The 121,935-nt window shown below is 45.1% G+C and overlaps 2 protein-coding genes across 2 annotated transcripts; one reads left to right on the top strand and one right to left on the bottom strand.

Moving 5' to 3' along the window:
• ALDH1A3 (aldehyde dehydrogenase 1 family member A3) lies at positions 2,273–42,707 on the bottom strand. The gene is made up of 14 exons (XM_021098574.1): positions 42,599–42,707; positions 42,075–42,319; positions 36,289–36,393; positions 33,881–34,021; positions 28,675–28,804; positions 28,276–28,337; positions 26,080–26,208; positions 23,357–23,470; positions 20,806–20,908; positions 17,668–17,852; positions 12,775–12,939; positions 11,056–11,213; positions 9,764–9,838; positions 2,273–4,167 (listed from the first exon to the last, which is right to left on the bottom strand). Exons 2-14 carry the CDS (start codon positions 42,171–42,173, stop codon positions 4,095–4,097), a joined length of 1,539 nt encoding a protein of 512 aa, XP_020954233.1. The 5' UTR covers positions 42,174–42,319; positions 42,599–42,707; the 3' UTR covers positions 2,273–4,094.
• Positions 42,172–58,783, top strand: LOC106509041 (UPF0317 protein KRH_21160-like). The gene is made up of 3 exons (XM_021084942.1): positions 42,172–42,207; positions 42,263–42,669; positions 56,481–58,783. The coding sequence occupies exons 1-3, from the start codon at positions 42,172–42,174 to the stop codon at positions 56,743–56,745; spliced, it is 708 nt and encodes a 235-aa protein (XP_020940601.1). The 3' UTR covers positions 56,746–58,783.

The raw sequence follows: 121,935 nt of genomic DNA, 5'->3' as shown, positions 1-121,935 counted from the left end.
GGGTTATTTTTGAGGGGGGAGGTGGTAGATAAACATTGGGGCATATAGGCAGTTTATTATGTTTCAAGCTACCTTAACTATGTTCCCACCAGTGAGGCCATTGTACAAACGCAGAGCATAAAGATGTATGTCCATGCTTGCAGACAGGCATGGATTTGGCTCCATGTGCCCACCGGGTAAAGAGAAGCCGGTTTGGAAAAAAGCAGATGATTCTTCACCCTGGCAGGACCTGCCTCCTAGGCTCCTCTCACGTAGTGTTACGACTAGAACATTCCCAGGATTTACCCCAAGGCACAAAGACAAATTGCCACCACCCTTACTTCCATTTCACAAAAGCCAGGCAGCTGCAGGGCCATCACGTCACCTCGCGGAAACCCAGGACTGTGGCCCCTCGGACAAGCTCCTTGGGCCCCTCTTTGGCGAGGGGACCGCCGGGCAGCTTTGCTTTACTCCCAAGAGGTTGTCCCTCTAATTCTCCTGGACTGGACGCCCTTTCAAAAGGGTGGGTGCAGTTTTGCAATCCTACCCTCATCACCGCGGTTCTAATTCCAGTATGCAAAAGGCGTTAATATGATTGCTACCGAAAAGTCCCTAATAATTTGCAAGGCGTGGCGTCCACGGTGTTGAGTGAGCCCGCGAATCTCCACAAAGCGCCCCAAGGGCGCGCGGCCCTGCCATCTAGCGGCACCGTGAGGAAGTGCATGCCCAGTGCTTGAGCAGACAACTAGTGGACGTGGCCAATGGGGGGGGGGCAGCAATTCAATTTCCCTTTTAAGTAAGCCTGGGAACCGTCTTGGAAATGTCTCCACTGTAGAAAACCGTTGGGATAGTCTACACACAGGGGGCTTGTTTCAAGCTGATTATATACCAGCATTTAACTCCATCCGTTAGGCGTGTGTTAGTTACAGGTTTACAGGGGGCCATTGCTAGGTCAGTTAAGATTTCCACTGCTTTTTTTTTTTGGCCTTGCCTGGGGAATGGGAAAGTTCCAGTGCCAGGGTTGGAATCTGTGGCACAGCAGTGACCAGAGCCATAGCAGTGACACTAGATCCCTAATCCACTAGGCCACCAAGGAACTTCATCTTTCTGCTTCTTCTTGACCCTCGCTAACCACAGTCCCCCTAGCTTTTGTTCCACATTGGAATTCTCAGCATCTCATGTTGGAATGACCCCTCCTAAAGTGGGGTCAGTTGGAAGCTACCTCCTTCATCTTCCCTTTCTGCCTTCTGCCCTTTCTGAAGGTGTAGTGACCGACAACCCCCTCTGCTCTTCCAGTTGCCTTTCCTTCAGCTGGGTATTCAGTTTGCGCAGACATTTCTCCTCAGACACTTTTTCCAAATATCCCTCATTGCTCACCTTCAAGCTCAAGTCACCACATGCTAGGCGCAAAGACATTTAAGGGCTTGGTCTACCACGAGGGCATTCCGGAGAGTCCACTTCTAGAGAATGTGCCCACTGCCTGTGCCCCACCCTAACAGGTACCCAGGTGCACATGTGTAAACACAGGCACACACGCCAAGGCCAGTATATGTCCTCAGAATGGTTCCCTTCATGGTAACCCAAATGAAGGAAATGCCATGTTCCTTGAATTTTCTGCTCACATTACTACTGGGGAGTGGACGGTTTCTAAGTGCAATAAAGCATGCATAAGTGCATACATAAGAGACATCTGATCCAAGCTTCCCTTAACTTTTCTCTGAAAGTGTGGAGATTTGCCTCTGCATGGCCAAAGTGATCTGGACTCAAGGCCTAGTTGAACTTGGTGGATCTAACCATGTATATGAATATTCTTGATCCCACCTCAATGCTAGCCTATGAATCGGTGATTAAGGCTTATTGGTTTGAAGCCTTAGAAACTCTAGGTAAGGTAAACCCAAACACAGAGATCCTCATGGAGAAAAGTGAGAAAAATGGATGCTTGAGCACACAGAGGCAGGATGCAGTGTCTTCCCTGGATCTCCATGTAACCCTCCCCATCATTTTCTAATCCTCACATCCCAACTAAGACATAGAACCTCTGCCACCAACCTTGCTGCCCAGTCAGCCCCCAAAGCCATAGAAGCAAGCTTCGCACTCAGGCTAAAGTGCTGGACTGATGAATTGAGCTAATGTAATTTTATCCTTACGTGATTGTATATAAAACATATGTGATTTTATATATAATAAAATAAGCTGTTTTGTACCAAAGTTCTAAGAAAGAAAAGCCAGCCACAGAATTAAAAGGGCTCTGGTCTTTAAATGAAAACAACAACAACAACAATAAACCCTCATGTTTCTCAAATATCCAACTTTATTTTATGGTTGTTGCATTGTTGAACACAATCTGCAGTTAGGGTCAGAATTTCCAGGCCAATAGATCTTTTAAAACCGTACCACAGGAGTAAACCTTAAAAGAAGTAAAATCTACTACTATATAGACTTCCATTTCTAAATACAGTATATTACAGAAGGTTAAATACACCACCTCTGTTTACTTACAACTATAAAAAGATACATTAACTATATCAATTATAAATAATGTAGCATTTCATATTAAAGGCATTATTATACAATGAAGGAATAAGAACGCTCTACTGTATTACTATCAAGGTTAGTGTCTAGAGTTACTTGAGATAAAATCCTGAAAATTCAGTGTATGAAGTCAAATCCTGATTTAACAAGCTGCTGATCATTTAAGTGATAAGTGTTAACTGATCTGGAGAAGCAAGTGAACTGCATTTTGTCTCTTTCCAACAAGAACAATAACTTCATTTCACAGATGACTTTATATATATACTTGTTTTGACATAGACCTCTACTGGGTTACTGCCCCCCAATTTAATTCTCAGACATAATTTAATTCTCAAACAGAAGCACCATTAGAAAAGTACTAGTCAATAATAGTAAAAGTGTCCAAATAACACAATTTCAGTTTGGTTTGGTTTGGTTTGGGTTTTTTTAAAGCTCTGTGGGAACACTTTCAGTTTTCCAAGTTAAACCTGGAGTGGCACATCCTTTGGATACACAAAGAGGAAGAAAAAAATCCACAACCTGTTAGTGAAGTGCTCGGGCTGCTGTGGTAGACCAGACATTATTTGTTATTGAATCACTAATTGATATCGAAATAGGAGTTTGAAAAACCAAAGCTGTACTATAACAGCAGTCTTTCCAGCTGTGTCTGTTTCACTCATCTAAAATGTGGATAACCAAACTGGAGCAAAGGAGAACTAACACCGGCTTATCATAAACCATTGAGGCAAGTGATAGAAATGCATAACTGGGAAAAGCAGCTTATGGCTCTGACTCGTAAAACATGGGACTTAACAACCCGAGGGTTTGCTATGTATGCTGTTGTGGTGTCAGAGCACTGGGTCTTCTGCAGCGATGCTGCCACTAAGTGACACTTCCTGCCTAAGAAATGCCTTAGTTAAGGTAGACCCGCCACATAGTGTGAGATAAGCTCTTTGGATGGCTAATGTGGTCATATTCCAAAGGCAGTACTGGTTTTAAGCTGATCCCATAGTCAATGTCAAGTCCTGAAGACTGTTCACACCCAAGGCCTTCAGGAGCCTTCCATGGTACTTGTTTCCCCAAAACTCCCTACATCGGATTCTCCTAACCTTGTTTTTAGATTTTTTTTTTTTTTTAAACTTAATGCTGATCTTTCCCACTGAATAGCAGGAGGGGCTTGTCCTGCAGGCAGGTAACCCTGAGGTTACAGGGCCTGTTTGCAGAACATGAAGGGAAATTTTTATTTTCCAAATTCTTACTGGAGTCAGAGTCAGCAAAGCATTTTTGAGTGACTGCTGGATACTTCAAATGCCATTTCCTGTTGGCTACGCCCTGAGCCTCCTCACTGTCCCCTGGGATCTGGTGGAAAGGGGAAAACAGAAATGGCCACTCGGCCCATCCCCCGGGCAGGACTGCAATTTGACACACAACATATCAGTCGACAAAACAGGAGTGTGAGAGGAAAATAAATTGTTCAAATCCAGCAGATGTAAAGTCTCCAGAAGAAAGCATCCCAGGAAGGTCAGAAATGCAGGATTTTCTTCGGCAAGTTTGATCTGCCACATTCAGCTGTCAGAAGTCTGAGGAAGGAGCCTGCCTTTCCTTCAAGGGTTCTTGTCGTCAAGTTTGATGGTGACAGTTTTCACTTCTGTGTATTCGGCTAGCGCATATTCGCCTCTGTGATCACAGAAAAGAGGGAGACGTGAAACAGGCAGGCACTTAGCCCTTCTGTACAAACTCAGCTCTGATGCTTGATCAATCAGCTAGTACTCTGTTGGGCAGAGTTGGGAGTCTGCACGAAAGGCCAAGATGCGAGGATGTAAGAGAGTCATAGCCAGGACTCCGAAACCATTAATGAGTATAAGTTCCTGGATGTGTAACTTCAGGTTACATATCAAGTGTTGTGTGTGTGACACCTTTGAAATATTCAGAAGGACAAAGGGTTTGTCTTTAAAGAAGGAAGGGGATTTTAAAAAAAGAGAAGAGTTCCCATTGCGGCTCAGTGGAAGTGAGCCCGACTAGTATCCATTAGGATGTGGGTTCGATCTCTGGCCTCATTCAGTGGATTAAGGATCTGGTGGTACTGTAGGCTGCGGCACAGGCCACAGACATGGCTCAGATCTGGCGTTGCTGTGCCTGTGGCCTAGGCCGGTAGTTGCAGCTCCTATTCAACCCCTAGTCTGGGAGCTTCATACACTCCAGTGTGGCCCTAAAAAGAAAAATGAAAAGAGAGAATTCCCTGAGTTGGGGAAGACGAGAGTGCCTGTGTGGTGAAGGAGGCAGGCGAGCTGGGGAGCAGAGAGAACACTGGATTTGGAACTTTTGCTGGCAATTTGGAGCCACTGGAAGAGACAGAAGAGGCAGAGCTGGAAGTTATTGACTGGAGGTGTGTCGTTGGAGCATCCACAAGGGGCAGGGACTTGGAGGATCTGGAGCTGCCTTTGGACAGCAGTGAGAAGAGGGAGGCAGGTGCGGAGCGCCAGGGGCTCAGATGTTAGCACAGCCTGGATACAGGGGAGTCCATGTCCTTGAATTTATGTCTCTGGTATGTGTCCTTTCTTTAAGTCTTTCAGAGCCCAGTGATGCTTCTCAGGCATCGTGAATCACCTTCAGGGCAGGTCCCTTCCTAGAACCAAGCAGGGGGCTTTGGATAGATTTAAAATCCTCTACAATACTTGCTCTGCTTCTATGTAAATAAGAATGTGAGCCTGTTTGGGAAAAGTGGGAGGAGAGGTGGTCACAGTGGCTCTGCAGCTACGAAGACTCAAGACAGAATCCTATCTCATCCCTTAGACCAGTGCCTCTTAAAGTGTGGTCCCCAAACCAGCAGCATCAGCCTCACCTCAGAACTTCCTCAAAATGCAGAGTCTCAGACCCCCCACACCTACTGTGGTAGGCAGACTAATGCTCCCCGCCTCCACACTGCACCACCAAGATGTCCACATCCTAACTCTCTGAACCTTTGAAAATGTTAGGTGATATGACAAAGGGCAATTAGAGTTACAAATGGAATTAAAATGGCTAGTTAGCTGACTTTATTTTTTTGTTGTTGTTTTTATTTTTTGGCTGTAATGGCAGCATATGGAGGTTCCTAGGCCAGGGATGGAACTTGGGCTTCAGTGGCAGCAATGCCAGATCCTTAACCCACTTCGACACAGGATAACTCCCAGCTGACTTTAAAATAGAGAGATTATTCTGAATTATCTAGGTGGACCCAATGTAATCACAAGGGTCCTTCAAAGTGGAAGAGGAAAGCAGAGAAAGAGAGAGGGAAATGAAATGACAGAGGCAGGGTCAGAGAGAGGTGACACTACTGGCTTTGACGATGAGGAAAGAGCTGACAGTCAAGGGAATGCAAGAGGCTCTAGAAGCTGAAAAAGGCAAGGAAGGAGGTTCTTTCCCTAGAGTCTCCAGAAAGGAATGCATCCCTGCACACACCCTGATTTTAGCTAAATGAGATTGGGGCAGGTTTTATCCTATAGATAATACATTCATGTTGTTTAAGCCACTGATTTTGTGGTTATTTCTTGTGGCGGCCATAGAAACCTATGGGTGGGGCTCAGAAATCTGTATTTTAGTAGCCAGGGGATTAACCAGCCATGGGAGTCTGATGCAGCTCAAGTTGGACAACCACTGGCTTAGATCCATGCAATGGAGGCAAGTTTTTTGCCTTCCCTGAGCCTCAATATCATCATCTGTAAAATGGGAATACCATCACCTCTTCATAGTTATAATGATTAGAATTAATTTATCTAGAGCACATACTATGTGCTAGGTAAAAAGTAAATGGAGAAAGTACTATTCTTTTATTATTACTATGTCTTTGAGATTCGTTGGTAGTGTCCTAAAACAAAGTTAAAGAACCCATGATAATGGGTGCATTACTTTGTAATCTTTTCTAAACAAAACAAAATATGAAAGCCATATACGGAATGCTAACATCAATTTTTGCAGAACAGAAAACTCTATTTAAAAAACCCAAAGACCAATTATAAAACAGAAAAAAATTACAACCCTGTGCAAGAAACAGAGTGCAGTTTTCCTTAATATACAAAGCTCTTACAAACCAACAAAAAACAACAGAAGACATGATAGTCAGTTTGCAGAAAAATAAAATACAGCCTACCAGGAAGTGTTTAAAAGGTGCTCAACCCCTCACAATTAAAGAAATGCAAACCAAAAGAATGGGGAGCCCATTTTTCATATGGTGGATTACCCGATTGGGGGAAATTTTTCGGAAAACAGTTTTCCATGAGTGCATAAAATTTTATACCCAAGGAAGAATATCAATCTGATTTGTAATAGCAAAACCCCTTAAAAATAAAAAATAAAAAGCCCATCACAGGAGATCACCAATAAAAAGAGTAGGATATCCAAACCCCATTCTTAAGGGCAAAATGTACTTTCCTCCGAAAGTCACTGGAAAACAGAAAAAAAAAAAAAATACACATTTACATCCATTGTATGCAAAGAAAATGACCTTTAAAAATGAGCACATTGTATTGCACTGTAAAAACTCCAACTAGTTAATGACTTATCAACTTAATAAAGAAGAAAAGCAAACCAAATGATGAAATCATGCTGAATTAGCACATAACTTGTAAGCCCAGCATGAAATCACTCCTGTAAGATTCAGTGCATGAACCACCTCTGTTTTTCTATTCCCACGGTCACTGCCCTAGTTCAAGTTCTTGTCACTCTTATTTGACCCACTGTGGCACTTCCTCAATGGTTTTTCACCCAGTTTTTATCGCCTTGGTACTCAAGGCTATCCATGAACTAGCCTTCCTCCCACTGGATCTCACCAGAATGTTGGGGCATTGGCACTGCCCATGATAGGGTTCCCTGCAGTGGGTTCAGAGCCCAGTACATGACTGGGCCTCAAAGGTGCCTGGGCCTCATAGGTTCCTCACTGGTAAATACATGCCAGTGAGGAATGAACAAGTGGACAAAATGGACTGCTGAACAGTGATGATCACTGAGATGGAGGGTCTGCAGAGAGAGGCCTTGACCTTCCACATGTCTGTACAGTATGGCTTTTTTGGTTGCTGTATTACAAAGCAAACCAAAGAGCTAAGAAAAGCACCCAGGAGGAAGAGAAATTGCAGGCATCATCTTTAGACAGGAAGAAATCCCAGAGGAGCCCGTGGGTGGGCGGCAGATGGCCAGCCCCCGACTCGGCGGCCAGGGATGGGGAAAACCATGGAATCCACCGCACGGTGCTCCAGCATCCAAAAAGGGAACTTACTGCCACATGAAGACATTAATTAGAGACAACAGAAAATGGAAATTGGTTTTTAAGCCAGTTTCCAGGCTCCTTGTGAATTTTGTTAAAGTAGTTTATCAAAAAGCTCTGGGAAAATATACGCCAAGGGTCAAAAAAACAGACATCCAAAAAAAAAAGTCCCAATTGTGGCTAACAGCAGGATGACACATGGACTGAGGGCAGCAGCGGATATTCCTGGACCTGCTCCACAGTGGGCAGGGGTGCCCCGGAGCCAGAGCATGTCGGAGGTGGTAGGGGGTCGGGGGGAACAGACAAGGAGAGTAGTGAGGGGACTGTGTGTGTGAATGGACCCTACACACCCCTTCCTGCAGCTTGGCCATCCAAGGACATCTGCTTTGGGGGCTGAAGTTCATGCTGTGGGAGGAGGCTGGGCCTGGCCTGCAGGGAAGAGGGCCTGGTGGGGTTCTGGGGCCCCCAGCTGTCACAGCCTGACTGGTTGAAGCAGTAGAGCAGAAGAGACAAAGGACCGTGTGTGCCCTCACTAGCTCCATTCCAGGTGGCTCACAGAGGTAACCCCTGTTGAGCAAAACGCTGTGGTGCAGGTGGGCCCAATGGTTTAGTCCCAAGTCTGTCACTTTCTGGCAGTGTGACCTGGGGAAGGCACAGAGTCCCTGGGCAGCCCTGGGTTTCTTCATCCAAAAGCAGGGGTAGCAGCAGTACCCACTTGCCAAGAACTGAACGTGTGTAGCCCCCTGAAATTCATACATTAAAGCCCTCAACCTTAATGGGAAGAAAGTAGGAGGTGGGGCCTCTGGGACATGATTAGGTCAAGAGGGTGGAACCCTCAGCTATGGGATTAGTGTCCTTTATAAAAGAGATCCCAGAGATCACCCTCCTCTCTTCCACTCCATGGTGACACAGAACCAGGAAGAGGCTCCCCATTGGACCCTTTGATCCCAAACTTCTAGACTCCACATCCGGAGAAATAAATATTCATTGTTTAAGCCACCTCATCTCTAGTATTCCATGCCAGTGGCCTGAACGGACTCAGTTCATGAGCTGTTGGAAGGACAGGATGCCTTAACATGTGCAAGGCACTCAGACAGATGCTGGCAGAGTTGTACTCAACAGATGCCAGTTGTGGCCAGGGTGATGGGTGGGGAGGCTAAAAGGTGACCCGGGTGACCCTAGCCCTCATGGGCAGGCAAGCGTGAAGGCGTCATGAACGGAGGCTCACAAAACACAATACAAATGATCCACTCAGCAGAGGGAATGAGCTTTCTGTAAGGGGGCTTCATGGCCAAGAACTTACTGCAGTTCCCTGGAGGAGAAACCAGTCTTAGGAATTAGGGGTCACCGAAGGACTCATGCTACTCAGACATTCAGATGACTCTGGCATGTTTGCCACGAGTCAGGGATGCACTGGAAAGAGGGGCCGAGGTAGGGGACTGGTCAAGAGCATTTGCTCAGGGATGGAAGCCAGCAGCATCCTTATTAAGAATCTGGAAGGGATGCTGCCCAAAGGCCCCAGATAGGCCCATGCCGAGGGGTACAAACAAGTACGCAGTTTCACATTTGTATACAAATGACACAAACTGTTTAAATGAGAGGAAAAGCTCTGAGTCCTCTGAGATGTCCCAGGAACGACTCTGTGTGTTGTCACAGATGGTCCCCCTTGAAAGACTGACCCTACCAGCTGTTTGTCCACAAAAGCTCATAAAACCCCAGCACCACACACAAGGGCGTGGGAGACAAGGCAGCTTCCGGCTGGAAACCACAACATGCCCACCCCCAGAATGCTCCATCCGGCTCCTGGCCTGGGCCTTTTGTCTTGGGCCAGACACAGAAGACCCGTTCACTTAGACTAGGCCCATGGATGGCATCCTCCCAAAGGGCCAGACAGGAAGGAACCGTGAGGATGAGGGTGGGGAAGGATGGGGTGTGCGGGAGAGCATGGGGGCTCCAGCTGCGTCCAGAGGGGAGGGCTCAGCAGATCAGAGCACAAGGCCACCTCCCACAGACCAGGTGGGGGACAGAAACACTTACAGTTCTCTGCCGTTCCCCGACATTTTGAAGCCACCAAATGGGGCCTGTGCATAGATGGCATTGTAGCAGTTGATCCTGGAGAGAGAGTAAAGAGAAGCTCGGTCACCTGGAGGGGACTCAGCTGGACCTCAGCGCTGTGGGCATTGTGGCTCCTGGGCACTTGGTGCTGAGCAACATCTAAAGGACAACCTTTGATCAAGGTTTTAATCATCAGAACAGTGTGTTTTGTGTTTTTTTTTTAGAAATTACTTTTTTTTTTTTTTCTTTTTAGGGCTGCATCAGTGGCATATGGAAATTTCCACACCAGGGGTTGAATTGGAGCTGCAGCACAACCTAAGCCACAACCACAGCAATGCCAGATCCGAGCCCTATCTGTGACCTGCGCTGCAGCTTGCATCAGTGAATCCTTAACCCACTGAGAGGGGCCAGGCATTGAACCCGCATCCTCATGGAGACTACGCTGGGTTCTTAACCCTCTGAGCCAGAATGGGAACTGCAGAATAGCGTGTTTTTTATTTCTCCCTGCTCACTCTTTCCACCAGAAACTAAAATTTGAATATTCTTAAGTATAAAGCTTCTCACTGGTGTAGGAAGGGAATGACAAGGGGATGGGGGAGAGAGAGGAAAATTCTGAGAAAGGGAGAATTAGCTCTGAAACGAAATAGGCTTGACCTCAAAGTTCTGCTTCTTGGCCCCTCTGAGACCCAATTCATCTTTTCTTTTCTTTCTTTCTTTCTTTTTTTTTTTTTTTTTTTTTCCTGGCCTTGCCCTCAGGATGTGGAAATTCCCAGGCCAGAGATTGAACCTGTACCACAGCAGTGACAATACAAGATCCTTAGCTGCTAGGCCACCCAGGAACTCCCCCAATTATTGCCTTCTAATGTTATCTTTGTAATTGGCAGAATTATTGGTATGCCATCCATACTTGGCCCAAGAGCACATGCTGCTCTTAGAATCAAAATAAAAAATAAAGCCAGAGGGAGCAGAGTTCAAGGGGCGGCCCAATACAGTGGTCAAGAGCATCAGAGCTGGACGGGTAGGTTTGAGCTCCACTCTGACATGTACTAGCTGTGTGACCCCGGGCGGGAAACCCAGTCTCTCTGTGCTTTGATTTCCTCATCTGTAATGTGGAGGTGATGACCACATCTGTCTCAGAAGGTGGTCTCGAGGATGGAGCAAAGCTCTTAGACGGTGCCTGGCACACGCTATGTGACTTAGAGCTCTCTAACAGACCAGTGAGGGAGCCAGCAAACCCGCAGCTCTGGAGAGTCGGGCACACACATTCTACTCACCAGACGGTTCCAGACTCTAATGCGGAGGCCAGCTTCAGGGCTTTGTCAAGGTTTTTTGTGAACACAGCTGCTGTGAGTCCATATTCGAGGCTATTTGCTCGTTTTATCACTTCTTCAATGTTTTTAAACTTCAGAATTGGCTGCACTGGTCCAAAAATCTATGATTAATTGCAAGAATGGCAGTGAGAGGCTATTTGAATGAAACACATATGCCCCGAGCAGGCATTTCCTTCCTCTGATGTCTTTTTTCAATGCCCCCAAGTGCTCACACGCCTGGCAAAGGATGACTGGAGGAGAGAAAAAGTCCAAAGATCTTGTTAGCTGTGTGATGGTTGAAAGCTGGAGGGAAAGACTGAATTAAACAAAAATTAAAAATAACAACTACAGGAATATGTTGGGTCTAAGCTCTCTCGCTATTGTCAGGGCTTCTAGAAGCTCCAGCCTTGAGCTTTGGAGGAGACCCTACCATGCTGGGATGCAGAGAAGATGAAACCTTGGAAGTAATTCTTGGAAAGTTATCCTGAAAGGTGTTTGCAGGCACAGTTATAGGACTGCACGCCCTGGCCTCTTGGTGCTGCATTTTCTATCAGTGAAGATGCCCTGAAATGTTTCCCTAATAACTCCCGGGGAGGGACTGCTGCGGTGTTCCCTGCCATCTACAACACAGCTAAGAAGAGGAAAGGAAAGAGACTGGAAGGAAACACATCACAAAAGAAAGAAAGAGAGAGAAAGGAAGGAAGGGAGGGAGGAAGAAAAGAAGGAAAAAAAGGAAAGGAAAGGAAAGGAAAGAAAAGAAAAGAAAAGAAAAGAAAAGAAAAGAAAAGGACAGAGAAACAGGGTGAACATTTAAAGGTAATTTTGAAAGGATCCTGTAACTGATTTAATGTTTGGCACCACAGCCTGGCAGGATGTTATCAGCCTGCCAAAATCTCTGCCATGGTTCCCAAGGAGCTTGTCAGAGGGAGATTCAAAGACCTGACTCTCATGCCATCATGATACAGTTAATAACCCATAAAAATCTCAAGGAGCAAGTGTATAAAAGGCCGGAGCCAGGAGGACTTTGGCAGTGACTCACTCTTTCATGTGTGCCAAAAGGTCCAAGCACCTGGGACCCAGATGGGAACGAGCTGCATCCAGCTTAACAATGGCACCAAAAGACATGGAGCTACACTCTTATGGGAGTCTCCTTCATTTCCCCCATTTCCAAGGATGCCCATGCTGGACAGTTTCAAAGAAACTTCTGGCCACTTCATGTTTTTGGAATGAACACTTGTCATTTAAGTTCAGCTTTGTGGGGGAGGTGGCGGGGTGCGGGGACTAAAGGCAGCTTTAGGCCCTGAATCCATGGTTGGATTCCTGGCAAAATGCACAAGCTGAGATGGCCCTCCACCCTTGGCTAACCTGAAGACACAAGAGAGGACAGAAAGGGGATGGTTGCTCCCCAGAGATGATGAGTGATGCGTGGATATGGGGGTGAGGACAAGCTGCACCATCTACCAGGGCTTGGGGATCCCAGGGGCAGGGCAGCTTCCCAAAGGACTCCTAGGGAGAGGGAAAAGACCCTTGGACAAGGGGAAATGCTCCTCTCACAAACATTTCTGGGATCCCTGGGCCTGGGGTAAGACTCCAGTTTGAATCGCCCAGCCCCCTCTCCACACCCTGGGGCCCCAGCTCGTCACAAGGCCCCACAGGACACAGTTTTGCCTGCAGTCTCAATACCTCCTCTTTGGCGATCCGCATGGTGTCAGTAACTTCTGAGAAGACAGTGGGTTTGATGAAGAGCCCCCTGTCTTCCATGGCTGAGCCCCCACATTCCAGCTTGGCTCCTTCCTTCTTTCCGCTCTCAATCAGATCCAGAATTTTGTTGAACTGCTTTTGGTCAATCTGAAAAACAGTGAGGTAAGCCTGGCTTCCTTCTGGGTGGTGACTGTCAGCTTAGGTGTTCAACAGCCTACATGATCAGCTGTCCGTCCCTCCCTGGTGTTCTGGCTGAGGCATAAGTCAAGGGACAGATGTACCTTGCATGCAAATATTCCTCTGATGCACAGATCTGGTCTCTTTGGAGCAGGGGAGAGATGGGCTTTCTCATTCTCTCCAGGTATGGGGATTATTCTGACTCTTTCATGCTGATAAGCAAACCCGTGGGTGAAACAAGATCTGAAGTGGTCCATCCTTTGTTCTCCTAATTCTTGCAAGGTTGCCAGATTCAGGGACTAAAACCATGGAGTGCCAAGTTAAATTTGAATTCCTAAAAAACAATGCATGATTTTTAAAGTATAAGTATATCCCAAACAATATTTGGGAGGTACTTACGCTAAAAACATGTAATCATTGTTTATTTGAACTTCCGCTCCAACTGGGTGCCATGTATTTTATCTGGCAACCCTGCACCCCGTTCATAGGACCACGGATCAGGGTAATTCCAAGTAATTCTCAGTCATGGCATGGAGAAGTGAGAAGTAAAACTGACTGACCAGCTGACTCATCACCCCTGTAAACAGCAGAGTAAGGCTCAAAGTGGGGTGGAGAGGCTGCTCCCTGGATGGTGGAGAACCCACCTATCAGAAGGGCTCCACCTTCTGCCACCTTGTCCAGAGGTCTCCTGGGCCAGAGTGTGTCCTGTGCAACTAGTCTTAACATCCAGCTTGTGGAAACTATACTGAACCAGCTGGCAAAGGGCATTTCTCAGGGAGACCATGCTCAAGGCAGGAAGTACTCTCTCCACCTGAAATGGTCTTTTTTCCAAGCCTGTGGGGGCTCTGTTCCTAACCATGAACCTCTTGGTAATCCCCTCCTCTCTGGCTGGGAGAGACAGAGCTTTATAGGTTTGCTGTAGCTGAGATGTTCAGATAGAAAAAGTGGTTTCCTTTAAGTAAATTTAAATTAAAATTAGCAAATCCACTGGTGAATTTGGATGACTGTCTGGCCATGAGGAGCAGGCTAGCTTTCTTAGAAAGGGTGGGCACAAACCATTGCAAGCCCCTTGACCAATCATCTTTTGAAATGTAGATCCAGTGCGAAAATGCCAAAGTTGGATCCATACCTCATACTTTTATACCAGGATAGAGTCCACATAGATCAAACATAATCATGAAAAATGAAGTCATAAAGAGTTTTCAAATTCTCTCATGAGGGAGAATGCCTCTGTAAACTTGGAGTGCTGGTAGCCTTTCTATGGCTTGAAATTCAGAAGCCCAAAGGAAAGAATGATAAGTTTATGTTTGGAAGAAGAAAAAAAAAAAAGGCCAAAACATCATCAGCAAAGTCATTGGGCTAAACAACAAACTGAAAAAAAAAAGCTGACAAGTCATATCATAGACATAGAGCTACTCTCTCTAGTATGTAAAGAGTTCTTAGAAGCGACTTAAAAAATAACTAGCAATGTAAGAGATAAATATGCAAAGCACATGCACAGTGGATAGAAGAGGAAACAGAAATGGCCTTTAAACATAAGATGATCCACTTTACTCATTATGAGATATATGCATATTAAAAGCAAATGAGATACCATTTTTAATGATTAGATGGGCAAAATTCCATGTTCTGTTAGTAAGGCTGGAGAAATGTGCAGGCTCATGCAAGGTAGGTAGGAACACAAGTTGGTTCATCCTTGTACAAGGTGATTTGTCAATGCTTATAGAAATTATAAACATGCTCCCACTCAGTAGTCCCACTTGAGGAACCTGTCCTGTGGATTTTCTTGGACGTGTGTAGAATGATATACTTTGTGACACTGTGCATGACTGCACACACCCACATGTTCATCAGAATGTGTTACTTGAATTCTGGAAGATTCATACAGTGGAAATCTATATACATTAAAAAAAAGAACAAGGCAGGTTCCTACGGTTTGGTATGGAAAGCTCTTCAAGTTTCTGGTCAGGGGGCAAAAATCAAGGTGCCAAAGAGTACCATGTATAGATATTTTGGGTAAAAATGGAGCAACTCAGAATACATATTCATTCTTGTATATAGACTCAATTTTGCTTGTATACACAGAAATTCTGGAGGACACCCTTGGAGGGGAGGGTAAGAAACAAGCCCATGAATGAATGGAAGGGAGCTTTTTCACTATTGACCTTTATGTTTTGGGTTTTGACCATGTGTATGAAATCCCACCTAAAAGAGTACTTCAAACTACAATGGATCCCGTAATATCTCAAGGTTCTCTCAACTTCTCTCTGGGTGAACCAAGTCTTGGTTTGAAAGTGCCTCTACTTTGGAGGTCAAGAGGCTTGTGGGGCTTCATCGAGCTGCAGACCCTGAGTGGCCACTGACCACATTCTGCCTCAAAGACTCTGTGTCCTGTAGGCAGCACTAGATCCCCATGGAAACTCTACCTGTCTAGACTCAACTCTCCCTTGGCGAGTCTGTGTGAACACACTGTTTAAATCTAATAATCCTCCATGAATGGCAGCTGGTACCTGGAGAGCAGAAGAACCCACAGGGAAGTGAAGGTGGCGGCAGGACACAGCCCAAGAAACAGGATGGCAGAGGCCGAGCGTGGCTCTGCTGGAACTCTGCCCCCGCCAGGTGGCCTATGAGAGACCTATGTATCTCTTTGCTCAGTTGCCAAATAAACCTGAATGACTCTGAGCCCTCTGATCACCACTGCCTGCAGCAGACACCCATCTAGGTCAGCTAGCTGTTTTCCAGGCATGAGACAGACAAGACTATTTAGACAGCTGTAAATCCTCTCAGAGTAAAATCTCTTTAACATAGATGAAAAAGCACTTTGGGAGAAAAAAACCCAGCAGCATTCTAAAATAATATACCGAGGTTGGATGGCTTTGGTGAGTTTTCAAGAGGACTTTTTGCAGCAGCATCAAAAGCACTGATGAAATCAACACCATTCTCCTTGGATCTGCTCTCTGGGAAGAGATCTGTGTATCTGGCTTTAAAAATCAAGGCTGAAGCCTTGGAAAGGTACTTATGAATAATGATGGGATAAAAGGGATCCTTAGGACAGGCTCAGCTCCCATGTTTCCCATGGATTACAATCACAGTGGATTCCATAATGACTTGTGGCCATGTTTGTATTCAGACCTGAAATCCAACCTAAGTCCCTGGACAAATCTGTGTCACTGGCTGCCGGGTTTGGGGCTGAGGCCTGGCAGGATGGGGAGTTGGCCACAAGTGGAGATGTTTCTCTCCAGCAGGGTCACGTGGCATCAGAGCTGCAGAGCATGTGGGCTGGGGCAAGGCAGGGGTGGGCACTGTGGCAGAAACACACCTTTTCTGGGTGGTCCTCCCCTGTCTCAGGCACCACCCCCTGCCAACAAGATCTAATTGATGTGGCTTCAAATCATGCACAGATATTCACTGCCACCAAGATCAGGGAGCCTGCCATTGAATTCCCACCCCCCTCCCTTAAAAAATAAAAAACGTATTAAGTGTCTTGACATTTTCATAATATTCATCCATTATTCTGTTTTCCAGATGAGGAAACTGAGGGATTTGGGAGGAGCATGGCTTTGGCAAAATCACAGAGCCAAACTTGCCCTCAGATCCACAGCTTCCCGTGTAAACACACGGTGCCAACACAGTGGGTAAGCAGCCAGCTCCCAGGAGAGACACAAATGAGTGAGTTCTGACATGTGATTTGAAACTTCCTGGCTGGAGCAGGACTTTGGCTACAAGCAAAGTGGGTTGCTGTTGAACTCCGTTTCAATAATGCATGGGATGGTCAGGCTGCCCTCTTTAAAATATTTATCCATCTGCCGCACTGCATAATTAGTAAGAAAGTGATATAGGGTGTGTCCTTTTAAAGAGGTTATTAAACCTCGTGGTTATGATTATTTTCATCCTGTCATTAGCTTCAAAAACCAGGCTCCAGAGATGTGTGTTCCTACTGCCCAGAGATGTAGCCCCATCCTCTGAGCCCTTTCCACTGGGATTCTTTGGTTTCTGGGGGTCCTCTTGTCTTACGCATGGGCTTGAGAGCCTCCAGCCTGAGACGTCCAGCTCCAAGTGCTGCCTCGGCCTGCACTCTGCTGCCTTTCAGCTGGGGTTACAACCTGCTTCTGCAGAGAAGCCAGCCAAGCAAAACTGAGGCTTCTGCCTGAGGCTCTCTCCTCGGGACTCTGGTGGCTCAGAAGGGATGGTCCTTTGGTTGGAAGGTGCAGGCCCTTGGGCTTATGAGCCAAGATGCCTCCCTTCTGCCAAGGCCTGGAACTCAGCATTACTTGCTGCAAATGACAGAGCCTTTGTGTGTCCACCCCATCCTGCAACTTGTGGCACATGGAAGTTCCCAGGCTAGGGGTCAAATTGGAGCTGCATCTGCGACCTATGCCACAGCTTAGGATCCTTAACCCATTGAATGAGGCCAGGAATGGAATCCACATCCTCACAGAGACAACGTCACGTCCTTAACCTGCTGAACCACGACAAGAACTCCTCTACCCCATTTCATAACCCCACCAAGACCTGATGAGATTGAACTGTTGGTGGGCGTCTGAACAAAATCCTTACGTAGCCGGGCACGTGGGTAAGGGGATCCTTGCTTCAAGAGGAACCCTGGAGTCACAGAGAACCAGAGCTGTAGAGGGCCAGGGCCAGAGGCTTGCCTGGTTCATCCCTCACACGTGCACCTCGGGACCTGTCAACCCTTACCTGGGGCCCCTGTTCCGTCCTAACATCAAAGGGGTCTCCGACGGGCCGTTTCTTGGCGTACTCCACACTCCGCTTGACAAACTCACTGTAAACCTGCTCCTCCACGAACACCCTGGAGGCGGCTGTGCAACACTGGCCTTGGTTGAAGAACACTCCCTGGTGGGCGCACTCCACTGCCAAGTCCACTGGAGAGCGGGGGCGGTGGGGGGAGAGGAAGCGATTAAGTCGTTAGGGCTGCACGGGTGACAGCTGCAAGACTAATTGCCCACATGAGAAAACAGGCCCTGGGGTGGCTGCGTTTCAGAAATCAGTTTTGCTCAGCACTTCCCAAAAGGAGAGGATGGGAAAGGGGATATTCAGGTCCACTGAGTTTGGAGTTAAATAGGTCCCCTGACTGCAGGACTTCTCAGTGTCTTTACTGTGCTAGTAAGCACAGATTGATACACCCCCCACCTCACTTGCCCAGGGACCCCTCCCCTCCCTTTTCAGGAGACTAACCTTCCATAGAATAACCTTTGGTAGGTATTGCTGTTGGCTGATTGATGAGATTTTTTTTTTTCTTTTTTCTTTTTAGGGCTGCACTTGCAGCATGTGGAAGTTCTCAGGCTAGAAGTCAAATTGGAGCTGCAGCTGCCAACCTACACCATGGTAACACCAGATCCTTAACCCACCGAGCAAGGCCAGGGATCGAACCCACATTCTCATGGATACTAGTTGGGTTCTTAACCCACTGAACCAAAATAGAAACTCCGAGAATTTTTAAAGGGGCCAAAACTGTCCGCCTTGAGTGAAAGAAGGATCTTATCAAGTACTGATACTCATCCCACATATGACTTCTAGGGATGAGAAGAATACACTGATTTCCACCAGATGAAGGGTGAATCTGCACCGTAGAGCTGACACTGAAGTAGAACCAGCTACTAAAACTGAACTAGAAGGGTGCTTAGGAAGACAGATCTTCAGGGACATCCTTGAGGGAAGTGAATACTAACTACAATGTTACTGGCATTCGCAGAGGGGCTTCTCAGCCCCACCTGGCCGCTCCCCCACCCCCCAATGCCTGCTTAGGAATTGAAGCTTTCCTTTGCCTAAAGCAAGAGCCACTGCCCTCTAGACTGGGACAGGTGACCCACCCACAGCCAGCACTGCTCTGCAGGCGGTTCCGAGGAATGCTGCCCTTGGCTTTAAGATCCAGGGCCTTGGTATCCGGCAAGGTCTTCTGTGTAAGTCACTGCGACAGCAGGACAGTGTCATAAGGTTCTTGCCTCTCCCTGTACCACCCTCACCCTGTGCCAAATTCAAACCATCCCTCCTCCAAACTAATTCATTTCCTGAACCCTGGCAGGAGCCAGGGTTAGCAACTGCGGTGTTGGGGAGGGTGGCGTGTTGCTATTGATATCATGCCTGGGGTGACAGTTCTGCCAGGACTTAATTTTGTGGACTCTCTCTGCCCGGCTGAGGATAGGAGGGTGGCAGAGGGTGTTTATGACCCTTGTCAAACCAACCCTCAGAGAGGAGCCCTGCATTTTAGTGGCACTTTTCCCTGTTGAGAGGGAAAGAGGGTGAGCTGAGGTGCAGAAGGGGCACCAGATAGAGGGGCACAAGCCTGCAAACACAGGAGCCTTGGTCTTTGGGACTGGAGGTTGGAACTGCAAATGCGGCTCATGGGGGCAACACCCATAGCTGTTCCATGTGGCCGCCGAGACCATTAGGGAAGCTAATGCCGATGATGCTCCCATTAGGGCAGACCAGCCCACGCACAACATGAGCCATCCATCTTCACCCCCAGATGCCTCTTCCTTCCTGGATGCATGTTTCCTTCCTGAGCCCTCTTCCCTTCACAAACCAGTTTCAAAAAGAACTGATGTCAGTCATTTACATGTTGGTGAGAAATGGTGCGAGGGTCATCTTTCTCAGGGGTGTCTGCAATTCCAGCCTTCTCTGCACATGGAATGGAAGGCTTTGCACTCTGCGAAGGGACCTCCTGGCAGCAGAGGGCAGGTGGGAGAGGCTGTTCTTTAAGGCAAAGTGCTTCAGGGTACTTGGGGAGTCACGCCTTTTGGCAGCTGACCCCATCAACAGGTCAGTGAATGCTCGATGTGGCCCTTTCTTCCCTCTTCTTGGACATGGTAACCAAGAATGACATCCATTAGAGTTCCCACTGTGGCACAGCTGGTTAAAGATCCGGTGTTGTCTCTGCAGTGGCTCTGGTTGTTGCTGAGGCACGGATTCAATCACTGGTCCAGCACAGTGTGTTAAAGATCTGGCATGGCTGTAGCTGTGGGATAGGTCACAGCTGTGGCTTGAATTCAACCCCTGGCCTAGGAACTTCCATGTGCCAAGGGTTCAGCCAAAAAAAATAAATAAAATAAAAATTGTCAAACATTTAAAAAAATGAATAGCATATATTTTCTTTTAATCTATTATTTTTTGGCCACACCCAAGGCATGCAGAAGTCCCCAGGCCAGGGGTTGAGAACCACAACAGTGACAATGATGGATCTTTAGTCCACTGAGCCACCAGGGAACTCCAGCACCTATGTGAATACTATGCCATAAGACACAAACTGCTCCCAAGCTGCTCGGCAGGGTTGCTTTCCCAGGGAAGAGGTGGTGGAGGGAGAGACCAGTTCCTAGGCCAGTGGGACAAGTTGAAGGGTCAGCTGCCACTACTCTGATTTGTCAGGTCTCTGATAAAGAGGAAAGAAGCCTCAAGTCTTCGAGAGCCTGAAAGCACCATGGGAAGTCCTGACTCGGGGACAGAATGGTGAAGGTCTGTGATGAGCCACACCTGCCCAGCTCTTTCTCCTCTTGCCTCCCCCGCCCCAGGCACAGGGAGCTCTGGACCTGCTTGTTATGGCCCCAGCTCTACAAGGACAGGATCAGCCTCTAAGGGCAGGACCAGGCCACCTCTCTGGCTACCATGTCAAACATTATCTCTACCAGCAACAAAGCTGGTGTTCGGATCTCCAACTGCCAATTATTTATGGCAGGATGACCCCAAGTGGAGAAATAGCCCCAGTGTGTGTGTGTGGTGTATATATGTGCACGTCTTTCCCAATTGCTTCTGGAAAGGAAGTGGGGAGAGATTTATGGATCCCGTAAAGACCCAGCAATAGTGGGCAGGGGAGTGACTCACGGTCCGCATCCGCACACACAATACAAGGGTTTTTCCCGCCAAGCTCCAGTGTCACCCTCTTCAGGTTGCTTCGGGAGGCAGCTTCTTTAACTAGCTTTCCAACCTGCAGGAGGAAAGCCAGACCAGATTAACCCTGGGATGTAGCTGGACATGGCCCAGACATTCTGGACAAGACAGGAGGTGTGAGGGCTGTGTGGCCTGCACCACGGCCTCTCTGCCCAGGTGCCTTGGGCCTTGATGCTAGCCCCTCAGTCCCCTGGCCTTTCCCAGACCCTGCCCTCAGATCAGCCCTTGACCATGGCCCCTGGTCTGAGCTGCTCCAAGACAGCAGTGGAGTGGAAGGCTGTGAAGGTCATGGCCACAGAGCAGGCCAGTGGTGGAGCCAGCTCTCATTTGTGCTGCTGCCTGCCCCTTCTGGTACCTGGTCCAGCTCAAGGGACAAGGGGATGTGGTTGTGGGTGGCATTTGGTACAATCTGAGGGAAGCTTTGAGAAGGAGGTAAAAAGGGAAGCTAACCTTTAGGATGGAAGGAGCAGTTCTCTGGAAACACATCTACGGATGAGGGCCCCCAAGGGGTGGGAGAGACCTGCTTGGGCTGTGGAGTAACCGAAGGACCACTCACCAGACTGGACCTGAAGGGTCTGTCCTATGCGCCCCGGCAGGGCTAGAGCTGGGCATGGCCCAGCACTCAGCAATGACTTGTTTTGAGCTGAGTGCCACCACCCTGGAGCTGGAGGACTCAGAGGCCAGTGTGCCCTCCAGGGCCTAGAGCAAACAGCCAGCAGGAGGCAGAGCTGTGCTCTTCGAGGGCTGAGTTGGCTTTCCCAAACTAAGGCATGAGTACATTTTAAAACTCAGCCGGGAAAGAGAAAAAAATAAAAGGAGTTCCCACTGTGGCTCAGCGGGTTGAGAACCTGACTAGCATCCATGAGGATGTAGGTTCAATCCCTGGCCTCATTCAGTGGGTTAAGGATCTGGCTTTGCCATGAGGTGTGGTATAGATCACAGATGCAGCTCAGGTCCCGAGTTGCTGTGGCTGTAGTGGAGGCTGGCGGCAGCAGCTCCGATGGGCCCCCTAGCCTAGGCACTTCCATATGCTGTGGGTGCCGCCCTAAAAAGACAAAAACAAAAAACCTCGGCCAGTTCCTGGCCAACGGCCCTGACAAGGTGCGGAATCGGCCTACAGGGACAAGGACCGTCCCCAGGGAGAGCAGCAGAGGCAAGCCAGCCTGCTGCTGGCCCAAATGGCCTGTGAGGCTGGGGTGTGTGCTCTCAGCTGGCGCAGCAGGGTGCCTTGTGGGAAGCACCCCTGGGAGGGAGCAGCCAGCCAGTGGAGCAATCCCTGGGGCACACGAATCACTTGCTTATGCAGGAGACTGACTGCCTGAAGAGAGCCCCACCCAGCTGGGCACATGGCAGCAGCAGCCCTACAGTGGCCTAGAGGGGGAAGCTGGGCCGGGGCAAGGAGGCTTTCGCTAGACTGGGAAGACCTGGGAGCCGCACCTGCTGCCTCTGCCACCCCCACCCCATCCACTCCCCACCCCTCAAAGCCCCAGCATGAAGCTGCTGCTGCCCCATTCAGCTGAGCCAAGCAGTGCCCACTGCCGGCTGCTTTAAGGCCATGCAGGGCCCTGTCCTGTCCCGACTGCACTTTCCTACTGAGGCTCACCCAGCTGGGCAAAGGAGGGTGGCGGCTGTATTGTCCAGCAGCCACAGGAGTGGGGTTCGGGCTCCTGGTGGGACCAAACTAGGAGTGAGAGAGGACACTTACTGCCTGGGAAGTTTTATCATGTCTTTTTTTAAGCACCAAAAAAGTACTTTCTCATTAAACAAATTCCGCATAACAGATGTGTGTAAATTGAAGATGAAAGTTCTCATCTCCCCTCACTCTGTTCGTGACCCAGGACCTGCCCCAGAGAAGGCCATGGTAAGAATTTCTTGGGAGTCCTCCAGGCAATTTGTATTTCTACACACACACACACACACACACACACGCACACGCACACGCACACACACACACACACTTTTACTAATGGGATCATATTGTATGTACTTTCCTACAGTAGACATTTTTGTGCTTCAAAAATAGATCATGGACAGCTTTCCTTATTGTAATGGCTATAAAACCTCACAGAGGAAGAATACAAATACTAGAAAATATGTCCTTGAATGCTTATGAGAATATTTCTCTAAGTAGCTGCTTCAAAATGGAATTTCTGAATCAAATGTTTTGTGCTTTCAAATTTGTGATCAGTACAATAATGCTGATCCCATCACCTTTGGTTTATGTTAACCTTGGTTATGATGTTTGTCCTACAGATGTTTCACATTTTTATTTTAATCTTATCTATTACTCTTTTCTTCTGAAGCTTCGGAGCAAATAAATTTGATATTTATCTAGTTTGGAAACTGGACCAGTAACTTTTTTTAAATGTATTGTTATGTACTAAAATGGGGGTTAAAATTAGAAGGATAATATATCCTAGTTCAGCCTCTCAAAGGAAAGTTCCCAACGACGGCCACTGTCCCCACAGCCAAGGAGGATGGTTACCTCTGTGGACCCCGTGAAGGCTATCTTGTTGATCTGAGGGTGAGAAGAAATTGCAGCTCCCACCGTGGGCCCGAATCCCGGCACAATGTTCACCACGCCTGGAGGGAATCCCACCTGGGAGGAAATCGAGGGCTTTCAGAGGAGAACGGACAAGGCTCCACCACAGACCCGCGCTCAGGCCCAGAGAGCTGCGGCTGTGTGCGGTCCTGGAGCAGAGCATCCTCACCAAGACCCAGATTCTATATCCACCTTAGGACCAGACCCAGTCGGCCAGTGTGGGGGCGAGGTGTATATCCACCCTAAAGAGTAAGAGGGCAGTGGCCTTCAGAGCAGAGCACCTTTCCCTGCATGTATGTGCATAGGTTTGTCTCTGAGTGTGTGTATATGTGTGTGTTTGTCTGTGTCTGTGTGGGTCTATCTCTGTATGTCTGTGACTGTGTGTATGTCTGTATGGGTCTGTCTCTGTGTGTCTGTGTCTGTCTCTATGGATCTGTCTCTGAGTATATGTGTGTGTGTGTGTGTGTGTGTGTTTGTCTGGTCTGTATGTATGTGTCTGTGTGGGTCTATCTGTGTGTGTCTGTGACTGTGTGTATGTCTGTATGGGTCTGTCTCTGTGTGTGTGTGTGTGTCTCTATGTGTATGTCTCTGTGTGTCTGTGTGTGTGTGGGTCTGTCCCTGAATGTGTGTGTGTTTGTGTGTGTTTGTCTGGTCTGTATGTATGTGTCTGTATGGGTCTATCTCTGTGTGTCTGTGACTGTGTGTATGTCTGTATGGGTCTATTTGTGTGTGTCTATATGGGTCTGAGTGTGTGTGTGAGTGTTTGGGTCAGCGTGTGTGTGTGACTGTGTGTATGTCTGTATGGGTCTGTCTCTGTGTGCCTGTGTCTGTGTGTGGTGTGTATATGCAAGCGCATCTGTAAGGTTCTGCCCCTGTGTGTATGTATGTGTTTGTGTCTGTGTTTCTCTGTGTCTGTATGGGTCTGTTTCTATGTCTCCGTGTGTATGTCTGTCTGTCTCTGTTGTTGGGGGAGAAGGGATACCTTGGTCACAGCCCTCAAGGTTCAGAGCCACCTGCAAAACACACTTCCTGAGCTTCACTTTCATTTTTAAATCTTCCCCATTAATGTTCCAAATGGCAAAGTGGTCACATCTTGTCCAAGTCCCTGCTTGTTGAACCTGGGTCACAACCAGAGCCAGCACATCCTGAAGGCCGAGAGTGACATTTTTTTCACAGTCACACCTGGTGCTCTGCACATGCTCAGTCTTTTTTATTAACCAGGAACCCCGCAAATGAGCCCATGGGGATGGCCTTCCCCACATGCCAGTGTCTTCGATAAAAAATCTTGGAAGGCAAGATTTCAGGACATGTGCTTGAGTCTTTTGTCTTCCAAGACACTTTTTTAACAGCTATGCCTTTGGACTCTTTTCTCTTTTCTTTTTTTGGCTTTTTGGCTTTTTAGGGCCGCACCCACGGCATATGGAGTTCCCAGGCCAGGAGTCCAATTAGAGTTGTTGCTGCAGGCCTACGCCACAGCCACAGCAACGCCAGATCCGAGCCGCGTCTGCAATCTACACCACAGCTCACGGCAACGCCAGATCCTTAACCCATTGAGAGAGGCCAGGGATTGAACCTGCAACCTCATATCGTTTCTGCTGAGCCACGAATGGAATTCCCCCTTGGACTCTTTAAGTCTTGTTGCTATGATGTCATCAGGACCTCACCAATCAAAGTGGGAAACTGGTCAATGACTGACGCTGCAGCCTCAGGTATAAGCAATAAAGGTCTGCTTCCTGGGCATCTCAGCTCAGCTGAAAAGTGGAAAGGCTAATTCTTTACTCCCATCCCTCTTTTCTTGCTTCTTCTTTGTGACATACAAGTTGGGGACAAAATGACTGAAACATGTTGCCAGGTATGTCTGCAGGAAGGTGTCCCTTTGAGCCACCCATTCTCCTGAGCGGGGCTGCCAGGGAGGGAATAGTTGCCTGAGAGCAGAGTGCTGGTGAGGGGGCTCAGGACCCATGGCAGCCCCTCTACATCACCCTCCACAGGAAGGATGAGCTGTTGTGTGAACCACACATGCAAGGGCCCCAAGAACCTTCCTCTCAAATCACCCTCCTGCAGATTCTCCAGACAAAACATGTGGTCCTGAACCATGGGTCTGCGCCCATGATAAGAGTTAAATATGTACATTAGGATCCGTGGGAGGAACGGTGGGAGGATCTGTAACTCAGTGACGGTGACCACAGGCAGAGAGGGAAAGAGCTACTGCCACGTGAAAAACGGAGGCAGCCCCTCCCTTCCTACTTGGCTGGAGCCGGCTGGTGCTGCTCAAACGGCACAGCTCCACTGGGTGGCTTATCTGGTGATGGTGGCCTGGTTCCTGCGAGTGAGAATGTGCTTGAGAACACACGTTTTCTTTTCTTTTTTTTTTTTTTTTTTTTTGTCTTTTTGCTATTTCTTTGGGCCGCTCCCTCGGCATATGGAGGTTCCCAGGCTAGGGGTCGAATCGGAGCCTTAGCCACCGGCCTACACCAGAGCCACAGCAACTCGGGATCCGAGCCTCGTCTGCAACCTACTCCACAGCTCACGGCAACGCCGGATCGTTAACCCACTGAGCAAGGGCATGGACCGAACCCGCAACCTCATGGTTCCTAGTCGGATTTGTTAACCACTGCGCCACGACGGGAACTCCCCAACACACGTTTTCTCTTTGGACATCTTACCTCCCTGATCAGAGAGCCCAGATGGAGGGCGGTGAGGGGTGTCTGCTCTGCTGGCTTCACGACCACTGTGTTCCCACAGCAGAGAGCGGGTGCCAGCTTCCACACCAGCATAAGCAGAGGGAAGTTCCACTGCAACAGAACACAGAGGAATTGGGGGGCCCAGGTCTACCCACTATGCTTTCCCAGAGTCCCAACTTTGTGTCCTTGGAGTGCTTGCTTTGCATGGCTTGGATGTAGGATATAGTAGGTAACCAAGGAGTGTGCAAGGATCAGACTGCTTTCCCGTCTGGTGCTTCCTAAACTGCATTCTGGGAAATGCTAATAGGTGGTCACTGCAAAGAGGACTCTGCTGGACATGCACGACCTTCTCCTATTGCAGCCTTACAATGCCATCAGCACGTTTAAATCTCTGAAAAGTCCCTCGGGCACAAGGCCTGCCTCTCCCGAACTCGAATGTCACAGGATCTCCTTCTCGTCTTACAGAATATACTAATCCCGAGGGGTGGGGAGTGGATGAAATTCATCCTGGGAGATGCTTTCCTGTCGTCCTTCAACTGCAGAGGCAGGTGCTGAAATGGTCATGACAGTAGGCCTGACAAGAGCTAGTGCCCAAGAGCATCCACAGAATGCCAGGTGCTATTCCCCAAATGGAACTCACTGATCCCTATACAGCCAAGTGAGGCAGTCATACTACCAATCCTGCTTACAGACAGGGAGCTGAGGCACAGAGGGGTGAGGTCACTGGCCCAAGGTCACAAGCTAGCAGGTGAAGGCCAGGGTTCAGGCCAGGCTCATGTTCTCCACTATACTCTTTGATGAGAGGAGACAAAACCAAGCATCTCCAAGGCAGCTACCTTGATTCTAGCTGCCCCAAAGAGTCCCTCTGACCCCCCAAAGAGTCCCTTTGGCCCAAGAACACCCCATGCTTCAGGGCTGACCAACAGCCATCTGGATCCAGCAACCTCCCCCCAACCCCACCTCCAGCTCTGTCTGGAGTTCCTACCACTAGACAACAAATGTAACATCCAGTTCCCAGGGGCCTGTGTGCTTGACCGATGACAGGAAGCATTGACTTGGGTTCCCTCATAATGACTGGGGTGCTCTCTTCCTCTTGATCCCTGGCCTTTAACAGGTAAATGCCAGGATCTCTCCTATACTACAAACAGATGCAACACCTCTCCTGGTCTCCACCTCTTCCGGCAGTTCCCTTCTCACTCACAGCAGCCTCTAGAAGGGTGGTGCCTGAGCCCGGCTCCCTTTCCGCCAACCCTGGAACTCCCTTGATGCTGCTCTTGGGGAAGCACATTTAACAGCTATGTTCAGTCTTTTTGAATTAATAGATAATAGATGACTTCATTGACCACAGTCTCTTACTGGAAATGTATTCCGTCCCAGGGAGGCCCCAACCCTGGATGCTCAGACTTCTCCATAGGATCTCCTTGTAGTCTATGGAACTGGCCCAGGCCCTCTTCTTTTTTTCCCTCTACTCCCATCTTTGGGTGACCTCTTGCAGCTCGATGGGCAGGAGCACTTTGGCCTGACCAGTTCCCGGTTCTCAAAACCAGGTGCTGGGAAGACACACACACACACACACACACACACACACACACACACACACACACCCATAGAGCACTTTTCCACACCTCTTCATCCTGCTACCAGCCTCCCCAGCTGCTGCAGTGGCCTGGGGCTTCCTCCAAAAGACAGCATCATCATCACATCCTCAGTGCCTGCCAGCAAATGACGTCCTTGGACCTGCGGCTTGCATCCCTACCAGGAGCTCCCCTCCTCCCTTTGTCCCCGCCTAAGCTCTGGTCTCGCCACCTGTCCTGCTCCTGCCTTCCAAGTGGCCCAGGCACTTCTACCGCTCACCCGGGCCCTTCATATCACTCAGAAACCCCCTTTTCTTGTTGAAAACCTGTTTCACATCATCCTTCAAGGTCTTGTTAAGGGACCACCGCCTGAGGGGATCTGGCCACCCCTGACCCCTCTGGTTGGAAGCCACAGTGCCTTCTGTCCTGCTCCTGGAGAGCAGGGATGGGGGCTGATCCTCCTGATAACCCTCAAGCACTAAGCTCCATGCCACAGAGCAAATCCTCGATTAGCACCTGTGTGATCGATGGAAACCCGTTCCAAAGCCACAGAGGAGGAAGGTGGGACCCATACAGATCCATCTAGAAAAGCCATCATACTTACAGGAGTGATGGCCCCACACACACCTATGGGTTCGTGCCTGGTGAAACACACCACATTGTCATCTGGAAGAGAGGTGAAACAGAGATCACATTCGCATGAATCTGGGTTAAAATTTTTAACTAGTAAAAAGACAAGAAGAAACCCAAAAGCCCATCCACATGTCAGCTCGAAGTCCTATCTGTCTTGCAAAGGAGACATTTTAAACTCGGTTTCAAACATGAAGTTCCCTTGAGGAAGGATGGCACAGAGCCGATTCTTTTCAGGGACTGGGAAGGATGCTGGGGGATGGGGTTAGGGTGGGACCAGGGGATGCTCTGAACTGGCTACAGGGAGGAGTGAGAAGGCAGAGCCCCCAAGAGGCCCTGGACAGATGCGGCTGGGAGTCCTGCCGTGGCTCACCTGTGGGGATGGTCTTGCCCTGAATTTTGTCTGCCCACCCTGCAAAGTACCGGAGGGTTTTGATACAGCCCTCCAGGTCAATGAAAAAGGCATGAAGGAAAGGCTTCCCTGTGTCCATCGTTTCCAGGGTCTGCAAGAAAAAGACAACATCTATTTCAGATGCAGTTTTCCTTTCCACCGTTGGTTTGTGAAAGACAGGCTAGGCAGAGAGAGCAGAGTCCTAGAATGCCGCTCTCTGAACCTCACAGCCAAGGTCTCCTGACAAAGTGAGGCACCACATTTAAAATAAGACCTGTCCCAGGCTGTCAAGGACAGGCTTTCTTTCAAAACACCTCTATCTGGGGGGTGAGCAGGAGCTTGGGTCCTCATGCCCTCAAAGGATGGCAGGTACAAGATGGGTTTGGAGCCTCACTGGCAAGGAATACACCTTAGCATCTGGTCTTCTGTTCATCTGGCTGCCGGCCAGAATACCGCTGCTCTGGCTGTGGGACGTGGCCATGTGGGTTCCCGTAGCTTCCGGGCGGCCGGTTCCTCTAACAAAAGAGAAAGGGGGCAAAAAGGTTCTTCCTTCCTGGCCCCACTGACCAGCGCAGCTGTGGGAAGAGTGATGGAACCCAGGAGGCTCATGCCACCAGCACAAAGATGCACTCCTCCACACTGGGCTGTGGCCGGATGCGCGGTGGGAAGGCAGCGGACGCGCCCTCGGTGGTGAGGGTGGCGACTCCCCAGGGTGAGCGCGGCCACTCAATGGCAGGGATTCTTCTCTGTTTCCAGCCAGGCTTAAGAGAACCCCTTTGTCCCTGAGACAAGCAGTCCCAGTTGAGCCCAGCGCTGAAACTGCCCGTCTCTGCAGGAAGTGGCCACCCTGACACATAGCCCAGGGCAGGATTCTCCTTTTAGAGTCACTGGGGTGAGATGGTGATTTACGAAGAAAGGGGGCCCCTCAGTGTGCATCCGTGTATGCCTCGTGTCCATGTCCAAGCTAGATGGCTCTGTTCCCTCTTCAAGATACAGACACAGAGGCTAATGGGGCCGGGGACTTATCTGCATTACCCGGAGGGCAGGTGGCACTGCTGGCACTGAATCTGGGGTTTTTGCTCCTCAGGCTACCGCCCTGGACATTTGCATCTGGAAAGGATGTAGATGGCCACATAAAATGCTGGGGCTACTCTATTTTGCTCAGTGATGAACCAAGCATTCTCTGAACAGGAGGCAACCTGCTTCCTAGCTGAGGGGTTGTAACAAGTCTCTGAATCTCTCCCTGCCTCAGTTTGCTCATCTATCAAATAATCATAATAAAAATAATGGTACCTGTATTATAGGACTAGTATACAGGTTGGAGGAGTTATATATGTAAAGCGCAAATAGCATTGCCCACCCAGAGTAAAAGCTGTGTCTGCTGTGCTAATGATGATAATAACAGCTCTGACAATTGTCATCATTTTCCCTTTTGGGCCAGACAGGTGCTCAGCGACCCTTATCTGGGGACAGTGATGAGACAGGCTATGACCTCCAATCCACTGTACCTTTGGCTCCTATTGATTTACATTCCAAGTTGGAACTTTGACTTTTCCAGGGGAAACCCAACAATTGCAAATAATGCCAAAATTTTCCAGGGCTCAGCTGCTCCACACAAACCCTTCACATCTTTCATAGAACCAGGAATTTCAAGAAATATGCCTGGCCCTTTTCTGGGATGGAAGAGAATGGCAGAGGTCCAGGGCAGAGCGTGGTGAAGTTGGATGCTCATCTCTAGTCCTGGCTTGCCCTCTCTGGCTGGGTTACCTAAGACAGGTTACTTAAAACCCCCTGGGCCTCCATGCCCTCATCTTTGAAATGGGATAATAAACACTACAGGTCAAGTGCCTACAGCAAGCCTGGTACATGGTGAGTATTCAACGAGGTTTTTTTTTATTACTAACTTGGTCACATTTGCTCTCTGGAATGACAACAGGAATTTTCCAGGTTGGTGTTATGGAATCTATCCAAGGAAAATAGGTTTAGAAAGGAGGTTCTGGAGTTCCTGTTGTGGTGCTGTGGAAATGAATCTCACTAGGAACCATGGGGTTGCGAGTTCAATCCCTGGCCTTGCTCGGTGGGTTAAGGATCTGGCACTTCTGTGAGCTGTGGTGTAGGTAACAGACGCAGCTCAGATCTGGCATTGCTGCGGCTGTGGCATAGGCCAGGAGCTGTAGCTACAACTAGAACCCTGGCCTAGGAACCTCCATATGCTGCAGGTGCGGCCCTAAAAAGACGAAAAGACAAAAAAAAAAAAAAAAAAAAAAAAAGGAAGTACTTAAAAAAAAATCCAAAAAAAGACTTGCAGATAAGCAGTACCCATCCCCACACAGTGGGTTAAGAATCCAACTGTAGCATCTCTGGTTGCTGCAGAGATGCAGGTTAGATCCCCAGCCCAATACAGTGGATTAAGAGATTTGGTGTTGCTGCAGCTGTGGTGTCAGTTGAAGCTGGGGCTCGGATTCAATCCTTGGCCTGGGAACTTCCATATGCCTTGAGTGTGGCCATAAAATTAAAAAAAAAAAAATTGCTGGTAGCACATAGGCTTAAATCTGAGAGATCGAGGGTTAGCTACCCATTGGGACTTTTAAGCAATTACTGTGGCTGGACCAAGAGCAAACGACAGTGGCTCCTAAGTTTATGTCCTTTAACTAAAATATGCCTTCTGAAAAATAACACATGGTAACCTTTGGATACTAAAGAACGAAAGGAAGGCACTGTGGGGATGCCACCTGGCTGCCCAGGGGCTGAGACTACTGTGAGGGACTCAGAGGTGGGACTCAGCCTGAGAAGACGGCAAACAGGGCAGCCCCTGTTTGGGGACTCCCAAGATGAGCCCCTAAAGAGCTAGAAGCTGTGTCCAGGTGCCTGAGTGGGAGTGACTGGGGCCGCTGGGTTCCCCCATCATCTCCAAACCCTGAATATGAAGTCAACACCCAGCTCTGCAGAGCCACCGGCAGTAAGAGAACGGAAAGAGGCACTTCGGGCAGGAAATGCAGGGAAACCCCATCAAGGTGGAGAGCGAGGCATGCTCTCCTGTGATGTGGTCTGGGTTTTGAAAACCATGTCTGCCAGTCATTCTCTCGTCTGTTTCATGATGTGGTGAAGAGCTAGATCTTATTTCTTGTGGGCAGCAAGGTCCCGGCTGCAGAGGCAACTTGCTCTGTGTGCTTTCACACTGTGGTCCTGCCAGGCGGGCTGAAGGGCTGCTACTCCCCAGATGATACTGACGCTTGGGGACAGGGTGGGAGGGTGCCCAGGCACATCCTCTCCCGCCTGCTATTAGTCCTCACGGACATTGCAAACTGATGAGCTCATGCTGGGTGAAAACAGAAATGTTTTTGAAGAAGCCAGTTTGGCAGCTTAAGGATTGAGGCTGGCTTTCATTGCAGGAAGAGACCAGAGGCTCCAAGGAGAGAAACACTGACCCTGGGAGGGAGTTCCCCTCGCCTGGCCTCGGACTGGTCGACTGGGGAGGAAAGACAACGGGTGCAGGTCTCTCTGGGCGGACACCCTCAGGGCAATGAACCCCAGAGCAGCACCCGAAATGCAGAGCTTCTCCACTCCAAAACACATACTCAAGGTCAAGAGCAATTTCAGAGTCCCAGCTGGCACTGTCCTCCACGTGGGGGTCCACTTGACTACTCACTCCCAACATCGGATCAAGAAAGGAAAGAACCATTTTTCCAAATCGGAGGCCAAAAGGGAGATTTCCTCCCCTATGCACTGGGTCTCCAGGTCTAGGGTGTGTTTTACACAGGAGCCTGAGCCATAGGAGGGCTGTGTGTGTAAAGCTGCAGAGGACCTCAAGGCACAAAGGGGCCCCCAGATGTCCTCCCATCAGTCACCCACTGCAAAGGAAGGTCTGAGGATTCCATTAAATCCTGCACCTACAACTTTTCAGTGTCTTCACAGACAGCAGCCCAGCTTCCTGAATGGGCTCAATAAAGATCCCCATTTTGCAGCTGAGGAACTAAGGTGCTAGAAACTGCTGGCCTGGAGAGCATGTAGTGAGGTTAGACCCCAGGTCTTCAGACAGCATTACTGATAAACGCTATCATCTGTTTAGTGCTTACTGCATACCAGAGGCTGCTTATTCTTGTTATTATTATTGTTGTTGTTGTTATTATTATTAGTTGACCACACTCATGGCATATGGAAATTCCCAGGCCAGGGATCAAATCCAAGTTGCAGCTGTGGCAACCCAGGGATCGAACCTGTGCCTCAGCAGTGACCCGAATGGCTGCAGAGACAATGCCAGATCCTTAACCTGCTGTGCTGTAGTGGTAACTCCATGCTTAGGATTTTAAAGGAATCATTCTTACAACACTCAGATATCATGATTAGTGACATTCTTCATGAAGAAACATATGCTCAGGGAGGTTAAGCCACTTGCACAAAGTCACACAGTAAGTGGCAGACCTGGTATTGGAACTAGGTCTTTCATACTCTGAGGTTTCCTAGAACTAGGTTACCCTGCCCTCATCATCATGCTGCACACTCTCACCACTGCCCACTTCAGGGGTGAAATGGGTGATTTTCAAGTTATATGGGGACATTTTTTTTCTGTTAAGTGGTGGCATTTATTTTAACAAGTATTAGAAAAAATATACCAACACTTTAAATCTGTAATTTCATGGATACTGTCACTTAGGATGAGGTTAAATTTCAGTTTATTACTTAAGGGTTTTTTTTTGTCTGTACCCATGGCATGCAGAAGTTTCCAGGCCAGGGATTGAACCCATGCCATAGCAGTGACCTGAACCACTGCAGCGACAAAATTAGATCCTTAACCTGCTGCACCACAAGGGAACTTCTAAATTTCAGTTTAAACTGGAGTCTATGTAAGGAAAAAACTAAGCTAGTAGTTGTGCAGGTGGGGCCAGGATGGGACCCAGCGCAGCCTGGCTGTCTGTGAATGTCTCAAGTCTGGGAACCACTATCGTCGTTGAACATCCTCCAGGCCAAGAAGCTGAGCCGCAGGGAGCAAAAGTCTGACTTCAAAATGAAAAGAATGAGTCCTGGGGCCCGGATGCTGGCCTACGGCTGAGAGCCACCGCCTCAAAGGACCAAGCAGACCCACCGCCACACAAAAGCAGCACCCTAGGTCATTTCTCTCACACCCTGAGGGGGACAGGCCCTCGGGGAGGCCAGCTGGGGCCATGCCTGGCCAGGTGTGTGTACTCACGGCCAGGATGGTGCGGTCCCGCTCCACCAGGTCTGCCAGCTGGTGCAGCAGCCGGCCACGGCTCAGGGCATCCAGCCGGCGCCACGGCGAGCCCCGCTGGAAGGCGGCTTGTGCGGCCTCCACGGCCTTGTCCACGTCGGGCTGTAGGGCCAAAACAAGAGAGAGGGTGTGTCACCTTCTTTTGAGGGCTCAGCTGTCAGTTACAGAGAACAGCAGAGTCCTGCCTCCACTGTGCTGGCTGAAGAGGAAAGGGTGGGGAGCGGGCAGTTCAGAGTAGCCACAAGGTTTTCAAACACTTCCATGGTTGGGGGGCTTTTAAGGGATTTTTTTTCCCCCAAGTTTTCTTCAATGACCAAGGATTAACTTTCCTTCTGATTATACAAGTGATTTAAATAGTCATAAAACCACTGCCCTCAGGATTTTTCTGGGTGACCCAACTAGGAAAAGACTGCTTGTTAGCTCAGTTCAGACACACACTCTCACAGTTCGCCAGTCAGGTGGGAAATGCCTGACCTGGCGTTTCACTCCAGCTGAGGACTTCGATCCAATAGTGAGGATGAGGGCACGTGTCCTCCTATGAATCTCAGAATTGACCACATCAGAAAGGTCCAAAGAGGGGGAAGGTCAGGAAGGTTTCCTCTCTCCAGCCCCACCTCACCTACCCCCTGGGGGCAGAACTCTGGCCTCATTTTATGGAGAAACTGGATCATCTCTGCACCCATAGCAGAATTACAATCAAAACTTCTTCTGACTAGGAAGGAATGAAAGCTCTTTAGAGTAATGACATCCATTCCTATGTTCGAGGAAAATGGGGTTCGAGGCTCTGGCTGCTGGTGGGCAGCGGCTCATCCCCCAGGCCCCTCTGAGCCTTTCTTCCTTAGGGAGGTGCAGCCAGCAGTGGACACCTGACACCAGTCAGGTGGAATTGCAGCAATTCTGTGTCTCCAGAGTGTGCTTAGAGCAAGGAGAAGCTTTGGCAAGGGTGATATCAGGACTTTGAATTCCTCGTCCCAGGCTCTGGGTTGGAGGCCAGGACCCCTCCAGGTGTACAGACCAGGAAGCCTCTGTCTTCTGGTGCTCAGCACAGTCATCCAGACCATGGGACAAATCAGAGCCTGGGTCAGGGATTTCTCTCTGCTCCCTGATACAGGTGTAGCACTCCTGGGGGGTCTGCTCGGCACCAGGCCCCACCCCCACCCCCTCACATCTTCACATGAGCTGCTTGGGGCCAGTATCTTTGTAAACAGAGCTTAGCATGGAGCATTGCACACGGGAGAGTCTGGATGGGTGGAATCACCATGCATGGAACACCTAGCACAAAACTATCATTAGTGGGATCAAATTCAAGCCTAATTTACACATGTCATTCACTCTGTCCATGTTCAACATTATCTACACATTTAAGAACATCGCGTGTGTTCTCTAGGGTTGAGGGGAGGGTTATGTTTCCTTTCCACCTGACAAAAGTTGTACTTTCAACATTTCCCCCAAGGAAATACAGATTCAAAAGATACTTTATGGCTCTGAAATGTATCATGGACACATCGAAGAGCCCCTTAGCTTTATATATGAGATAGCTTATATATAATAATATATAGGAGTTCCCATTGTGGCTCAGCAGGTTATGGACCCGACATAGTCTCTGTGAGGATGTGGGGTCAATCCCTGCCCTTGTTCAGTGGGTTAAGGATTTGGTATTGCTGCCAGCAGTTGCGTAGGTTGCCAAAGCAGCTTGGATGTGATGTCGTTGTGGTGTAGGCCCAGCTGCATCTCCAATTTGACTCCTAGCCCTTAAACTTCCATACGCTGTAGGTATGGCCATAATAAATATACATATATATGAATATATATATATTTATGTATATAATATATATAATGTATACATATAATATAGCTTATAAAAATAACCTGAGAATAGTGTTATAAAGACTATAGCTTTACATAGTCATTTAAGTTCCTGGTAAAAAAGAAATGGTCATTGCATGACATTATTATCTCTGCATGATTCAGTGAGCAAGTCTTTTTTCCTTCAAGTCTTTTTTTTTTAAGTGTCTCCTGCCAGAATGCCACATTTGATGAAACGCACCAGTTGGAAACACTTTCTGGAAAAATTCTTTAATGCCGCCAGGTTCAAATAATTGATAAAAACCTTTCCTTTAGTCATTCGATTGAGGATAGCTGAGGTCATCCTCATAGATGCAGAAACATCTATCAAAGGAGAGTGACTCTGCCTTGGATCGTCCCTAATTGATCCCATTCTGGGCCATGCGTCTGAGAGGCAGCCCGCTTAGGTCCCACCTCAGCGTGGACCAGCTCTGCCTTACAGCTCAGCTGAAGCACTTCCTTATCCTCCAGTGATCTGTAATTGAGTTACAGGGGTGAGGGGTGAGGGGGGAGCGGGCACCCACCTTATCTCCTTCTTCTACTTCACAGATTTTCTCCAGAGTTGAAGGGTTGTATGTGGCAAACTTTTTTCCACTCTTGGATTCGTTCCATTCATTGTTGATGAATATCTAACCAGGAAAGGAAGTTGTAATGCATTAGGCTTAAATCAAAATCATGTAATTCCAACAGGCTGAGGACCTTAGGGAATGTCTTTTCCTTCCCTCCCACCCTCCCCACCCCCAGCCTTCCCCGCCTGAGGTTTTACAGATGGGACCTGGAAGGGGGATAGCCTGTCCAACCGGGAGCACACTCAGAATTAGAATCTAAGTCTCCAACCCTTTTTTTTTTTTTTTTTTTTGGCTGCACCCTTGGCATATGGAAGTTCCCGGGCCAGGGACTGAATCCAAGGCTCAGCTGTGACCTAAGCCACAGCTGTGGCAACACCGGGTCCTTAACCCACAGTGCCGCAGTGGGAACTCCCAAGTCTCCTGACTTTTAATATGTTTTCAGAAAACTACATTTTGTCATACTAAAACCAAAGTTCATTTACAATGTTTTTTTCTAAGACATACTCTCTTTTTAAGATGGATCACAGAGGAATAGCAGTTAGATAGTTACATAAAGGGTACAAGTTAAATTTAATACCCTTATCAAGTTTGCAGGAAGACTGTGTGTATGTGTGTATATATATATATGTATATGCATATAAAGCACCAAGCAATCCACCTGTCCCTGAACAGTATATCAGCACTCCCATCCCCCTCCTGCTACAACCTTCAGCTCAATCACCAAGGCTTTATACAAGACTCTTACTATAATAGCCCCCATTAATGCACATCAGTACCCCTCCCCTATTCTCTTTATTTTTAAAAAATAAAATATTACTATTTTTGAAGCTATTACCATACCTTGTTCTCGTCTCAATTTTTTTACTTACAATGCTGTATTAGTTTCAAGTATACAACAAAGTGATTCACATACATAAATCCTTTCTTTTCTCCCCCATATAAGTTATTATAAAATATTGAGTAGATTTCCTGGTGCTATACAGCCAGTCCTTGTCCCCCATTCTGTTTAAAATATCTGTTTTCATGTTGGGCTTAATAAAAGCCAGTGTTGGAACACAGAGATAAATATCTGGGTTAGGAAATGTTCTGGTTACGTTAACAGAGGTAGCAAATAACCATTTACATACAGAACCAAAGAGTCAACCCACAAAAATCACTTAGTTCACAGACTCAGTTATCTAGAACACAGATGAGAGATGAGAAGAGAGATGTTAAAAAAAAGAGAGATGTTAAAAGAGAGATATTAAAAAAAAAAAAAAGACATAAGGAACAAACTAAAAAGAAGTCACAAAGTCCATGCACTGAAATGTGTGTACTAGTTACTCTTTGTTTACCCTACGTTCTAACTGCCTTAAAAAAGCACCACATTAAAAGAGAAGGCTTTGGGGAAAGAATTAGGAACTCAGGTGACAGATAATAAACAAAACATGTTCTGATAGTGTGAAGATGCTGGCCACCGAGCAAGAAGATAGACACTCTCTTGCTCTACCAGCTTGAGACAACCTCATCGTCAGGGCCCATTGTAACATCAGAGACCCCAGGCATCAACACAGGTAAATCCTTTACCAGCACTTCCACCAAATAAAATGCCATCAATAATGTCTAAGTTCAGGAGTTCCCATTGTGACTCAGCAGTAACAAACCCAGCTAGAATCCATGAGGATGCTGGTTTGATCCCTCACTCAGTGGGTTAAGGATTCAGCATTGCCGTGAGCTGTGGTGTAGGTCACAGATGCAGCTCGGGATCCCGAGTTGCCGTGGCTGTGGCATAGGCCAGCTGCTAGTTTCGATTCGACTCCTAGCCTAGGAACTTCCATATGCTGCAAGGGCAGCCCTAAAAAGCAAATAATAATGATCATGATAATAATAATAATACAACTTCTAAGTCCAGAACTGGCTCGTTAGATTCCATCTCTATATCCACCTGCATAACTCTGAGTCACTTAAATGAAGAATTGCACCACTACGAGGAATATCTTCAACGACTGAATTTCTTTCATTTGGAATACTTGACTCTCCAGTGAGGAGGAATAAGAGAGGAGCTGACACATCCAGCGATTTGGAATACTTGACTCTCCAGTGAGGAGGAATAAGAGAGGAGCTGACACATCCAGCGTGCAGCCTGACTATGCTCTGTGACCTGGGCTGCCTTGTAAAAACTCCACAGCTCACGGGGGAGCTGTCTTCATAACTCTCCCTGGAAAGAAGGGAATTTGAGTGGGATGAGGATGAAGTACAGGAGGCTAGCTCTGGCTGGGTAGGTGGGCCCAGGGCCCCTGCCTCCCTGCGTGGGGTCCAGAGCTGAGAGTGGCCCTCGCCCCCATGGGATGTGCCCATCCGACTTCTGGAAGCTCAGCGCCTTCAACGTGAGGCCCGGCCCCCAGGGAAGCACGCGAAAAAGGCCAGGCTACAATTACAGGTTTATTCTTCCAGCTGAAACCAAATCCAAGAGTTCACTTTTGCCATCCAGCAAGCAATCGTTCGGTAACAGTGAGAAATTAATAAGAAGAGAAGAGGAGTTAAGTTATCATGGGGAGGGAAGTGCAGTCAGGAAGAGAGGCCCATTTGTCGGAAGATGAAATTTCGTGGGTTAGATAATAGAGACTGTCAGTGAAAACTGCTGATTCTGGGTCCTTCCTGGTATCAATTCCAAGGGGGAGGGAAAATGAGAAGGTGGTAGAAGAGGGTATAAATAAGCGGATGGAAACAGATTGCAACGATCAGATGTCTGTTATACTTCATCTCCAAGCATGGCCAAAAAAAAAAAAAAAAAAATTTACTTGATCGTTCATGACATTGATCTGCAGTCCTTTCTAACCAGCAACTTGAAAGAAAATTCATACTGCTCAACGCTACTCATATTTTCCTATCACAATGTTTCTAACTTAGCAACAATTTTTTCTTTATCCTACATTAGTAAGTAGCCCTGTAAGCGGTTTCTACTGTTGATTTTTTTTTTTCTCTAATAAAACAAAACAAAAACACAAATAAGGAAGGGGCCAGTGAGTGTGGCCTACCGATTACGCTGGCTGTATTGTTTTGAACCTGAAATCAGGATAACGGGTGTAGAAAAAAACGTTCCCCTTGTGAACTGGCAAGAAACAAACCTTACAGAGCTATAAAATTATGTTTCATTGAGCTGTGCACGGAATTCACATTTTATGGAAGGAATGGAATGGTATAGTATCCTGACTGGGCTGGAAAAACCACAGCTATTGTGAGGGGGTGGGTACCCCCGCAGAGGCGAAGATGGTGGTCGCCCAAGTGGGTTCTGCTGACGCCATTTTACAGCAACTTCTATTGGGCCTCAGCTAGACTCAAAAGGAGTATCTTTTCAGGAAAGGGGATTTGAGGGAATTTTATTTTTCATAAAAGAGATAATAAAACCAGTGTTTTAACGGGCCAGAAAATCTTAAGGAGTCTCCCGGCTACTGGAAGAAATGCTAAGGAAAGAAAGGAGCCTTCTGAAGTGAAAGAGGCTGTGACCCTCTGAGGTCTGTGGGGAATTTTTTTGGGAGGACCCTCCCCTCATGAGAATCCCAGAGCAGAGCGCGGTGTTAAAACATGAGAACAAACAAAGGAGCGCCATCCTGCTAAAGACTGGACTTACTCTGGGAAATGGCACCCGCCAAGGCCAGGGCTCAGACCCACCATTTCCAGGATGTCCTCCATGAGCAAGAAGCACCGTGAATCAGGTTTGAAAAATAACAGACCATCCCAGCTCACACACTCCAGGGCCCAGTGCCTCGATACTGTATTTCTATTTAGCTGCTTCTTTCCTTGGCCCCATGGGCTGCCTGTCCAGCCAGAGTCTCCCTAAGCATTGCTTCAAGGGCTATCCACCCTCAGTCACAAGCACACCGGCCCCACAGCTGCTAGGAGGAGGCCTCTGTGGAGGTGGGCCTGGAGCAAAGACAGAGAGGCAGAGGCCTGGCCCTCAGGAGGAAAGGAGGGTGGAGAGACCTGGGGTCCGCTGTAGCAGCCATCTTTGCCTGGGAGCCCCCAGAGGATCCTGGCTCTGCAGCCCCTCTGCTTTGCCCACTTCCATCAACCTGAGTCGCACACCCAGTGTGTGTGGACACCCAGCAGGACAAAAAAAACACTGGCCGCTCAGTGCACTTGCTAAGATCACCTAAGTCAGGGCTGCATTTGCACTTGTAAAGGGCCATAAAGAACTGCAGAGAAAGAGGAAACTTTCCATAGGTGGCTGCATTGCTCTGATGGCACTCAAAAAGGTAAAAGGGAATAGGAAAATAATACATGTAATTTTTGGTTTCTATAGCATTTTAAAAAATCCTATAAAACAAACGAACAAACAAACAAAAACCCCCAAATACCGCCACCACCACACAGGTGAACACAAGCAGTGCTAAGAGCTAAAACAATTTAGGTACTCTTTTCACTGTTCCCAGAATCTGTTTTGGAATTTGCACTCTGAAGCAGACACTACTTAGGAAACTACAGTAAAAATAAGCCTCATCCAAGTGTCTCTGTTGATTACAGTTAATTTAAATAGCTTGTGATCAGAGGTCCAGCTGACAATAAGTGCCAAGCAAGAGACCAAAATCTGAAGGCCACACATAGTGGCCTGCTACTTTCTCTGCTTGATTAAAACTATTTGAGAAACATAATTGCTACTTTGGAAAGTAAAATTGATGGAGGAATTTTCTAAGTGCTGTGTCAGCTGGAGTTGGAAGCGATGGATAAGATTCAAAAATAAAAGGAGACAAAGTTGGGGAAAGCAAAGCCAACTGCGGCTTTTGGCCTGCGCCTCTGAAGTGCCACCAGCCCCAGCCCATCAGTCGCCAAACAGCCTCAGGGTGTCCTCTCATGGGAAGAGCTCCTGGCTGACCACGGAGCCCTGGGCTCCTGGCCTCACCATCTTCCTTTCAGCCCCAGGCAGGTGATCTCACCGCTTTGCCGATGCTCCAGCCTCCCAGCCCGCAGTGCAAAAAAGACAGAGAACCTCTGGATCTCGCGGCGTGAACGGGCCCTGCCACCCGCGGTTTCCCAGGCCCAGATCGAGACCGTGATCTGCCAACGACAGGGCCTCTGGGCTCCAGTACGGTTTTATCAGTGAGCACCTTCCTACTTGCCACTGCTCTACTGGTAAGCTGGTAAGAGCTAAGCACAGGGGGTGCCCGAATTTTCTCGCGCTGCTCCCTCTGACATTCACGCTTCCAGTTGCAGCTCCGGAGGCAGCCAGAACTCTCAGACCCGCTCTTGGCGATTTCAGGCCCCCTCTGACCCTCCGGAAGCTCGACCCCTTCATTCCTGGAAACCACGCCGCAAAGTCTGCGGGGAGACCACCAAGCCCAAGTCACGGCGGCTGCGCATCATCATTCACCTTCAAAGAGGGCCCTGCACCGGCAGCACGTCGGGGCCGCGCGGGCGCTGCGGAGCCTCCCTCGCGCGGCTTTGAGGCTCAAAGCGCTGAGCCCTAGCGCGCGAGAGCCCGGAAGATCGCGGAGTCTCTTTCGGGGTGCGCGATGGACGCGCTCGGGCTGCGGACTCCTGCCCTGGATGCCCAGTGCTGGACGCTGCTCCAGGAGGGCCTGGCCCGGCGGAGAGGCTCGGGTCACCGGAGCGCGGGGCAAACTCAGCTGGGGGCGCGCTGCCCCCACCGTCCCGCACGGTCGGAGCGGAACAGCAGGGCTACCGGTCCCGCGTTCCCGCTACCCCCGCCGGGCAGCCCAGCGGGGAGCCAGGCAGCCGTCGGGTGGGACCGGTGACCACCTCACCTTGGTGAACTTGACCTCCAGGTTGCGGATCGGGCGCGGCAGGGCGGGTGACTTCCTGTCCGGCTGCCCGTTCTCCACGGCCCCGTTGGTGGTGGCCATGGCTTCTCTGCACTCCCCGGCCCGAAGTGCCCGTGTCTTCCGCGCCGGTTCAGGCCTGGGCGGTGCGCAGCCTGCTCTCGGGGTGACAGCTCCGCGCCGCTTTATGGAGGCCCCACGCCTCCCGCCCGAGGGGGCCGTCTAATTGGCTGCAGGACGAGAGGAAGGAAGGGCGGGTAGGAGGGGAGGGGGCCGGCCCGGCTCACCCCACCCCGCCTGCCGCCTCTGCAGGAGCCCGGCCACCCCCAGCCCGGCCACCGCGCTGCGCTTCCCGCCCGGGAGGCTGCCCTTGGAGGAGCTCCCCGAAGCGTCGCCGGGCCCCGGAAGTCTCTGGCTCCGACAGCGGGCCGGGGCCGGGGCCGAGAGCGGGGGCGCGCGGCTGCAGCGCCGGTTCTCTTCCCGAGGTCAGGCGAGTCTCTCCGCCGCACCTGCCGCCCCCTGCCCGCCGCCGCTCTGCGCACTCGCCCAACTTTGGTCCGCGCGCTGCGCAGCGCTCCTGGTAAGCGCGCCCGCCCACCGGGGATCCTGCGCCGGGCCCGGCATCCCGGACCCTGCGGGGCGGTCCCGCGTCGCTGCCCACGTGCTTCGGCCTAGAATCCGGCCGCCAGGACTCGGCTTGCAGGACAGGCGCTCACCGCCCCCGCCGTCGGCCCCAGCTGGGACAGCGGGCGGGTGGGCGCGGAGTCTCCCCCGGGCCTGAGCAGCACCTGAGGGGCAGAAGGCGAAGGAAAGAAAAGCTGGCCCTTCCAGCCCCGTGTAGTGCAGCCCCGTGTAGTGCAGTCCCAGCGCCGATGGGCTTCTAACCTTCGCTGGCGCACAGCAGGCCTCCAAGCCGGGGCCCTTGGATACATTTGATCTGAGTTTTTAAATGCATGCACTATACCTCAATTTTTTTTTACAAAATGAGAAAAGGAGAAAGCACATACGATCTTCACAGCTTTGTTTTGAAGAGTTGAAGCACTTGTCCCCTAGGTAGTTCAGAACTTCCCAAGGAAACAAGGGCACTCCAGCTCCTCTCAAACGTTCCACCAACTCCAGGGACTTGCCCCAGGTCCTATCTGGGACGCGGAAGCGGCTGCTCATGCATGTGATCCCTCAGGTTTCTGGAAAATGATGTGGGGCACGAACCCGGAGGACAAAAACAGTGGTTTAATCCCCATAAGCCTCAGCCCCTCAGTCCATTTCCTTCTGTGAGTAATCTGGAGCAACAAGCAATGGGGACACTCCTTTCTGTCCTGAGGTTCCTTCTGTTTGTTTTGGGGACCCTCAAACAAGTTTCTGTCTTTCTCTCCTTCACCCTTCTGGGTGTCCTGGAGAAAGTTGTGATATTTTGCAAACCCATCATCAGACCACCTGCCTTTTAGGAGTGAAAGAACCCTACGCTGTTGTGGCTTAGGTTGCCCAGGTGAGGAAGGGAAAAGGGATAATGGGTCCCCTGAAAGGGTTAGGGCTAACTGACATCAGTGAGTCTGTCTTCAATGACAGGCTCAATGACATAGATGAGTCCCAAAGCAATGGTGTCTCTTTCCTTAGCTGCTCCAGCCAGTCCCTTGGCTCCCCATCCTGCCTGGCTGGTCCATGGCCCCCACTTAGTTCTCTTAGAAACAGGTGGGCAGATGTCTCATGTCTCATGCCTGGGGCGGGGGGGCCTCCTGGATCCTGAGCCCCAGCATCTGGGTGCCTGGGCTCAGTAGGGCCTGCAGAGACTGGAAGCAGACCCTCCTGCCCAGCAGTGTCTGGCCTTGGGGGCTAGATGCAATGACACCAACCACTTCACTTGCAACTCTCCTGTTGACACCCACCAACATGATTCTGGGAACCTGGTATTGGAGTAGGGTACTCAGCAGTAGCAGACAGCTGCCAGAGAGCAGATCATGAGGATGAGCCTGGCTCCAGGCTTGTCCAGACCAGCAGATTACCTCTGTTTCCCTGTCTTGCCACTCAGTGGGAGCAGTGAAGGCAAAATGGTCTTCGCCCCATTTTATAGGTGAGTAAACAGAGGCATGCAAATACTTGCCCCAGACATCACCTGCAGTGGAGGAACCAGGGCCAGGATTTGTGTGGGTGGACAGTGCAGGGTGTGGAGGAGGGATTTCTCTTACCTTCTTCTGTACCCTTTTTTCACCAAGGGCAGTCCCTGTCTCCTGTAGCCCATGTCACTGTGGCAGCAGAGAGCACAGCAAAGGTACAGGTGTAAAATGATAGCAGCATCCTTCCGGACTTTGCCTTGCGTAGGAATCAAGCCCTTGGGTCCCGGAGTTCCCACTATGGCACAGTGGGTTAAGGATCAGACTGCAGCAACTCAGGTTGCTGTGGAGGTGTGGGTTTGATCCCCGGCCTGGTGCAATGGGTAAAAGGATCTGGCATTGCTGCAGCTGCAGTGTTATTCACAGCTGTGGCTCGGATTCAATACCTGGCCTGGGAACTTCTCTATGCTGTGGGTGCGGTCATAGAAAGAACAACAAACAACAAAACTCTTAGGTCCTGGTCCCAGAGGTGGTGACCACAGGAGCCAGGGAAGGAGGAAGGATCATTTTCTCCCACAATCAGCCACTGGATGTCTGGGTGGCAGGGAGGTTGCCTGAATATCTAAAGCTTCAGAGGCCCAGCCTCTCTGACCACATCCCTGACCTGGATTCCAGCAGTGTGCTTTAAGGTTGCACACTTTGCTCTGATCTTCAGTTTCATTTAGGGAAGCTCAAGCAAGAAAATGGTGCTTTATAAGCTGTAAAGTGCTGTATATATGCCAGTTCCTCATTTTCCTCTTCTTCCTAGAGATTGATTACTATTAGTAGATTTTTCTTCTGGGAAGTTAGCAAGTTTCTTTGGCTTGCAGAAATCTCCCTGGTCAACAATCACTCTACTAGTTTCATTGTAAAAAAAAGTAATATTTGTATTTTGTATTTAGCTCTAGTACTGCTGCTGCTCTTTGCTGCTCGGTTTCTTGGCAGCTCAGATTATCTGAGTCCAAGACATCTCATGCTGAGGGCTTGCTTGTTTTGTTGAACATTCAGTAAAAATAAGCATGAATAAAAACTAAGATAAAATTGAAATTATAGATATCCTGCCCTAATGCCATTTTTAAACACATAAACCTTGTGGGAGATGTTGAGGTCTGTAGCAAATGTAATCCACAATGATAATGATACTAATGGAACTCTCACTTTGTTTTACATTTCAAGTCTGGTACCTAAGCCTGTCTAGGGGGTACCCAGAGGGTGTCTGAGGGCCCCAGTATCCTCAGAGCCAGTGGCCAGCTGTAAAACTGTCTCCCACAGGCCACTCACTTTGCCCCGCATCTGGGAGTCAAGGTCAGGGTTCAGGACCTGGGTGTGTGGAAGCCTTTCATGGAGAGCCAGGCTCCTTGGGTGAAGGTAGCTCTCTGAAGGAGGGAAGAAGTTGGGCTCTTCAGTGACTCAGGGCAGGGGATCTCACCTCAGTTTTCTTGGCTATAAACTGGGCTGATACATGCCCTTGAGGTGAGGGAAGATTGACTTGGCTGCACGCACCTCCCTGCTGGTGGACGCAATGGATGTCCCATTTCACGTGAATTGTTCAGTGTTGCCCAAGCTTGACTTGAATAGGGAAATACTTGCCTTTTAGGCTCCCTGTAACTTAAGTTCCATGCTACTTACTACAGCATCCTGTCCTAAGGGAACACACAAACAAATCTGCTTTCCTGCGAGCTTTCATCTGTGATGACAGAGGCAGGAGCACTCAGGCCTGGGGAAGACATGCCAGCCAACACCTAACCCCTTCAGTCCTTCTAGTCCTTTCTGGCCTTGAGGTACAATCTTACACACACACACACACACACACACACACACACACACACACACACACACACACACATGGTTGGTCTGGGGTAAATTAATTTTAGACCAGGCAGAAGCAGAGATCCAAGTACCTAAAAGCAAAGAAGACACATCAGTATTTTTGTCAATCAGGCCTTGATTAGGCCTCACGCACTCAGCCTGACAGTTCATGGCTGCCAGAACTGTCTCCCTGGTCCACCTTCCACCAGAAACTGCTATGATTAAGCATTCTGACAAGGGCAGGAAAGAGCATGGCAAGTAGGGTAGAGATGGCTGGTTGACCACCCAATTCTTCTCTTTTTTCTTGCCTTTAGAACTTTGTATTATTAAGGGAAGCTACAGGCTTTCATTAAACTTATTTTCCAGCCTCTCTGGCAGATGGGAATGGTAAATGAGATATAAACCAAAGTCTTTTGTTTTGGTTCTAAAGAAGCTCATTGCTTGGGGCTGAGTCAGCTGAAAGTCTCTTCTTTCTTCCTGCTGCCTGGAACATAGATTGGAGGACTGGGGCTCCAGCAGCCATCTTGTGACCATAAAGCAATGCTGAAAATAGAAGTTGTATGATAAGGAGGTTGGAGCAGGCACATAGGAAGAGCCTAAACCTTTGATGACCTTGGAACTAGGCTTTATGCCCTGGATTTCCTTTCTTGGATTTCGTGCATATGAGCAAAGGGTAAATCTCTGTCTTATTTAAGTCTGCTAATTTGGCTTCCTGTTTCATGTGGCTGAACTTCATACTAAGTAATACAGCTGGCTATTTCAACTGTGCCCCATCACCATGACTAGAAAAACAAACTTCTAAACTCAAGTGGAATGATTATATCATGTGTGTTTAGAAAGAGCAGCAGATTAAAAAAAAAAATCTTCTTATCACCATCTGTAATTTCTTGGCTTTAATCAAATGCTCTGAACATTTTGTGCTCAGGTTTATAGTAAAAAATTTTAAAAAGACAAAACTAACCCTGGGATGGAATAAATGGAGCTAGATCATAGATTCATCTATAGCTTTACTTGCCTAAATAGGATGGTGAGGTCCTATCTAAGGCAGAGAATGCTTTTGGTACAAAGGCCTTCATGGGGCTGGGCAGGTAACCCACCATTCTTGGTGCCTGTGGGTGGCAGCTGCTGGGGCTGCACGCTCCAGCTGAGGAAGGTACCAATGCTCAGAAAGCTGATGGGGCCACACAAGTCCTAGGCCGCCCAGACCTGTAAGATGCTTGGCCCAGCCAGCACTGGATCCAGGCAGCAAGAAGTCTGACTTGCGGTTTTAAAGTACATAAAATGTCACTATGTGTAATCACTGCATCTCCCTCATTACACTCTACAGTTCTCAGTGCCGCCCTCGGACTTTCTCAGTGACATGAAGACTTGTTTGTAAACTTTCCAACCCTCTTCAAAATTTGTGGATTTTGAGTTTTGAACCAAATTTGAATTATTTGGGGGTTTGGGTTCAACTATTTATTCCGGACAAAACACCCTTTCTGGTTAGAAAGAAAGTTGTTTCAGGGGCTTATAAAAGGGTTCTGGAAGATTCTTGGATGCAAAATGGCTCTCACTAAACAACTGTGCCGAGTTAAGCCGAATTGCATCAGAAACATACATATTAAATTTCCCTTGAAATTCACATGGGTATAAAAATGTCGGGAAAGGGGGCTTAACAAGATACAGTTTGCCAAACCCCAAATGTTTGAAAACTAATTTGAGTGTGTTAGTTCGACGAATCATTCCTAGGCTTACCCACCCTAGCCCCACGGTAACAAGACTTTCCTCCTGCCTTTCAGCCAGGACTTCCTGTAAAGGAGCATCAATTACCAAAGAATCTTCCTTTGGATTTTTGCCACGACTTGAATCCTGGGGTGGAGATGGGGTGGGAGAGGTTATAAAAATCTGTGTTCTCATGAGACAGCTGGGGGATCCTTCTTGTATTTGTGTTTGTGGTGTGAAAGTGGCTCAGGCAGTATTCTTGAGGTTCCCCTGGGGTCAGAAGTCTCTAGAAAGCCCATTTTGTCTTAGTGTGTGGGGGGCATGACAGATGGGAAGGGTATTTATGTATATTTTTATCTGTTTTTTTTTTTCAAGACGGCATTATGGTGATTGGGAAACACCCACTCCCCTCCCAGGAAATTAGATTAATTAGTGACTTGTAGCATTTTCAGATATATAACACTTTTTTATTATCGAGAATGTCTGCATTGGGCTGGTATTATATATGGTATTTAAGTTATATTAAATATATTATTTCTATGAATTACATATGATATATTATCATCAAGGATAGTTTATCAGTTAAAAGACAATGGGTTGGATAAAGTGTATTTTCCACCAGCAATGCTACCTAATAATAAATATTAGGAAAAAAAACTGGAATTTTAGATTTTCCATGGTTTAAATGTACATCTTATAAATTGCATGAACAATTCTGTTATTATGAATTTCAGCCCATCTTTTATCCCAGGAAGTGCCAGCCTTTGCACCTGCTAGCAATGTCCAGTGAGTCCATTGCACTCTTCCAAATGGCCACTAGATGGGACCAAGTTAAGTGGGAAGTTGCCACTAAAGGTTTTTTTTCCACTGCAAGAAATAGGAATTCCCCAACTTACAAAGAAATGGTGTCGCAAAAGTTTATTGACACTAGAGTGCCCCAGACTTCAATTGTATCATAGTCACAATGCTAGAGCTGGAGATTAGGGCCCACGTCAGCCCATAAAAAACCACTCACTTCTTAGTGAGCCTAAAAGGGATTCTGGCTTTGAGGCCAACATGTGTGGGTGTGACTCTCTGCCCAGGGAGCACTAGAAACTGTCACCTGAGCTTTTCAGTATTCCGCTTCTTCTTCTGAAAGTGAGAGTCACAATTCCTGCCCAGGTAGGGGGTAACAGAGATAAAGGAGAGGGCAGATGTGACACACCAAGCACACCTGCAGTGAAACAGGAAGACATCCCTGCCACCAACTTGTCATTGATCTGAAAGAGCCCTGTCTTGCCTGCCCTCAGCCCTAACCCATCACTCCCACCTTGGGGCCCCGCAATCCTCATCCCTTCCTGCCCTTTGCACAGGCAGGACAGCCAAGCACCTTCAAATGGAAATTTTCCAAGAGATTTCAAGAAATAGATGTTTTTAATGCCAAAAGATAAATATCTATAAGCCTAGGAGATGGGCCTTGTGAGCAGACAGTCTGGGTAGGATTCCTGCCAAGGCATTTTCTAGCCTTCTTTCTTTCGCTTTTTAGGGCTGTACCTGTGGCATATGGAAGTTCCTGGGCTAGGGTCGAATCGGAGCTGCAATTGCTGGCCTACATCACAGCCACAGCAATGTGAGATCTGAGCTGTGTCTGTGACCTACACCATTGCTCATGGCAACACCAGATCCTTAACCCACTCTTCGGGGCCAGGGATCCATCAAACCTGAGTCCTCATTGATACTAGTCAGGTTTGTTAATGCTGAGCCAAAATGGGGACTCCCTCTAGCCTTCTTATTTAATGTTTCCTTGTTTGTCAGAAGGAGATGGTGGGAACCCCCTTGCAGGTTCAGAAACCTCTGTGAAATCACTGATGTGACAGGGGCAGTCTCTGCCTGGTGGGTGGTGGACACCATCTGAGACTCCCCTGCTGGGGAGACAGATGAGCTACTTCCCTTGGTCCTGACCAAGCAGCTCTGAGTCGGGTGGGCAATTTCTTACCCCTTCTGGAAACTTCTTCCTGGGTTTCTCCCTGATCAATGCCACAGGTGTCTAGCAGCAACTCCAGACCTCAGAGACCCTTCTCTGGCTGACTCCAGGCCTACTCTGCTGCAACATATCCCCTTCACATATATTTCTGCTTCACCTCATCATTGCAGACACTTCCTGGGCTCCTTTTAGAACTCTTTCTGGTTTGGGGGCTTCTGTAAGCCAGACTTTGCCCTGACTTTTTCCTCTCTCTCTCTCTCATTTTGTTAGCCATGTGTTAGGGCTGATTCTTCTTAATCTTTCTCATCCAGGCCAGACCAACCACAAAGTTTCTTTCCCAGGCTGACTGTCAGGCATGATGAGTAGGGCACGTGTGTCACTGTACAGAGAAAGATCTCAATTCATCATCAGAGTGGTAATTGATTAGCTATGTCTGCTGTGGGCACAGCATACAGAAAAGCCCTAGAAACCAGCCTTGGCTTATTGTGTGGTGCACAGGAATCCCCTGGGATGTCGTTAAAGTGCAGACTCAATTAATAGGTCTGGAAGGGGGGCACTCGGGATTCTGCACCAGTAACAAGCTACCCATGAGTATCTCAGAAGTTCCCTTCTAGCTTGACAGCATCAGCATCTCCTGGGAGTTTTTTTAGAAATGTGGTTGCTCAGACTCTGCCCTAGACCTACAGAGATTGAATTTGCATGGTAACCGCAAACCCAAATGCACATCATGGCAGGAGAAGAGCCACAAGGCTCTGGTCTCTGTTGGCCAATATCTGGGCTCTTATGAAAAGCGCCCACCCATGCCCCCAACCTGAAGCCTACCTTGTCAGAACGAATGCTTCTCTTTCTAGTTCTGTTTCTTTTCAGAGTGGAGATAACTTTAAGTTTTGCCATGAGCCCATGGAAATTCCAATCTCTGTCCCAGCCAAGAGCCCACACACTTCAGAGGCTCCTCAAGCTGTCCTCAGGGGAATGGTTTGTAGAATTGTAATCAATACTGTTTGACAAGATCAATGCCCAGAAACACCAGGGCAATAATACCAAGGGGTTATATTTTCATTTCCTGGAGTACAATTACTCTTTGAACCCATATTGGATTCAGGGTCTTAAGGAAGGCAGGTTTAATGGGAAGGGATACAGACTTGGAGAAGGTAGGGGGACTTTTGGGGTACTTTGGCGGTTAGGTCCTATGCCCATTGGAGCGGCTGGGATGGATATTTCTAGGCTCAGAGGACCACACTGGGACATGAGACTCCCCTCCCCCAGGGGAAGCCAGACAGCACAATGGCTGAAGTGGTGACATCAAAGGGGCCAGTGTGGATGGTGGATGGTGGGAAAGCAGCCAGTTGGAGGCCAGGGCAGCGAGATGACACCCAGCATCCAGCTTCATTGTAAGAGCCTCAGTTCTAGCCTTGTTCATATTCCAACTCTGGGGGTAACTACAGGATAATAAACATACGATTTTGTGGAAACAAAACTCTCATTATGCATCTAGTTGTGTAGTCATTGATCTGATATTGGTCTTCTTTACCAGACTGAGCTCTGTGAAGGAAGGCAAACTGCCATTTTTCTCTGCTGTTGCCTGGCCAAGTGGAGGTACCTCCCTCCACCCCCATATCACTGAATGTTGAGTCAATGCATAGCTTGCATATTTGTTCTGGACTTAGAGTGTCCTGGCTCCAGCGGTTGCTGGCTGTGTGACCTTCAGGTTCCTAGGCTGTAAAATGGGTGTGCTAAGGTCCTGGGCTGTTCTCGAAATGGGACTCCCCAGGTGGGGGGTGCCCTACCAGGCTGGGTGTGTGGTCACCCTTGATCTCCTCAGGGCGTTCCCTGGCCAAGGTCAGGGTAGTTTTGCTGCCAGTGGGATGGAATGGAGGGTTGATTAAGGGAAGAAAAGTTTGTTGGAGATGCCTGAGCAAAGGCTGGATTAGGAAGAAACATTGAAATAACATGACTCGCATACTGGCGAGGTGCTGGCTACAGGGTTTCAGAACAGCCTTTCTGTTCTGAAAACATGGTCATCTTGTTTCCACCTCAAGGCTTTTGTGATTGCACTTGCCTCTGCCCAGATGGCTCTTTGTGACCTCTTCTGTCACGAGTCTTGTTTCAAATGCTGCCTGTCAGAAAAACCTCCCTGAATAACCTGTCTCAGTGTCCCTATCCTTCCCTTTCAGCATCCTGCTCTACATCATTCTAGCACTTCTCACACATTTTCAAGTTGTTTTATTGTCTGGGACCTGGCGCAAGAACCTGTGCCTAGCTACTGAGTTACCCACCCCAGCCACCAGGTGGCTTCATCGACTATGGACAGCTTGGTAGCCCAGCTTGGAGGCCTCAAATATTCAAAATGCAAACGGCTGTTTATATATTTGGCATGTTCACCCTCAACTGTGAGTTGGACAGTTTATTAGTAGGTCTGCAGTGGATGCATCGGGACCAACTCTCTTTCTAGAACAAGTAGGTCTGCAGTGGATGCATCGGGACCAACTCTCTTTCTAGAACAAATTAAAATGAGTCCTTGGGTTGGAGTTATAAAAATAAGCTCTGGGAGCGCCCACTTGTGGCTCATTGGGGTTAAGGATCCGGCATTGCCACAGGTGGCTGCATAGGTCACAGATGTAGCTCGGATTTGGGGTTACTGTGGCTGTGGTGTAGGCCTGCAGCTGCAGCTCCAATTTGATGCCTAGCCTGAGAACTTCCATATGCTGCAGGCGTGGCCTTAAAAAGAAAAAAAAGAAAAACAAAACAAAACAAAAAGACAAATTCTGCTCATTTTCCTATCCATTCCTGGGTCATTAATTGATGAAATAACATTATTAGTGGTTAGCCTATTTGGGGGACCTGGTACAGACGATAAAGATCTCCAAAACCTATTTCTTTCTTTCCCAGGCAAATCAGCTCTGGAATCGAAGGGGCAGCGTCTGTCCATAGTTATGGAGCTAGCAAATTCCCAGTCAAGGATGTTTTCTTTTGCACCCATATGAAAAAAGCCAGGATGCCCAGGCATAAATGTCCAAGCACCCTCTTGGTTTGTATCTTGTAACAAGTAGGAAGTCAATGCTGAGTGAACTGGATTTCTGGTAAGCCAAAAGCTTTTACAGTTTGTTAAAGCATTTTATGAGCTGAGCTTTCTGACTACAGAAAAATAGGATATGGCTTTTGCTCTCAAGGAGTTTGTAAACTATGGAGTTTAGTTGGGAAACTATGTCCAGGCAGAATATTTATCAATTCCAGATAGTATGCCATCCTAGAGAGACAAGAGATGGTACTCCTGGATATAGGGAAGTTTTTCATAAAGAAGGAAGTCTCTAAAGACTTGGACCTCTGTGCTGTCACCCAACTCGGGTAAACTAATAGTAGGCAGCATAGACTCAACTCAACTGAAGGTACCAGAGAGTCCCAACTTTCAAGTCTGCATGAGGCTTTTGTGCACTATGCTTGTGCCAAGGGGGCTGGTGAGCCATGGCCCAATGTATCGCCTGGCTCGGTCACCCTTTGGACCTCCCCTTTCTGCCTGGCCTCCCAAATTTCCTTAATAAGGCATTCTAGTGTGTGCTTTAAAGATGGGCAACTCTTGGAGTTCCCTGGTGGCCTAGGGGTGGAAGATCTTGTGTTGTCACTGCTGTGGTGTGGGTTTGATCTCCAGCCCAGAAATTTCTGCATGCTGCAGGCATCACCAAAAAATAAAAAAATAAAGGTGGGCAACTCCTCAGGGAGTCCTTGAATGGCTGCTGGTCTGGAAGTGCTGAAAAGAGGCCTGACTTGGGCATTAAGAGTGATGTCTTGGAGTTCCCTTCGTGGCGCAGTGGTTAACAAATCCGACTAGGAACCATGAGGTTGCGGGTTCGATCCCTGCCCTTGCTCAGTGGGTTGACGATCCAGCGTTGCCGTGACCTGTGGTGTAGGTTGCAGACGCGGCTCGGATCCCGCGTTGCTGTGGCTCTGGTGTAGGCTAGTGGCTACAGCTCCGATTCCGACCCCTAGCCTGGGAACCTCCATATGCCATAGGAGCGGCTCAAGAAATGGCAAAAAGACAAAAAAAAAAAAAAAAAAAAAAAAAAAAAAGAGTGATGTCTTGCCTATGTGTTGAGACACAAAATAAAGGCACCTAGCTAAGAGCAGAACCCCCTTCCAAAGGAGAGGGAGAGACATCCTTCCACACACCCAGTCTGTCTCCTCCACTCTGAACTGGCCCTCAGAAGCTGCATTGTCAGGCTGCTTGGCACGCCCACACTGGGCATACTGTTTGGGGTGTTGGTTCTCAAGAGGGAAAACATTCTTTAGTTATTGCTTTTCTTTTTCCTTTTTCTCTTTTTTCTTTTGGCTGCACCCATGGCATATGGGAAGGGCATATGGGAGTTCCCAGGCCAGGGATTGAATCCGAGCCACAGCTGTGACCTATGCCACTGCTGCAGCAACACTGGGTCCTTAACCCACTGTGCCACAGAGGGAACTCCAGTTATTGCTTTTCTTAAAACATAGCACGTAGCCATGATCTGTCACACACATCTACCTGAGTTCTACTCTGTATTTAAGAACTAACAGGCAAACTTACATTTTCTTCTTCAGTTGTACTGTGTTTATTGTCTCTTATAGGCATTACATGTAAGGAAAGCTTGAGTGTAGGTGGTCTGGCACACTGTTGTCTGTAACAGGACTTACGTACTGTCCGCTCTCATCTTTCAAATGATCTAGCTACTTCCTTTGTGTTAACCTCCGTGATTGAAGGAACTTATTTCTGGTAACTTTCCCAACCCACAAAGCCAATCCCATTTTAAGGTGGAAAAGTACAGGGTAACAATGGCATCACTGTCTTTTTTGGTGGTGACGTGAAAATGTTGAAGCTTGACCCTCACACCAGTCACCGTTGAAAGGTACTGCCTTGTACAAAATAACAAACCAAATCCCAAACTGTCTGTTTACGGTCATCACGGTTCACTTCATTAAGCCATAACTCTGATTTTACATTCTTTCTCCTGCCCTACCCTGAAGGCTGAGCTCCGAGGCCTACGGTTCCCTGGGAACTGTGTGTTTAAAAACACATTTGTGCGGACTCAATGCAGCCTGGACAAAGGAAACTCTCAGGCTGTGTGGGCACCTCCCTCCCGGGGCTCCTTCTGGCCTTGGGGTTGTGCTTTCACCTCCCCATTCTGAATACCTCACCCCTCTAGGCCTCTAGCTCCTGTTGCACCTGCAGAGATCCCATCAGGATGTTTGAGGCTGAGGAGGGAGCTGGTGATGTAGGTTACGTGCAAATAAGAATATGTTTTAATCTGTGATAATGATGCACAGGCAGAAATCTTCAAAGAATGGGGTGGAGTGGACAGAGGGAGCCGATGGCTATGGATAAGGGGGGTGTGGGTGACCCTATCCCTCCATGTGTCATCCCCCCCTCAAGTCACCTTTTGTCTTGGCAACATTCTCCCCAGAGCCTCCTCCCTGCTGTCAGATCCCAAATTTGGATGAGAGAGCTGTCCTCAACCTGTGCATTGAGCCCCTGATGAGATGTGTTTGGGCAGAGCTCTGGCTCGCACATGCCATCAGGGAACCCCTTTATGCAAGAGGCTGAGTGAAGAAGAAGAGAGAGGGCATGTCTTGGAGGTGGACTTCCCTGGGTTCCATTCCCCCTCTCAGTGGTGTGGGGCCTGGGAAAACTCCCTCACTTATCTTAACCTGGGCCATCCCACATGTAACATCTACTCAGGGTGTGCTGCAGCAGCAGCTTGTCCCCAGAGATGGCTCCTGTGAGTGGTGCCTCCTGGGGTTCGTGTCCTTGTGCAGTCCTTCCCATGCTAACTCTGGGCTGGTCCCGCCTCTGCTTTAACTGCAGTCTCAACGAAGGTCTGGCAGCCTTTGCTTCTGTACTTTTGGGCCTGTGCTACCATGTAAGAAGTATCCTTCAGAGAGACCATGAAGAGAGACTACAGAGAGAGGGAGAGGCCCTGAGACCCAGGAAAGAGATAAGACCAATGTGCTGATTGCCTCCCATCTATCTTTGCTAAACTGTCAGGCAAGTAAGTGAAGCCATCTTGGACATCCAGCCCTGGTTATCTTGGACCAGCCCCAGTGCCATCTCGGACATCCAAGATTTTCTGCTAAGCCCTAATATAGTGCCTAGCACATAGCAGGTACTTAAAAATAGCCATTTTATTTTTATAAATAAATATAAATAGGTGGTTTTCCCTCTTCTGAACTCTAATTAGCTAAACACGGACCTCTCATGGGCTCCTGATATCCTGGAAGCTTGATTCATTCTACAGAGAGGGGTTCTAAGTATGCCCACCAACAGGCAGAGCCATATTTCAGGGGCCTCTCATTCAGCACTTAAAAAGCTGCTGCTGGAGCCAAGCTCTGGGCCTCCAGAAGTGAAAAGAACACATACATTGCTGATTTCTCCTACAGACCAGGGAGAGGACAAACTCAGAATGAGAAATTGCAAGCGTGAATCGTGATATGGAGAAGTGCAGAAAGAGGAGGACTAATTTAGGTTTAATTCAGCTGCTGGATTCGGAGATTGGAAACCATGGTGACTTGAGGAAAATAGAGGTTTCTTTTCTTTCTTTCCCCTTTTTTGATCATGTCCATTGCATGTGGAATTTCCTGGGCCGGGGATCCAACCTGAGCCACAACAGTGATGGTGCTGAGTCCTTAACCACTTGGCCACTAGGGAACTCCCAAGGTTTATTTTCACATAAAAGAAATGCAGAGGTGGGAAGTCAAGAGCTAGTAAGACAGCTCCGCATTCAATGACCACATTTAGTTCATCACAGAGTCTGCTGTCTCTGTCTCTCCTGCTCATCCATCTTCGCTTGTACGTTCCATCCTTAGGTTGGTCCCAAGATGGCTGCTGGAGCTCCAGTCCTCACGGCTATGTTCCAAGAAGAGAGGCAGAGAAGAAGGCTTGCCTCCAGGTTTAATTATCCCTCTTTTGAAGAACTTTTCTGAAGCACCAGGCCTCTCCAAAAGATGTTTACATCTCCTTGGCCAAAGATGCCTGAAACCTGGGAAATTTAATTTTTTTTTCTTTTTTTTCTGGGCCCATTGCTACCCTCAACAATGTAGGGATCTATTAATCAAGAAGAAAAAAGAATAGGTATCGGCTGACATCTAGCAGCCTCTACCACAGGGACCACTTCCTAATCAGAGAAGGCCTTCCTGGGGAAGAGACATTTTTAAGCAGAAAGAAGGGGTGAGTCTGTTAGGTCAAAAAGCTTTGCAGAAGCAGAAAACCAACCTTTGCATAAAGCCAGGAGGTAAGAAATCTCATGGAGCCTTCAAGGAACTCATTGGAGTCCAATACAGACCTTTTGCCCCTAAATATAATGCCCTCATCTGCCCTGCAGGAGTTTACTTTAGCTTAAGACCTGCAAAAACATGTGTCTTCCCCTCCATCCTAAGAGCTGGGGTCAGCTTTCCCACTTAGGTGTGAGTGCATTTCCATGCTACAGAGCAGACTTGCAGGTGAGAGAAGGGGAGGGACTAAAGTCCTGGAACATGATGGGGAGAGAGGAACCCACAAAACTGGGGGAGATGGACCTTTGCTTCCCTCTTTCGGGCTGAGGTGGCCTCTGAGGAGAAGGGGACACAGGAGACCCTCTAAAGCCACGGCCAGAGAGGTGACACCCATAAGATTTTCAGTACCTTCCAAGAGGACTTGGCACCCTGCTACCTGTTTGCTTATTTCACATCATAAGTACATGAAGCAATATTTTAAAATGACAACTTCCTGAGCTCTGGCCCCATAGCAAGGAAGACTCTAAATTCCTTTTGTTCTGATCCCATAGAATTCAGCATTGGAGGGGGGTCTGGAGGGAGCGCAAGTAGATTTACAGGCCAGACCATGTAAAGCATGCTTTTTGTTGTTGTTGTTTTGGTTTAACAGCTGGGCCTGCCAAGGGCAATTCAAAGAAAGAAGGTGTACTTTAAGTTAGCCCTATTTTCTGGAACTGGTAGGAATGTCTTCCTTTTTCGGGTTTCTGCCCATGGTTACCTTGCCAGGTTTCCCAGTCCCTCCATGTCTCCTCCCTGGCCTCATCCCAGCTTCTGGGGCACGATTTCCCATCACATCTGCCTTGGGACGAGTGCCCAGCCATCTTCCATGAGGGCCTCTGGACAGAGAGGCCTCCACAGCTGGAGACACACAGACCTCTGGCAACCCCAGGCCGGGGAGCCACTGGGAAGCGATTTGATTGTGTGCTCACCCAGCCCTGCTCCGTGGCCGTGACACAGCCCGATTACTCCCTTCTCCCAGGAGCTTCCTATCTCCGGCTGAGTTGCTGTTTGGAAAATGTGCGGCTCAGAAAGGGGAATAGAAGGTGGTAGCATCATAAACTGGGAAGCAAAGGGTATTTACATATTTTCAGGAGATGTCCAGGCTGCTGGACATGTTGGGTGACAGGTTTATTGTTGTTCCTTGGAGAAGTGAGTCCTAACTCTTTAAACCTGCCAGAGTCATCACTACCAGGATCTGACTCTCATCTCTTAGAAGGCATTACATTGCTTTAATATGCAACAGTCTAACATAACATTAAATCATTTTTTAAAGTTTCATCTAGTTGAGCCTGAGCCAAGGTATTCTTGGGTTGGGTTTTTTTTGCACAGCCCCCGCCCCCCTTTTAATAGAGTTAAAAAGAAACACCGACAAAATACCTATCGAGTGATTTCACTCTTGCCAGCGTCCAAGAGTGATCTGCGTAAGTGGGCCCTCTGGGTTTCCAGCAGCCTCTCACTGTGGCTTCACCCTCAAGATCAGTGAGTATTTTCAAGGGCCCACCGCATGCACCGGCCTACGAAGTGGGAGGTGGAAGGATGTGGTGGGCTGGCTGCTGACTAGAAAATTCTCCGTTTTCTAAGGGGTGTCAAGGACTTGGTTGGAGAGACTAGGGAAAGTGCAAATGCTTTTGCCTCCATTTCATAAAGCAATGCTTTTGCAAAGCTGTCACCTCATCTCTGTTCCATTCCCTCCGCAAAAAATCACTCAATCACAGAATAAGGGCAGCCCTGTGAGGAAGGCTTCTTTCCTCCACCCACCAAACCATCCTATACTCCTCCTCATGCAGGACACCTTTTTTTAAAAAAACTCTCTCTCTTTTTTTTCTTTGCTTTTTAGGGCCACACCTGTGGCATATGGAAGTTCCCAGGCTAGGGGGGGTTGAATCAGAGCTACAGCTGCCAGCCACAGCCACAGCAACACAGGGTCCAAGCCACGTCTGAGACCTACATCACAGCTCACAGCAACACCAGATCCTGAGCGAGGCCAGGGATCGAACCCACATCTTATGGATACTAGTCGGGTTCATTACCACTAAGCCGCCACGGAAACCCCTCATTCCGGACACCTTTCGAACTTCCAAACAACCCTCAGTAAACTCCTCCTTGGGTTGTTTTGGTCATTCATGTGTTGATCTCCCTGGCTGATAAGAGAGGAGCCCAGTCTTGACCACCCTAGAATCTTGGTGGCCTTCCAGAGTCTTTTGGTGACTCCATGAATGTAGCAGGACCCCCACCCCAAATACACAGCCAGGAATATGGGGAGCCTGAGCTTCCTTTTTGCCATCCAGCCTCCCGTTCCCACACAACACGTATACCCGGTCCTGGTTCCCCCATGACTCCCTGGTCCTGACTCCCTCTCCCCTTGCACCCACCCTCCTTCTCCCACCTCAGGGCTTCCAGCCCGCTGGGGGCAATGTGAGGACACAGGTGAGGCCGAAGGGCTCTCCCAGCCTCAGCCCCTTCTGGGGACTGGCCTGCGTCCTTGGGACGGGGCGATAGGAAGAGATGCTGGGTCGGCAGAGGCCAGATGGCTGCCTGAAGTCTAGGCAGGAAGATGGTCCTTGGGGGCCCTGCATGGTTTGAGGACTTGCTAGATAATCCGGGCTTGGTCCTCCAGGGACCTGGCCCCTCAGGAGCCTCTTCCTGGGCCTTGTGCCACCTTGGCCTCTGCCCAGAGACGGGGTGGGGGGGGGCGTGTCGAGCTCTCCCTGAGACGCCGGGGTCCTGTGTCGCAAGCCTGGCCTCTTCCCAGGGCCTGGAAGACCGTCTCCTGGGCCTGGCTTCTCCTCCCCAGCCGGCTGGGCCAGTCTGGAAACAATGACTGCAGCCAGAAACTGCTTCTCACGGGGTTTTGGAAAACCGCGGCGGGACATCGGCAAGCAGCTCTGGCACAGGCCTGGGGCTCAGGAGAGGAGCTGCTTCCTCGCTGGGAGGGTGCAGAGGAAGTGGCAGACACAATGGACAGCATTGTGAATTCTCCCCGGAAGCTCAGCTCTGCGTGGCTTTCAGGGAAATTGACTCGGGGACAGCTCGGTCTGTTCCAAAGCAACAGCTTTCTGTGATTATGTGGGTCCCAGGCTGGGACAAACCCGCCCTCCCTACCTCATTAACAACAAGGCCAGCAGGGCCCAGCCATGCCATGGGGGTTGGGGGGACAGGGGGGGAGGGCTTTGTGCCCTAATTCGTCAGGCAAGGGCTGAGGGTAGGAAATCAGAACAACAATGCATCTTAGAGCAGAAGCTGTCTGTGGAGGGAGTGCAGCTTTGATGTGGGGCCCTGTCCTGATTAGGGCTGATGGCTGGGGCCCGTCAGTGCTCCAGGAAGGTGGCATAAGCCGGGATGGCATTTGGGATATGGGTTTTTGCACCTGGGTCTGATGAGGTTTGATGGGGTTTAACACATGCAAACAGCAGCTTTTGTTCTGCAGGACAAAGGCCTCCCCAGCCTGGGTCTGGGCTGAGACCCCGTGGCACCCGTTTCCTCTCCATCGCCTCTTGTCACTCTCCTTGTCGACGTTTAATTAGGACAACGAGCTTTCACAGGCTCATTTCGCACTCCAGCAACTTTCTAACACTTCCTAACGAGGAGGCTGGAGCCTGAGGACGGGAAGAAGAGGGGGGCTGGGGGCAGGAGGGAAGGACCGTTGAGGGGGCTGGGAGGGGCCGGGCAGGGGGTGTGTGGAGAAGAGCACAACAGGCGCAGAGGAAGCTCCAAACCACACCGGCTCCTTGGGGAACTGGGGATGGATCTGAGAAGAAAAGAAAAGAAAATAAATCCTAACTGGCCTTTGTTTTCTGGGTGGCCAGACAGTAATTTTCCCCAAATTCTTTATGGTTCCGGAAAAGAAAGCAAAGGATCAATCAGTGTTGACTTTGTGACTTTCAGAACTGGATCACAGAGGCTGTTAACACCTTCAACTCCTCTAACTCTCAGACAAGCCTCTCCCATCCACTGGGTTTTGAACAACCAGAGCCATGGTGACAGTACCCCACCTCTCAACCCATTCCTGAGCCAGACTCAGACAGGAGGAATGCGTGTCCCTGTGTGATTGGTGGGGATGCCACATTAAATGTACAGTCCTGCTGACCTTGATGGAGATGTTGGCTTTCTCCTGCCCGAAGAGATGGAGCTGGGGGGGATGGAGGATCCCTGTGTATCTTTGCCTATTTTAGTCAGTATAGTTCCAGTCACGCTGCAGTAACAAATACCCAGAATGTAAGTGTTTAAAACCCACAAAGATTCTTTTCTTCTGCTACACATCCACGGTCAGTTGGTTAGGAGCTCTGTGACACATCTCCCACAGCCCTAAGCTGATGAATCATTGTTTCCTTATTGGCACTGCTGATGATTGGTTTGTAGAGGGGGAAAGATGATGACGGTGCCTTGGCTCCCAAAGTGCCCTCAGTGACCCACATCAGTCTTGCTCACATTTCACAAGCCAAAGAAAGTTACAGATAGATTTCTAAAACTTCCACAGAGGGGAGATATGTCCTCCAGTCATGTTTCTAGAAGTTAGAAAGAGGAATATTTGGTTATTACACTACATCTCCTGTTGTATTTGTCTATTGCTATGTAACTGATCACCCCAAAATCTGTTGGCTTAAAGCAATAAATGTGTCCTTACTAAGAAGTCTGGGAACAGCTTAACTGGATGATTCTGGATGAGGGTCTCACCTGAGGATTCAGTGTAGATGTTTGCTAGGGCCGTGTGATCTGAAGATTTGACTGGTTGGATAGTCTGCTGCCAAGAGGGCGCCTTACAAGGCTGTTGGCAGGAGGCCTCAGTTCCTTACCACATGGGTCTTTCTACTGGGCTGCCCAAGAGTATTTGTGATGTGGTACCTCATTTTTCCTAAAAATAGTGATCTGAGAGAAAGAAAGGAAAGTAAGAAACTGCAGTGCCCTTCAGGACCTCGTCTTGGCATCACACACCATCACTTTTGCTTTCTTCATTTTGCTAGACGAAAATGAAGATGTTCGTCTAGCCCACACTTAAGTGGAGGGGAATTAAGCTCTGCCTCTCAATGAGAGGAGTGTCTAAGAATCTAGAGTCATGTCTTAACACCCCTTCATGAACACCCCAGCTAACTGTCAGGATCCATCTGGCCCCAGTTCAGCCCTCTTCACTTGTAGCTGGGCCTCTCCATCTGTCCCTGACCATCACCTACTAGGAGGAGGGTGAGAGGAGAGGAAGGTCTACCTTTCAAAACAATCTCCTGGAGTTCCCACTGTGGCACAGTACATTAAGACTCTGAGCAGCTCAGGTGGCTGCAGAGGCATGGGTTCAATCCCCAGCCCAGCACAGTGGGTTATATAAAGGATTATGGTGTAGGTCACTGCTCTGGTTTGAATTCGACCCCTGGCCCGGGAACTTCAATATGCCGAAAGCGTAGCCATAAAACAAAACAAAACAAACAAACAAAAAACCCTAAAAAATCTCATGGTGAAAAGGAAAAAGAGAGACAAAGAAGGGAAAAACTTAAGTCCATGAAATCTCCCTGACTCCTCTGCCTTGACCCAGCCACAGGTGGGTAGACTGCTGGAGTCCGAGGTCTCAGCCCCGGCAGATGGAGATGCCCCTTTGCACAGAGGTGGACAGATGGTTAGGGTCTCTAACTTGGTAAGTATATACTAAGTACATAAGCTCCCTGGGCCTGGGGTTCAACTTTGTGCTACTGAAAAATGACAAACAATGATGCACCAACCCTTTGAGTTACGAATGAAACTTCAAGGATGAGGACAGCACATGTGGAACTCCCAGCAGAAGTTTCAACCAACCAACCTAGAATTGAGAGGCAGGAGCAGAAACTCAGAGGAAACCCAGCAGAAGGTCAGGAAATGGAGCGATGAGGCAGGCGTGGGGTGGACAAGGCTTGCCTGGCCATGGGCCTTGACCCAGGGGCTCTGGCCTCTGACAGTCAGAGAGCCTCCAAACTCACTCTTCACGATTTGGAGAGGGAAGAGAAGGAATATTAAACGTTAAAAACGACATCATACTGGTTGTTCCGAAAAGCTGTCAGTAAGGATGATGGTCTTGGATCAACTTCCATCTCCCTTTATTTCTAAAATTGCTCAGGAGGGGCATTTGGGGTTCCTATCTCCTTTAGACTTCTAGCCTAGTTAGAACCCAGAGCCCAAAGTTCTCCTTCTGGGGTCCCCCGAAGGTCTGGGTATAAGTGGAAGGGATAACATGTTGTCTAGGGGAGGCAGCACCCAGAGAGGGCAGCAGGGCCACGGTGAGTTGGGAAATTGCTGGCCACAAAGGTGGCAGACTTCCTTAAGTAGTCCCATTATTTACTTTTTGGTCGATAATTTAAAAGATTTTTGAGAAAAAGAGTACATATGGAATCTGGCCCAAGTATAAAAGGCTTGAGTGGCTTACTGGGTCAAGTAGGCAATTCCCATGAGGGTCACTCTTTAGGACTGTGAGGTGGGCTGGATGGTGCAAGAGGCAGTCTGACCCCAGAAAGCCTTGTTTGTCCAGAGAGACCCCTGGCCTCGTGTGTGGCCAAAAGCCCTAAGGCTATGAGCTGCCCAGCCAGCACCACTGGCCCTCACTCCCTGACCAGAGAGGGTGGGAAACGGTGGCACCTAGGACCCTGGACAGAGCCTGTGAAGCCAGGGCCTGCTCCTTCCCTGGGAGTGGTTTCTGTTTTGGAATTATTTTTTCCTCCCTCTCCTGTTGCTTGATCTCATGACTCCTTTGGGGAACAGTTGAGATTACGGCTACTCAGTAAGTGTTCAGGGGGCTCTAGGTGGCAGGACTGATTGACGCAACCTCGTTGGAAAGCAGTTTGGTAAATTCCACCAAAGCTGCACATACTAGAGGCCCCAGGAATTCCTCTCCTGCCCAAGGAAAGCAACGGCTTCCATTCACTGGGAGACATGCACCAGAGTGTTCATGTCACCCACAGATGTGGATGGCAGTGTGCACAGCAGCTTTCCTCCTAAGAACTGGGATATACCCAAATGTCCGTAAGAGGTAGAATGGATAAAGGGTGGTAGAACCAGACAAAGGAAAACATCTTTTTAATGATTCAACAAAGTTCTTAAATAACATTTATAAATATGTATATTTAAGAATAATTTTTTCAGCTGGCATTGTTTTCCTTTCAACTCCCAAAGAAAATACAAAATTATCAGCACCCACACATGGATATACTCAAAGCTATACTGACTCTATACAGAACTAGAGTTTAAATTGCTAAAAAATCAAGACAGTTCCACTGAAGTGATCACAAGGATGGCTTTTTCTTCTAAAAACAGTTGAAAGGGAAGCAATTTAAAGCTCTTTTTTTTTTTCTTTTTAGGGCCACACCTGCAGTATATGGAAGTTCCCAAACTAAGGGTTGAATTGGAGCTGCAGCTGCCAGTCTACACCATGGCCACAGCAATGCCAGATCCTAGCCTCACCTGTGACCCACACCACAGCTCACGGCAAAGCAGAATCCTTAACCTACTGAGTGAGGCCAGGGATGGAACCCACAATGTCATAGATACTAGTTGGGTTTGTTACCACTGAGCCACAATGGGAACTCCTAATTTAAAGCTCTTTAAATTTGAAGGTGGTTGAGCCAGACAAAGGAAAACTACACTGCGGTGAAGATGCCAGAGCCTAGCTAGCCAGGCAACGTGCTTGGATCTGACACATAGCCTGGAGAGAAAAAGGTCAGACAGAAAGATGTAGACTGCATGATTCCATTTACATGAAATCCAGGAACAGGTAAAACCATCCTGGGTGATGGAAATCAGGATGGGGGCTCTCTTAGGTGAGGTGATGGCAGGAAGGGGTTAAGAGCCTGATTCAGGGGTGGGAAATGTAATTTTTTAAATCTCAGTGGTGATTACGCAGATGTACACACAGGTGAAAAATTCATCAAGATGTATCTTTCAGGAGTTCCTGCTGTGGTGCAGTGGTTTAAGAATCTGATTGCAGCAGTGGCTCCAATCACTGTGGAGGTATGGGTTAGATCAGCTGGTCACAGCTGTGGCTGTGATTTGATTCTTGGCCCAGGAACTTCCATATGCCATGGGTGTGGCCATAATTTAAAATATATATATATATATACATATATATTTATTTATACCTTTCAGAGGTGTATGCTTTACTATATGTGTTTGATGGCTAGAAAGAGGGACAGTTGAAGCGTAAACAGGTTCCCTGTATGCTCTGGCTCTTTCTAGAGCTTTTAGAGATGTTTCCTTTATGATAAAAATTGATCATTCTGGAGCCCCATTGTGGCTCTATGGTAACGAATTTGACTAGTGTCTATGAGGATGCCGGTTCAATCCCTGGCCTTGCTCAGTGGGTTAAGGATCTGGCATTGCTGCGAGCTGTGGTGTAGGTTGCAGACGCAGCTCGGATCTGGTGCTGCTGTTGTGGTGGAGGCTGGCAACTGCAGCTCCAATTCGACCCCTAGCCTGGGATCTTCCATGGGCCACTGGTGTAGCCCTTAAAAAAAAAAAAAAGCAAAGGAAAGTATTGGTCATTCCATAAAAACCAGTGTAGAAGTCCTTTCAGGAGACAATAATCAGTGGGGGGCAGTGACACTCTAGTAGTTGGACTTTCTCCCTCAGAAGGGGCGAGCCCTGCCCCCTCCCTCTGTATCAAGGTTTGTACAGCAAATAGTTTCAACTTTCAGATGTCATCCTCCAAGCCAAGAGTTCTCATTATGGTCTAATTACCTTGGCTGTTGGAAACAGGAAACGAATAGCTGAGCTATTGAACTTGGGGGGGTGGGGAGAAGAGAACCACTTCCTACCAATATTTTTAGTCTCCAAAAGATCACTGCATAGTCTCCTCAGGGCTATTAGGTACATGAAAAGTCTGCCTAATTATGTATTTTAACAGGAAACCAAAGAAAGGACCAAGAAAGTGCAGTTTCAATCTTTGGGATAAATAAAAATAAATGTGTGGGTGTAAACTATGAATAAATGTCTTCTATTTTTAAATGCCTAACCCCCTATTTTCTTAAGGAATTTCTGCACATCGTGGTAAAAATAACATATGTCCTATATTTTCCTCTGAAAGATACAAATAATTTTTTAAAACTCCATTTTTTTTTTCAAAAAAAAATGTGTAATGAGCCCTGGTCAATAGGTCTCCTTTTTCTTCATGAATTTTTATAAGTTGTGTGAACAAACCTAGGCAAAAGAACCTTGTGAAAGAGAGTGTAGTGACAGAAAATCCCCAGAAAATGGGGGTGCTTGTCTTTCTGCTGAGGGCTTTATGTCACAGCCGTCAACCCCCCACCTCCATTTCTGCAACGGAGAGAATTTCTTCTATGGGGTCGGTGAAAAGTGGATCCCACTGATTTCTCATTGTTCTTGTAAAATATATGTTCCGCCTCCAAGCCCAGAGAATGGGCCCCCATCAGAAGCATTTCCCTGTCGTTTTGCTGCCAACCTCTGTGATACTGGATACTACATGAAAACTAAGAAAGCAAGAAAGATCGACGTGAAAACACTGGGAAACAAAATCTGTATATTTTATTTCAAAGGGCAAGTCTTCATGAATGTCTATCCCTGGCTCTTTGGAGACACGTTGAACATAGGCATACTTTTAATCAAGTAAATTAAACTTGCTTTAAAGCAAGATGAAGCAGGCGGGTTGCATCGTGCTAGAGAAAAGGGCTTAGATGCGCAGAGGCACACCAGGTCTGTGGAAACAGAACACTAGGCAGGAAATAATTACTAGCACTCCTACCATTTTAAGGAAATATTCTGCAAACCGATGGAATCCTAGTTATCAACAGTTAAGAGTAAAGAAAGGCATTTTTAAAGGACCAACCAGGTGTAAACTCCGAACTGTTTTTGTGCAAAGGATAGAGCCTCAAACGTGGCTTTACCTGGTTTTATGTCCCTCTCAAAACACATCTGTGTATTTTGCACAAGTTTGTGGTTTTTATTAAAACTTATTCAAAATAATTATTGCTATTTGTGATAACTCAGTGTTTTGTGTAATTCCTATGTTTCTTTAAAAACGTGTGCATTGCTCAGCTTTGCTCCCCCAGGTCCTTGTCTAAATTGCTGATGAGTTGCCAAGATTTATTCTTCTTTTTGGGGGCAGGAGGGCGCTCTATTCGTGGCATTCAGAAGTTCCTGGGTCCAGAGATCAAACCCATGGAGCAGCATCCACCCAAGCCACAGCAGTGACAATGCTAGATTCTTAACCCGCTATTCCACAAGGGAACTCTGCTTGAATTTATGTTTTATATTCACAAGTAAATAATTGAACTAATAACACAATAATTAGCACGCAGACATTATCGTTATTTCCTGGGGTGAAAAAAGCTATGTCAATGCAACTATCTTAGATACCCAGAGTCAAAAATAGGAATTTCACTGGATGGGGAAGGTCACCTGTCCTTTAGGCAAATAACTGGCATTAGGGCATCCCTTTTTAACTCAGTGTGGCCTGAACAAGTGGCCCCAGTATCTCCTGAAAGCATATTAGGAAATTTGATGCCAGGCTTGGCTGCATTCCTGATGCAAAATCTGCATCTCAGCACACTACTGTACATAGAACGGTTTGAAAAGACTGGTTCCAATAACATGGGGTGTCTACCATGTACCCTATCCGAGCATTAAGTGAGGGGCCCAAAGGTGAACTGGGTCCCTTCCAGTAAAGACCTTAGATGTTATCAAGATAAAGCTACAAGGTGTGGAGTTCCCGTTGTGGATCAGTGGGTTAAGGACCTGATATTTTTTCTGTGAGGATGTGGGTTCGATCCCTGGTCTGGCTCGGTGGGTTAAGGATCTGGCATTGCTATAAGCTGCAGTATAGGCAGATGCAGCTTGGATCCTGTATTGCCATGGGTATGGCATTGGCTTTAGCTGCAGCTCCAATTCGACCCCTAGCCTGGGAACTTCCATATGCTATAGGTACAGTGGTAAAAAGAGGGGGAAAAAAAAACAAAACAAAACTACAAGATGTGAGCAAAGGTGGGACATTATCTTTAGAAAGTTACATGGGTGTTTGGATGGACATTTGCCCCTGGCTCTACACTGAGGAGCAGTCATGTTGTCCCAACAAGGAGGGGTTGAGGTCAAGGCCCTACATCCTGATTCCTACACATCAGCCTTGACCAGAGCCTCCAAACTGTCCCAAGTTAGATTCTCTTTGGAGACTGCTGGCCCAGCCATGGCTTAAAGATAAAGAAGCGACACAAAATTTTCTTTTTAAAAATTTTTGGGGCTTTTTTTTTTTAGAGCCACACCCGCTGCACATGGAGGTTCCCAGGCTAGGGGTCCAATCAGAGCTACAGCTAGCTGCCCTCCTATACCAGAGCTACAGCAACTCAGGATCTGAGCCGCATCTGTGACCTACACCACAGCTCACAGCAATGCCAGATCCTTAACCCACTGAGAGAGGCCCCGGATCAAACCCACAACCTCATGGTTCCTAGTTGGATTTGTTTCTGCTGCGCCATGATGGGAACTCCAACACGAAATTTTCTTACAGGGTTTTGAAACTAATGTGGAAACACTGGGTTGCACTGGTTTTCAAGGAAGCCCTCCAGAGATGCACACCTTGACAGATGCCCTGCCAAGTGCCTGCCTGTGACCCGGATGCACATCCAGCATTCTTGTCTGGTCAATGTTTCAGGAGGGCCAGAGCAGGCCAGGACAGGAAGACAGGTTTCAAGCCTCCCGTCCCTCAATCTGCAGCCCTTTCTCCTCTCATGGAATGCTGCCCCACAGGTCTGTGGTCCTCCCCAACGTGGCCCTTCCATGGAAATGCAGGACTCCCTCTGCCCTATAGCTATAGCCAATCTCAAAATCTGATGAAACTGGGCCAAATGGAGCTGGGAGGAAGCTCCGGGCGGGCCAGCCCTCCAAGGGCAGGGGTGTGACTGGGTCCTGGGAGCCCCCTCTCCACTATGGGCCCAGGGAGGCCCCCCTGGATAACGTGTTCCAGGTGTTCAATCTCAAAACAAAGAAGCTTTTCTCTGTTGCCTGAGAATGAAGAGTCCTCGCTGGTTGCATAAAGTTTTTCCGAGATGGTAATATTTGGTTACAGTAAGATCTGTGATTTCACAGGAAACCCAGCAGAGGTGCCCGTAATTTGATTCATGTAGTAACTGGGAAAACTCAAAGCAGGGAGCAGGGGGTGGGGGGAATGGGAGACCCCAGCTCATTAATGCAGCATTCAGCGGGGTCAGTGTTCAGTCTTCTGAGCAGAACCTCACACAATAGGCTGCCAGGTCCCCAGCCACCTTCTGAGGTCAGGGTCACCATGAAGGTTTTTCTGGCATTACTCTGACACCCCAAAGAGTTTCCATGACTTGCATTATATTTTTTCCCTCTGATTTAGTATTTCTAATGATTGCTAATGTGCAGCTGTAAATCCGGAACAAGTAGCATTATGGAACAGAATGAAATCAACATTTAAGTGCATCAAAAGTCAACTGCTACAAATTTGCAGGGGGTGCTATAGTCCTTAGTACCTGTAGAACAGAATTTTATAAAGTACTCATTTGAGCTGAAATAATACCTCAGATTTTCCTGAATGTATTACGTTAATTCATACCTTTCCAGGAATGTTTATTTAAAGTTTAACCATATTAATTAAATAAATCTATGTCTTATGTGCCCGAATGGCTTAAAACCTAATTTTTTGGAACATATTTTATCTCAGATTAAGAGTATTAAGAAACACATAGTGTAATGTGAAAGTGATTAAAGCTGATAATCAGTGCCTGGATCTGATGATATATTTATTTAGGCACTCTTAAAAGAGTTTGTTCCTGCTGTCCAGGGCCAGGCAGCAAAATGCGGAAGGAGTGACAACCTTTCTGGACCAGCTCCACGAGCCTCAGATTCACTTTTCCTCTCAATCCTGTACTGAATCCAAGCTCATTAGGCTCACTGCACTACAGGCCAATAAATCAGGAGACAAGTTGTTGGGGAAAGGAATGATGATTTTATTCTAAAAGCCAGCAGACTGGGGAGATGGCAGACTACTGTCTCAAAGAACCATCTCCCCTCAGTCAGAATTTAGGCTCCTTTTATACAAGAAAGGGAGGGGGAATGGTTAGTTGTTACAAACTTGGTGTGGGAAAACTTTGTTCTTGCATCTGTCCACCTAGGTCAGGTCAGGATGTTCCAAAAAATCTCCAACGAAACAGATGTTATTCTCTGTTCCTAAACTTTTTATCTAAAAATGTAATAGTCTTAAAAGTCATAGCCTTGAGAATGAGCTGTTCTGTATATTTCAGGCTATAGGAAGCATCCTTTTGCAAAAGCTGCAGAGCCAGGGTGATTAAACACAGAGGACAAAGGTTAAAGCCAAGTCAAAGGTAAAGGAAAAGCTCTAATATGGAGTCAGATGTGTTCTTCTTTTTTATAATCCCAGGAGGTGTCCATGGCCAGTTCCTTAGATGCAGAGCAGGGACAGCATTTAGAGGCCTTTAAAATATCTGGACAACAGGGATTATGGCAAATGAAGAGTTCCAATGATTGTTTTTGTTTTTTCATTCTTTTGAGTCCATTTGTTGGGGAACCAGGGCTGATGAGTATGGGCCTTCTTGGTGACCAGTAGTCACCAATTTGGAGAGTGGGAGAGGATGCTGGGGTTAGGAGTGGCATATATAGGGGCCTGGGAATGAGATAAGCTGGGACCTGGTACCGGGGCCGGGACACTTTGCTGCCATGCTTGTACCTCCAACAACAAAATACAAAGAAACTCTAAGAGACTAACAATAACTGCATGCCTGTGGAGTTTGGGCAAATTATGGACAACAAGATGCAAAAAGACTAATACAACCAACAGCTGAAGAACCCCCTATACACAACACTACCAAAGGGGTGAGCAGACCACCTAAGCCACTCCTTTGGCCTGACCTCAGGACCCACCCCTACCCTCCCCCCTTATAAGGAACCAGCTTCGTCCCTCCTTGGGGAGCAAGGGAGCAAAGAACCTGTTGCTTGTTTTAGCTTTTCCCTTCTGCAGCAAGGGCTCCAATAAAGCTTTTCCTGAATTTTCCTGTCTGGTCTCTCATCAATTTCCATTGACGAAAGAAGGCCAAGGACCCTGGTCAGTAATAGGAAGAGAATGGAAACCACAAATGTGGAGCCTTTGAGTTATTGATAACTTTCAGCTCCAGGCTCTCAGTGTCCCACATCTACCCTGGTTCCCCAGGTGCACACACTCCATGCTAGATGCCAGTATATATAGCGCTGGTCCCACCAGAGCACATCAGTCAGGTCACAAATTTGTCGTCTGGAAATACTTGGCTGATGACAGCTGAGATGTACTTTGGCCCATTCATGTTGGGCCTGGCTTCCCAGAGTTATTTATTGTAGCAGGTGTTACCTGACCAGTATAAATAAAGCAGAAATACTCAATAAAATCATCACCCACCACCCTCTCTCAACCCCTTTTCCCTAGTTTTAATATCTTTTGTCTTTCCTCCACTAGAATTGTTTGGAACTCAAGTTGGCCTGTCCCACTTACACTTTTGGTAATGTCCCAGACCTTTCTGTTCTCCACTTTTATTTGTAAGTCAAATGATCTAAATACACTTATATTTGTACTGCATGGTTATCTATCAATATAATTAAGTTAATAAAATGATTAAACATTTAAAAAAGAATTAGTAAGATATTTAGATATTTTACTTTCAGCTTTTTCCATCTTTATCAAAATTGTAAACACTAAAAGGATCAAAAGGACACTTAATGAAATATTTATATTATATTTTAATAACTACTAAATAGGTTCACTTTCCTCATCTTTGAAATGAGAAGGGCCCAGTGTGGTCTCAGATTCCTTCCATCTCGAAAATGTTATGTTCTAAGATTTTGATTGTGAGTTTCTTCTTAGTAAGCACACTCCAAAATAAGTAGAGGCAGATCCATTTTTTTTTTCCAGCTTAAATTAGGAAAAATTTCAAACATACAGAAAAGGCAAAAGAGTAATACAATGAATAAAAGTGCACCCCCCACTTAAATCCCATGACCATGAACATTTGCCACACCCCCTGGTGTGTGTGTGTCCTTGTAAACTATTTGAAACTAAGTTGCAGACGTCATGATCCTTTACTCCTGATGACTTCAGCCTGCATTTCCTAGAGATCAAGGACATTCTCCTGCATGACACAAACATAGCAGTCACCCCCAAGGAAATCCGAGGAAATGTATAATACTGAGACATCCTATAACGCTAGTACTGATGATGCTGTAATACCAGCTAAGAAGATACACTGTGTCTTCCTAGTCTCTTTGCATCTGCAACAACCATCTTCCCTCTCAGTGGCTTGGTTTCCTCATCTGGAGAGAGTGGCAGAGTCTTCCTGTAGGTCTGAGACGACTCACTACATTTTAATATATCAGCAAAATGCTTAGGACAGTGCCTGGCACCCAATAAGCATGGGTGAATTCAGGATTTGGAAAAACACGTATTTAGCCAGAGAAGATCAGTCATCAGAAGAGGCAGGTGCCTTCCAACAGCCTCTGTGAAGAGACCTGAACACACAGCTGGGTTCATTGAAGGCTCTTCATTGAATGATACCACATGCAGGTTCTGTATGTCCAGCAAAGGGACTGGGCAGGCAGTCCTGGAGAGGCTGAGGTCATGTTGTGAGAAACACCACTGCCCTCATCACACAAACTATACACTCAGGTGTGTGGGTTGCATGGGCAGCACAGTTGCAAGTTGCCAATATTCATCAGCTCCAAGTTACACCACCAAGAAACATGCAGGTACATATGATCCTGGGAGCCTGCAGAATGTGATTAATTATGTTTCATTATCCCTGTCCTCCTGCTGCTAGGTTTACTGTGCTTTTTCTTGAGTGGCAAATAAGAAAGCTTTTTATTTTAAATGACAGCTGGGGGAAGAATCATGTTGCTGACTTCTCTGAGATGCATGAGAGGGTAATGACAGATGGAGGCTGGAGAACAAGACTCATTTTCCTTAAAAGATATGACTTGAAAGTCATTCTTGAAATGACTTGGATCTGACTTAGTGAGTTCCAGCATCTAATTAAAAACAGAAAGCAGGAGGGTGGAGGAGGAAGGAGAAACGTTGAGATCCAAATGGGTCATGGTCCAGAGTACATTTCTCATTGCGACTCAGAGACTATCTGTGGCAACTTTTGAAATGCTCTTTAACATTCTGATCCAGGTCATCAGAAATCACCCAGAAATGTCCAAACTTCCTTTTCAGAGGCAGTGGCAGATTCGTTCTAGGGTTTTTGCCTGAGACAGAGAAGGAGGTGGAATTTCTTGATGGCTCCGGACTTCCCATCAAAAGTCTAGCAGACCTCACTGGTTTGTCCATCTGCTTTGTGACTGACCTGCTTTGTGATTCCAGGCAAATGAGTCTCAGATTTTTCATGTACTTAATAAAGGATGAGTGTGAACTGTCTCTTGCTTTCCCCTCCCCTTTAGGTCTTTCTGAACTCTCAAGTTCTATAATCAGAATCACATCTGGGAGTTCCCTGGTGGCTCGGCAGTGAACGATCCATTGTTGTCACTGCTGTGGCTCAGGTTCAATCCCTGGTCAGGGAACTTCCACATGCTGTGGGTTTGGCCAAAAAAATAAGTAAATAAAAATAAAAGAATCACACTAAATCCTATTTTCTATTTCTTTTGTTTTTTTTAGTTTTTCACTGTAATCATTTTAGAAAACATATAACATTTAAAATAGGTAAAGACCATGTAAATCATTGAGTATTATCTGGAAGTTTGGCCCATTTGGGTTCTCAGGGTTATAATAAACCTGGCATTGCTTGGTAAGGGTTGCTGCTGATGGTTGCATAGGACTCAGTCCTGTGATTTTGAGAAAGTAACTTAGTGATATGTATCAGGAATTATAAAATATTTCATGTTGTCTGATATCACCCTTGGGAAAGTATCCCAAGACAACCAAAGAAAAATACGGTCTGCGTGACGGTGTTCATTATAGTGTGTTATGTAATTCACTAAAATATGATATAAGGTCATTAAAAATTGTGTAAAGGCTAGAATTAGGGGAAATATTCCTCATACGATATTTTTGGAAAAATAAGACAATAAAGACACATATACATTGTGCTTACAATCGTATAAATATATGTAAAGAAGTACATAAAAAATAGAAGTAGTTAGGGTAATATAGTGAAATTATGAGTGCAGGTGTTTCTAGTTAGGCAGTCTTACCCTTTATTGTGTTAGAACCATTTTTAAAAAAAATTACTAGGTTTGCCCCAGGTTTGGTTCCGAGTTCTGTTTAGTTTAAGGCAGGCATCAGGAGAGTTATTTACTCTTAAAATACACAGCAACAAGGAGTGTAAAAACAACAACAAAGGAAGGGCCATGCCTCTGACTCTCTGTGAGTGAGCCTGTTTTTTCAATACGTGGTCCACTCAGAGAAGGCACAAGGGGAGGCCAGCGTGTCCCCTTCAGTAAAACAGAGCTGAGCCTCAGGCCCACCTAGGACTTTGCTCAACTGGGTGGGCTTTTTTTTTTTTGGCTACACTCGCAGCATGTGGAATTTCCAGGGCCATGTATCAAACCCTCACTGCAGCAGTAACCAGAGCCATAGCAGTGACAACACTGCATCCTTAAACCACTGAGCTACCAGGGGACTCCTTGGTGGCCTGTTTGACCCAAGCCTTGGTTTCTATAACTGTTCTCTCTCTGTATCCATGTGCTTAGTGTTTATTTGTTTGTCTTTAGATTCCACCCATCAGTGGCATCATGACTTTGTCTTTCTCTATCTGACTTACTTTCCTTAGCATCAAGACCTCAAGGTCCATCCATGTTGTCCCAAATGGCAGAATTTCTTTCTTTTTTGGAGTTCCCTGGTGGCTCAGCACACTAAGGATCCGATATTGCCACTGCTGTGGCTCAGGTCACTACCGTGGTGTGGGTTCAATCCCTGGCCTGGGAACTTCCACATGCCCTGGGAACAGCCAAAAAAAGAAAAAAAAGCATTTCTTTCTTTTTTATGGCTAAATAAATTTTGCATTGTATATACTATATATTTACACACACCACAGTTTTTAGACCACTTGAAGGTGTTTATCTTTTCCTTTATTATCATTTGAAAAATATATATATATATATATTTATTTTCCCACTGTACAGCAAGGGGATCAAGTTATCCTTACATGTATACATTACAATTACATTTTTTCCCCACCCTTTTTTCTGTTGCAACACGAGTATCTAGACATGGTTCTCAATGCGACTCAGCAGGATCTCCTTGTAAATCTATTCTAAGTTGTGTCTGATGAAAAATATATTAATATGCAGAGTTCCGTCGTGGCTCAGTGGTTAATGAATCCGACTAGGAACCATGAGGTTGCGGGTTTGATCTCTAGCCTTGCTCAGCGGGTTAAGGATCTGGCGTTGCCATGAGCTGTGGTGTCGCAAATGGGGCTCGGATCCTGCGTTGCTGTGGATCTGGAATAGGCTGGTGGCTACAGCTCCAATTAGACCCCTAGCCTGGGAACCTCCATATGCTGCGGGAGCAGCCCTCAAAAAGCCAAAAAAAAAAAAAAAGAAAGAAAGAAAAATATATTAACATGCCCAATAGATGGTACGAAACATGGTTTAGTTATAAAGCCTCATAATGACAATCACGCATGAAGCATGAAGCTTGATGGGCTCCTGCCTCCCCTCCCACCCTCTCCCTCACCACACTGCCCACACGCCCAAGGGGATCCAGTCTCTTCTCATCTTCACAATAAGTTTAAATTCCCAAATGTACACTTGCCTTAACCGCAATGAAAAACATCGCAATGCCTTGGAAGACACTGCAATGCCTTCTGAAGTGTCAGTTCCTAGAGGCGATGGAAAGAGAGAAGCTCTTTCTGAGTGAGGCTGCTTCATGAAAGTGAATGGCTTCCTGGTTGAAGAATGTATCATTTTGTTGTGTATGCACTGGATTAAGATATCTTGGGTAAATAAGAAGTTGTTCTGACTAGGGTCTCACACTGAACCTAAACAAGATCCTCAAACCAGAGTAGTCCTAAAATCCCTGATGTCCTGCTGTCTTTCTGAAATGCACCATCGGAGGGTATTGGTGTGTCTGGGCTTTCTTCCTTGAGAGAGTTGTAAAGCCTCCTGGTCCCTCATCCCTCTTTCACTTGGTGATGTCCTGAGCTGCCAGAATTAGGCATCTGTGACCTCAGCTCCTTCAGGGACATGTCTTGGTCAGTAGATGGAACCCTCTGAATTGACTTAGGGAAAGTAGCCCTAAATGATCCTAGGACAATGGCTAAGTATGTCTTGGGTCCTGTCCAGATTGGAAGACTGTTTTGTCCTTCAGTAGGTCAGATTCAGAGACCTGACTCCAGGGAAGCTCATTGTTCACGGTGTGGACCAACAGAACACAGGTATCAGCTGAGGCCAGGAGGTGGTGTTTTAAGGAATGCACTGCTCTCCCATCAGGAGCCAATGTTGTCCTGGCAGGAGTGGGCTCTTCCAGAGCTCCACACAGCTCAGGGAAAATAGTGACAATTCTTTGTTTTGGGGTTTTGGTTTTTTTTTCTTTTTTTCTTTTTTTCCTTTTCAGGGCCCCTTCTACTGCCTATGGAGGTTTCCAGGCTAAGGGTTGAAATGGAGCTGCAGCTGCCAACCTACACCACAACCACAGCAACGCCACATCTGAGCCATGTCTGGGAACTACACCACAGCTCACAGCAATGCTGGATCCTTAACTCACTGAGCGAGGCCAGGGATTGAACACTAATCCTCATGGATACTAGTCAGGCTTGTTACTGCTGAGCCACAATGGGGACTCCGACAAATCTTTGTTCTTTAAGGTAAGTTTCATGGTTGAAAACCATTCTACAATCATTCGGATCTGGCGAATGCCATTATTAGGTAATGCCATTTTTTTATTTGTTTGTTTATTTTTTAATTTTTTTCTTTTTTTGGCTGCCCCAAGGCATATGGAGTTCCTGAGCCAGGGATCAGATCCAAGCCACAGTTGCATCCTATGCCATAGCTGTGGCAACGCTGGATCCTTTAACCCACTATGCTGGGCTGGGGATTGAACCTGCATCCTGATACTGCAGAGACACCACCAATCCCATTGCCTCACAGCAGAAGCTCCGGTGTTTTTTTTGTTTTTGTTTTTGTTTTTGTTTTTGTTTTTTTGTTTTTTTGTCTTTTTGCTATTTCTTTGTGCCGCTTCCGCGGCATATGGAGGTTCCCAGGCTAGGGGGCGAATCGGAGCTGTAGCCACTGACCTATACCAGAGCCACAGCAATGCAGGATCCAAGCCGCGTCTGCAACCTACACCACAGCTCACAGCAACGCCGGATCATCAACCCACTGAGCAACGGCAGGGATCGAACCCGAAACCTCATGGTTCCTAGTCAGATTCGTTAACCACTGCGCCACGACGGGAACTCCGCTCCGGTGTTTTTTATTTTAAAAGAATTTTGCCATCTTAAGAAAAGTCATGAGACCACTTTTTTTTTTTTTTTTTTTTTTTTTGGTGGGGCTTATTTACCAGCATTTCCAAGAATATCCTATAACCCCACCATAGAAATGGGTGACCAGCCTCTCAGAGAGGCAGCGCCCAGCTGAACATGCAAGTTTGGATGCGTTTCTTTGGGGATCAGTCTGTTTTATTCTCCATGGCTTATGCTTTTCCAGCACAGCTGTGTTCTGCAAGAGACACCCTTCTGTGTGACGTGCACTTTATTTCATAGCATTTTAGTTGTTTCCAGGTTCAAGAAGCATTTATCTAAACAATAAATTCTATAAATTACTAAATTTCCTCAGCCAAAGATCATAGGACTGGAATTAGTTGAATTATTTTCCGCTTTCTTTGAAAATACGGTCCCAGGGCTATTGTGGGTTAGTGACATTTACAAATTATACTTACATCAATATTGCTTTGAATTGAACTAAAGTTCTTTTTTTTTTTTTTTTTACTTCTGACTTTATACTAACCTTCCATTCCTATTTCCTTATCACCAGCCTCTTTCTTATTAATTTCCCATAATCTAGGGTAAGAAACAAGCTCCCATTGCAGTTCAGTGATTCAAGCTTAATTTTATGAACAGAACTCTCAATGCTCAAATAGTCAGAGTAAAGCCAATAGTCCAGCTGTTAAATATAAAATGGTTCACGTTTCTTTTTGTTATGCGGTAAAATACTTCCTTCCCAGAAAGACAGAGCCCAGTGTTCAAGCCTAGCAACTTCTCTGTGAGCTGTAGGACATTGTTGTTCTCCTCTGAGAGGATATTTAATCTTCTAACTTGTGTTGCTGATTTTGGATAGGATGTGTATGTATTTGGGGGCTGCGTGCAAATTTCCATCTTGGCTGTATTTATGTGCAGTGTTTATGTCGACCAAGTAAAGAGATAAGTTTGCCAGAGCTCATCTTCTATGACACAGGCAAGGCTGCCGTTGCTTCCGAAAGTGCAAATGAGGGTGGCAGGAAGGGAGAGAGGCTCACATCATAAATAACATTAGAAACAATGAATTTAGCCAAACACGGAGACTATGTTCTCACAATCCAAAAGGACTTGGTCCAGAATTAAACAAACCTGGCAAGAGAAAGTCTTTGCAGCTCAGCAGAACGTTCCAAGGCTTCCTTCTCTGATCATTATCTGCTGCCGATTACCTGGTTTTGAAGGTAAAAGCAGTCTGTGCTCACGCCTCCGAGGATAACTTTAATCCCTTCTACCAAAAACCTACCACCAAATCCAAGGCGGGCACTCTGGCTGGGGAATTTCACTTTTTGCTTTATCTCTGCCGTCCATCTGGCCTGTCAGGCCTGTCACATACCTGCAGCCTACAGCCTGGAAATCGGGGACTTTGATGTTGTAAAGGACGCTTTATCTTGGGTAATTTTCGCCAATTCTTACGTTATTGTGTAGGATGCTCAGAGATTCAGAGAATGAGCGATGGCTTTGTCTACTAAGATCAGAGCAATTTGCAAGCTTTACTGAGGGACAAGGTCTAATAAAGGGACTTTTGAGCTGGAGTCTGTCAACACCATTGGGAACTGGCATGACATCAAGCTCTAAGATTATTGATAGCGTAAGCATCAGTGGGCAGAGAGAAAGGCTGTGGGCATGTGGAATTCCTCCTCGCCAGAGCAGGAAAGCTTTCAGCTTATTACTGGCTTAGTACTAGATTTATTTGCTTAATTAAAAAGGGACGGTATACACATCAGGGGAGAAAGAAGTCAAACTGTACAATGAAAGGCAGATCCCCCTTCATCCTAAATTCCCAGTTGAGTTCCCCTTTCTAGAGGAGTCCTTACTGACCAATTTATTAATTTATTAATTTATTTCTTTATGCCCGCACCCATGGCATATGGAAATTCCCAGGCCAGAGACTGAGTCTGAGGCACAGCTGCAACCTATGCTGCAATGCTAGATCTTTTAACCTGCTGTGTAGGGTGGGGGAATGAACCCATGCCTCACAGCAACCTGAGCCACTGCAGTTGGATTCTTAACCCACTGGGCCACAGCAGGAACTCCCTTACTGACCAATTTATGTGAATGTAACTATTCTAGGAGTTCACTCACCCTCTGCACCAAAGGAAGTGGCCACTCACCCACTTCTGCCTCCTGCTCTTTTCACGTCTACATTTGTTTTGCCGCATGTACAGCATGTGGGAATTTCCAGGCTAGGATCGAATCAGAGCTGCTATGCACAGTCACAGCAACAAAGGATCCGAACCAAGTCTGTGACCTACACCACTGCTCATGGCATACCAGATCCTTGACCCATTGAGAGCGGCCAGGGATCAAACTCACATCCTCATGGATACCAGTTGGGTTCGTGACCACTGAGCCACAATGGGAACTCTGATGTTTCAAGATATTTTGTAGGTTATTTTTTTGCTGCAGTAATGGCAGGACACCAGCTCGGGGCTTATATATAGAACTTTTGTCCTCTCCATTATCTTATGTTATGAGATAGATACAATTATTTAAGTCCATATTTTCAGATATGGAAGTAAAGGCATGAAAGGGGATAGGATTTGCCCAAGGCCACCGGTCTGATGGGGCCAACCTGGGATTCTGACCCCAGAACCTGAGTGTGCAGGTCTAGGTCTCTGTTGTCACCTAGAGACACCTCTTTTCCTTAAAAACAGCTATTATGACACAGTCAGTACTTGACAGATACAATAGAATATATAAGGGGGTATGTGGCATCAAACACAGTAATAGGACCTAGACCCTTGTATCCACAAACCCAGCTCAGAACCACATCCTACCTAAACATTGCCTACTTCCTTACTTTAGAAAAATAATTTTACTCCATGTGTAATCATCTCTAAACAACATCTCATTTAGTTTTGCTTTGTCTTTCCCTTAGGAAAATGGAGTGCATTTCCTCATTCATCTATACAGCTGTGTACTATTGCATTGTTGGGGTGCACAGCTCACAGCAACACCATTCTCTTAGCTGATGACCATTTACCTTGTTTGGATCAAGGTTGTCTCCGAGAACCTTCTCCTATGTGTGTCTCTGCATGCCTCTGTGAGCATAATGAAGGATAAACTGCTTTGCCAACTGAGTCAAAGGGCAGAGAGTGTGAAGTTTACCTCCCAAGAAGCTGGACATCTCCCAGCAAGTGAACACCATTCCTGTCTCATGAGAGCAGTGTGCAAAATCAAACTCTTTTATAATTGCCAATTTGAAAGTTAAAAGTTTCATACTTTTAGATCAAATAGGGTTTATTTAATTATGATTATGGTAAGGTAGTCATTTGGATTCCTTTTTACATGGAAGTAGCAGCCTTACTTATTCTCCGTTAATTGTCTTTTCTTATTGAATCTCAAAAGAGCATGGCATATTATGGAAACTGGCCCTTTTTTCTACCTTATCTGTGACAAATAGTTCCCTCTAGGTTGTCATTTTTTTTTTTGACTCTGTGATAATTTTTCCTAAGCAGAATTATGTGGTCAGATTCATAACTCTTATTATGTCAAGATATTATGGCTTGTGTAGAAAGGCCTTTCAAAAACACTCAAAGATATTTGTTTGCTTGTTTTTTTAATTTATTATATACAATCGTTTTGTTTACTTATTTTTAATTAATTAATTTATTTATTTATTTATTTATTATTTTATGGTCATCCCCACTGCATATGGAAATTTCCGGGCCAGGGGTTGGCTCCGAGCCGCAGCTGAGACCCACACTGCAATGCCAGATCCTTTAACCCACTGCTCTGGGCTGGGGATCGCACCTGCACCTCTGCAGTGACCCAAGCTGCTGAGTTGGATTCTTAGCCCACTTCATCACGGTGGGAACTCCAACATTTGCCTTATTTTTTATGCTATGGTTTTTTTTTATTTTTAGTTCTTTTTAAAAAATATTGTGGTAAGGACGCTCAACAGGAGATCTATCCTCTTAGATTTTTAGGTGTGCAATAGTGCTGTTGTCGATAGGCACAGTGTTGTAGAGTGAATCTCTAAAACTTATCTTGCATAAGTGGAGTTTTAAACATGTTCATTAGCAACTTCCCAATTGCCCCTTCCCTCAGCCCCTGGCAACCACCATTCTACTCTGCATCTGTGAGTCTGACTATTTTAGATTCCTCCTATTAGTGGAATCATACCATATTTGCCCTTCTGAGACACTCAAAAGTTATTTACTAGACATAATATCCACCAAGTTTATCCACATTGTTACATCTTGCAGGATTTCCTTCTTTTTAAGGGTACATAGTATCCCATTATATGGATATACTATATTTTCTTTATCAGTTCATCCAAGGCTATTTCTTTAAAATATTCCTGAGTTTTGTTCTAATATTTTGGTAGTTTTGTCTTTTGTGTGTGTTTAAATTTTTTATCCATCAGGAAGATTTTGGTTAAATGAAATGGGATAAAGACCTCCACATAATTTTTTGCAGATTGCTACCTGGGTACCCAAACTCCACTTTCGAATCTTTGACTTTTTTACCTACTGATTTAAAATGTAGTTTTCACCATATGCCAAATTCCTGTATGCAGTTGGACTGTTTCTGTACTCATTATACAATTCCTTCAGTCATTTTGTCTGTTTGTGCACAAAAACCAAACTACAACTTTTTAACTTTATAGCATGTGGTAGGGCAGATTCTCTGTCATTGTTCTTGAGTTTTAACTATTTTTCTGGAAATGATCAAATTTTTTTTTCTATGTGAATTTGGCACTGCATGTATTTTTTTTTCCTTTAAGAAGATCCTTTTAAAAAATGTTTTATTGAGATCACATTAATTTAGGGAAATTACCTTCTTTCCAAAATTGGGTTTTTCTACCTAATAATAAAGTAGTTTTTCCCACCTTAAAGTCTTTCTTATGTCCATTGGTCTAATTTAAGTGTTCTTAATATAGGACCCACACATTTTTTTTAAATTAAAGTGTAGTTGATTTACAATGTTGTGCCGATACCTGCTGTTCAGGGAGGTGACCCAGTCGTATACATATATTTATATACAGTCCCCTGTACTATACTGTAGAATGTCATTGCTTATCCATCCTAAATGTGTAATAGTTTGCATCTACCAACCCCAAACTCCCAGTCCATTCCACTCCCTCCCCCTTGGCAACCACAAATTTGTTCTTTATGTTTGTGAATCTGTTTCTGTTTCATACATTTCTTATAAAGCATAGTCCCAGATATTCTCTCTGTTTTGTCATTCTTCGCTTGTATTTTCTAATGAGTTGTTACTTGCACATAAAAAAGCTACTGATTTGTGTATAATTTTGTAACCAGCCATCTTACAAAATTCTCTTAATGTCTATAATAGTGTTTCAGTTGATGTGTGTGTGTGTGTGTGTGTGTGTGCGTGCTTGAGGCATACTATTCTGTCATCTGCAAATAGTGAAAATTTTACTTCCTTCCCAATTTTCATGCATTTTTTTCTCTTATCTAATTACATTGGCTGGTAATTCTAGCACAATTTTATATAACTGTAGTAATTGTTAGCATCCTTGTCTTTTTTCTGACATCAATAGAAATACTTCCAGTGCCCTCTCATTAAGCAAAATGTTGTGCTGTGTGTATAAAATCATTGTGAGTGCCTGTTTCTATTTTTATAAAGATATTAAATTATGAATTATGTTGAAATTAATAAATTTTCTTCTGAAGCTGTGGATAAATTTCGATTTCTCCTTTGACCCACTCTGTGACATATTAATAGACTATCTAAGTTGGAATAGTCTCACATCTTGGAATGAACTCCCATTGATTGTGGTATGTTTTTCTTCTTTTTTTTTTTTTTTTTTTTTTTTCATTTTGGGGCTACAGGTGTGACTAATGGGAGTCCCAGGCTAGGGGCTGAATGGGAGCTACAGCTGCTGGCCTACATCACAGCCACAGCAAGACCAGATCCGAGCTGCATCTGCAATCTACCCCACAGCTCAATGGCAATACTGGATCCTTAACCCACTGAGCAAGGCTTGGGATCAAACCCATGTCCTCATGAATACTAGCTTCATCACCACTGAGCCACGACAGGAACTTTGTGTTTTTCTTCTCAAGCATGGCTGGATTGTTCAGACTTTTTGGAGCTTTTGTAGATGAGACTGATCTACATCTTTCCTTTAGGAGGTCTTGTCAAATTTTGCTAACAGTATATAATCTTTTTGCCTCATAAAAATAATTTGCCAATTGCAACATAGAATCTTGGATTGGATCCTGGAAGAGAATAAGGCCATTAGTGGAAAAACTGGTGAAATCCAAATAAAGTCTGTAGTTTAGTTAATTGTTTTATACTAGTGTTAATTTCTTAGTTTTGAAAAGTGTATTCTGACTATATAAGATATTAACATTAGGTAGTAGCCAGGAGAAGCTACTGTGTGAAACTATGCACTGTCTTTGAGACTGTTCTATAAATCTAAAATTATTTAAAAATAAAAGTTCTGAAATAATTTAAATTTTAAAAATAATTATCTAATTAAATTATTAATTTAATTACTCAATACACATTAAATTAATATTTATTTAATTATTTAATAATTAATTGATTTAATTATTAAATAATTATTAAATAATTTAAGTGAGTTGGAAGCTTTCGTTCTTTAGCACTGAATGTATTTGCACTTTAGATATTTTACAGAATTTATCTCTAATACAAACTGGACCGGGTGTTTTCTCAAAAGTAACTTTAAAGATTTCTACTATGCAAATAATTTTGTTTCTATTTCTATCTCTTCTGATTTCTATTTTTCCCAATTTATATTTTTTAAAAAAAATCATTTAGGTTTTCACATTTATTTTTGTAGAACTGAGCAGGGTAATCATTTATTATTTCAAAAGTTTTCCTTAGAGTGAAGAGTCTTCTCATTTCCATATTATTCTTTCTTATTTTGGTTTTTCATTGATTTGGTTAATTGTTTATTTTACTGAGGCAGGGGAGGGACTAGCTCTTGGACTTGTTTGGAGGTTCTACTATGTTTTACTCTTTTCTTCTTTTATTTTTAGTATTTCTCTCCCTGTAATATCCTCAAATATATTTTATTGCTCTCTCCCTAATTTCTTTGAGTGCAAGTACTATTAATTTAATTACTTAAGGATATGAAACTTCCTCAAAGTATTGCTTTAGCTATGTCATATAGTTTCCGTTACATATATTTTTATTTTCTAACATTCTGCAACTCTGTTTTCTATTGCATTTTGGACCTGAGATCTATATAAGGGAAGGTTTTAAAATTTTCTGGCATCTGTGCTTTTAAAAATAGCACTTGTGAGACTGATTGTATTTATTTATGAAAATATTTATTTGTCCTTATAGGTAAATAACCACTGTTAGCTTTTTCTCTATGAACATGATTTGGCCTCAAATAGTCATGATAAATACAAAGGAGATAGAGCAAAACTCTTCATTTCTGCCATGGTTCCCCACACTTTGAGAATTTCAAATTCTGTTTTCTAACTTATTTAACTTTACTTTCACAGTTTACCAGGAATGAGCTTTCAGTTAAATGAAACGAAATACAGAAAGACACAGATCATGTCATTTTGAGAGGTTGTATAGAATTAGAAGTTTAGGTTCAGTGAGGACTTAGGGGAAAAAAATACAATGATAGGGTCATCTAGGACATACAGGACATAAATAGGCTCCAAAATCTGTGAATTTTGTGTCTTAAGAAGCCAAGGGACTTCAGTCCCCATCTCTAAGACAGGATGCTCTTGGAGTCCCTGGCAGACATAATACAGGCCCTTGGTGCAATGCAACATTGACATATCATTGTATCATATATATCAATATATCACTGAGTGGGTGGCCATCGCCTTCAACTCTATTTCTTAGCTAGGAAAATTGAGAGTCTAGCTACCAACCTCATAACAGAACATTTCCCCTCCGTCAGATGGGCAATGCTCCCAGCTCTACCACTTGGCCTTCAGAGCAGTCACACTCCACCCCTTATCTTTTCCACGAGCCACCAAAGAGGTCAAGAGCCTCTCCAACAGCTCCACAATCTGAGGCACTGCCCTCCTCTGCCACATGTCTCCAAGGGAAGACATTGCTTCAAATATCTCGGAAACATGGCGTGTAAAACCCAACATGGGTTTTATTAATATTTGCACACAACCTATAAAATTGTGCCTTTAGCCCTGAATTCTCCCTTAAGTAATGGGTTTTGACTTGCTCCCCCAAATCTTCCCACAATGACTCAATTTGATGAAAATGATATAATTCTCAGGGGATTCATCTGGTTCCCTTGCCCGCACCATTTGCCGTTTTCCATCCCATCCCAATGTGGTGGGTATTTCCCAGTTATTTCATTTGGCTGATTGCTGTCCACATCTTGCTTGCCAGCCCTCAGGCATGTAGTCTTGCTCAAGACACATCACCAAGTCCGAATATGTAGTGAGCTTCCCCTTCCTTCTGGGTATTTATTTATTGAGGTATAAGGAAAAATAACAAATGTGTTTTGTATTACATGCTATCAGCTACAGCAGGCTGCAGTTCATGGGGCTGAGGGGTGTTTTCCATTAAGGCTCTACATTGCCCCTGTGAGCCAGGCTTTCCTTCTGTTGCCAGCTGGCAGGAGTGGCCTGGGTCCCCTGCGTTGGTCAGCTCAAAGTAGGGGATAGAGCACGTTACCTGCTATTTCTTCCTTATACTTGATCTTTCATGCCTCTTTGTTTCTCTTTCCACAGATTCCTTTCTGTAGAGAAAACACAGCTGTATATGGATTTCCGGGCAGCTTGTTCATGTCCCTTATAAACTCCACCAGTACTTGATTTAGTGGCATATAATAATAATTACAGTTTCATAGTAATTACTATTGTTTTATAATTAAAAGCCAGAAAGAAAACAAGCATTCTAATGCTTAACAGCTTATAATTAAAGTCAGTTGTTTGTAATGTGGATCTGTGGGGGGGGTGGAGAATAAGAATATATTAGTATTGGCACTGATTAGGTCAGCCATCAGCTCAGGACACAATATAGCATTTCCCAATTTGAACAGCCTCAAGGTATCATCCATCAAATTCTAACTATGACAATAATGATACTACCTAAATTTTGTGGAATATTCCCTCTTTGTCAAGGCTAAGGGCCTTGCTAGTGTTACACTGGTTAATCCGCAACAACTCAATAATATTGGAATTTTTGTTCCCATTTCACATGTGAGGAAATGGAGGGCTTTCAGCGACTAAGTCACCTAAACTGGGGATGAGATAAAAGCCCAGGTATTCTAACCAACGATGGTGAGGATGCCATCAGGAAGACATAGTTTCTTCTGTGGCCTTTCCACAGCTTTGTTAAGAGTCTCTTCCTCTCAGAGGGGCAATATATCTCGTCCCAGAGTCAGGGGAAGAGTGAGGATTCACGGTGGAATGAAACAATGTCTGGAGCAAAAAAATACCATCATCTTATTACCCATCAGCATTTCTTCTCTCTCAAGAATTTCCAACCTGACCTACTTTTAGCAAGTCAAATTGATGCAATTTGAAGATTTTGGGCAATTTTTTCTTGTTATGAATGCTAATTTTTATAACCTGTTATTCTCTATTTTGTCTCATTGTAACATACACTTCTTTTGTTTCCCATATTTATGAAGTGGGATCTAAGCTTTAGAGTATGACATTATTTTTAAAAGCAAAATTTCATTTTCTAGACTGTTCCCAACTGTTTAGTTTACTTGAAGGTCGTTTTTTATTTACTGAATAACTAGATCTAAGCTAAAAAAAAATGTGTCTTAGGAAGTTTCAACCCAGAAGTCACCACCAGTTTTCCTGGATGTAAGCCCTTGGTAAATATGGTGGATTTTTTTTTTTTTTACATTACATTAACCTTACAGTTAATGCCAGGGAGGTAAAAATCTCTTAAGCCCTTCCAACAGAATTTTTGTTAGGCATTAAACCTGCCTAATCGGCCTTGTTCTGAGCCCGGCAGTGTTTAGGAGAAAGTTCAGGGACTCCCATTTGTGAAATCCTTGCCATAACCACTTTCATCTCAAAGGGTCATTATGGAAAATAATCTTTTATAACAGAAACATTTCTGAGCGTGCCAAGGAGACGGGATTTTTTTCTTTAATACACAATCAAGAAGCATGGGCTCTGCTTCTTTAGTAATAACAAGAAGAAAGACATTTTCAGACTCTCACATGAGCAGTTACATGTTCAGAATAATATTTCCTGTGGCTGAAAAATCTCAGGAGACAGTGATCTGGAGCCACAAGGAGGTGCAAACAATTATTTTAATGAGAGCCAAGGCTCGCCGCTGCTCACACGAGGGGATGAAAGCTTCCTGCAGCCGCTCTCCCAGGAGCGCTGGCGGGCAGCTGTGTGACAACTGCGCTGTCGCTCTAGGGCGGGGTGCAGTCTGAGATCCTGCGGTGTAATTGCCTGGGCTGCCCTATAATTTAGGGTGCTGAGTGTGATATAAGAGGGTCATTAAATCAGGACATTAACCATGTCAGAAAATAAATGAGCTCCTTTGTTGGATGGGTTCTGTGGTCTTAAAGTCACCGAGGTAAATGGTTCACATGAATACGGCTCCCATGGGGAATCTGCACCGGCAGAGTCTGGGGGTCTGTGCAGAAAGAGTGGGTTTCGTATACACCCCCACACACTTGCACACAAGCTGCATGCCACACTTATAAGGACAGTTCTCAATGTCAGCTGAGGTCAATGCATTTTAACAGCAAGCCCAGCTGACCACTAACTGGAGTGGACAAGAGGCCAACATCATTTCTATACAAAGGAAGGTGCTTTCTTCTCCAAGAGGGTCCCCAGAGGGGCCACCTTGAAGCCAGAGATGGCTACTCTTTGGGGGTTTTGAGTTAGTGCTGCAAACTTCACCTTGGGATTCCAGAATTTAATTTCAGAAGACAGATCTTAGTCTTTGAATTCATTTTACAATTTTCTCTGTCTCTCCCTTCCTCTGTGTGTGTGTGTGTGTGTGTGTGTGTGTGTTTTCAACCAATGTTTATCTATTTATTTTTCCATGAACAACATGCCAGTTGCTGGGCTAGACCCTTTCACATAGATCTTCTTATTTTAGGTAAGAAAATAATCTTAAAAGAGAAAAATTGATACAAAAAGGGGGTAAAAAAGTCATATTAATATTGCCCAACAGAAAAATTGGATGTCCACAAGCAAAAACCACAACAAAACAAAAACCTAAAAAACAGAAAAATCCTTGATCTAAGCCTTGTATCTTATTTAAAAATCAAGTCATAATAGACCACGTAAAACTATAAAACTCATGTGGGAAACAGAACATCTTCATGACCTTGGGTCAGGCAAAAAGTTCTTACATAATTACATCAGCAGCATGATCAATCAATAAAAGAAAAACTTCATAAATTGGATTTTATCAAAATTAAAATCTTTGCTCTCCGAAAGGCTCTGTTAAGAAAATGAAAAGAGAAACCACAGTCTGGAAGAAAATACTTGCAAATCATTTATTAGATAAAGGACTTAGGTCTAGACTATATATAAAGAACACTCCTAACTCAACAATAGGGAAAATGAAAAACCTGAGTTTTAAAATAGGAGAAATATCTGGCCACTTCACCAAAGAAGATGTAAGAAAAACAAACAGGCACATAAGAGAGGTTCCATGTCATTAGCCACTAGAGAAATGCTGATGAGAGCCCTCATAAACCACTGCACACCTATGAGAATGTCTTAAAATTAAAAAAAAAAAAAAACAACTGACAACATCAACTGCTGGTGAGGATGCAGAGCAACAGTCACTCATATGCTGATGAGAAGGCAAAATGGTGCAGCTTTTCTGGAAAACAATGTGTCAGTATCTTACAAATGTAATCACATACTTACCACATGATACAAGAATCTCAGTCCTAGATATCTGTTCTAGAGAAACGGCAGTATGCTCCAAAAAGTGTTCAGAAACCTCTTCATGAACAGGTATAGAAACAATCTTTGTAACTGCCCCCAAATGAAATGACCCCAGTGTCTTTGGATGGGTGTATCAATAAACAAATTATGGAAATGTTCACCGGGAAGAACAACCCAACAGTAAAGTGTGAACTATTCAAACACATGACAGCAAGGCATTATGCTGAGAGAAAGAAATTAGTCTCCAAAGGTTACCTACTCTATGAATCCATTTCTATGACATCCTGGAAAAGGCAAACAGGTCAGGGGCTGGGCTGGGGGAAGGGTTTGGGGTGAGGATGCTCTCTGTACCCTAAGTGTGGTCGTGGATATACAAATCTATACATGGGAAGACTCATAGAACTGTACACCAAATAAAAGTCAAGTTTACTGTATGTAAATTTAAATATTGGAGTTTCCATTGTGGCTCAGTGGGTTAGGAACCCAACATAGTATCCGTAAGGATGAGGGTTTGATCCTTGGCCTCGCTCAGTGGGTTAAGGATTTGGAGTGGCTGCAAGCTGCCAGACACAGATGTGGCTCAGATCCGGTGTTCCCCTGGCTGTAACGTAGGTCAGCAGCTGCAGCTCTGATTGGACCCCTAGCCTGCGAACTTCCATATGCCACAGGCACAGCTGTAAAAAGAAAAAAAAAGGTAAATTTAAATATTAATAACAAAAATAAGGAAACAAAAATACTGGCTAACATTTATCGCGCACTAACTATGGGCCAAGAGCTACTCTGAGTGTGGTTGGTACAAGGTCAGATAACTCTCTCTGTTCCAACTTGGTCTCTCTGGTTCAGCTTTCCACCCCACCTCAGCAACCTGCCTTTTTAGATAAACTGGAACAAATCCCAAACCATAGAATAACTTAATGTTACCACTGGTGATAACTCTTAAAATGACTTTTCCTCATGCCTTAGTCTCTTCTTCAGTTTCCCAAATTGCCGCACAGGATTTGTTCTCTTATTTGTTCAAGACCTGGCTTTCCCTGTTCCCGTGGGTGCTCTGGGCTAGCAGGGGTCTGCCAAGGGCACTGAGGTGGTCTCAGGTGTGTGCCAGGAGGCTGGGCTGCCAATCCTCAAGGTGCATAGAAAGCATTAAAATCTGATTCTTGATAGTCATGTGGGATAGAAAAGGGCCATCCTGGTTCACTGGACAGTACTCCTGGTCAGGCCAGCCCAGAGGGCCTGGCACTTGTCCTCACACAACTTAGGGTGCAGTAAGACAAGCCTGGCCCTGGCATTCTGTGAGGGTCCCGTATCTGGCGTGAAGGCTGTGGGGCCCCGACCAGGTGTGCGGGAAAGGCCTATGTTGTCAGATTGGCTGGAAGCCTCTTCTCTGGGCAGACAGAGCAATGTGTGTAGGCTGAACAACTGAGATATGTGAAACATATAAAACACATTTTATAAATGGAGTGGAATTTCAAAGGCCCGAATTCCAGAAATAACCCAAAAGACGGATACATGCTTGAAAGGTCTTAAGACATGGGGACTGTTTCTCAAACAAAGACTGTGAAAGCAGGACAATTAAGTGGGCTGAGGACCCAGAGGGCCCCGCTTTAATTTATTTTCTCAGAGAAAGCACGGGGTGGATAGGATTACCACCATCACACAGAGCAGAAGATGATGTCATTAGGTGAACAGAGACCCTTTTGGGCAGAGAGGGTGGGCTTGCCTACACTCCCACCCACCTCCAGAGCTTCCAGCCCCCATCCTAGGGAGGCGTGCTGCTCTGCAGGCCTCAAGGGCAGGGCTGCATGCTGAGGCAAGCTTGCACTTGCTGTGTGACTTTGCGGAGCACAGGAACCCCCAAGTGTCTCAGTTCCCATGTCTGTAAATGGAAAGGGAGGGTAATAAGAGTGGTGCCTGGCCTGCTGTGAAAACTCTATAAACGTAGGCACACAGTCTGTGTGCATGCTGTGTGTGGGGTAAAGGTATGTGTGCATGCTCAGAGTCTATGTGCATGCTAACAGTCTACGTGAAGGCTATGTGCAAGCTAATGGTGTATGTGCAGGCTAACCGTCTGTATGCATGCTAACAGTCGATGTGCATGCTAATGATTTATGTGCATGCTAATGGTCTGTGTGCATGTTAATGATTTATGTGTATGCTAATGGTCTACCTGCATGCTAATAAGATCTGTCCACACTAGCAGGCTATGTGCAAGCTAACATATATGACACAAACTCAAAGAAGGCAGGCCAGCAGACTGACCTGTTACTGCCCCAGGTTCTTTCTTACACTGGCTCTGAATTGTCACTTGCTTGTCCTGGGCCAAAGCACATCTGAACTGACATAAAAAACACATAGCACACAAAGTACAATTAACAATAAGATATGCAATACTCTTTGCTGTAATTTCCATGCGGCCATTCTGTTTTCATAGGATGTTCCCCTGCTTTTTGCCAAACTCTTGTATCCATAATGAGTGAGTCTAGTTCTTAAATGATTTTTAGCTGACACTTTCATTTATGTTACTAAGACAAAAATGAAACATTAAAGAAATTTTTTGGAACTTCATTTGTTTTTTTCTGTTTTTGTTTTTTGCTTTTTAGGGCTGCACCTGAGGTATATGGGAGTTCCCAGGCTAGGGGTCGAGTTGGAGGTGTAGCTGCCAGCCTACACCACAGCCACAGCCACAACAACGATCTGAGCCATGTCTTCAACCTACACCACAGCTCACGGCAGTGCTGGATCCTTAACCCACTGATTGAGAACAGGGATCGAACCCTCATTCTCATGGATACTAGTCAGATTCGTTTCTGAAGCTCTATGATGGGAACTTCCAGAACTTCTCTTGTTTTGTTCCTAAATGATTTGAGCAACCTCTTTGCTGTATCAAATACTGGTTTTCAAGTGTGGGAACGATAAATATTTGTTTTTTGCCTGCTATTCACGATATAATGGTTTCAAACAGGACACATTTTAAAAGTTTACATTTTAAACCATTTCTTCATTATTTTCTTATGTACGGGCAATCAAAATAATAAATCAACTGATTTATAGCTTTTGCCAATTTCCATAGTGTAAATTCTCCCACCCTGGCCAATTTCAAACTGATATCACTGAACCAAGTGTGGGAGAGTGGTGTGTAATGGTACACTTCTACCATCCAGACACAGAAAATGTAAATACCTCAGGAACATAAATATTAGGAAAAAGTAGCAAGATAATTAGAAAGAGATGAATTTTGAGTATTTGTTACCTTTGTCTTAAAATATAATTTAGTTAAATACTAGTTTATATAATTTTAAATAATGGCTTGCAAATTTCCTGTGTATTTAACTGTGGGCTCCCCCATGCTATTGTCAGCACGTTCCCTAGTACTGCTACTCAATGGACTCATTTCATGACACACATCCTCCCTGATAACTCTCTGAAAGGGAGAAATGGATTGTTCTTGTCATATTGTGTGGGTTCACGTTGAATGAAAGGTCACGGTCTCAGGTGTTGACCATTTGGTTGAGATATGCTTCATTTTCATGATTAGTTAGGAACCATCCCTCACCCTTTCTTGTCTCCCTCCCTTCCTTCCTTCCTTCCTTCTTTCCTTCTCTCCTTTCTTCCTTTCTTGTCACACCCCTGGCACCTGAAATTTCCCAGGTCAGGGATAGAATCTGAGCCACAGGTGCAGCAACTCCAGATCCCTTAACCCACTGCACCAGGCTGGGGATTGAACTCATGCCTCAGCAGTGACCCCCACCACTGCAGAGACAACATTGGATCCTTAACCCGCTGCACCACAGCGGGAAATCCCCTTTCTTGTATTTCTGATCAATTATTTTTAATAAACATTGGTAATTTACTTTGCTATGTTATTTCACCCTCTTTTTTTTTTGTCATCATGAATATCCTCCTACTACTTAATCTTTGACCTGGAATATTATGCTTTTCAAGTCTTCAGATTTGATATTTTGACCCTGCAAATTCCATCATCAAACTGCAGTCATCTGTGGCTTGTGTAACTTCATGTTCTTTCCTGTTCCATCTTAGATGCTCACCATGCTTCACTCACCTTAATTTGTCCTTGGTATGATAACATCTCTAAAGACAATCCTAATGTCTGACATTGCATGTGTGCTGGTTCCTGAAATGTGGTTTAGCTGAGACAAGGCTTTATTTATTTGCCCCGTATTCATGATCTGTGGCCTGATATCTTCCTTTAAAAAGAAGGCAAGTCACTTGATGGTTTAGAGACTTCTCACCATAAAGTTCTGGAGTGATGCTTTATGAATAATCTTGGATGAACTTACCCAGGAAAATCTGTGAAAATGAGGGTTGGGGGAAGCAGGAGAAGAGAAAGAAGGAACAGGCTGAAGGTGGAGGAAAGATTCAATTGCTTCATTTGAAATCTGTGATGAAAATATCCACTCAAACCAGTGTATTTCGAAACAAGCTAAAGGAATTCTTACAGATTCCCAGAAATTGTAGGAAAAAAATCCTCCACATTTCAGAAAATCCGGTCTGGGGCCTGAACTGTTCATTTGCTGAGTTACATCTTCTTCTTCTTCTTTTTTTTTTTTTTTTGTCTTTGTCTTCTGGGGGCCACACTCATGGCATATGGAGATTCCCAGGCTAGGGGTCAAATCAGAGCTGTAGCCGCCGGCCTAGGCAACAGCCACAGCAACGTGAGATCTGAGGTGCATCTGTGACCTACACCACAGCTCACTGCAATGCCGGATCCTTATCCCACTAAGCGAGCCCAGGGATCAAACCCGCAACCTCATGGGGTCCTAGTTCGATTCGTTTCCACTGTGCCATGACCACCGGAACTCCTTTTTTTTTTGGTCTGATTTTACATCTTGATGATAGAGGACCGATGAGCATTTAAAATGTCAGCTTTGGAGTTCCCCGGTGGCACAGCAGGTTAAAGATCCAGTGTTATCACTGCTGTGGCTTGGGTCACTGTTGTGGCGTGGGTTCAATCTCTGACCTGGGAATGTTCACATGCTGCGGGCATGGCCAAAAAGAAAAAGCAGCATCGCTGAACATCATCCTTAGGAAATATCCCCAAAGTGTTTAAACTGCCCAGGAACTTTGTACCAATTTCCTGTGCTCCCTGGGAAAGAAGCCAGGGAGGACAAATTTCTTGAGGGCATTTGCCTCTGGGCCTGGTGAGACTGGTGGACCTGTCTACAGTGCCCTGAAAATTGGCCATTCCCTATCCCCTTATCCCTACTCTCCACTCTTCCCTTCACCAACCACCTGGCATCCTCCGTGAAGGGTCACTGGGGCAGCCCAATTGCTGGCCTCCCTCCCTCCCAGCCCCCAGTTCCAAGGGTGTCCTGGGTTTTTTCAGCTGCCCCAGGTGCAGAGCACCTGGATATGCTTTTCCTGTCCTCTGGGGTTCTCATGACCCTGCATCCATCATCCTGGCTCTCTGTCCTTTTCCAAAGCATCCTGGGCCTCAGACTAGATCCCCATGGATGGAGCTGTGTCAGAATCAGTCTGGGAATCAAGGCCTGTGGGCTCTTGTTAAGGATGTTTGCTTCGCCAAGGAGAAATTCCCACTTTTTCTCTCCCCTTCCTGGTGCTCCTCTGGTGGCACTCCCAAGCACCTAGGGCTCAGCAGTGGGCCATGCTCTGTTCCTCTTGCTATTCCTGATGCCAATCAGGGGACCCAGAGGGCAGGGGCTGCCCAGGTGACCCCATGCCAGAGGGATATGGGGATCCCCAGGGTGGTTGGTGGTGGATGGAGCCAGAGGTGAAGACAGGTGAGACAGGCCGGGCCAGTCCAGGAACAGGACAGGTGAGGGGGAAAGTGGCACAAGCGCCATGTGGATGCTGAGACAACTACTGTGGCCATGGCCTCTTCCAATTGCCTGGAACCAGGCTAAATGGTCTAGCATAGGGGTAGACACCTGGGCACCTGTCTTCAGGAGCACTTACAGTTGGGGCATGGGAGCAGAGGGCACTGGGGCTCCTGCCTCCTTCATGCCCCCTATCAGAAGCATGGAGTTGCTGGTCCTTGTTCCCAAAGGCTGACCTGACCTTTCCCAAAAAGGGTTCCACAAGGAGGAGGAGAAGGTACCATGTGCATAGCAAGAAGGGGTCCTGGGAAACCCTGGCACCTGTTTCCTTGTGCTCCTGACACATGCCCATAGCTGCTCCCCTGGGGGAAACGTGCTGTCCCTATCTTGGGCTCCAGGGGCAGGCCTGCCGGGAATAGTTCAAGGGGCAAATTTCACTGTTCTAAGGAGTCTAGAATGGCTTTAAGACATGGTGTTGGTCTCTGGTTTTTGTCCCACTGTTGACACATGGCTGGCAAAGCTTCCCACTCACTCTTGCCACATTGAGGACTTATGCAGTTCTACGAGGGGCTTCTTATCAAGTGGTGGCCTCAGTGCCAGCACATATGTGCCCCTCACTAGCCACACTGACTTTCTCAGCCTCTTCAGCACCTCCCCTTGGCGTAATCCAGCACGGGTCCCCAGCTCGTCCCAAGGACCTAGTGCTCTGGTGTCCACACATGGGTGTCGGGGCATTCCCCTGGTTAGTGCCACATGGGACTCTGCCCCCCAATATTTTCTTTTTAGGGCCACACCCATGGCATATGGAGGTTCCCAGGCTAGGGGTCAAATTGGAGCTAGAGCTGCCGGCCTACACCACAGCCACAGCAACTTGGAATCCAAGATGTGTCTGCAAGTTATACCACTGCTCAAGGCAACTCGAGGTCCTTAACCCACTGAGCGAGGCCAGGGATTAAACCTGCATCCTCATGGATCCTAGTCAGGTTTGTTAACCATTGAGCCACAAAGGGAAGTCCTGGCCCCCTTTCACACTCACTCTCCCTGCAGTGACCCTGGCCAGGACACCAGAGGGAGTCTCTTCCTGCTCCAGGTCACAGGCGGTCAGGAGGCTCCTGGAAGAAGACAATCTCTCAGAGACCACATTCAGAAATCAGGACAATTCCCAGGGTCTGGCTGCCCAGGTTTACCCGTGGCCGTCTGATTACATGCTTTCTGTCATTACAAAGGCAAATTACCCCTATTACCAGCCTGGTGCTGGAATTCACTTTTCTGTTGATGGAAACTCTGCAGTTTCACATTAATTATAAAGAGAATTCAAGGTTGCTTATGAGAGGTTTTGCCCATAAAGAAAAATTCAGGAACTATGGATGCCCCCAAAATGGCGGGGGGGGCAGGGGGAGATTCTCAACCATCAATGATTTGACTTAATTTGCTCTTCATCCATTTTCTTCACCTCTTTTGAATTTTGTCTTTATCTAAAGAGGAGCAAGTAAGCAGACCAAGTTAATGACTAGAATCAAGAAGTAATAGGATGGGGTTGGGGGGGATGTATTGGGGGTTTGGGATTGGCACATGCACACTGTGGTATATGGAATTATTAGTCAATGGGGACCTTCGGTATATTCAATATTCTGTGATCATTTATGTGGGAAAAGAATCTGAAAGAGAATGGATGTGTGTATATGTATCACTGAATCACTTTGTTGTACAGCAGGCATTATCACAACATCACAATTCAACTATACTTTAATAAAAACTTTTAAAAATGAAAAAATAAATAAAATAAAATGAGATAAAATCTGAAAAAAAAAGAGAAGCAATAGGAACATCTCCATCAAAATGAGGAGCTTTCTCTTTGAAAGCTCCACCCCTTTACTTTCAGATGCAAGAGGAAATTTCCAGGGATGAAGTAGGGCCTCGGGAGATGGTTCGAGTGTGTCCTGGATGTTACTCCCCACTGTAAGAGGATTCCAATTTTGATTTTATTCTGCATTCAAGGAGGACAAGTTTTCTCCCACCGTCTACCTGTAATGACCTGTTTCTAAAAAGAGAGTGCAGAGGATGTGAAATCCCATGAGGTTCCATATAGTCTAAGCCACAAGCAGAGGCACCCTGAAGGGGTACAGCTACTCAGGGAACAATTCCTTTGGAGGATTCCTGGAGAAAAGGAATTTCCATAAGGGCCCAAGACCAAAGAAGTTCACCACAGAGGGAGTGAGCTCAGGGTACCCACTCCTGGAGCCATGTCACTAAGGGAGAGTAATCCCAGGACACTGCAGACATTTCCTCAGTGGAAACTCTGTTTCCTGATAGCTTAGCCTAGAGGTAAGAACATTAGGATCTAATGGCAAGAAGAAGGCAGACTGGATAAAGATCCAAAAAGTTGAGGAATGACATGGTAGTGAGTTCCTGGATTTTCTTTCTGTCTCTCATAAGTCCTGGATTGGGCACTGGAGAAGCTCACAACCCAGAAACACCAGTAGGTCTAGGTTTTTAAAATACCCCCACACACACCAAGCTCTGCTATTTCTAGCCAGAGGACCAGGAAAAGGGTTGTCTGGCAGAACAGAAATCATTTTGACAATACCTCCCCAGTGCAGCTCCCCTCAGCATCCAGGTGCCAGTGGAGCCTGAAAAGTGAGCCTGGCTTCCACCCTTGTTCAGTGGTAGCAGGGAGCACTCTGATTCCCATGCCAGGTTATTCTGGGAGGCTGAGTGGGAAGGATGGGCCCCCATTCACCACCTAGAAGTGGCAGAGTGGATGCCTTATTTTTCAACTAGCGAGTTGGGAAGATTGCAGACTGGAGAGGGCTGGGGAGAAAGAGCCTCTTTAAACCTGTATACGAAGAGATTCATGACCCACACATGAAACTAATAACCAGAATTAACATGACAAAAATTTGAGATCTACAGTAGAGAATACCACCCAAGTTTCAGATAAGCCTCAAGGTAACACACAAATGAAGCACACTGGACCTGCATGCTAAGGCTGAACAGATGATGCAGCTGGAAGGCTGTAATAGGACTCAGAGTCTCATGCATAATATCCTAATTTGCAGGATATGATTTTTTAAAAAAATCATCCGTTAGACCAAGAATCAGGAATATCACAATTTAGCATCATACCTGACAGATGCTACAATGGAGATGATACAGATATCAGAATTTTTTGACAAGAATTTTAAAGTAGTCATCCTAAAAATGCTTTAATAAGTGATTAGTAACACTTTTGAAACAAATTAAAAAATTGAACAATTTCAGCAATGAAATAGAATGTACATATTAAAAAAACTAAGTGGAAGCTGTAGAACTTAAAAATATAATGACCAAAATTTAAAAATTCTAAATGTACTTGATAGCAAAAATGATATAATAGAGGAGAGAATCTGTAAACTTGAAGATAGATGGATAGAAATTACCCAATTTGAACAAAAGACAGCAAATGGACTTTAAAAAAATGAATAGGGAGTTCCCATCATGGCTCAGTGGTTAACAAATCTGACTAGGAACCATGAGGTTGTGGGTTTGATCTCTGGCCTTGCTCAGTGGGTTAAGGATCTGACATTGCTGTGAGCTGTGGTGTAGTTTGCATATGTGGCTCGTATTCTGCATTGCTGTGGCTCTGGTGTAGGCCAGTGGCTACAGCTCCAATTCAATCCCTAGCCTGGGAACCTCCATATGCCATGGGAGTGGCCCAAGAAATGGCAAAAAAGACAAAAAAATAAAATAAAAATTAAAAAAAAATGAATAGAACCTCAGAGACCTGTGGGACAATAAAAAAATATCTAAAATCCATGTCATCCAAGAAAAAAGAAAAAGAATGTGACCAGAAAAATATTTGAAGAAATAATGCTTGAAATTCTCCCAGGATTTGAAAGAAGCATAAACCTAGATTTAAAAAGCTGAGTAAGTCCCAGACAGAATAAATCCAGGAAATCCATGCTCAAACAATCACAATCTAACTTTTGAAAGCATAGGACATAGGGAAAACAGAGAGAAATGATGCATTACTTATAGAAGAATAAATATTTGAAGGAAAATTGATTCCTCACCAAAAATTACCATGTTGAGAAAGAAATGGCATGTTTTCCAAATGTTGAAAGAAAAGAAATATCAACTCAGAATTCTATATCCAGCAAAAATATCCCTCAGGAACAAGGTGATAATAAAAGCATTCTAAGATAAAGGAAAACCAGGAGAAATTGTCACTAATAGACCTATCCTAGAAGAATGACGAAAGAAATGTCTTTAAAACAGAAAAGAAATGATACTAGAAGGGAAATTGGAACACCAGGAAGGAAGAGATAATGGGTAAAATGGAGTTGAATAAAATAGACTCTGCTTCTCCTCCTGAGTTTTAAAATATAAGTTTGAAGTCAACTATATTCCAATGAAATTTTTAAAAATTAAAAAAAATTTAAATAAATTCTTTTTTATGTTTGAAGCAAAAATTATAACATCATTTAATGTGGTGCTCAATGTATATATAGGACGTATTTAAGGCAATTATAGAGTATGGGGAGAATGCTAAAGGAACCCAAATGGAAGGATTTCTACATTTCATTCAAAGTGGTAAAATAGTGACACCAGTAGACTGTGGTAAATTATATATGCATATTTTAATACCTATAGCTACCACAAAGAAAACTACACAAAAAGATGCACTTAAATACTTCAGATAAATAAAAGTATAACTCAAACAGTGGAGAGAGAAATAGAGAGAAACAGAAAAAAATAAAATACATCACAAATTATACTAAATGTAAATGGTCTAAATACATCAGAGACCGGCAGAATGGATTAACAATCATGACCAAACTACATGCTGTCTATAAGAAACTTACTTCAGTTATAATGATATAGATAGTTTAAACAACAGACAGTGAGATGGGCATTACTTGAGTGGGCAAGGGACAAACTGATGTCTGATGCTTAAGTCAATGTATCAGAGATGTCATCAAGTTCAGAATCAAAGTCGGAGGGACAATTCTGAGCTCCCACTGTGAAGCAGGTGTTTGACAAATATTGTCCTCTATGATCACCACTGCCCTACAACATAATGTTATTGTTCCATTTCGCATAATGAGGAAACTGTTGTTTTAAGTCTTGTCTAAGATCAGGCGGCTAATAAATAGAGACAAGAGGCATTCAAGCACAGGTAGAGTATTTTTTCGATTCTAGACTTAAAGCAGAACTGGAAGGCAAGAAGCATGGAACCAAGCAAGAGGACTTGAAAGTTAGAAGAGTGGGTCCTTGGAGTTCCCGTGGTGGCACAGTGGTTAACGAATCTGACTAGGAACCATAAGGTTGCGGGTTCACTCCCTGCCCTTGCTTAGTGGGTTAACGATCCAGCGTTGCCATGAGCTGTGGTGTAGGTTGCAGACGCGGCTCGGATCCAGCGTTGCTGTGGCTCTGGCATAGGCCAGTGGCTACAGCTCCAATTCAATCCCTAGCCTGGGAACCTCCATATGCCGCAGGAGCGGCCCAAGAAATAGCAAAAAGACAAAAAAAAAAAAAGAAGAAGAAGAGTGGGTCCTGGAAAGGTTGTCAGATTTCTAGGATGGCCCCATACTGGAATTTGGAGCCTGAGCTCTGACCCACAGCTTTTGTATTCCCCCTACTCTAGTGCTCACATTCAAGAGATATCCCACATACCTGATGGTACTTATGGTTTTTGGTTTAAAAAATTTGAATGTAAAAAAGAAAAAATTTAGATGTGGTCATGATTGATATCATTTTTTTCAAAATAAGTATTTAATTTTCTGGATATTGTTACTTCATTATTTATAGACAAAATGGTATGATGTCTGGGATTTTCTTTGAAAAAATCCAATGTGATGAGGGAGGGGGGAAGAGAATAGTGTGTAGATATTACACACTTATGATTTATTGAAGCTGTCTAGTGCATCTGAAATTTTCCATAATAAAATGTTTTCTAAAAATGTACTCCAAAGATAGATGGGAAGGAAAAAGAAGACATATTTCTGAGGGAGAAAAGGAGGCCATGTCAATTTCCCACAGATTTGGGTTGGGGGTTAGAGGTGAGGAGAGATACTCTTGATACTGACTAGGTGGAAGTGAGTTTTAACTATTTCCGGGCATGAATCAGCAGTTTTTCCCCACAATCTGTTGCTAAGTTTGCCCAATTCTCAGTCCAGTCTGCCTATAATCCAGGCCTAAGGAGAGCTGGGTCTGCCAAGGGGTCCTTCCAAGAGCCATCCCCTTGGGGAGCTGGGGGTCTGAGATGGACACCCCATATCAAGGGAACACCAAGGGGACAGGACAGAGGCCTCTTCCACACAGCCTGCCTCCTTTTCTGGGGAAAGGACAGAGGCCTCTTCCACACAGCCTGCCTCCTTTTCCGGTTGTCTTCCAGCCCCTCATTTTGCATGAATTCACCTGACACTTAAATATTCCAGCCCTTTATCTTTTCACATTCTGTTCCTGTTCCACCCTTTTCCCAAAGCCATGTCTGTGCTGGAATGCCCACTCCTTGCCAGCTCACTAAATCACTCTGCTTCCCAGTTCCTAAAACATTTCTGATATATGTATCCTCCAAGAAATTCCCTCAATATTTAGATAAGGGGTGTTGTTTTCCCACCACAATCCCTTCCTTGCATACTCCTCCACCAAACACATAAACCCATTTGCTTTTCATTAACATAAAACATAAACCCTCAGTTTATTAATTTAGATGTCTGTTTCTAATATTTTGATCTGGCACAGTGGTCTGAGCTGATGTGTCAGCTGCCAGGAGGTGGGAACCACACCAGTTTTCTTAATTCACGCTGTTCAAGCAAGTCAATGAAAGGCACAGTCAGGTATTCGACAAGTGCTTTGGAAAAGGAGGGTCATCTTTGTAAGAGGAATGGTAAATATGTTCAGGTATGGATGTGTCCTCCCCTGCCCCTTGCTGTTCCCCTTCTCTCAGGCCCCCAGGACATGAATGTAGCCTCCTCATATAGGAAAACACCAAAATCCAATATTCCAGATGCTTTCTTCCCTGATGTCAAAACTTCTCTGTCCCATCTCCCTAGGACTCTCATCCTTGATGGAACAGCCAACCACTTGGGTGGTGATGACTTAATGGATTACTCCACCCAGCTTAACATTTGCATTTTAATAATGGGTTCCAAAGGGTAAATATTGTAGGCACTTGGAGCATCTTTGGTGACCAATGGAGGAGATATTTTGGAGAGTAGGTGGTTTCCAGAACCCTTCATATCAGTCCTTGTGGGCTGCTGCAAGCAGCTGGCACAGAGTTCAAGTTATAAATCATCCAATAAGTTGTGACAAAGCAAAACACTGGCAAATCATCTCCAACCAGTTAATGAAGGCTTTATGAAGATAATATTTGTATCCACTCCTAAAGAATATGGGAGCCTCTTTGAAAAACAGAAGTCTAGAGTTGAACACCATCTCTGATCACAGCTGGATTTGCCTCTGAGGTGCTGGCATTGGGGGTGGGGGTAGGGCTTTCACCTCAGAGTTTCGGAGTTTGGGAGCGGTTTCCCTGTGGGCTTTGTTGGGGAGGAAATGTATTGTTGGAAAGACGACAGACAGAAGTCTTCCAGCTCCATATTCCCAGGCCTCTTCTAAAGTATGTACTGGGATTTTTGACTGAACTTCCACATGCTTTATCATTGTGGACTAATTTGAAAAGGTAAAACTTCTTTTCCAGAACAATGAGTCAAAGATCTCCTTCAAGGCTGCCAAGGAGCCTGTGAGGGTCCCTCCCACTCTTCCTCTCCAGCTTTGGCCTTCTGACATCAGTAAAGGCTTTCCTGGACTAGAGGCCTTGGCCTTGGGCCTAGAAAGCATCACTGTGGACAGCCCAGACATGAGGCTGATGGCCCAGATAATTGGACGATCTGGGCCCAAATGCCAGTTTCTTAAACCAAAGAGATTTCTGTGCTGTTTGACCTATCATTTCAGCCAGACAGAAAAGCTTTGACGTTTCTCCCCCACTCCCTTTTTTTAAACAATGTGGAATGCTATTCCACATCTAATTATACCCAAGAAATGTGACAACTGTAATTTTAGGAATCCAATTCCCACCACAATTTTGTAAAACTTACAGACTCTATTCATCAATAAATTATGTATAATTAAGCATTCTAAAATGATTTTTTCTTTTTGCCCCATTTTAAACATTTCCAGCTCATCAGTAACCGTTTCATATTACATAATGATTTTCAGAGATATGCATATTATAGATACACATACATGACAGATATATATATTTAATGCTTCAATTTATATGCATTAAAATTAAATTTTATTGTGAATAGTTATGTGAGTTTTTAACATATGCAGAGGTTCTTATAACCACTGTCACAGAGAGGCTATGGAACAACTGCAACACCTCAAAGAAATCCCTTGTGTTGCCCGTTTGTAGTGAAATCCTTATTATGTCCTTAGTTCATGGCAACCACTGATCCATTCTCCATTACTGCATCACTGCAGTTTTGCTTTTTCCAGAATGTCTTATACATAAAATCACATGGTAGGTACTTTTCGAGAGTGACTTCTTTCACAAACCATAATACCCATGTTGTTACACATATCCAGAGTTCGTTACACCAAATGTTATACCCAACTATTTTCCATGGTGACTGTACCATTCGGCATTTCCACCAAAAATATATGTATAAGATTTCCAGTTGCTTTTTACCCTTGTCAACACTTGGGATTGTTCATATTTGGGGTCTTTTGTTTGTCTAATTTTGCCATTCAAATAGGGTTGTAGTGCTATGTCATTGTGGTTTTCATTAGCATTTCTCTAATAGGTAATGATATTGAGATCTGTTTCATCTGTTAATTTGTTCTCCATCTATCTTTTTTGGTAAAATGTTTTGCTCCTTTTATTACTTTTTTTTCTTATGTGTTCTTAATAGATTCTGGATATAAGTCCTTTGATAGATGATTTGCAAATATTTTCTCCCAGTCTGTGGCGTGTCCTTTTATTCTTTAACAATGTCCTTTTCCGAGCAAGCATTTTTAAGTTTGATTAGGTTCAATTTATCAATTTTTAATGGAAAAAATTCTTTCTGCTGTCATAACTAGGGTCGCACCCAAGGCATATGAAGATTCCCAGGCTAGGAGTTGAATCAGGGCTGCAGTTGCCGGCCTATACCACAGCCACAGCAATGCAGGATCTGAGCCACATCTGCGACCTACACCACAGTTCATGGCAATGCTGGATCCTTAACCTACTGAGCTAGGCCAGGGATCGAACCCATAGCCTCATGGTTACTAGTTGGATTCATTTCCACTGTGCCATAACGGGAACTCCCTTCAGTTAACTTTTTAACATGGAGTAAGGCGTATATAGAAGTCCTGTTGTATTTCTTTCTTTTCTTTTCTTTTTTGGCACATGATGTTTAGTTGTTCCAGAACCATTTATTGAAAAAAAACCCCATTCTTTCTTGACTGAGCTGTCTTTACTACTTTGTCAGAATTCAGTTGACCATATTTTTTTGGCCTATTTCTGGATTTTTTTGTGTTTAATCGATGGGTGTGTCTAATCTTTTGCCAAAGCTACACTGTATTTCTTTGTTTTTTGTTTTGTTTATTTGTTTGTTTTTTGCTTTATAGGGCCACACCTGCAGCATATGGAAGTTCCCAGGCCAGGAGTCAAATGGGAGCTACAGCTGCCAGCCTACACCATAGCTATAGCAATGCCAGATTTGAGCCATGTCTGCAACTACACCATAGCAAGTGGCAATGCCAGATCTTTAACCCACTAAATGGGGCCAAGGATCAGACCTTCATCCTCACGGATACTAGTCAGGTTCGTTTCCACTGAGCCACCACAGGAACTCCTACTACACTGTATTGATTATTGGAGTTTTCTCATGTTTTAAAATCAAGTAACGTGAGTCTTTAAAGTTTGTTCTCTTTTTTCAAAATTGTTTTGACTCTCTGTTCCCTTAACTTTTGCATATACACTTTTATCAGCTTGTATATATGTATAAAGAATCATGTTAAGACTAAAACTGTACATCAATTTAGGGAGACTGAACTTTTAAGTAAGTCTTCTCATCTGTGAACACAGTGTGTCATTTTATTTATTTAGGTATTCTTTGATCTTTTTCTTTTTTTTTTATTTTTTATTTTCCCACTGTACAGCAAGGGGATCAAGTTATCCTTACATGTATACATTACAATTACATTTTTTTCCCCACCCTTTGTTCTGTTGCAACATGAGTATCTAGACAAAGTTCTCAATGCTACTCAGCAGGATCTTTGATCTTTTTCATTGGTATTTTATATTTTTGGCATTCAGATCCTGCATACCTTTTGTAATATATATATGTGTGTGCGTGTATATATATATGTATGTATTTCATTTTTGGAGGCTACTATAAATGTTACTAGTTTTAAAAATATCAGTTTCCAATCATCCATTATTATTTTACAGAAATGCAATTGATTTTGTATATTGCTTTTAGTGCTATAGCCTTTGTAACCTCAATTATTAGCTCTAAGAACTTGTAAAAAATAGATTGTTTGCAATTTTCTGCATAAAATAATAATGTAATCTTTTTTTTGTAGTTGTTTTTTGCCTTTTTAGGGCCAAACCTATGGCATGTGGAGGTTCCCAGGCTAGGGGTCAAATTGGACCTGTAGCTGCTGACCTACACCATAGCCACAAGAATGCCAGATCTGAGCCAAGTCTGCAACCTACACCACAGCTCATGACAATGCCAGATCCTTAAGCCACTGAGCAAGGCCAGGGATAGAACCTGCGTCCTCAGGTATACTAGTCAGATTCCTTTCTGCTGAGCCATGAGAGAACTCCTTTTTTTTTTTAATAATAAAAATCTTGAATAAAGATTTTTTTCCCTTTCAAATCTGAATGTCTTTTATTTCTTTTTCTTGCCTTATTATATCTGTAAGAGTTCCAATATTATATTGACTAGGAGAAGTACAAATATACATGCATGTCTAGTTCCTGTCTTAGAAGGAAAACATTTAGTTTATTGCTGTTAAGAATTATGTAGTTGTTGTTTTTTATATTCTTTTTATCAGATTAAAGAAGTATATTTCTAGTCTTAGTGTGCCTAGATTTTTTTAAAAATCACGCTTTGTTGCTTTTTTTCTACATGTGTTGATATAATCATGTAATTTTTCTTGTTAATTCTGTGTGATGGCTATTTTTATGTTGTAAACTTGAGGGTGTTTGGGGATGAGATGAACATTTAAATCAGTGAACTTTGGGTAAAGCCCTTTATAATGCGGGTGGCCCTCTCCAATCAGCTGAAGGTCTGAACAGAACAAGACTGGCCTCCCTGAGCAAGAGAAAATTCTCTATCACCACCTTTGAATTTCATTTGCACCAATGGCTCTTCTAGGCCACAAGCCGACCGGCCCACATTGCAGATTTCAGGTTTCCCAACCATGCAAGCCCATTCCTCAGAATAAGTCTTTTTATATACATATTTATGTTATTTTATATTTATAGAAGTTCATTTCTATGAAATCTCTATAATTGCTATACTTATAATTTAAAAAAATTTTTTAAGGCCACACCTGTGGCATATGGAAGTTCCCAGGCTAGGGGTTCAATTGGAGCTGCAGCTGCCAGCCTATACCAGAGCCACAGCAATATTGGATCCGAGCAGCATCTGCAACCCAAGCCGCAGTTTGCAGCAATGCTGGATCCTTAATTCACAGAGCAAGGCCAGGAACAAAATCCACATCCTCATGAACACTCTGTCAGGTTCTTAACCTTCTGAGACACAATAGGAATACCTATATTTATAATTTTACATAGAAAATATATTGGCCATACATATCTATATATAACTAAAGATAGATATGTGAAGAGATTTATTCTAAGGAATTGGCTATTTATTATAAGGAATATAATATATATTAATTTTATTAATAGCCATATAATTATATATTAGATATAATATACAGTTGACCCTTGAACAATGCCAGGCATAGGGATCTCGACTTCCTCTCAGTCAAAAATCTGCATATAATTTTGCAGTCAGCCCTTCATATTCACTGTTACACATCCATGGATTCAACAACTGTGGATTGTGTAGTACTATAGTATATACTTATTGATAAAAGTCTGCATATAGGTGGACCCATGCACCTCAAACCTGTGTTATTCTAGGGTCATCTGTAATGCATATATTTACATCTACTATGAGTTCTCTTTCTCTGGAGAACTCTGACCAATATAGACTTTTGGTAAGGAGGGTAGTGATTCTGATTTCGGAGAGACGGAAGTGAGTGATTCTCTGCTCAGGAACTGAACTTGGGCAACCTGAGTGAAAACCAGGAATCCTAGCCACTGGGCTAGCTAGAGGTTGAAAGCAGAACTGCCCTGATTCTTGCCCCCTGTTGAAAGCAAGAATATTTTAGGGAGGCAAAGACTGTAAAAACAGGTATGAGGTTTATTGTTAGAGACACAATACAACATGTGGGAGAGCACAGAAATACAGACTATTAGTCTATTTATCTAAGGAGAGGCAAAGAAGTAACACGCACACAAAGAAGTAAAGGTGAGGGCGTCCCCCTCAGTGGGGAACATGCCAGAGAGGTGATTTAATTCGCTTACATAGGGCACTTTTTCCAGGTCTTTGTCTTCCTTTACCCAATTATCTTGTTTTATCTTTGACACCCGACCAGACCCAGGGCCCTCCCCTGATCTGCATGGGCATTTCTGGCCAAGATGGAGTCCAAAACAAAGCATGGTGGGAAGTTTATCCAGACTTATTATGGCCTGGCACCCCCACCCTTTCTGATCCAAAGGGGTCTCTCTGTGCATGTGTAGCTGGGTCTCCCTGACCCTGAGGATGGGGAGTACGTGACCTCTTTGTTCTTTTGTCCAAGGAGGGTTCAGCCTCTCTTTTGATCCTGTCATTACAATTGTTTAACAAGTTCACAGAAGACAAGTACCAGTTAGTTATTTGCCTAGTGCCTATTGTTATTTCTCTCTTGAAGTATAGATAGGTGACTGATTATAAATGTTCGTCCCAAACCCACCTACCTCCTGCCTCAAGAAGTGCAAACAGGAGGCTAGTTGCAAATGTCTATCCTGGAGCCCATCTACCTCCTGCCTAAATTCTAGAGGAAAAAAATCTTAAGACTAAATTTTCTGAATGGGCTCCAGAGTTTCTGGATTTGTTTCTCTAACCTGATCAGATGAGGTCCTACTATACAGCACAGGGAAATATATCCAATCTCTTGGGATAGAACATGATGGAAGATAGTATGAGAAAAAGAATACACACACACACACACACACACACACACACACACATATTTACGTACCTGGGTCACTATGCTATACAGCAGAAATTAACACAACACTGTAAATCAAATATACTATAATAAAAATAAATTTTAAAAAGACACTATGGGAGTTCCCGTTGCGGCTCAGCGAAAACAAATCTGACTAGGAACCATGAGGTTTTGGGTTCAATTCCTGGCTTCGCTCAGTGGGTTAAGGATCCAGCGTTTTTGCTGTGAGCTGTGGTGTAGGTCGCAGATGTGGCTTGGATCTGGCATTGCTGTGGCTCTGGTGTAGGCCGGCAGCTATAGCTCTGATTGGACCCCTAGCCTGGGAACTTCCATATGCTTCGGGTGCGGCCCTAAAAAGACACAAGACAAAAAAAAAAAAAAAAAAAAAAAAAAAAAAAAAAAAGACACTCTGGACTTTATTTTTGGTAGTACTGAGCACTGATAGCCTATGGCATGATCTGGTCATAGAGATATGCAAAATATCACCATTGGTTATTCCCAGTGAAACACTTGAAGGAAGAATCTAGGTGACCATGTATGTATACTTTCAAACATTTTTGTCAAGCTAATGAGTATAATGAGTTTGGCTGGTTACTTCTAACATCACCGCTGGTAAGTGGGGAAAGAAAAGAATGAGATCAAATTCCCAGCTCAAGTGTTGAATAAAAGATCGGAAACCTTCTGCTCTGAAAGAGACCCTTATCTCCAGCAGCCCCAGGGCTGAGAGTGCTGAAAACCAAAGGTAGAATCTCATCCATTGAGTGGCTGTCTTACAATGCAATTTGAACTTCCAAATGTTCGGGGTATCTACTGTTAAAGTAACCCCATTGTGAAGGAATGGTTCTCCGAAAGTTGGAATGGGGATTTGGAATGGGAGACCCTAAGGAACCTGGGGAAATTGGCCCCCTAAATTCTGATGAGTCTTCTTTGCCAGAGGGAAACAGCCCTTCTACTCACAGTAGTGACTGGCCTTTCACCCCAATCTGAGGTATTTAACCCTACCTGGTGGAGGAAACTGAAGGGCCTCCCCTGAGGCAGTTGCTGTGCAAGACAACTGTGATTCTTGGTGCCCTCCTACTCACCTACCCTCCCCTCCTGCCAACACCAACACACACCCTCTTTGTTTCTGGACTTCTCATGGGACGCAAGTTTGGAGCAAAGCCCTTCTGCTGTCTGCAGATAACTACTTTGAAACAGTTTGGGGTCTGTTACTGGACCTTAGTGGAGACTGAATGCTTAACCATGGGCCGTAACATTAGCATATTGCTTGAGCAGCCCATAATGAACTGGGTGTCATTTGACCCATTGGGCCTTAGTGTTGTGCCTCCACCACATGGAAGTGGTACATCATATGGAAGTGGTACATGTGTGATTGGGCAGGAGTAGGCCCTGAAGGCACAAGTGCCCCTGTACTCCACTACTACTGTATTACCTTCTCTCTCCCAGTCTGTACCTATGGTCTCATGGGGAATTCCCTGCAATTAGTTAACAGAAGGAAATAAAATTGGGGCCTGGTTTACAGATGGAGCTGCACAGTATGCAGGCATCACTCAGAAGTGGACTGCCTCAACTCTCTTGCCTCCTTCTGGAATATCCTAAAAGACAGCGGTAGAGGGAAAGCCTCCCAGTGGGCAGAATTCAGGGAGTGTGCTTGGTTGCTCATTTTGCTTGGAGTGAGACATGGCTGGGGACATGTGATTATATACCACTTCATGGGCTGTGGCCTATGGCTTGGCTTGATGGTCAAGGACTTGGAAGGAACACAATTGGAAAACTGGTGATAAGGAAGTCTGGGTAAGGAGGTTGCGGATAGACATCTCTGAATGGGTGAAAAAGTTGCAGATGTTGGTGTCTCATAGCAATGCCCAACAAAGGGTGACCTCAGCAGAAGAATATTTTAATAATCAAGTGGCTCAGATGACCTGTTCTCTGGATACCAATCAACTTCCTTCCCTAGTCACCCTGTCATAGTTCAATGGGCTTGTGAACAAAGTGAGGATCGTGTGGGGAAAGAGGTCATGCACGGGCTCAGCAACGTGGATTTCCACCCACCAAGGTGGGGTGCCTAATCAGCCAGCAGCAGACACCAACACTGAGTCCCTGGTATTGTGCCTTTGCCCAGGTTGACCAGTCAGCTACCTGGTGGCAGGTTGATTACATTGAACTACTTTCTTCATGGGAGGGGTGGCACTTTGTTGTTACTGGAATACCAATTTGCCTTTCCTGCACACAATTGCTTCTGTCAAAACTGCTATCCGTGGACCTACAGAATGTCATTCATCGTCATGTTATTCCACACAGCACTGCTTCTGATCAAAGAACTCACTTCACAGTGAGTGTGAAGTGTGACAATGGACCCATGCTTATGGAATTCACTAGTCTTTATATGTTTCCCCCATACTAAATCAGCTAACTTGATAGAACAGTGGATACCTTTATAGAACATTTAGAAGACTCAGCTACAGTACAAGCTGGGTGATCCTACCTTGCAAGGCTGGGACAAGTTTCTTAAGAAGGCTGCTTATGTTCTGAATCAACATTCACTATATGATGCTATTTCCCCAATAGCCAGCATTCACAAGTCCAGGAATCAAGAGGTAGAAATGGAAGTGGAACTACTCATTTTTGCCTCTAGTGATCCAGTAGCAAAATTTTTGCTTCTTCTTACCACACCCTTACACTCTGCTTGTTTAGAGGTCTTAGTTCCAGAGGGAAAAACGCTTTCACCAGGAGACAAAGTAATAATCCCATTGAACTCTTAGTTAAGACAGTCACTTGGCCATTTTGGACTTCTCATTCCTGTGAATCAATATGCAAAGAAGGAAGTTAGGGTGCTTGCTGGCTGCAGTGATTGATCCCTGATCAACAAGACGAAATTGGATTGCTACTGTACAATGGAGGTAAGGAAGGGTATGTCTGGAATATAGGAGATCCCATAAGTGTCTCTTAGGGTTACTATGCCCTGTGATTAAGGTCAAAGAATAATCGCAATAGCCCAATACAGGCAGAACTACTAATGGCCCAAAGCCTTCCAGAATTAAGCATTGGGTTAAATCGCTAGGTAAAAATTGATGACCAGCTGAGGTGTGACTGGCTGAAGACAAAAGAAATAGAAATTAGGAGGTGGAGGAAGATAGTTATGAATACCAGCTGTAACCACATGACCAGGTACAGAGATGAGGACTGTCATTGCCATGAGTATTTCATTCTTATTTTGTTATAAATGTATATGTGTGTATTCATTCCATTGATTCTGTTCTGAAAAATCCTGACTAATAGAGTCTATTAATGTGGTAAATTACATTCATTACTTTTTAAGTGTTGAACCATCTTTTTTTTTTTTTTTGTCTTTTCATCTTTTTTTTAGGGCCACACCCACAGCATATGGAGGTTCCCAGGCTAGGGGTCAAATTGGAGCTGTAACCACCAGCCTATGCCAGGGCTACAGCAACACAGGAACCAAGCCTCGTCTGCGACCTATACCACAGTTCCCAGCAATGCTGGATCCTTAACCCACTGAGCGAGGCCAGGGATTGAACTCATAACCTCATGGTTCCTAGTCAGATTCATTTCCGCTGAGCCTGACGGGAACTCTTTACCCATCTTTATCTCAGGATAAACTCTACTTGATCATGATGTATTATTCTTTTAATATTTATATGTTCAACTTGCTAATATTTTATTGAAAATTTTTAGATCTATATTTATGAGGATAGTTGTTTGTGTTTTTCTTTTCATGTACTTGTCTTTGTTTGGTTTTTGAGAAAAATATTGGCCTCCTAAAGTGACTTATGAAGGGTCCCCTCTTTTTTTATTTTATGGAAGAGTTTGTGAATTGCTGTTATTTCTCTTTTAAATGTTTGGCCAGATTCACTAGTGAAACCATCTGGGCCCAGAGTTTGCCTATTTGGAAGGTTTTTAAACTACAAATTCAATTTATTTGATATATGTATATAGGACTATTTAGATAATCTATTTCCTCTTGATTTAATTTTGGTAGTTTGTGGCTTTTCAGAAATTGGTCCATTTCATCTAAGTTGCTGAATTTATGCACATGCAGTTGTTCATAGGATCCCTTTATCATTCTTCTGATGTCTTTAAAAGCTCTCCCTCCCCGAGTCTCATGTTAGTAATTTGTTTCTTCCATCTTTTTTCTTGGTAAATCTCGCTGAAGGTTATTCAATTTTATTGACTTTTTCAAAGAACCATATTTGAAAAAAAAACATTTTGCTTTCATTGATTTTATCTATTGCTTTTCTATTTTATAATACATGGATGCTTGCTCTTATATTTATTACTTCTGCCCTTTCCAGCTCCATGGAAAGACAAAACACCAGCAAATATCAAACTAAATCTTTAAAGCTATGCTTTTATCTTCAGCCTCACTGCCAGTTATTTTGACACAAGTTTTGGGATGTGCACTTTCAAGAGTTTCCTAAAGCAAGCAAGGGTAATATGTGTTAACCACAGTGGGGACTGGGTGGGAATGGGGCTGGGGTGGGGCAGAGCCTTAGTGTCAGGCTCTGAGAAGTGAAGTTTAGAAAAAAGATTGAGAAAAGCATTCTTCAGAAGAGGGTTTCTAAACCTTGTTGGAATCTGGCTTGAAAACAACACACTTAATGACATTTCAAATGTCTTCATTTATGCCAAAAGGTTGTAAACTAAGGAAGGTGCTGCTTCATGTAGGAGATCTGAGGCTCAGTGGGCTGGCCAAGCAGTGGCTCTCTCCTGTTCTGGCCTATGGGGCCTTCTCCACTATTTCAGCCCCAACATCCAGAGGCCCCAGAGGTGTCATCCACATCTCCCTCACGCTGGACATCTGCTTCAAGAACCACTCCAATTAAAAGGGCAGAAAACACCGCAGTGGCTGTTTATCAGGTCCCCCATGGCTGGGGTATTGAACATCTGATACCTGGCCTAGGGAGAGATAAACTCACTTTTGCCCACAGTTCTGCCTTTTACAGGTCCCTGTGTGTTTATTCAGTGTTCCAAGTTGGGTGGATTTGGGTTTAAATCACTGACAGGAAATAATGCCTTCCAGCCTGATATCCCAAGTTCTTCCAGAACCTGAGGGTGGAAACTTGGACTGTACTTCCCAGGTTTGGTTTACCATCCCTATAAATAAGTATTATGTCTTTATTTATAAAGGACCCACTGCCTCCATATTTGGAGCTTGAATTGACACTCAATGAAGCGGAAGCTGGACTCTTGGCCCTGGAGGCTCTGAGTTGGCCACTGGGTGCCTTTAGCCACAGGTGACCCGGGGTGGACAAACAAGTCCCCTGGACCCACCATTAGGGCCACCGGAAATGGCACCTGCTTGCCCTTGTGCCTGAGCCACGCCCACCTCCGTGGCAACCACAGACCCAGCCTGAGCACAGCTGGGAACAGCATACTCTCAGCTCAGAGCCCAAAGTTTGCTCCCCTATCCTGTCCAGTGTGGCTGTCATCTGTTTCCAGGGATAAGCAAGGATCAGAGAACCTCCTGGGCTACTGAAATGCATCTGATCTATTGCTGCCAACCTCAGATGAAAAGGCCACTAGCCCTCGCCTTGATTCAAGGACAATGCCACAAAGGGCAGGTGGGCACAGCTCCCTGCCCCTGCCCTACCGCCCTGGCTAGAAGGACACCTTTCCTTTTGGTTCAAAGTTAACTGATCAGGAAGTATCTTTGTGTTCCCTGGTACTAGAGGACTGGGCATTGGCTTCAAAGATGGGATTGTCTTCCTGTGTTCTGTTTTCTACTTGACTGTTGTTAAATATGGGCTGTTGGCTAAGCTGCTGTTTTCAGCCTCACAGGAAACGCTGCAGCCTATTTGTTGGGATAAACACAAAAACAAACACAGGCAGATGGGACATTCAAGGACACTTGAGACTGTTTAACTTGTGCCTGTGACTAAGGGGAAGTGGGTCCTAACCCAGTCACCCTTGACATGCAGAGGAAGGAGGCCTGGGCAGTGGGGCCAGTCACACAAAGATGTCTCTGGAGGCCCAGGCCACCTCCCTAATTGGGCCCAGGATACAGCAATGCTGGTAAGAGCTCCTGGGATTCCTGCTGTGTGTCCAGCAGCAGCTTGGGCAGGCGGCCGAACGGCCCACCGGGTAGGGACAGTGGTCCATTGTCTGGTGGAAAACGAGCCTACAGGATTGTGTGTCCTGGGGAAGGAGGCTAGTGTCTGATCTCTGTCCACAGTGACCAGGGCACCTGGAGCAGTGTCAGAACCACTGCTCCCAGGTTTCAGCTGAATGTTCCGACAGCACTTACATCTCCAGGGTGTGGGTGCCTGAGGGGCCCAGACACTTGAAAAAAACAAGACTCAGGTCTTATCATTAGACCCCAGGCATCAGGGCCCTGCTTGCCCCAGGCAGAGTGTGGACAGGTTCGCAAGAACGGACACCCAAAACCACACAAGGGGGTGGGGACACGCATGCTCGCCTGGGCTCTGTCCCTCCCAGGTACAAAGCCACTTGCTTGGAGGGAACAATTCACATCTGCCCAAAGTGAGGATTTCAGAGATCCTGCTAAAAACAATCCATGGTGGCTGGGTTTCCTGTCAGAGAAAAGGAAGCTCATGCTGTGGCACCAAGCTCTCCTACGGGTTGGGAGCCATCTGGCCCCAAAGAACCGGGGATCTTGCGTTTGGAGGGACTATTCTGAATCTTTCCAGCCATCATGAGAACCCAGAAACCGTGGCTGAAATCCACGAACCCACGAAAATGCTTGGGTTTTATGGCTGTTATTCCTGGCCCTGGGACAGCAATTGGCTCCTTTTTATTTTGCTCCAGAAATCCCAGATTTTTGTCTGCAGAAATATTTGTCTCCAATTCTCCATTGGTTCGGCACTGCACGCCCCCTCTAAGTTGTGTCTCTCTCCTAGGCTCCCCCATGTCTGCCTGACTGGCCAGATGGATGGAAAGAAGCCCAGACCTATGCCCTCTGCTTGCATAGTAGCCTAGGATCACCTCTGGCTGTGTTCTTGTCCCTCCTGCCGGTCACCTTTCCCTCTGTTGACACTTCAGATGGGATAACTGAAATGGTCAGCCTGACTTCTGACCTTGGACCTTAGTCCAGGGCTTGGTTTGGCTTTCATTCACTCCCTGGCTCCCTTCTCCGTGGCTGCCCTGGGTATCTTCCCTCCCCCTGTCTCCCCAGTACCCCCACCTGTCCCCCGCCTGTTTGGTCCAGCTTGATTCTCCCTTCAGGCATGAAGGTCAAGTATCTTCTCGGTCCCTTTTACTCTGTGTGTTTGTTGTGTTCTAGTTCACAGAATCAACAACCAGTGGAGAGACACACAGGGCTAGTTGGAGACCTGACCCCTACAGCACAACCCTACTTTAAAGGGTCCCACCCCTCATTAAATCAGACTAGTAAGCCTCACCCTTTGCCGAAGGATGTACACTTTATTACCTGAAGATGGAATTGCTCCACATACCAGACATCCTATTACCTATTTCATGGACCATGTGGGCAGCTGCTTTCCTTATTTTGAGCTGATGGTTCCTCCCCGGTCCTGTCCTTGAATGGCAGCAGCTGGCAAGTTCCCTAAGCTTGGCCTTCTCAGACTGATGGCTCCCATGGAAACTACCATCCATGTGCTAAAGATGCCGTCTACCGGGGATATGTACATGGAACAGTGGTGAATGGTCACAAACCACACCCTCTTCCTCTACCAGATGCAAATGTGCCCACATCTCCTAACCCCCTCCCAAGTTCTCCAGAACCTTAGCTGGGAGACCGCCCTTTCTCATCATCAGTGGTGGTAGTATTAACTGGTTCTCACTGCCAAAGGACAATGCTTTCAAACTTTCCAGGCCTGCACACATTTCCAGCTCTCTGTCTCTGGACCTGCTCACAAGCAGTATGCAGCAGCAGTGCCTCTTACCTGCGTCCTTCCCGTTGGCCTTTTGGCACTCAGGTCATCAACAAACAAACAAACAAAAAACTCAACAAAATGAAACTATCCTGTTCGCACATCTCCCTCCCACTGCTGCCCCTTTTTCCTTTCCTTCACAGTGCTTATCTGGAATTTGTCTTTTTGTGTCTAAGCGCCTATTCCTCAGGCATCACAGATGTGGCCTCTCTCAAACACTGCCTTCTGACCAACACCCACACTCTTTCTGAAGCACCATCCCAGTCCATTGCTCTACTGAGTGTCTGCACAATACCACAGACTTTGTCAAATGGCTCAAGGTCTGGTAGGGTGAGGTGTTCTTTGATGACCGTGGACAAAATTGATTTATCTATTCAAATTCCTGCTTTGTTTCATATGGATTTTAGAATCCATTTTCCAAGATGAATCAAAAAACCCAAGAATTTCCATTGGAATGGCACCTAATGTACATGTTTATTTGGAGGGAATTGATTAGATCTCTACAATATTGAGCCTTTCTATGTATGAACACTGACTATATAACTTTTTCTCTTTTATGTCTTTCAAGAGTTTTGTTAAGTATCTCCATAAAGTTGGCACATTTTTGTCAGGTATATTTCTAGATGTCTATATTTTGTGATTGTGAAATTTTAAATGTTACATTTCTAGTTACTGATTGCACATTTAAAGCATTATTATTGATTTTTGTAATTTTATTTTGTATCCAAATACCTCGATTCACTGTCTTACTAATTCTCCTATTTTGTGCCTTGATTTTCTTTTCTTTTTCTATGTAGATGATTATATTATCTATAATTTTGTCTACTTTTCTAATTCTTATTTATTTTAAATTATTTATTTATTTATTTGTTTTTTCTTTATAGGGCTGCAGGTGTGGCATATGGAAGTTACCAGGCTAGGTATCGAATCAGAACTGCAGCTATCAGTCACAGGCGCAGAAATGTAGGATCGAAGCTGTGTCTGCAACCTACACCACAGCTCACGGCAGCGCTGGATCCTTAACCCATTGAGCAAAGCTGGAATCAAACTGAATCCTCATGGATACCAGCTGGGTTTCTTACTGCTGAGCCACAACAAGAATTCCTCTTATTCTCAGTTTATAGCATCATCTAAGAATTCCAGTATCATTCTAAATAGTAGTGGTGATGATAGGCTTTTTTTTTCTTTTTTTTTTTTTACCATTAAGTATGCAGCAGTAGGTTTTTGATAACTAATTGCTATTTTCAAGTCATTTGCTTTGATATTTAGATGCTATAGGTATTTTTTGTGAATGGATTTTAAATTTAACTGAATGCTTTTTCTGTATCTTTTGAGATTTCTTTATGATTTTTCTCCTTTAGCAAACTAATAACATAACATTTGTTCTAAATGGCAGATCCATCTCTGTAATCCTGGTAGAAAATCCTGACTTTGTCATGACAAATTATTATTTTAGTATACTTCTGGGTTAGAATTGCTAATATTTCCTGTGGGATTTTTACAATTATATTCCTAAGTGAAATTAGCCTATAATTTTCTTTTGGAGTCTCTCCAGTTCTTATTTTAATCCAGATTATAGATGCCTCAAAAATAAATTAACAGTTTTATTTCCTCTTATGTGAAATAACTTGTAAAAATAGAGATTATCTGTTCTTTGACAATTTGATTAAAATATACCCTAAAAAATTAGTAATAAGTTGTGAATTGTCACTTGATTTTCCTAACTGTTATTGATTTATTCAAAATTTCCTTTACTTGTGTCAGTTTGGGCAATCTATAGTCTATATTTTATTTTTTTCAAATGTTTAATACAGATTGGAGTTCCTGTCATGGCACAGAGGAAACGTATCCGACTAGGAACCATGAAGTTTTGGGTTTGATTCCTGGCCTCCCTCAGTGTGTTAAGGACTCGGCATTGCCATGAGCTGTGGTGTGGGTCACAGATGTGGCTCAGATCTGGCGTTGCTGTGTCTGTGGCATAGGCCAGCAGCTGTAGCTCTGATTTGACCCCTAGCCGGGGAACTGGAAAAAAAAAAAAAGTTTAATACAAATTGTTCATAATATCTTTCTTGATTAAAATCTTTTTTTAATTTTCTGCATCTGTAGTTATTTCTCTTCTTAATTGCTAGATTTTTAAATCTTTTTCAGTTGGTAAGTCCGGTTAAAGGATTTTTTTAAAAAATTGTATTAGTCATTTCAAAGAACCTTTGGTTTTATTTGCTATCTATGCTTCTTTCATCTAATTTTCATAATTCCTGTCCCTTTATTTATTTGAGGCTCATTTTTTTCAGTCTTACCTTTTACCAAATATATTCAAACTATAAAATTTCCTTTAAGTATTATCCTGGCTATATTCCATATTTTTTGATCAGTAGTAGTTTTATTTTCATTTTATTGAAAAATTGTAATTCTTTTTTTTTTTTTTTTTTTTTTTTTTTGGCTGTACCTGAGTCATACAGATCTTCCTAGGCCAGGGATGAAATCTGAGCCACAGAAGTGACAGCACTGGTTCCTTAACCCACTGAGCCACACAGGAACTCTAAAAATTATAATTCTCTTATGATTCTTCTTTAATCCTTGAATTATTTAAAAGTATGGCTCTTAGTATTCAAACATGGGATGTTTTTAGCTAACTTTTTTGTAGCTGTTGATTCCTAATTTTATTAAATCTGGAAGAGTGAACATAATCTGCCTGATGTTGGATATCTGGCATGTGTTGAAACTTTTGCCACCAAATATGTGGTCAATTTTTATAACAATTCTATGTGTTTTCTGTTTGTTGGATGCAAATTTATGTCACGCTTGTAATTGTACTATTCACTCTATATCCTTTTGTATTTTTTGATTTAGTTGGCACTTCAGTTTTTGAGAAGTATGCCAACATCTACCCTTACCATTGTTTTGGATTTATTCATTTTTCCCTGTAGGCGTATTGGTCATTTATTAAATGTAACTCTTTGTGTCTTTTATTTATTTATTTACTTATTTCTGGATTTTTTTAGGGCCGCAGCCACAGCATGTGGAAGTTCCCAGACTAGGGGCTGACTTGAAGCTGCAGCTCCCGGCCTACACCACAGCCACAGCAAAGCAGGATTTGAGCCTCATCTGTGACCTACACTACAACTCATGGCGACGACAGATCCTTAACCACCAAGTGAGGCCAGGGATTGAACCCACATCCTTGTGACCCACTGAGCCACAAGGAGAGCTCTTTGTCTTTCAGTTTTTAAGTTATAGGAGTATTTTGAGTGTCCTGGGCACTAGTTTCTTGTTAAATATATATTTTTGTAAATATTTTCCCCCAACCTGTGGTCCACCTGTTCATTTTCCTCACAGTATCTTTTAATGAGAAGATTTAATTTTGAAGAAGTCTAATTTATCAGTTTCTTCTTTTGTTATTATTACTTTCTGTTTCATTTTATCTAAGAAACTGCTGCCTACTCTCAAGCCATGGTGATATTCTACCATATTTTCCTCTAAAAAATTTATGGTTCATTAGAATTAATTTTGGGATCAAGATTCTTTTTTTTTTTTTTTTAAGAAGGATATCCAGTTATTCCAGCACCATTTTTGAAAAGATTTTCTTTTCCTGTTGTATTACTTTGGTGCTTTTGTCAGAGATCAAATGACTAAATGAATGTGTGTCTACTTGGTACTCTATTCTGTTCAGGGATCTATCTATGGATACTTGGGCAACTACCACAGAGTCTTGATTACTATAGCTTTAAAAGAAGTATCATCATCAGTTACCTGATTACAATACAAAGTTGTCCTGCCTGCAACTTCGTCCTTCTTTCTTCAAGATTTTTTGGCTATTTCAGTTACAGAATATGTCCATATACATATTTTAGAAGGCGTTTAGAAGAGGTTTGTCAATTTCTTTGAGGAATCTTTCTGGAATATTAATAGGGATTACATTGAGTTTATAGATTAGCTTGGACAAAATCAATGTCTCAGTAGTGCTGAGTCTTCCAATCCGTGGTGCTGGAATATATCTCCATCTGTATAGATATTCCTCAATTCTTTTTGGCAATGTTTTAGAGTTTTCAGTAGGGAGGTCATGTATATCTTTGGTTGAATTTATCCCCAGGTATTTTTTGTTTTCTGAAATTATAAATGAAATTATGTTTTTAAAATATTTCCAGTTTTATGCAACAATTTTTGTGTATTAATCTTGTATTCTAGGGTTCCCATTGCGGCACAGCAGAAACAAATCCAACTAGGAACCATAATGTTGTGGGTTCAATTCCTGGCCTTGCTCAGTGGGTTAAGGATCCAGTGTTGCTGTGAGCTGTGGTGTAGGATGAAGACGCAGCTCGGATCTGGTGTTGCTGTGGCTCTGGTGTAGGCTGGCAGCAACAGCTCCAATTGAACCCCTTGCCTGGGAACCTCCATATGCCACAGGTGCGGCCCTAAAAAAGACAAAAGACAAAAAACAAAAAACTTGTATTCTGCAAATTTGCTAATATACTTATTTGTAGTAGTTGATTTCTAGGTTAGTTATTTTAGGATTTTCTATGTATAACAATTGAGTCACTTACATGATATTGATGGGTTTTATTTCTTGTTTTTGCCTAGACTAGTTTCTCCAATACACTGTTGAATCAGATGGCAGGGTGGGACTCCTTGACTTTTCCTGAGGTTAGGGAAAAAGCATTCAGTCTTTCACCACCGAGTATGATGTTAGCTGAAGAATTTTTACAGATGCTTTTTATCAGATTAAGGAAGCAGCAACATAAGATACTTTTCTTAAGATACATAAGATATAATACTTAATCTTCCTTAAGAACTGAGAGTTTTCATGTGACTAGGTTTTGAATTTTGTTAACTATTTATCATCTATTCAGGATGACTGGATTTTTTTCCTTTTTTACGAGGGTGGGTCTAAATTAAATTGATTGGTTTTCTAATGTTTAAAAAAATCCTGCGTTACTGGGATCAAACTCTTTTTGATCATGATGTAATACCTTTGTTACATTTGTTGGATGGTTTTTGTTAAGTAACTTGGCATCTGTGTTAATGATCAATATTGGGCTATAGTTTCCTTCTCTCTCTCTCTCTCTCTCTTTGTAATGTTTTTGTGTTAGGGTTATGCTGGCATCATAAAATGGGTTGGGAAAATTTCCCCTCTATTTTCTCAAAAAGTTTGCCTAAGTTTGGTGTTATTTCTTTCCTAAATGTTTGACAGAATTCATCAGTGAAACCATTTGGGCCTGAGGTTTTCTTTAAAAGTAGAATTCAATTTCTTTAATATAGGGTCACTCAGTATTTCTGTTTCATCTTGTGTTAGTTTTGGTTATTTGTATATTTTAAAGACTTTGTTTCATCTAAGTGGTCGAACTTTTTGGCATAATGCTGTCATAAAATTCCTTTTTCTTTGAATATTTGCAGAGTTTGTAGTGATATCTCCTCTTTCACTTCTGATATTGGCAAATAGGTAATTTGTGTTGTTTCTCTCTCTCCCATAAGTTTTGCTAGCATTTGTCATTTTGTTGATATTCTCAAAGAATCACTTTTTGCCTTTAAAATTTTTTCTCTATCATTTTATGTTTCATTCACTGTTACTACTTTCATGTCCTACTTTCTACTTACTTTGTTCTTTTTTTTCTTTTTTAATCTTCTTAAGGTGAAATTTCAGGTCAGTGATTTAAGATCTTTTTTTTTCCTTTTCTGATATAAACTTCTAAAACTGTAATTATTCTCTAAATTCTGTTTTAGCTGCATCCCAATTGTTGATGTGTAATTTTCTTAAATCATTCAGTTTTAAGTGTATTGAAATTTTTATTGTGATTTACTCTTTAGCCCATGAATTATTTGGAAGTGTGTTATTTGTTGCCAGATATTTAGGGTTTTTCTAAATATCT

The sequence above is a fragment of the Sus scrofa genome, chromosome 1, assembly GCF_000003025.6.
Source record: "Sus scrofa isolate TJ Tabasco breed Duroc chromosome 1, Sscrofa11.1, whole genome shotgun sequence".
In the NCBI taxonomy this organism is placed as follows: domain Eukaryota; kingdom Metazoa; phylum Chordata; class Mammalia; order Artiodactyla; family Suidae; genus Sus; species Sus scrofa.
Note: the sequence above shows the minus strand (reverse complement) of the source record. Positions and strands in the feature narration are given on the sequence as shown.

Excerpts from the sequence above, each read along its gene's own strand:
- LOC106509041 (XM_021084942.1), top strand. The coding sequence starts at position 42,172 with ATGGCTTCTCTGCACTCCCCGGCCCGAAGTGCCCGT. Across the intron at positions 42,208-42,262 it reads CCCCGGCCCGAAGTGCCCGT|CTCCGCGCCGCTTTATGGAG; the intron begins GTCTTCCGCGCC and ends TCGGGGTGACAG. Across the intron at positions 42,670-56,480 it reads CGCGCTGCGCAGCGCTCCTG|GTTGGTCCCAAGATGGCTGC; the intron begins GTAAGCGCGCCC and ends TTCCATCCTTAG.
- ALDH1A3 (XM_021098574.1), bottom strand. The coding sequence starts at position 42,173 with ATGGCCACCACCAACGGGGCCGTGGAGAACGGGCAGCCGGACAGGAAG. Across the intron at positions 23,471-26,079 it reads TGGGCTCTCTGATCAGGGAG|GTGGGATTCCCTCCAGGCGT; the intron begins GTAAGATGTCCA and ends ATTTCCTCCCAG. Across the intron at positions 4,168-9,763 it reads TCGGGGAACGGCAGAGAACT|AGGCGAATATGCGCTAGCCG; the intron begins GTAAGTGTTTCT and ends CTGTGATCACAG.